The sequence below is a fragment of the Astatotilapia calliptera genome, chromosome 17, assembly GCF_964374335.1.
Source record: "Astatotilapia calliptera chromosome 17, fAstCal68.1, whole genome shotgun sequence".
NCBI lineage: Eukaryota > Metazoa > Chordata > Actinopteri > Cichliformes > Cichlidae > Astatotilapia > Astatotilapia calliptera.
Genome location: NC_137438.1, coordinates 13,440,780 through 13,584,958, shown reverse-complemented (window position 1 = coordinate 13,584,958; position 144,179 = coordinate 13,440,780). Strand labels below are relative to the sequence as shown.

The 144,179-nt window shown below is 41.4% G+C and overlaps 3 protein-coding genes and 3 long non-coding RNA genes across 7 annotated transcripts in view; 2 read left to right on the top strand and 4 right to left on the bottom strand.

The window, feature by feature from the left end:
• Nucleotides 1-7,820, bottom strand: part of LOC113008987 (uncharacterized) — a 53,761-nt gene extending 45,941 nt beyond the window's left edge. Inside the window, exons 1-2 of the long non-coding RNA XR_013902545.1 lie at nucleotides 7,681-7,820; nucleotides 7,346-7,464 (exon numbers count right to left, since the gene is read on the bottom strand). This is a non-coding gene — a long non-coding RNA (uncharacterized LOC113008987). The remainder of the gene's footprint in view (nucleotides 1-7,345; nucleotides 7,465-7,680) is intronic.
• Nucleotides 7,821-7,916: 96 nt separating this feature from the next.
• On the top strand, nucleotides 7,917-32,064 carry igfbp3 (insulin-like growth factor binding protein 3). Of its 2 annotated transcripts, none has more exons than XM_026146984.2 (4): nucleotides 7,917-8,274; nucleotides 11,388-11,631; nucleotides 14,441-14,560; nucleotides 27,325-32,064. In XM_026146984.2, the coding sequence occupies exons 1-4, from the start codon at nucleotides 7,917-7,919 to the stop codon at nucleotides 27,494-27,496; spliced, it is 894 nt and encodes a 297-aa protein (XP_026002769.1). In that variant the 3' UTR covers nucleotides 27,497-32,064. The 2 variants fall into 2 exon arrangements, with proteins under 2 accessions (XP_026002769.1, XP_026002770.1); XM_026146985.2 differs by having other exon boundaries at nucleotides 11,388-11,635.
• On the bottom strand, nucleotides 11,292-15,791 carry LOC145421230 (uncharacterized). Its single transcript, XR_013902544.1, has 2 exons — nucleotides 15,469-15,791; nucleotides 11,292-11,606 (listed from the first exon to the last, which is right to left on the bottom strand). It is a non-coding gene; the product is annotated as an uncharacterized LOC145421230 (long non-coding RNA).
• Nucleotides 32,065-32,573: 509 nt separating the features above from the next.
• igfbp1a (insulin-like growth factor binding protein 1a) lies at nucleotides 32,574-35,339 on the bottom strand. The gene is given in 5 exon segments (XM_026148006.2): nucleotides 32,574-33,633; nucleotides 33,635-33,742; nucleotides 34,000-34,128; nucleotides 34,439-34,611; nucleotides 34,770-35,339. Coding segments are annotated over 5 exon segments (810 nt in total). The 5' UTR covers nucleotides 35,152-35,339; the 3' UTR covers nucleotides 32,574-33,615.
• Nucleotides 35,340-35,354: 15 nt separating this feature from the next.
• On the top strand, nucleotides 35,355-43,598 carry LOC145421231 (uncharacterized). Its single transcript, XR_013902546.1, has 2 exons — nucleotides 35,355-36,233; nucleotides 40,902-43,598. It is a non-coding gene; the product is annotated as an uncharacterized LOC145421231 (long non-coding RNA).
• A 13,260-nt stretch (nucleotides 43,599-56,858) lies between these two features.
• On the bottom strand, nucleotides 56,859-128,564 carry LOC113008884 (adenylate cyclase type 1-like). Its single transcript, XM_026146766.2, has 20 exons — nucleotides 127,371-128,564; nucleotides 125,580-125,729; nucleotides 120,271-120,389; nucleotides 115,157-115,268; nucleotides 104,881-105,008; nucleotides 102,986-103,144; nucleotides 99,244-99,385; nucleotides 97,011-97,166; nucleotides 94,134-94,328; nucleotides 92,373-92,470; nucleotides 92,141-92,225; nucleotides 91,319-91,408; nucleotides 89,942-90,216; nucleotides 89,411-89,537; nucleotides 88,932-89,048; nucleotides 66,503-66,649; nucleotides 65,171-65,269; nucleotides 64,702-64,816; nucleotides 62,211-62,335; nucleotides 56,859-59,481 (listed from the first exon to the last, which is right to left on the bottom strand). The coding sequence occupies exons 1-20, from the start codon at nucleotides 127,983-127,985 to the stop codon at nucleotides 59,152-59,154; spliced, it is 3,384 nt and encodes a 1,127-aa protein (XP_026002551.2). The 5' UTR covers nucleotides 127,986-128,564; the 3' UTR covers nucleotides 56,859-59,151.
• Between the last annotated feature and the right edge of the window lie 15,615 nt (nucleotides 128,565-144,179).

Genomic DNA, 144,179 nt, shown 5'->3' with positions numbered 1-144,179 from the left:
CGTGTTTCTGTCTGTAAAAGCCTTTGTTGTATTTGAAATATGTAGTGGTGAGGCAGAGGTCTAACAGTGTGCAAATCTGATCGGGTGTGAAGTTGGTCCTGTCCTCCAAGGAGCTGTCTTCTTGTAGTCGTTTTCTGACAGTCTCCACGGCCTCCGTGGTGGGTATGCAAGTGAAGAGAGAGACTACAAAGGACACCATGGTTTCATCTGGATCCAGGGTAAGTTTCTGGACCTTGTCGGTGAAGTCGGTGGAGTTCTTGATGTGGTGTGGGGTGTTCCCCACGAGAGGAGCAAGGATGGTAGCAAGGTGTTTAGCAATGTTATAAGTGGCTGAGTTTATGCTACTGACTATGGGTCTGAGTGGGACTGCTTGCTTGTGGATTTTAGGAAGTCCGTAAATGCAGGGTATGGCATCCCCTGGGTAAAGGCGGTGATATGTAAGGCGGTCAATAATTTTGTCCTTTTCAAAGTCTTGAAGGCAAGCTATAACTTTCTTTTTGTAGCTGCTTCTGGGGTCTCGCTTTAAGGCTTCGTAGGTATTGTTGTCACTGAGGAGAGTGGTGATCTTTGTATGGTAATCTGTAGTGTTTAGGACCACGGTGCATCTTCCCTTATCAGCTGGTAAAACAGTGATGTTGTGGTCTTTGCTCAGGGAAGCGACGGCCTTCTTTTCCTGTATTGTGAGGTTGGATGGAGGGACTTTGGCACTGGAGAGCGTGGCTGAGACTTTCATCCTGATTTGCTATGCTTCTGTCTGTGATAATTTATTAATCCGTATGGCAGATTCTGTGGCTGTGATGAGGTCCACTATGGGCAACTGTTGTGGAGAAATGGCAAAATTGAGTCCTTTGGCTAATACTCTCTTTTCAGGTTCAGTGAGAATCCTGTCTAAAAAGTTCTTAACCCATTTCTCCTGACTGACTTCAGGTGTGTTTTCTTCTTCCATTTGACCTTAGAACTGAAGAAGCTTCTCGGATGAGAGGTGAAACGTCTTCAAGTAACTTAAAGAAGTCCAGATGCTTTTCTTTGCAAGCTCCTTTGACTACGATGACCTGGATGACTGAGAACCTTCACAGACATATTTCTCTTTGTTCACAACCATTGACATGTCGAAGAGGTTAACACATGAGGAGCGGATCGAAATTGTGTTGATATCTGGTGAATGCAGTAACCAGGTCATTGCAGCAGATTTCAATGCAAGACACCCTACGAGTCCACCCATCTCCCATGCTACAGTTAGCAAACTGCTTGCTAAGTTTCGTGAACCTGGTTCAGTGTTGGATTTGCCAAAATGTGGACGCAAAAAAACCTGTCACTAATGAAGAAACATCAGTGGCTGTCCTAGCTTCATTCAGCAAGAGCCCACAGCGTAGCACTCGCCACATGTCACTGGAGAGTGGCATTAGTCTAACATCCCTTCGGCGGATATTAGCTACTCAAAAATGGCACCCTTACAAACTCCAGCTACTGCAGCATCTCAACGAGGATGACCCAGATGAATTTGCAGAATGGGCAAAACAAAAATTGGAACAGGACCCTCAGTTTACGCAGAAGATTTTGTTCAGTGATGAGGCAAACTTTTATGTGAATGGTGAAGTTAACAAACAAAAACACCGCTATTGGTCTGACACTAACCCACATTGGATGGATCCCTCCAAGACTGTTGGAACAACAAAAGTGATGGTTTGGTGTGGTATGTGGGGTACAACGGTAGTGGGTCCATTCTTCATCAATGGAAACCTCAAGGCCACTGGATATTTGAAATTGCTACATGATGATGTGTTTCCCTCTTTGTGCACTGAAGCTGGCACGTTCCCTGAGTTTTTCCAGCAAGATGGTGCACCACCACATTATGGGTGCCAGGTCCGAGCATTCCTAGATGAACAGTTTCCTGGAAAGCAGATTGGTCGTCGTGGGCCAGTTGAATGGCCCCCTGTCACGATCCTGGGTCTTATGACCCAGCGTTTTGAGTTTTAGATTATTTTGATGTTTATAGTATATGGTTAAGCTCATTAGGTTTTCTAGTTCATTTGTTATTAGATTCCCCTTGTGTCTTCCAACCCCTGTTAAGTCTTCCTTGCTCTTCATGTGTTTCATGTCTGTTATATTGTCAAGTTCATGTAGTCATGTCTGCGTTTCATTAGGTTTCCTATTTTATTTTCTAAGAGGTTTTGTGTTTTGTTTTACTCTTTCCCTGTGGCGTTGTTATGTTCACCTTGTGTCTACTGTGCCTTTCTGTCCCATGTTTCAGGTTCCCATGTTCTGTCTCCCCAGTTGCTGTTAAGTTTACATGTTTAGAGTTCAGTCAGTGTGTTTCCTGTTTTACTTTCAAGGTCCGTGTCTCATGTCAGCGTTTCTAGTTTTGCTTCCCTTGTCTCGTCCAGCCTGATTACTCCTAGCTGTGCTCTCCTTCTGTGGCTCATTCCCTTGTTATCCCTCAGTGTATTTAAGCCCTGTGTTTCTCTTTGTCAGTGTTGTAGTCTCCCTCATGGCTGTCTTTCCCTATGTGTCAGTTTATCCATGTCCCAGTTTAGTTTTGTTATTTTTTGTGCCATTCTGCAATAAAGCAGCTTTTTGAGTTTAATTCCTGTGTGGTGAGTTTTGCGTTTGGGTCCTTCTCCTGCCTGCGCACAGCCAAAACATGACACCCCCAAGGTCTCCCGATCTGACCCCTTAACACTTTTATCTTTGGGGTCATCTGAAGGCAATTGTCTATGGTGTTAAGTAAATTAATTTGATTTGTGTTATTATTACTTTTATGTGATTTGGGTCTTGTAATAATACCACGGTGGTATTATGGTTTCTCTGTCCCAAATACCCATTCACAGATTCTGCTAATGGATTTGTTAGCCTGCCTGTTCAGCTGTCATGTGACTGCATGTGAAGTCCCAGAGCAAGCTGTGCTACACCAAGATCCAAGATTAGACACGTCTCTACGTCACATACTATGTCATAATGCTTTTCCTCTGTCTGGATGTTCCCTTTCTATAGAACCGATTCCAATACCTTACCTCACAAATCTATTTTGCTCCTCTAGCAGACCTTTGCCTGCTTCTGACCAGTAGAGTTTCTTGTGTTTTTGTTGTTTCCGTTAGACTGAGTCCAGATTCCATACTGCAAAACCCCACTAATTTTGGAAAGCTTGGAAAAGTGTCTGAAAAGTTGGTGCCTGATGAACAGCAATCCTGAAGATTACTGAGTAGTGCTAGCTGAGTATGTGTGTCATGGCAGAAAGGGGAAACTGATCCTCTTAGCAGCCTGGAATTGGCCCACTCTCAGGAAAGTGTCACTTGAGTTGGTCAACCTGAGAGTGCCAGGCAAGATTGTCTAGCCGTGTATCTCCTTCCCATAGCAACCTCCTACCTCCGCCAACTCGCAGTGGGAGTACTTCTGACCTGAAGACAATCAGCACTTGTGAGCACATGACTCTGATCTTTCCTTGAAAGTATGCCAAAGCATGCTGTACCTGGCCTCAAGGCACAAGTTCAATCCAAGGTGCCACACTGCCTGTTTGTACAATTAGTGAGCTTCTGCTGGGCAGGACCTCCTGCTGAGAGCTGCCAGGCATACCAAACTCTAGTCCAACAGAGCCCAACAAAAGACACAGACCTCACCGCAAACACATCATAACACATACGCGAACCCTAACTTCTTTGCGTCGCTTTGCTCCCACATGTAGTTTCCTTGATTTAAAAAATGTAGAGCTTGTGATCTTTTTTTATTCTTCCTTCACCTTTTTAACTCCCCACATTCTTCTTCTCGTCTTTCTTTCTTGCCTCCAGATGTTTCTCTGCACATGTCACGCAGACAGTGACAGAGGGCCGTCAAGCCATGCTCATTCCATCAATTTATTGAAAACAGATACAAATATGAGTTCATTCCTGAAGTGCAGCCCCCATTGTAACAATCAATAAAAGAAGGGCTGGTTTTGAAAGCATGCTTGGCATCTGACTGATATCAACAAAAAGCTGTACCATTGTCTCTAGGAAAGGCCTCCATTATGCTATTGAAGAAAAACCTGTGTCACAAATTTGCAAGTGAAATAACAAAAAAACATATTCTATTTTTGTATATTGTTTCAAAAGTCAGCACTATGCTTTCTAAGAATGTACATCCCTATGTCACTCTGGTTGCTGCGTGGAAGAGTCATGTCTATGCAAGTGGGAAAAACTATCAGGGAACATTAAGAGAAATTCTAACTGATGTGACTACAGTAACATCAACTGCAGGCCTTTAAGTTTCTGGAAAACAATTCAACTGTCAGTCCTGACCTCAAAACAGCCAAATTAATAGGGCCCAAGGATGGTGGTTAACAAAGGCAGATGTCTGCCACCCAAGTTGGCATCCAACATATGGTTACATCCCTTCTTCTTTAATTTGCTGAAGTCAAAAGACAGCTAAAAGCATTAAACAGTAATGTTAACTGTCAGTTCTGATTATGATAGGGATAGCAGATTCCCATGATCCACCAAGAAATCCCTACATTCTTCTAAGTTTACCAGATTTTACTACATGCTTTACAGTCTTGTCATTTGAGGCCCCAAACAGCCCAGAAGCAATTATCAGCCTGCAGAAAAGATCCCGGCTTCATTAGCCCATCTACGTGTTCCACCATGATGGACGAGGCCTGTCTTTGCTGTCAGCACCCGGGTTGAGTTAAAGAGCACCAAATGATTTTCTTCAACATGCTGTTGGCAGTACACATTATTTATGCCTTTTCTCTGTAAGCCACAGTCAACATAATTCAGACAAATTACATGTTAATCATCCTTCTGATGGGAAAGCATCCCAACACCTTAGAAAAATAGTTAACATTGAAAGTGGCTCAGCAGTGCAAATAAGTGGAACTACATAGCAAAAAAATCTTCAAATATTTGTGCTGCAGTTTGAGGATGCATTCTGTTGATAAGAAAGACCCTTATTTGGCTGCTTAAAGGAATGCCTGATTATTTTTTTTCTCATTTCACTTCGCCCATTGGGATGCCATAGGAAGATACAATAAAACAAAAATATGTGAGGAAGTGTTGAACTAATTTTACTGTGATGAAGAGTCATGAGAACAGCAGAGTTCAGGTAAATTTAGGTTGTTTGTTCAGTCATCCTTTAAGAATGAGTTGCTCTTAAAAGACTATGGAGGGATAGATTTCTTTTTTCAAGAGAGGAACTTTTTATATTAATTGATATCTTGTTTTTATGATTTTAATTTTGGCCATCATTTCAGTAATGTAACAGACCCTCAGAAACTCGGTGCACTGTCTTTGCTGTTCCTAGGACTGCTTCTGGACAGAGACCTCTGGTGTTCTCTTGGGAATCTGCTGGAGTCGCTCTTCCAGTTAGTACGGTCACAGCTCCGAATGCTCCTGTTACCATTACGACCACTTTAGACTTCATATACACGTAGCCAATCACAAGGGGGGCTGAAACAGACTGAGTGCAGGGGCTCCACCAGTATCCCATTATTGCTGACAGCAAGTTGACCTAGTGTTTTTTGTGGGTCACATTTAAAGTCCAACAAAATCTATGCCAATCTCATTCTTTCCACTATTTCTTGATAAAAAAAATAAAAAAGAAAGAAAATAAGAAGAGATAAGAAAACAAGATCTCCTGTAAGCAAACTAGAGGCTAACTGCAGCACACTGTGATGGGCTTGAAAGTCAGTCAAGTAACATATCACTAAGTAACAGTGCTGTCAACGTGATCTATGAATAGAATGTAAAATGAGTGTTTTTATATAAAGTGATCCGCAGGTCATAATGTGGTCAGTGAGTGCAATGCCTGCTGATGGCATAGCTTGAATATGAAGACAGTACATGTTGACAGAAAGGAAATTCACTTCTTGAATCACTCTTGGGAGAAGGAAATAAATAAATCAGCGCAGAACCTTTGGGCTTCACAAAACCACAAATTATAAAGTACATTGTGCCAGTGTTACTGAGGACCATCAGTGACTTTGTGTTTCCAATTAATGATTTATGGCCTGAAATGTGCTGCATTGTGAAACTGTATCACAAAGGAATGTTGACTGGGACACTTTAAAGAAGAGATTAATAACCAGAGGATATCAGATTCCCCGAGGCAGAGGAAGACAGAGAGGGTGAAAGACAAAAGTGCAGATGCAAGACCAAGACAAGATTGTTGAGTGAGACAAATAGTATCTCTTATTGCAGTTTGCTGAGACTGCAACAGAGACAAGTTGAACATATGGTTTAGGAAATGAGATGTGCATGTTTTTGCTAGCAGTTATCTGATTTCATTTCATCATTTTATTATACCCAAACTGTCCCGAGGCAAATTACAACATACTCTGTTCTGACTCCTGAATCTTGAAATCAGGAGGATCCAGTGAATGTCTGTTTACCTTTGCCACATGCCATTGTATATGTTTTTCGTTTCGCAATATCTAATCAAGCAAATTGTCATAAAACTGGAGAACAGCATATCAAGTCTGTTTACATGTTTTATATGAGGGCTGGTTTAGCCAGCCAAACAATAACAACGCATCACAATGAACCCGGTCACCCCTTATAGACACAAACCAGAAGTTTTCTGTATTCATACTAAGTGGACACAGTTTTCCAAAAGTGTCTTTCTGCTGAATTAGTCTAAACTGTACGTTTAGTTAAACCCAACCCTGGACAGATGGGCAGACAATAAACAAGCCACAGATCAGAATCTAAATATTTCAGATGCAAAAAAAGCTGAAAAATGCAAAAAGAGAAAAAAACATGTCAAGTAATGAGAAAACTAATCTCAGCTGGAGACGTTTTCTCGCTATTCTGGGAGTGTTTCCTTACCTAGTGCTTGTTTTTCATAATGGAGTCTCAACACTTTTTCTGCTTCTGTGGTGGAAATCACACAACGGACTATACTTATTACATTATTTTCTCAGCGTGTGCCCCCCTCTTGCGTTTGTTATTGCAGAACAGAAGGATATGCTGAACGTAGAGGGGGGCAGATGCTGAGCCTGCACAATCACAACATTTTCTTTTTAATAATTGGAAGTCCTGTGGGGTCAATGACAGGGTGGAGGCATCCAGGAGGAAAGGCACAAGGGGGTCTGGATACCGAGCGAAAAAGGGTCAGGTATGCAGTCTGGTCTGCACGTGCTTGGTAGCTGGCATGTGCATCCAATCTCTGCAGCTTTAGCAGACCAGAGCAGTTAAACAATACCTCTTTGGCTGCACCCACAGTCCAGCATGCGGTCACACTTATACAAACACTATATGCAAAGAAATTATTGTTATAGTATGAGGCCACCTATACACCTACCCAGAGGAATGTTTTATCAGTATTGCATGTGGGTGTGGTGGGGGAGCTTGGGGTAACACCAGTGGCACTCACTCACATAGGATTAATGCCAGCAGGAGATCGGACCAGTGGAGCAGAACCCTCAAATTCCCAAACCCGGAGTTTTGGGAGCAGTCACCACATGAGAACTGTCCTTGGTGCAGTTTGTCATCTTATCTGCAAAATGAAAATGAAAGTGATTTATACTAGTAAACAGTATATAAAAAAGCCAACAGCTTCAACCTGCTGACATAACTTGGCTTTTCCTTTTACAGGGGAACCAGATGGACGGAGCAGATTTGGAGCTGGAAGCGCACTAGATGAACAGAACTTAGTAAAATACGTTAAAGGATTCAAAGAGTTGAATGTTTTCAACGGCTGCCCCCCACTCACCTCCACCCGAGACTGGATATAGCGGTCCCTCATATCGGGGCTCTCCATTTACATTATTCATACGGAGGAGGGTGTGACCTGTTGGCTGTTTTTTTCTGTCTGTATAAAAACGAGAACTTCGCGTAAAAGAAAATACAGATGGAGAAGGCTAGCCAGCTCGCTGTGTCACAGAGAGTCCCCTTAAGCCTACGTGACAACTCACATACTGTCCCTTTGTGACCAGCTTAATCGGTAGAATGCCCGATGTCTGTGTGCTTTGTCTGGTTGCCGCGCTGGCTGCATTCGCCCGGCTCGCCGGCACTGTGGGCCCCGTGGTTCGATGTGAGCCTTGCGACGCCGGCGCGCTCCTGCAGTGCAAGCCGCTGCCGAAAGACTGTGTGGAGCGGGTGAAGGAGCCCGGCTGCGGCTGCTGCATGACGTGCGCCCTCGGAGAGGGACAACCGTGTGGAGTGTACACGGGGCGCTGCGGCTCCGGCTTGACCTGTCGGCACCAGCCCGGGGAGAGCAGACCCCTGCAGGCTCTCCTGGAGGGACGGGGAGTGTGTTCGAGTCCCAAAAAACTGAACAGCGTTCTCATGCCACCGCAAAAAGAAGGTGGGAAGTCTTTTCTTTTCTTTTTTTAATGATTCTCTGACACCTTGTTGCCCGTGTGTGCGTGTTTGTGTGGGTATGTTTGTGTGCGCCCCTGAATGCTATTATGCATTGACTTTGACAGGCGCCCTGCCCATTAGGGTGCTGTTCTTCGCTGACCAAGTCCAACAGTTCCCTCCTGGGTTAAATGTGAGGCATTTATAGTGCTGTGAAGCCCTTATGTTAAAGCTAATGGATTCTTGGACACAGCATGGATGTGCACAGTATGTGCTTCCCTGGTGCAGACAGCCTAGATCACAGCTGTCAATGTCATTTTATATCTAGGGCCAATACAGCCCACTTTGATCTTATGTGGGCTGGACCAGTGAAATTCCCCTCACTCATTTTTTCTACATGCCTCTGTAGTAAATGGAAAATATCTGTCATAACTATGGGGTCAAACTGTAAGTAGTAAATGTGTAAAATACAGATATGTATAATTTAACTATTTTGATTTAGTATAACTGGATGTGACAAAGGTCTTCATAAATAGGAAAAGCTGTAAAACTTGTGAAAATACAGTTAAAAGTCCAAAATGTATGTCCTTCACATTCTCCAAAGGTATCCAAAGGGCCGAATTGGCCTCCGGGCCTTATGTTTGATACCTCTGTCTGACAAAACAGGGATGAAATTCCCAACGCAAGTATTCAAACACACAATCACAGCCAATTAGCATTGAATACCAATGCTAGATTTCTTAACTGTCACACTGAGAGCCATCCTATGCCTGGTCTTTTATTTAAATGTATGGCTGCTGCTCACACTAGTCAAATGGCACACATGTCACCTACATGTGAATACACATGGTTGTGCGTCTGGGCACACAACTGACGTCAGGCACCCAAGAGCCCATGTGTGTGTTTTCTTTTTCCTGGTTGTTTGGTTTGGCCACACTAATGCGTGGTGTACAAGCACTCAGCAGTGACAGTGTCATACAAACATAAACACACACACACACACACACACACACACACACACACACACACACACACACACACACACACACACACACACACACACACACAAATACAAAGTTCTCATTCTTTCACTTACTTTCCAGCTTCCAGATCCACCTAAAATAAGAACTACCAGTAACAGTATTGACATGGGTATTGATCTGTTTCCTTCTCCATCTGCACAACTGGAGAAGAGATCCAGAAAAGGAGGCGGAGAGGAAGAAAATGACCCCAAGTGCCCCTGTTGGTCAGAGTGTGTTGATGCAGCTCAGCGGTTTCCACAGCCATGTCCCCAGATTCAGCACAGGATCTCCTCCCAGACATTAACAAGCTCTCCTCCTCACCGCAGTTTGTGCTGTTTACCCCTGTGCTATTATACAAACAAATTGCGTAATGTGTCAATCTAAAACACCCCAGACTTCCTAGAAGGGTTATAAAAAAGTTTATATTGACAATAAAAAGGAATGCTTGCAGAAATCTAAAACAGGGCATAATTCTTTTGTCCCTGCTTGTGGACATATATGGCTGTTATTGAAAAGTTTGGGGCAAAACATGTGGAGGGTGCCTCAGGTTGAAAGGCACTTTCAGATTCTGCTCTATTGCAGCACACGCTGTTGTTGACATCCAAGTTGTTGTTCTCAGTTCTCGTGAGCCTGGGAGACTGTGGAGCTCCACCGCATCACTAACTGATCAGGTGGTCACAGAGAAAGGGTGGGCTGCTAGCCTGCCTGCCCACACGAGCTACACCCCTACATGCCCGTCCGCCGCCCTCACCACAGCTCTTAAACACAAAATCTGCTTTGAGTTAACAGTTTTAAACTGTGTTTGGGTGTGTATGTGTGTGTGTGTGTGTGAGTCGTTGCATGTGTGTTCCCATCATCCCTCTGCCTCTCCAGGACGTCGTCTCTGAGATCAGTAAGCTCCTTCCACTGTGGCCTTGCGGTGGTGTGGTCGACCGGGTGGCACATGGGTGGTAGTTTGGTCCTCTCCTATTTCAGTGAGGAACATCTGAAGCCCCCCTCTTCTTCTCAGACAGATGGTCCCTGCTTTGCTGTGTTTAACGATTTGACAGGAATCTTTGCCAACACCACTGGCTATTAATATACCTGTCCCAGCCTTCTCCCCACCTTATATATGCACACATAAACATATATACAACCGTTTCTTCTAAAGGTCCTTAAAAGGTCTTGTTTACGCTCAGTTCCTCCTTGTGACTCTATCTCTTGGCCTGCATACTGTGGAAATTTGTGGATATGAAATTGTCATGTTTCTGTTTATTACTTGGCTTCAATTCTGGCTCCAAACATCCCACAAGGCAATGAGCTAACTTTATTTTGTCTGCTTTTAACAGGGTCCTCATACACAGTCAAGAATTTCCTGCTGGATTGAATGAGCACAAGCGAGCATTTTGCAGTCATTTTGTAATATGGCAATTTCTATACAAAACAGAACAGCGATGACATGTTGGCTTTTGATTCTGAGGTCGCAGCTTAAGCTCCACTTGTGCTTCAGAAAAGAGATAATAGGAAGATGTTTCCATTAAATATTAATGAAAAAAAGAAATGGCAATTTTATGTCCATATCAAACAAACCTAAATACACTTTCAATTCAGTTTCATTTATACAGCGCCAAATCACAACTACAGTCACGTCAAGGCGCTTTATATTGTAAGGTTAACCCTACAACAATACATACAGATTATTGTATGTACAGAAAAAAAACCTACAATCATATGACCCCATATGAGCAAGCACTTTGGCGACAGTAGGAAGGAAAAACTCCCTTTTAACAGGAAGAAACCTCCGACAGAATCAGGCTCAGGGAGGGGCAACGATCTGCCATGACCGGTTGGGGAGAGAGGACTAGGCTGACTCAGATTTCCAAAAGCTTCTTCTTTACATTTAGACAACTTAACACCTAACAATCTCTGGTGTCTTTTCTTAATTTAATCCAGATATGACAAGTTTTTAAACTGACTTGAGGGTTGTAAAATTTTTACAAGAATCAAGACAGAGAATCAACCATTAAATGTCACTATTTGTCTTCATTAAGCACCAATTTATATGTATGAAACCATAAAATTGTTAAATTGAGAACTTTTCTTTGCACTTTCCATGTAGAAAATGCTGGAAATCAGGTCGAAGACTCTGTCAATGTCACCCAGACAATTCCAGTGCTGCCTGGCGTGGGAACTGTGAAGGATGGACATAGTAGGGGCTCGATGGACACCAGGCCTCCTTTGCACAACATATTAATTCAGAGGGGTGAGAACAGGAAGACCCAGAGCTACAAGGTGGAATCATTATCAGGAGGCGCCAATACGGATGTGCACAACTTCTCTGTGGAGAGCAAGAGGGAGAATGAGTATGTAAGTCACACCAGGCAATGAGATTTCTGTTAAAACTATGAGATTATTGCTGTTTTGGAAAAAAAAATACCTGGAATCTCACTAAATATATAAAATGCCCATGCCTTTCTTTGTATGTATTGTTTTGGGGGCATTTTAGCCTGACTTTAATAAGCTAGTGGACAGAAGACAGGAATGCTGGGAGAAGGACCAGGGAGAAGACACAGTAAATGCCCTCAGGGAAGCTTCAAACCTAGGCCTCAGTATTTAGGCCTTTACACACCAGACATGTAAAATCTGTCTGACTATATCATGCGTTAATAGTAGTTTAAATTATGACCTCGTAATTTTGCTGGACAAATTTGCGGCATTTATTTTTTCTAACCAAGTTTGATATTTCAGATGTTTTGAATCTGATTAAACAGATTTGAGTAATGAGGCCACTGTAACAATTTTGACCATAGCTCATAATGTGCATCTGTACAGTAATAGTAAATAGTAAAGTAACACTATTTTTCCTCAGACGAATTTTCCCCAAACACAACACTTTCATTGTGGATATACATTACACGAGCAGTTCAGATCTGAAAAATTTGTTATTTTGTGTCACTTTTTTGCATCATGTGGATTGCTGAATCAGCAATCCAAATGCTTATGGCCATTTTTATTTGCTGTCAAATAAAAAGTGTTTACCAAAAGGACTACTGCACACCTGCTTTCTAACAACACTGCCTTGCACACTGCCCATCCCAGTAATGGCACAAATCCCAAGATGAGACGAAAGACTAGTGTCACAGTCTTAGCAGAATTTATTTATTTTTTGCTAGCCAATTAAAATGAGCTCTTTAGCCATTTTGTAGCACTATGGGGGAAAACAACTGCAACCAAAACAAAAACAACCAATTACAGAAATGAAAGTAAGTTGCTACTTGAAAAGTCTGCAACTGAGAGTTGTTAGGAGGTTGTTAGCTTGCTAGGTTTTTAGCTAGCTTTTCATCTGTCCTAGCTCTTTTCACTGCAATAATTATTGTACATTAAGACTAATATTGATTTTTGAACTCAAAAGTAACAGTAGTTGGTCAGCTGCATTATTTATAAGTACTTTTTATTAAAACTGTGCATCATAAAAATTATATATTCTGGGAAAGCAGCCTAGTCATAGAGTGTAACAGTCCGTAATAAAAATCCCATTTATATTCTCCACAGAGATTTTCATTATGAACCATAATTCTGTAACCATAAAAGCAGACTTACTGTGAGCTATTACATTATGACACAATGTAGAAATTCAGCATGATATCCACCTTGATTTAATACAAAAGCATTTTATTCATGATGTCATGGAAAATAACTATAATTGTAAACTGAAACAGAGATGTTTCTGATTTGTGAAGGCGATTGCAACCACAAATATTTAAACTGGCAAACTTCAGGTCACTTTTATACACACGTACAATACAAACTACAATATGTATGCAAAGCTATTATTATATGGCACTGATAACAAATATTTTTGAGACATTACATTTGAGAAAAAGGTTGGAAGTCGATCACTGTGGAATCAGGGATTTGCAATACATTATTTTCTTTACCATTAAAAGTAAATATGTACAGTCTTGTGGCGTTGCCCCTCCCTCCATTTCTTTTATTATTATTTTTTTCCAGAAGAAGTCTTTTTATGATTATGATTTAGCCTATAGCTAATCAGCTTGGTTCAAGGCTTAAAACTCTTTATATAATATTCCAGAAAATGAGAGGGAAATGCAGAGCAGAACTCTTCACCGTGTTTCAAACAACAGAACTTTTTTGCTAGCTAATTAACTCACCAACTTTATTATATTTTTTAACAACATTAAGTCTGGATAAGTTATTCTGAAGAAATGCCATTAGCAGTGAAAATAGAAGAGAGTTCAAATCAATAGCTGCAATCAAGACATGTATTATGCTTGCTGATATGCCACGATGCTGCGGCACCATTTGAAGCAGTGAAATGTAAATGATGATATGTGTTTGCACGTTGTTGAGGAATATTTGCAACCCAGGTTTCAACAAACTATACCAAGTTCTGACACTATTTAGTGTTGAATTAACAAAAGAAAGCTCTCTATAAAGATCTATAATCTATAAAGAAGCAAACTGTGCATTAGCCAGTTTGTCTCATAGATAAAGTAGGTCAACATTCCACTGTGGCCCAACTATGATCGCATAAATGCATACTGTCAAGCCATGGTAGGTGGTATGAATGTGTAGCTTCTTTCATGTGCAGGAAAGAAACAAAATACAAACAATATGGCAAATCTCTCATTATAGCGGAGCTATACGGTGCAATTTGTGGTCCAAAAATCCACAGGGTACTTTTATGTTATCTACTATTGTTTAAACACCAGTAGTTTTGATTACAAACATTTTGTAACAGAAGGTACCACTTTTTCACAAAGTGACTATCTCATTTTGGGATTTAACCTCTTCAACCTGGACCTTACAGTGTGTTTGCTTCTGCACTTCGACACGGGCTCAGCATAGGTTGCTCAAACTTACAGAACTTTATTTAAAACTGCAGGAAAAATCCAGAAGCTCAATGGCATGTTAAACATATTATAAGAATAAGTATAAGAATAATGGATTACATCAGAATTGATATGATACGTTTAGCTTTGGAGCCGATTAGTAGGATAAAACATTAAAGGTTCAACACGGTACCTTTTATAGGCTTTGATGTTCACCACAAACTTTTGAACTTGCATGGCTGTGCCCGGTGTTCTTCCTGTTTGTGAATGTGTAAGGATGGCGGCCTAATATTAATGCTTTTGTTTGCTATGTTGCTAGGGGCCATGTCGGCGGGAGATGGAGAGCATCCTTAACAGCCTTAAAATCAGCAACGTGCTTAACCCGAGAGGCTTCCGCATACCCAACTGTGACAGAAAGGGTTTCTACAAGAAAAAGCAGGTGACTGGTTCTCCCTGCTGTTTTATCTCTGTTGTTTCTTTATACCTCGTCTCTGTCCCTCAAACACACACACACACACACCCACACACACACACACACCTGCGGACATACAAATAGACCCACCGCATGCCTGAACACTTCCAAAGAATCCTCAAAGACTCATCCCAACCACCCACACTTACACAATCCCCCTTTTTTGCAGCCCAGGTTGCCTTGACAGCCACATCAACACTATATTATCAGAATGGCTAATAACCATGTATTACTCCAGTAAATGCACTCCAGCCGTCTGACTCATGCCTCACAGGAAATGAAGTCGGTCAGGTGTGTTTGTGGGTGTGTGGTGTGGGAGAGTATGGGGGGTAGGGATGTAAGAATGTGGTCCAGGAGTGTGTGTGGCATGGTAGATGTGGCAGCAGGGGAGTATATGTATGGCGCTTGTTTGATGGCAGTAGTTTGGTGTGGGAGAGTAGGTGTGGGGTGCTGTTGGCGAGGTAAAAAAACAAACAGGCTGTCACTGGTTTAGTTTTTCACGTTCGTAGTGCAGACTGGGGCCACCCATAGGCTACTCATTTGAAAGATGGCAGGGGGGAGCAAAGAAGCTGACATTTGGCAGAGCACTGTAGGTGGGTGACATGTGCTGTGACCTGAGGGAAAAAGGGATAAGACGGCGGAAGGTGGTGGATGAAGAGGAGGGCTTGTGGGCCATTAGTGAGACACACAATGTGACAAATACCACTATCCAATTTCCTGGGGTGGGGAGTCTTATCGGAGGGATTCCACAGGCCCATTCTGAGAAAAGCATGAGTCACCGAAAACCCCCTACAAGCACCATGAGTCAGAGTCCAACTCAAGCCATAACACACACACAGAAAAAAAAAAGAAAGAATTGTCTTCTAAATTCTTACCTCACTCTTTCCCCACGGTCTCTCCACAGTAGTTTCATTGCTACTTTCATTAAAGTCAGCCTCTACCTTGCTCATTTCCTGGATTCCTTCAACAAAATATCTACCGGGAAAGTGTCAGTTCTGGTTGGAGTGTTTGCAAATGTGTGTGTGGCAGTGTGCCAGCTCCTGTCGCCCTTTTCTCAGAGCACCAGTGGGGTGCGGAGTGTTGTGTTAAATCCGTCTCAGGGGATGTGCCTTCACGGTGTGTTGTAGAGATTTATGACCGGAAACATGGTGAAGAGGAGACCGTGTGAACCGTCTAGGGTGACAATACTTTGAAAAGAAGGGAGCAGGGAAAGGAGGTGGGAGGGATGAGGTTGGGGGGAAGGACTAAACAGAGAAAAAAGTAGCATAACTTTATACCTAATATGCAGGTTCTGTACCTCTGTATGAGTATATCCCCTCAAATATGAAATGCTGTAGAAATGTAGCTTTTTATTTAACTTTTAGCGATGATGGCTCAGGGGGAACTAAAATTAAGAACTTTAAGTCAGCGTTTTGCATCCTTAATTGCGTTACAGCACTTTTGAAGTGCTTGTCAGGAAGACGCTGATGATGGATTAAATAACATTTTCACACACAGATTCACAGAAGTGAAAAAGGAGAACAGAAGTTATACTATTCCAATTGTGTCTATGTTTCTGAAGTTCCAGTAAATAACTGTGTGTTTATCTAAATCTGAATAGTGCATGCTGCGTGTCCGTATCTGCAGCTTAAGATGAAAAGCCCTTAAAGGCCACATATAATTGTCATTTGATTTTTTTTTTAAGTACAACAGCAGACAAAAGCGATTTAATAGATGTTGAATTTCAGTTGCAGTTTTTTTATGACAAGAGTTTTTTTTTCCACAACTTTTGCTTAAAGTACTATCACGTCCGACAGTTGATAATACAAGACCTCTTCCTGGTAGTTTCAGGGAAACCAGAAAGTCCTGTATTCAGCTTAGGGACTTTTTTTTTGAAAGGCAGGAGCTCAAACCGTTTTATGTGCTAAGTGTAACTGCTTTTCTCATTGAAATCAGGAAATGGGCCTTAAAGATTTTTTCAAAGTCACTGCATGTGGGCGGGCATGGATTTGACTCATTTCAGTAACAGTTAATTCTAACAGTGACATTTTTAATGGCCAAAGACAAAAAAAAAATCAATTAAATAACCACTTGATAGCTTATATAGCTTATATTTCTGCTGAACTCTCCGTGTAATTTGCTCAGTTGTTGCAGAATGTATCTTTCTGGGATTATGCTGGCATGTTTGTTGTTGAGCCATTGACTGTGAAAGGTTTTAATTAGAGTTGGGGAGTAGAGAACGGCATGTAATAAAACTAGTAATTTAACAGCATTTTCCCGGAGCTTGCTGGTAGTTAATTAACTTCTAAAACTAAAACTAAAATTGTGGGCCATAAAAAGACTGGAAGTTTAAAAAATATGACTTGTCTACTGTAATGAAGGCTCTTTTCCTGTCCAGATCCTTCCCACTATGATGGCATACCCAGGTGAAGATCCTGTCATGGTACTGTGGTGGCCATCCATAGGCATCCATAAGCTGTATTGCATCAGCAGGGGTCATTGTTAAAATGTGATAACTTTTTTTGTAGTGGCCTGAAGCTGGACTTTGCCCTTTGCCACTATTTCTATTTGCATTTTTTTTTTTTTTTTTTGGATAGAATTTGTTGGTTCAGTCAAAGTGCGGTCAAGAAATGGTGGTGGTCTCAGGCCATGTCCACACTAATACGTTTTCATTTGAAAACACATCTTTTTCTCTTTGTTTTGGCCTTCGTCCACACTGAGGCGGCGTTTTGAAAACGCCCTCCAAAGCGGATACTTTGGCATCACAGTGTGGACACAGCGTGGACAGCGAACAGTGTGGACAGTGAACCTGGAGCCTTTTTGAAAACGATGACACATTTTAGTCATGTGATGCAGTCGTGTGACCAATTAAACTAAGATAGTGGAGGCATTAAACAGCAGTTGTTTTGTTTGCTCTCAATCTATTAAAGATTAATATCAGTCTGTACATGCTCCAGATAGCTTTTCTTCAAATTCTTTAATTCTCACTCGCTTTTGCAACTTTGCACTTTTGTGTTACTCACAGCAACAACTCCACCTCATTGTCAGTCCATTTAAAAAAAAGGTCGAATCGTCTTGCGTTTCACGCATGCGCAGTACTGGCGTGTAAGTGTTTTCGACCTTTTCAATGTGGACGCACAACTCTGTGAAAGCGACTGAAAATGATAGTGCAGACAAAAACACCGTTTTCAAATTCATCCAGGCTACTGTAGACGTGGCCTCAGGATCTACTCTCTGCTTTTTGCAGACGATGTGGTTCTGTCATCAAACAGTAACCTCCAGGTCACAGTGGCAGTGGGGTGGTTTGCAACAAAGCGTGAAGCGGCTTTGGTGAGAATTAGCACCTCCAAGTCTGAGGCTATGGCTCTCAATGGGGAAATGGCGGCATTCATACTTGCCCCCAATGGAGGAGTTCATATCTCAGGGTCATCTTCATGGGTACCCTGCCATCCTTTATGATGGAAGGATGGTGTGGTGTCTATGATCAAGAGCTGTGTGCGAGGAGCTCATTTCCAGTCAGGGCAGGAAATAAGTTTCTTGTTCCGACTCTACAATAGAGGCAGGTTGAGGAGCTTTGTGATTCAGAAGGGATCCTTCCACATTGGAAGAGCTGGTCTAGGCATCTGAATAGGATGCCTGCTGGTTGCCTGCTTAGTTAGGTGTTTTGGGCATATCAATGTGTGGGCTGATCTCAGGACTAAACCAGGATACACTAGAGAGAGAGTGCCTCTGGGCTGGTTTGGGAATGCCTCAGAGCCTAAGTGCCTGCCATGGATAAGTGACAGAAAGTGGATGTTTGCCATCCCTTTTCTCTTCCAGAGACATTTATAATAAAATAGGATTTGTAATGTGTCCACCTTCATTGCGGTCTGCTGTTAGATTTTTAGAGGACTGAATGCAGTTTTCATTCCATTCCATCATCCTTCTCCCTGCATAGCTATAGGAGTATGTAAATGAAGACATTTATGAAAACAATGCGTGGCTATGAATATGGCTTAATGCATTTGTCAAAACAAAGTAGACGCTTCTGGCACACCATAACTTACTTCCAAGACAACAAATTGTGAAGCTGTCAAAGCTGACCCTAAAGACACATGCGTTTGGTCAAACATTGTTGCACGAGTCAAACAAAAAGGTTGTTATGTATCCTGCAAGTGTTGCTGGAGTTTTAAACAGGTAACCCAGTGACGACCCTAACTTTAACCCCAACCCTATATTTTTGAGAAATATATGGTTTTTGAAAAAAAAAAATGTAAACAGTTTTTAGGATCAGTTTGAATAGTTATTTTCTTTTTTCACTGTTAGCCAAGACTTGAGAAGAACATTTTCTTAAATAAAATAAGTTAGGTTATAGTTAGGGTTAGGGTTTGAATTGTCATGAATCCATAGGCAACTTGTGGAACATGTGCAAAAGGGTGAGTGTGGCTCAGAGCTCATACAGCAATGTCATTATAGATAAACAAATGTTCAGACAAGTTGTCGCATGCTATTTGAGCTGAATGAGTTATTCTGCTGCGTGCAATACCCCCACCTGGACTCAAGTCTCTAGAAGGCAGGGTTCTGACTCGCAGACATGTATGTAAACCCAAAGCTGACTCAGTTACCAACTGAATAATGTACATTGAACTACTTTTGTCTCAACAGTTTAACATTATTTTACACCATTGGTTAGGTTTGCTATGGTTCAGCTTGTTCCACTGTCAAGTTAGTGGTAATTTGGAAAACAACACTTTCAAAGTGGTTCCTATTTTTATTTAATCATATTTTGGAAAAAGAAAAAGTATTAGACTATTTAGCTCCTATGGACTGTCCATATAAGTGCATATACTCCCTCTCAAGTCAGTTCCTCCCATCCTGGAATGACTCCAACTCCACTATAATGAACTGTAGGTAGCAAGGTTAGTCGTGGCTCTACTGCAGCCCTGGTGAGTTTGCTTGCGTGGCACATGGACTGTTTCACTATCCGAGACAGATTCTAGTAAGAGTCGCTGTATAGCTAATTCCATTTTTCTAGAGCAGAAGAAGAATCACTGTCCCAGTTGCATTCTGCAGCTATGGGGTTTAAGTGTCTGGATTTTAGCTAAATGACACTGAGGTCCATCACAGCACTAGTCAGACTAGTGTTAGGGGAAGGACTAGAGATAGGGGGTTAACAGCACCTGAACTTTCAAAAATAAGAGCAATAGAATGAAAATGAAATAAATGCTGAAATAAGTCATAATTAATTTATTCCTCCAATAAAAAATCTATGTGTCGGAAACACTTCAAGTTGCGTTAATCATTCAAGCTTCATTCAACCTCTGTTGCTGTACTTTTCTATTTAAATGCAAAATGGTGCAGCAATGTAGCCAGTGAGGAGAGTGGAAGCAGTAGCCTTGACCTCTTAACATTCACCCAGTCACAGGTGACTGGTTTAAGGGTGGGGTCAGGGTTAAGGTTAGGCTTCCATCTTACCTCTTTGGCATACCCATGCTCACGTATCAACCCTATAGTTGTGTTATTTTCATATAAGAAAGGTACGTGCCATTAGCAAAAAACTGCAAGGAGGAACCTATTTTTAGCTGGAGTTATATGAATTGGCTCAGTATCCCCATTCAGGCCAGGCATTCCCAACACTGACCACTCATTACATCCCTCAAAATCTCACTCTCTCTTTAATTCATCATTTCACCACCCATCATTACCCCCATTGTGCCGTGCCTACGGTCATCCACACATCTTTTGTTCTGCTTGCCCGCTCCATCATTCCGTCCATCCTGCCCTTCCACCCACCTGGCTTTTCCTTCCTTGTTTGGACAGGAATCACCCTGCAGAGGGTTGTGAATGGAACGACAGTGTGTGTCTCTGTGTGTACTCTTTTAGAGTTTTGAGTGTGTGTCAAGAGGAAGAGGAGCAGGAGGAGGAGGCTGTGGGTTAAGGATTTGAGCCAGGTGCCTGTGTACCCTTCTGCGTCCTCATTCACTAGGTCCTGACACTGCCAGGCCCATAAGGGTTGACTTATTGAGCGTGACTCAGAAGGATCTGTGGAAATGTACACACCAACCACAATGGCTTTATAATAACTGGCCAACCTTTGGGGATCCAGACAGCTATTTTCACCCTGTCTCTCTCTAGTTCTCTTCCCTCCCTAGATTTATAATCCATCTCTCTTTCTTCTTCACTTTGAAATATAAGCCCCTTTTTCCAGTGTCTCATGCATAATACGCAGAGCAGGGGAATATTTTTATTATTGATGCCAACACAGTACCTAAATTTAGATGCCGATAACTAAACTGTACTTCTCAGTAGTTTTACTTGAGCATATTAACATTTTCAATAAATAAAAAAATCCCTTTTTCATGCTGCAAATTAGGCAACTCTGTAAAGTCCTGAAAGGTGTTATTCATATTCTTGTCAGAGGAATTTCCATTTATTTTCATATTTCAGATAAATGTTTGAAATGTATTCAGTTTGGTGGCAAAGTAAAGGAAATGTGTGATGATGATATTTCTGATGCTAAAAGTAAATACCTAATCTTTTATTGGTGATTGCGGCTCGTGAGAACCAATATTTAATAGCGCAAACAAAACAAAGTGACAGACCTAAATCACCTAAATCAAAGTCTGAATCAGTTGCCACAAGGTGTCAGCAGCAGCATCCTGTAGTGTAACAGTAGTGATACAGCGTAAGTCAATATGTAAGCACAACAGCAGCATAGGTGGTGTTTTTCTCTGAAATTTTAAGTAAAAGTATAGGTTACACACAAGTAAAACTTTGAAACTCTTCCCCAACCTTGTCACACAAAAAAGCTGAAAGTGAACATTATTTTCTACCTATAGTATTGTGTTATGTCCCGGTCTAGGAGTACAGAAGCGCAACAAAGGGGTTCAAAAGGGTGTCCCCACCCCGTCCCATAAGCCAGACCCAATAGCCATTTTATCATTAAAGGTGAGGTTTATTGCTATACCAATAACACCAAAACTGAAAGGATAAACTCCAGGGTGAACAAAGGCCAAAATAACAAACCAAACAAGCTATTCCCGAAAAGTGCTACCTCAACCCTACATGAAACAAAACCAAACAAAAGACAAGTGCTACCTCGAACTCCCTAGCTTCATAAACAAGACAAAGCGTCCAAAATTATATAGACAGTTCACCTCTTCTGCTTTAGTGCTATTTACAGATGGACACGACTATTTACAATACTATATAAAAAACCTAGTTGTTGTCAAAATACACACAAGATCAAGCACTGCAAGTTTGGAGGCTGAAGACAGATCTGCTGCTGCCAGTTGCTGCCAGGGGAACAACTGCTGGAGACGGGCTTTTTGAAGCAGCCAGTTGATAATAGGGGCCAATCAGCAGCCGCCAGACCAAAGCCAGCCCAAAACAGCTCAACCAATCAGGAGGACCTGGAGAGACTCTTAAAGGCACAGAAGACACATACAAAACAGTCCAGACATGCTGACACACACTAATTCAAAATATGGCTGTATCTTGGGTCCACCTTTTTAAGTAGTTGCTTAAAGCCCTGCCTTAAGCAACTACTTAAAGCAGCACCATTAACTCCATCAGTAATCCATAAACGATTTATTCTTCCTCTCATATGGAATGCAGATAGCAAGCGCTCCGGCAGTGCTGGGTTTGAGCCATTTATTTATTTTTTTATTTATCTTTCCATGCTATGTGTTTTTGCCTCAAGTGGTGAAACAAGTTTGTTTCTTCCACTTTTAGCAGGAAGATCTTTCTTGCATATTTTGCATTGTTGGGGTTGCTGAAGTAGCTCTCTGTTTAGGCTCTCAGATATGCCTGTCTTGTCGTTCGTGATAGGGAACGTAAATGCACAGTGCTCTACCATTAACAGTAATGTAAATATAATTTTTTTAACATGAAAAAGTATATCTGTTTTTCAATAAATTATAATATTTCCAAAGTTACTGACCAAAAATAATGGCGATTATTATTTTTGCTTTAATTGAACTCAATTACATGTGCCAACAAACATGTATGAATGTTTTTTGGGAGGTATACATCCATTAGCTGCAACATTAAAATCACTTGCCTAATATTATGTCTCAGCTCTGTTCTGACAGGACATGCTGGCAGAACCTCTGGGGGTGTCCTGGTTGTCACTGGAATGTTGGCAGTGTTTCCTTTAGGATTCTGTGTGTTACTGGATGCAGACTGTGGAGCAGCGCATCCATAGACACTTGATCAGGTTAGCATCTTGTACTGCGAGAGCCTGCTCTTATTGGGGTGTGCCATTGGCATTTTAAGATTCATAGTACGTATGTGTCAAATTAACATTCACATAAGTAGTTAGACTTAAGGGTTACCAGGAGAACACAGAATGATCCATGTTATTCACCTACACATTTTTTTCCCAAAATATCCCTTTTTGCTTTTCGCTAAAACAGAGTAGGGTCTTGATAAGGATTATCAGCTATGATGACTTGGATCTCAGAGGGTTAATGTAGCTGACTCTGTCACACTAACTATATTACACTATATGTAACACTGTTGTATCTAAAAGATAATCAATGTTTATCATAATAATATTAAATAGATCGATGTAGCTTTAACACAAGTAGAAATAAATGAAGCTTTAATGTGCAAATATTGGCTAGTAGGTGGTTATGTTTATGGTTAACAGATAGAGTGCTTAACAAATTATTGATGTTATAAATTATACATGTCAAAAACGTGTTTGAAATTAGACATGACTTTAATCACTGAGCTGAGTTAAATTAGTTATTAAATTAAACCCAAACTTGACTACCATTAAAATGAATTTTCTGCTGCAAGTAAACAGCAATTTGGCATTTGAATTGAATTTGAACTGTAAAACAGTACATTTGGAAATTATTATTACATGAAACAGCAATAGTTATATTTTATTAGTAAATACTTTTTAATCATCTTTAAAGAGCTTGTGCAAACTGGGGGATGAGCCATTAGAGAAACATCAAAAATTAAATATGTAATTTTTAATAATGTTAATAAACCTTACATTGGGTGGTGGTCTAATAAATTTGTTAAGCAGTGTATATGTAGAAATCTTTCTCTTAGAGATAATCGTCCAAATACACTGTTTTAAATTTACCCTCTTCTCCCTCTATGGTTTGACCACATCGAGTCATTACTTATATTGATCTCCCTTCTTCCAGTCTACCACTTTGTAAACTTGTGAAGCAATATTTAAGACTCTATTTTAAAGTTTGTGTGTTGCCAATATTCTAAAACAAACAAATTATTCTGGAGTTCTCTTCACTTAGACACTTTTTTAAAGAAAAAGCAATATCCTGCAGCTACTCCCAAATGCACTTGCAAGCACATACAGATGCCCGCTTGATTACATAAATACATATACATGCGCCCATACACACACACACACAAACACATTGCATTTTATGAGCTGGTGTTTATCCAGTGGTCAGACCAGGCTCTTTTTAATGTGCGTGAAGCCCAGCAGCCTTGCTGTTAGCTATTAAGATCAGCATTACAAGAGCTTGCATTCATGCACACAACGCACATGCATGCACACCTCATAAAGGTAGCATTATGGCTTTGCAAGGTAGATGAAATATGCTTTGTTTTTTGTTGCTTTTTTTAGTGACAACCATGTGGACCAGGCAGGGCTAGTTTTGGGGCTATGAGGCTCAGAATATAGGGCATGGGATTTAGGCTGGCGCAGGGTTTGGACTCTGCATGTGATCGGGTGACTGTGGAGGCTGTTTGAGTAAAGCAAACTCATCGTTATGTTAAGAAACCAGTTTGAAATGATCTGAGCTTTGTGCCATGGCTGTTATGCTGCACTAAGCCAGCATAAGATAGATACACTGTGTCATGAAGGGATGGACATATTCAGCAGAGAGAGTACATCCATGGAGAGTAAGAGAGAGTAAGAGAAATCAGGTGAAAAAAAACAAACAATGAAAACCATCCACTGCAGCTGCTGTCTGCTCTTTTTGTGCTACTTTTTGTTAACTTTTGTTCTCCCTTCTTGGTGAACTTAGCTGTTGTTCCCTTTCCAGCTTTTCAACCGGTCAGCATTGGCTCTGTGCGCAGCATCATCTGTAGTGACATTCACTGCTTAGTGGATGTTTTGTACTTATGCGTGTGTTTGGAGTGAAGCACTAAAGAAAGGACTGCAGAGGCTGGAATAGAAATTAAAAGGTAGCCAAGCAACAGGGATAAGCACACATGCACATTTTTCCTCTCCTTTCCATCTTTCCAAGGGGACAGGAGTAGGAAGACGATAACAACCAAAATACTGAGTTCACAGACAAGAATGCCTGGATGATGTTAGGGGCACATGTGGTCGTGTACCTATCTCCAGACTCCACTAGTTGTTAGTGAGGTATTTTAATAGATTGCTGTCTCTATAAAGCTGCCTTTGATCATGCACTCAGGCTGTACATGAATCTTGATTACACTGGAAAAAGGACACCTGATCACACTCCATCTGTCTCCCTGTGCCAAGGAACATTGCAGTTTTGTTTACAATGTTTACTGATAGATGTTAGAAATCTAAGTATAGCACTCAGTTTGAGATTGAAGTGCAGATTTTCAGCTTTTAATTTGTTGTTTTTTACATCCCTGACTGATACACTGGCAAGTTAAAACACTTTAACCTGTGTCTGACTTCCTTCACTGCTCGGGCCAACACCTTAAGCATGTTACTAAAATGCAATCTGACACTTTCCCTAAATGGGGTACTGCATTCATTTAGTTTAGTCTTTTTTTTTCTTTTTTTTAAGAAAAGTTGGGCTTAGAGATTAGAGATTCAGGTTCTCAGGTCATCATCAATGATAATTTAGACCTAACAGAGCTGTGGGTGATTGGTGTGCATAATGTAATAAAAGTTAAAAATTAAAATTAAGTATGAAAGGCTGAGTGAAACAGTGTTTGAACTCATGCAGAAAAGACATAGAAAGTGTTGGTGTGCAAAGAAAAACACATGTGCTCTTTACAGTACTGTCATGGTCCTGGGCCATGTTGGCCCAGTGTTCTTAGTTTTCTTGTATGTTTGTATTTTGTTCCCTATTTAGGCCATGTTTCCTGAGTTGCCCTGTTGTGTTGTTCCCTAAGTGTTTTCCCTTCGTGGCTTTTACCCCCTGTGTGCCCTCTGTGTATTTATGAGCCCTCGTCTCTCCTTATGTTTTATTCCATGTTTCCCCAGCCCGTTATGTCTTTTTTCCCCGTGCTTTCTCTCCTCCTGTCTGAACCTCTGTACTTCCTGTTTGACTCTGCCCGTCTCCCGTCAGTGTTATGTTCACCCCGCCCTGTCTCGTTATGGTTATCTGTGTCAGCTGTGTTCCCCGTGTGTTCCCACTTTCCTCGTTAACCCTCTGTGTATTTCTGTCTGCGTCTCCTCTGTTCGGCGTCGCGTTCTCCCTCCCTGTTGTGTGGATCTTCCTGTGTCTACCTGCGAGTGTTAGTTTACTTTTCCCCAGTTTAGTTTTGTATTTCCTGTGTTCTGCCGTGCCAGCATTAAAGCTGTGTTTCTCGAGTTCATCCCCGTGTCTGTGAGTTTTGCATTTGGGTCCTCCTCCTGCTTGCCACACAGCGATCCATGACAAGTACATACTTTCTGATCACACACCTAGACTGCCGGTACTTACCGACGGTTGCCATCGAGGCAGACAGGCGTATCTCGGTCGTGGCTGGACTTCTTACCTCTCTCTCACCACTCCCACGGTGGGAGATGATGGGAGCTAAGAGGAGTGGGACAATTTGAGATCTGAACCTGGTTTAACTGATTGTGCTGTTCCATGTGTACCCCCAAAATGCACCTCATAAAGTTGCCACTCTACAAAGCCGAACCTCCTGTGGGACATCTGATATTACTGCGTACATGTGTGGGAGCAGGTGGGGGGGGTGGGGGTATGTGTGCAGCACATACAATTCTTGTTTGTGTGCTGCTGCGTATTTGCTAACGTGTGTTTATACTCACATGCGCCCCGTGCACTGGGGCAGGCCATAATTAACTCCAGATGATTTTGAGTGCCTGCCAGCTTCCCAGAATAGCAGCACTGGTTTGCAGCCCTCCAACTGGCCTTGGCAAATATTTTAGCAACCCCATGTTTACCTTCACACTCTACACTCTCACTCACTCAGAGCATTCCTCATTCCAAGCGCCTCTCTATCAGAAATAATCTGCTTTTTCATCATTTACCCCCAGTGGCCGGTAGCACAAAGTAAACTCCTCCACAGCACCTAAATTGGGCAAACTCAACAGCACGCTGCCCACACATAATGCTGCTGCAAAAGCTCTCCTGCTCTAATCATGATGCATTTATTACTGTCTTACACAAAGCAAACCCCTGCATTGTGTGTGTTGTGTATCGCTGATGTTTTACTCACATAAAAACTCAGGTAGCAGGGCATTCCACTCCGTGATCGACGGGTTTGTCTAATGAGAGTTCTGCTGAGGCATGACTTGGCCTGCTGACAAGCATCTGAGATCTGAAAACCAACAGAGCGATGGGGTGTTATTATAATACAAGCATGCACATTGAAGGTGGTGTTGTTAAAGCTGTGTCAAGGCATTAATTCCTCTCCGTGGAAACGCTAATCTGTTTTCCCAGTGTGTCTCAGAGGGATAAGTCCTCTGCTACCTTTTTAACCCCACCCAAACTAGAGGTGGATGTCAAAGCTCGATGAGCGATGATCTTGCTTATGACACCGGTTGGTGTACCTTTGGTTCTGTGAAATCGAACAAGTGGCAGACTAAACTTCTTTGTCTTCTCTTCCTCGTGTTTTTTTTACAGTGCCGTCCGTCCAAAGGCAGGAGGCGGGGCTACTGCTGGTGCGTGGACAAATATGGGCAGCCTCTCCCCGGCTACGATGGCAGGCAGTGGGGCGAGAAGCAGTGCTACAACCTGGAGAGCAAATGAGAGGATGGAGGAACAAAAAGTGGATGGAAAGGGGAAGACGGTGTAATATGGGGGAGGGATGGGCGAGGGGGTGAGGGGGGCGAGAAAGAACGAGATCCCACTGTGCTCTTGCATTTAGTTTTATGTAAACATCTGAAGGAACTCTGGACCTCTGATTTCAGGTCCTGCTTCTGTTGGAGGGAGGGAAGGGGGGACTAGGGGAAGGTGAGTGGGAGGGGTAAAGGATAGCGCACAGCCTTCTGTCCATCACAGCTATCTGTCCTGTGCTAGGGGGAACCACCTCTGTCCTTTTTTTAAAATAAAGGTTTAAGCTGAAAGCTGGGGAGGGGAGGGGGACCCGTCAACTGCACTATTCTTTTAGAGAGAGGAAGGAGGGATTTTTCCACTCACTTTAAAGAGGAGTTGTTTGTGACTGTGACCTGCACCCCCACCTCTTAAAAAACCAACGCCATTGTTTGTTTGTTTGTTTGTTTGTGTTTGTGTGCCCATCTGCCAGTTAGTAACTGCGTGTGTGTGTGGCTGTGTAACATGCATGCACAGCTCCATGTCTGCATGCAAGTGGCGTGTGAGTTTGTGTGTTTGTTTGTGTAAATACTGCATGTCACTAAACTCAGTTTAGAGATGTCTGACTGCCCATCCCCAGGCCCTGCTCCATTAAACAATGCAGAAAAAACATAGCACTCTGGCTCAGGGTCCATTATTAAGTGAAGGATTATAAAATATTAGATGGTAGGGCTTTAACTTTTTAGTGCAGCTCGGGGGGCAGCCTTGCTGTTTCTAGTTCCTTGTTACTAACCTGCAGGGCAAAGGGATTGGAGGCAGTCCATGCAGCCACAGTGCCTTAAAAACTAGCCTTTCATTACCTCCTCTTCAGATTCAGCTCTTCCTCTTCTTCAGTAGCATAAAGCAATACTTCACTGAAAAGCTACCTTATGAGTATCGTGCTTGACAATTTTGAGGCTTGCATCTTTGATGAGGAGAGCAGCTATAACTAAAACAGTATACACAAAGATCCTGATACAGTGCCATGAAACAGTATTTTCTCCTTCTCTTCTTCCTTTTTTTGTATATTTGCCATACCCAATTGTTTCAGGTCATCAAATGAATTCTAATATTGGACACAGATAGCCAAAGGAAAGACAAAATGCAGTTTTCAAATAATGTTTTTGTTTAGCAAGGGGAAAAGCTGTTCAAACTTAGCTGCATCTGGGTGCATTTCGATGATATTGGAGACGCAAACCCGAGTGCAGAATTTATAAAATTAGGAGCTGGCTAAGGTGATCCTAATTTTTTTTTTTCATTGTGGAAAACAAAAGTTTTCAAACTTTTCCAGGCCTTAAACCTGATGCGTATTCTCCCTCATAGTAAATCTATAAAAACAAGGCGTTTAGGAAAACAGTGAATAAAAAATTGCTTTTCTAAAAAAGACAAAAATTGCAGTTCAGTATTGAATATTACATAAAATAACCTATATATAAAGTTTCTTTTAATGGCAGAGATGCGGAAATGTGTGCATGTAGCACAGAGCCGTGGCTCAGTGTCTAAGTGTCTTAATGAAAATGTGCGTTGAAGCTATTTAGAATTCTTATCTTGTTTGATCTGCTGCTCACCATAAACAAGCACAAACAGAAGTTTTGGATTTTTAACTGTATTTTCACAAGTTTGACGGCTTTTCATATTGATAAAAACCTCCTGTTTTGGCCATTCATACTAAAAAAAAGTAATGGGATTTCTGCTCTTCTAGAAAATCCTGAATGAGAATTTCCGACCATCAGTTTGTGCCATGTGCCCGAAGGGCACGTAAGGTAATGCAGCAATACAATACATTCAGGGCACCCCAGCAAGTCCACCTCTGCATGGCTCAAGAAAACAGTGGACTAGGAGTGAACTAGTCGAGGTCTAGTCTGATTAAGATGCTTTGGCGTGACCTTAAACAGACCATTCATGTTCGAAAACCAGGGCTATCTCTGTCTAACATTAAAATTTGTTAAGTGTGATTAAAATGCAAAATAACAAAAAAAATCAGGGAAAAAAAAGTTTTCATGGCACTGTAAACTTCTTAAACTGCTTTTGAAGGAAAGTCCAGTTCTTCGGGACACATTTTAAGAGTGTAAACTTATAGTTCTATTGGATGCTAAAGCTACGTTATTATTACGTTATATCTACAGATGCTGCTTGGCCAAGGAGACAATGCAATAAAGCTCCTGGAATACAGTTTTTGTTCTGTTAATGTCAAGTGATCACAGAATATGTAAGAGGGAAGATTTTCTGACTCAGTATATATTTTGTCTTGTCTCCCTCCCATCACCCCCAAGTGTTCATGGCAGATGGCTGCTCCTTCCCGAGCTTGGTTCTGCTCAAGGTTTCTTCCTGTTAAAAGGGAGTTTTCCTTTCCACTTTTGCCAAGTGCTTGCTCATATGGGGTCATCTGATTTTGGGGGTTTTCCCTTTATTATTGTTGGGTTTTTACCTTGGAGTATAAAGTGCCTGATGTGACTGTTGTTGTGTTTTGCAACTATTGAATTGAATTGAATTGAATTGAATTGAATTGAATTTCACCAGCTTCTGAAAACACATCCACTAAATTGGCATAAAAAGAAAGAAAATGATACTTTATGAAGGTTGGTCAACTCTTTTGTTGATGTGAAAAGCCAACCAAAGTGAAAATGACAATGGGAATGAGCAGTGGAAAGATGGCTTATGTAGCAACAGCAGGAATGGTTAGTGGAATTTTGCATATTTTTTTGGTAACTGCAGCTGCCAGTCCCTGCAGCAATAGCAAGTCGCAAGCTCTTCAGAGTGTCCTGTCATGCTAACAGGTTCACGTTTGATATCTGAAAGACATGTTTTCAGAGGAGTATTAAGCACTTGCATGCTGCTCTGCAATTTTAGGGATCACTTTGGCTAGTTTAACTTCTCGTCTTTCTTTTTGGTGCCCTTGCTGTTCTTGTCTTCATCCATGTCCCCCTTTGGCCTTCAGCCCCTCTGTCATACATCTTCTCACTTAGCCCATCCAACCCTTCTTGTCTTCACCCCTACTGTTGGAAGGTGTGTCCAATCCGTGTGCCTAATTTCCTCTCTCCAGCACCCTGCCCACCTCCAGTACTCCTCTCTTGTCAGTGATGCAACCTGGTGTAGGTTGTTTTTTTTTTTAATCGGGGTGAGCCCGGTATGACTGGCTTGCATTGCCACAGGTGCCAGCTGCCCCTCATGCTTCAAGCACAAGCACTTAAAGCACTTTAGCTGCACTGCTACTTGTCAATGCATGCAGTTAAAGACAATTGGACCTATCAGCATCTGCATTCCTTTCCTAGGTAATGTCAGATGAAAGAGTGTGATACAGTTTGAAAAACAACAACAACAAAAAACAATACTAACCTATGGAGGAGGAGGAAAAAAATGTAAGAAAGAAAGAAACAAAACTACACCAGGACTTCTGACAGCAAACTTAGAGATCAGCCCCTTTAGAAGTTTTCCATTCAATGCAACTATTTCTTTTCTCTTTTCTTTTGGTTGTTGTTGTTGTTGTTGTTGTTTCTTTGAAAAAACTTGCTTGTATGATCGTACGCCAACAAATCTCCACAAGGTGAACACGGCACCAAATATGCATTCACACAAGTGGTAGGGGGTCCGAGGGAGGAGGTGTGGTCCTCCTCGAGGAGCTTCCTGCCCTGATGCTCTCCTGCGTCCTGTGTAAAGACTTGAAAAGTGGAGAGAGCGCCGACAAAGAATGCTTGCCCAGTAGCTTGGTAGCATAAAAAACATCGGCTGTAAACTTCCTCTAACAGACAGCAACATCTTAGAACCAGCCTGTTGGTGCTATATCCAATCTATTCAAAGACTTGATGTTAAGGGGGAGGACACACATAAAAATATGTTTAAGCTATTCCCTCCCTAATATTTGTGTGTCTTTTTATATATTATTATTATTATTATTATTATTATTATTATTATTATTATTATTATTATTATTAGTAGTAGTAGTATTAGTATTAGTATTTCCTGGCCAGCTTTGTGTCTGACTAGACATCATGTACAGTACGTAAAAATAAAAAAACCTTATTTATATAAGAAAGAACTATAAGCTGATCCAAACTTCTTATGAACACCAGTGACTCACCAATTGCACAGCAAAAGTCTATGATTCAGTGTACTTTGGGGAATATAATCACTAATGAATGTTTTCTTCTTTTTTTAAATCAACCTTTTCCTTCTGTTGCTCTTTGGATAGCTCTGTGCACATCTACATCAGTCAGACATTCAGATACATCCTCATCGTAGTTCACTGCTTCTTAAGGCCAGTGAACCTCTCACCTCTCAGTAAGTCAGTTCTCTCCATGCACACCCAGCCATCCTGCCCCAGTCTGTTAGCAGAGCCAGGGTCACACTTGTGTAATGTCACCTTTTATCTTTTCCTTTCTTGCTTTTGTTTTCTTCTTGCTGGTAAGACTCTTCTCTGTTCACGGGTAAATGTATTCAAGTTTATCATGCAATGATTTTTTTTTTATCATAGCTAACTAGAAATCACACAGCTATTATTTTTCTCTGAGAAAGGAGATGATTTTGAATATTTAATGTCTTTTTTTTTTTAAATAAAAATGCAACACATTTTAAGCTGCTGCCTCAGTTGTGTCTTTTTCCCCACTTCTCTGACTTGTCTTCATCTTAATTTCAGGAACACTATTTTTTTGTGCTCCTGTTTTTTGAATGCAGTTGGGCTCCCTTCAGTCTTGGAATGTGTCAATAAGGATAAAGCAAAGGTTCAATTTGTAAAGAACAAAAATAAATGTGGTGGTGCCAGGCAGGCTGGCAGTGGGCATGAGAGGTTGAAGCAAATTCCTGTGCCCGACCAAGGCAAACAGAGAACAGGTCAAAAGGCAGCGCAGAGCTGCTTGTCCCAGAGAACCGGCTAAAGTTAGAAAAAGGACCTCCACTTTAGATCACTGTGATAACACTGCTCACAAACACACACTGAATATAGCAAAAGTGGTCCGGGAGAGCATCGACACAGCCTCTGCCAATCATGTCCTGATGAAGCTGTTATTATTATTCTCATGTTTTCTCCACCTTACAGTGCACAAAACAAGCCTGCTTGTGGGGAAAGAAATGTCAGAGCACATAGCTGAGGTTAATGTTTTTATTAAATATATCACCATTTTTTCTCTCTTTCTCTTATATCTCAATTACAAAAGTGTACATACACACGAGTGAGCAGTTAGTCACTTTGGAATAGACTCACATAAACAATAATTCTCTCTCCAACAGCAGCATGTGGCTAGAGTCGAGCCAGCGCACACAGCAGGGCTCTTTTCTTCTCTCTTTTTTTCTTGTTGGTCAGAGAGGAATGGCAACATGTATAAAGTAGCAAATCTTTTTTTATGACATCTACACAGGTGACAACAGACACGTAAATATCGGAGGTAGGTAAATGTTGAAATACCCGTCTGAGAGGCGGCGAATGTGAGCAGCCGCCGCCTGTGATGTTATCTGCATCCCCACGGGATCATGGGGAACGTTTTCTGAGTATTTAAGGAGTTCCCGACTGAGAATTTTGCATTCACTGACAAAAAATAATAAAAAGACAGCAACAACACAAAGACAAAAACGAGGACAAACTGGAACATTAAAAAGATACAGCATTCAGAAATACTTCTAAATGACATTTGGTCACTCAGTGCTTTTGTTCTTGCTTGGTTCATCAAGCAAACCTCCAAACAACTCCTTAAGGGTAGAGCGAGCTCAACTCAGCAATGGAGCTACTTAGGGCCAAGATACATATATACACTTTATACATGTAGATAAAAATAATAATTATAATATAACAATAACAATAAGGCAACGCAAGATGATATAAATACTTATGAAATAATTACAAATAAAATGCAATACAATTGAAATAAATAAGGCTGAAGAGTAAATACATTAATATTAAAATCTCCTTTTCAGAAAAAACAAAAATATATTTTCTCTCTTTGGGATGGGTGTTTGAAGAAGGAGGAGGTGGGGGGTAGGGGATCGGGGTGGTTGGGACCCACAGTCCCGCAATGACAGTGTACCTGAATTAAACACCACCATGGACAAGAGCAATAAATAAACAGATATTAAAATAAAGGAAACATCAGTGGCTTGCGTCTTCTTTTTCTTCTTCTTCTCATGCGATCCGCTTCAGTGGTTGATCTCTTTAAGGGCATTCGGCACCTGCAGGCAGTTCTGTCGAACCTAAAATCCTCTTGCCATTCCAGGAATTCACACACCAGCATCGACCCCTCTGTCCGTCCAGCGAGGATTCACACTGTGCAGAGAAAGGGAAGAAGAAACCCTCTTATTCAGTGCCTTTGTTGGGTACACACACACACACACACATACAACAAAATCTCTCATTCACCCACAATTATATTACAGCAGGGTATTGGGAGCTCTCTCTCTCTCTCTCTCTCTCTCTCACACACACACACACACACACACACACACACACACACACACACACACACACACACACACACACACACACACACACACACACACAGTCCTTTTACTGAAGGTACCAACCTGCTTGGGTTTGTAAAGCCCGTTTTTGTCACAGTTGGGGAGGTAGAATCTGGTTAACTTGTCCCCTAACTTCTGCTGGGATTTGGCAATCTTTTCCAAAGCCGTCTGCAGCTCTAGGTGACAGGGCCCCTGCACAGCACACACAGGATGGAGATGGGTTAATCTCAGTTGATACAAACAAAGTATAATCAGCTGCGTCTCATTATCAGCAAGCACGTGGGCTGACATAAAACTACATATCAAACTTGTAATAATAAGTCTTCAATAAATTCAATAAGTCTGCAGACACACACACACGCACACATTTTCCATTATTTCAAACAGCACACGAGCGCGCCCTTGTGGCGCACCAGCCGTCTCTCAAACCTCCCAAAGAAACTTTTAGCAACACATCGCAGTGAGGATTTTCAGCACAGTAATGCGGACCCAGTGTCAGTACCTGCTCTATCAGCTTCTTGCGGATGGCGATGAGTTTGGCTTTCATGCTCTCCTGAGCGTCGGCGGCAGCCCGCGGGTCGTACGGCCTGCCGTGACCGGGGAGATAGTGGCTGTAGCCGGGGTCCGAGATGATGGCTGCGTTGTCCATCTCCAACGGTTCTGGCTCTTCCTGATCTGGAGAGAAAACACGAATGAATGAATGAATGAATGAATGAATGAATGAATGAATGAATGAATGAATGAATGAGTGCGACTGTAAAAGATCCCAATGTTGAGGGTTTGCTGAGATGATCTGAAACACTGATGGAGAATGTGGAGGTGATAGGCCTTACCTTGTGTCTGGGGCTCGGGGGTGGGCTCGGGCACAGGGCTCTCCGTGCACACGGCTTGTCCGCGGGTGAGGGAGTGCAGAGGCCGGGGGTCGCCGGGTCTCGGCACGCACCTCAGCCCGGAGCCGCACGGCGCCGTGTAGATCCCGCACAGCTCCCCTGCTTTCAGAGCGCAGGCGAGGCAGCATCCACAGCCGGGCTCCCGCAACACCTCGGCGCATCCGGGCGCCACCGCTGGACACTGGCTCAGCTTCTCCGGAGTACACGGGGCGCAGCGAATCGGCTCTGGCCCCACCACCGGGGACCCCAGCGTCCCTGTGAGCAGCACGGAGCACAGAGCCGCCGTCACGACGTGTCCTACGTATAATCCAGCCACGGCCAGCATTGTTATCTGGATACTAAATATGAAATGTAGCGCAAGGCAGAGATGATGATCAGAGGTACGAGCCGGGTCGCCTCCTGCTCCTCAGTTGTGTCTTTCGTTTGATTTTGGGAAAATGTCTAACTGTGCGTTGCGCGCAGCCGTATTTATAGCCGGCTCCTCTGCGAGTCTTTGACGCGTCGGCGTTATGAATGATTTCTGAAAAGAAGGTGTAATGATACGATGGGCTCTCATTGGTCCGTCCACGTCCGGTCAGGCAGCTCATTTGAATACAACATTCGCGTCAATATTTAGTTTGGAACAGGCAGCGCTTTTTGCGTGTACCGCCGATGAGTGACGACACCAGTGTTTGCTGTTGCAATCAAGGACCCCCTTTCCTCACCCGGGTGCCACACTGAACTCCAGAGTACCACATTAAAGTAACAAGGCGCGGGCAATGAGTTATCAGCGCCGTTTTTCTCTTGTTTCTTTTTGTTTTTCTATAAGTTGTGAAGAGGACACGCATGAACTGACTGAGGGGAGAAATAGTTCCTTGTTTTTTGGAGTGGGGGGCTTTGCTGCAGATGACCTCCTCTGGAACAACACTGACTATTCATGAATTGGTCCATTCATAATAGGCTTTTATTAATTGTCCTCAACAAACTTCTTACACAACTTTGGAGAAGAAGCAAAAATAACAACAATGGGCGCAAATTACGCACGCCCACGCTGAGCGCCTGGAGCGTGGGCCTTCCGAGAGCGAACCGGTGGCTCTAATTTTGACATGAAAAAGCATCGGAGCGTTGCGAGGAGATAATAAAACTCCAGTTTCAGAAATTGCTCCGTGAAAAGGGGTCGCCGTTTGGAGGGCTCGGGACTCCCGATCCCCGTCTACCCCTCGTGCGCGCACTGGAGACGCCTTTGAGTTTCATCCAGGAAATGTCCCGTCGTAATTATCTGTTTCCGGGGATAATAATAGACCAATGCTTTTGAATGGGGGCTAGCCTGACGTGGCCGCAGACACGTCCCAGGCCTCCCAGCCGCTCTCTGGGGACTTTGATGGTCCCACAGTGGACGACATGCACATTTTCACGGCTTGCTGCAAGGTATTTTCAGTCCTGTCACTGCATGTGAGAATGTTCCCTCCAAAAGACCCCCCCCCCCTCCTCCCCCAGCACACACACACACACACACACACACACACACACACACACACACTAAAGGAAAAACAGATTTTCCTTTCCCAGTGCACACTGCCCCTTATTTAAAAACCCTCTTTACACGCTATGATAAATTATCACCTAATATCTGACTTTCTGATGCAATGTCCTGCATGGTGTCATTATCTCTATGTAACTGCTTTGTGAGATTGCATCATCTGCCAATTGGTTTAACAGCCACTCAAACTCATTGCCCAGATTTCTGTTCCTCCAAGCCCTGGGGTGAAATAAAGATTTGGGGGACTCGTAGCTAACAAGCTGAAGTCCTGTTTGAATGTAATATGTGGATCCTGGGGTTTATTTGAGCTGGTTGTCCTCCTCTGGAAATTTTGAACATCCAATTCACTTTTTTGCGCACATTTTTGTAAAGAAAACATAAAAATCAGTAGCAAGGTGTCAGTTCAATACTGCATTCATATGCTACAGTAAACAATGTGCTTTTATATAATTTTCCAATAAATACTCATTCTCAACTTCTCTGATTTGATATCATCCCTGCTGAGTCCACATGAGTAGAGAGTTTCTTTACTTCTCGTTTGGGGAGGCCACTTGTTTAAATGTGTTTTTAACCTCTTTTTATAAGTGAACACATAAAACCCCAGATTTATTATATGTTTTGGCATATTTTGAAAACACATCTCGACTACATTACTGATTCTGACCCAAAAAAAAACTGAAAGGGAAAATTTTTGATCTTGAATTCATGGTCTCAGAAGATACTTTCAGGTCTTCTTGAACAAAACATGATATGAAGCAATGTCCAAGCATGGCGCAGTTTAAAAAGCGGTTTAAGGATATGGTTTTTACAGGGTACAGGGAAGGGTAGAGATTTGATAGGGTGTTCTTGTCTAACATTTTCATGTGTGTGTGGGTGCACGGGTATGTTGGTATGGGTATATATATATATATTTGTAGGTTGTGTATCCTTGAGGTGAAAATGTGTATATGTGCGTATGTGTATATACGTATGTATGGATAGACAGAAACATATATGTATATATAAAAAATAAAAAAAATAAAAAAAATTACACATGACATATAATGTAATTGCAAGGAGGTATTTTTGTAGTCTATTGATACTATATAGTGGAAAAGGGGTGGGATTAAATAAGCTTATGCTTCTTTCTCCTCCTTTTTGAACATGAACTTTATTTGGAGTTGTGGTTGCTCGTTTTCCTTTTGTTTTGCTTTGTTCATTTGTCTCTTTTAATTCTATTTTGTTGTACTTTTTCAACATGTTCAAAATAAAGATTCAATCAATCAATCAATCAAACATATTCAATATGTGAATTATGGTTCCATTACGAAAACGAACTAATTCTGGGCCACGTACAGCCCACTTTGAGCTCAAGTGGGTAAAACACCCATTTCTGTTCTTGTAAAGAAGTTTAACCAAACTTTTTTACCTTGGAAAATAAAAAGGATATTTCTATAGGAGATACTAAAAAACAGCAATCTTTTTGTCGTGTAATTGTTTGTAATTGTTTGTCTGTTACTCAGTTACTTTGTTGTTATATGAATGGCCATGGGGCAAGTCTTTATCAGTAGTAAAAGCTGAAAGCCATGTTAAATACAGTTAGAAATCCAAAATTTATGTCCTCTAAAGCGTTTCCAAAAACCATCCAGTGGGCCTCATTAGAGTCTTTGCCGGGCCAGTCCTGGTCCTTGGACCAGGTTTAGGGTGAAGCAGAACTTTAGTGTGTGTTTCCATGTGTGATGTTCAAGTTGGTATGGATGTGAGTGTCCGATGTCCTCAGTTTCAACATGAGATGACAATGACCAAAATTATAAACTCGAGGGCTTGAAAACAGGACAAACCAAAAGGTGACGTCAATAGTCCATCTGGTAACAGACCAGTGAGGTTTAAACATATTTATGTACGATATTTAAAAACTTTATTAAGTACTCAAATGCCTTTACTCTACTCCCACGCAGCACTTTATTGTATGCACTTTAGTCACTTGTTGTTAGCACTATGACCATATTAGTTTTTCCTTGTTCGACATAAACATAAAGACTTGAGGAGCCGAGGGATCAAACCACTGGCCTTCTGATGGCTTCTGAAGTCTGGGTGACCCCCTGAGCCACAGCAGCTCCTTTTACGAGGGTTAAAAGGACAGAGGCAGCATTCAGGCCATTCACCAATAAAACACGTGCACATGTGCAGCTTATACACTATGTCCTACAGGATGTCCTAATGGTGTTTATTTTTTCTCACTCTCACAGGACAGGAAGTCCTTTGACAGCATCCTTTCTCGACTTAGAGTTGGCAAAACATATTTTTTTTCTTTTGCAAGGGCTGTACAGCATTTTATTTTATGTTTACTTGTATTTTATTTATCTCATATATCACTTTGAGAGTTGGACTTGATTGCATTTAATTCACAGTTTTGAGTAGGCAGGAGATAAATGCTGGTTTGATAAGCTGACTGGGAAACAGAAACATCACAATTCAGCCCAAATTATCTTACAGTCCATGTTTGTTTATTTTGGTCTCATAGTTGTGAAGCTATTACTAACTGAATATGAGGAACACCTTTTTAATCTAAAAAAAAAATTGGCTAGTGCATAAAGGGTTGAAACTGTCAGACAATTAGTTCAATCCTAACGAGCTACTACACAGGAAAGCAGCTCACATCTAAGGTCCTTTAATGTTCCTGACAAAAGTTCAGCTGTCTCTGGGGCTTTGAACCATAATCCATAGTCACTGTGCACATAATACAGTATCCCATTAATCTAATGTAATGTCAGCATAACAAAACAGTCCTGGTGTAAAGTTTAAAAAACAAAAACTCCTATAAAGCTTTTTAAACTTTACAGGAGTATATAGTTTACAAGAGTGTATAATTTCATATCAAAGGATTTTAACCAAGTTTTCAAACAGTTCGATATCGTTTTATTCATAATGCTGCAGAGTAGTACTCATAATATTGGACATTATTTTACAGATGCAGTGCCAGTGCTATTAGCAGTACATTTCCACTTATTAATGTTATTACTGCAACCAAGGAGGTTATGCTTTTGGTAGTTTTTGTGTGCATGCGTGCCATTCTGTCTGCAAACATAGTTTTGAACGAATTCTGATAAAACTTTGTATGGGTGTAGAGTTCGGTCATGTTATGATCCATGAACATGTGACTTACTTCCACCAAGGTCTCCGAAGTCAGCTTACTGTAATGATTTATAGGTGAAAACTGGACAAACTTCTAACTTTGAAAATATAAGGTGGTGTGTGTTGTAAAAATATATACAAAGCATCGTATAATGATTTAAAATGTCATGTCACATCTGACCTCTGACCTCTCCTTCAAGGTCAATAAATTAACCTGAAGGTCAAAGTTATAATAATGCAATATAGAGCTATTTAAAACCATGTTTCTTCCTGCCATTGTTTAAATTGACACCATATAGATGTATAAGGAATGATATCTAGGAATAATATAGGGATAAACATAATGTTAGTTTGGACCTCTGACTTCTGCTTCAAGGTCAAATTAGCCCAACCTTTCATAAAATGTCTTTTATCTGCAAAACAGAGCCTAAAATTCTGCAGCTCAAGTTATTCATGTCCACTTATTTACAAATCAGTTATCCATGACCTACTCCTGCATCACCAGTGCGTCACTGTGTAATAACAGTAAACATCTGTCATGCTTCCCTTATCTGAGTTTTACTCCACTACAAATTTCTTAAAGTATGTTTAAAGAGAACAAAGAAAACAGCATGAATAGATACAAAATACAATACTATTCACTTAAAAGTAAATACTTCCCAGGGAGTGAAGTGCTTCCTGTTCTGTTTGTTTTTTTAACAAAGTCACCAAATGAGCAGACATAAAGTTGTGCTGAACATTTTTTTAACTTCAGTGTTAACTGCCACTTATCTCCCCTGCTGCCAGTTTACCTGTTCAAACAATACGCTGTCATCAAAGTTATGAAAGTCATGTTTCCTGGGGTATGTGCAGCATCTGTCCTCAGCTGAACTGTGATTTCAGGATGATGCTTGCAGTCTATGTCCTTGTGAGGGAATCTGGTCTCCAGGGTCGCTGGGAGCTGGCTGCACTTTTTATTTTCATGTGACCCAAATGTTCTTTGCTTTTTTAAAAAAATAATAAAGAATGTTCCTTAACCCTAAACAGTTCAAAATATTTTTTTACAAGCCCCCAAATGCCCCTGTTTAAAGCTGGTCCTTGTGATACTGTGTGATATTGCCTTACATAGCTTTAAAGCACACATCTGTGTAATTAAAGGTTGATATAAAGTGGGAGAGACATGAGGCATTAAAACATGTGAAGTATTCTCATAGAAAAGCTACATGTGGTAGCTGCCAGGCTGTGTGGGGTTTTCTTCTGCTGTCAGATCAGAGAGGCGGACTGGTCAAACAGAGCAGAGTTATCTCAGGTCAGAGTCGGCCCTACTTTTTCAAAAACACACGAACGCAGCCAGATCCCTAACAAGCCGGAGACCCTGAACACAAAGCCCCCCTCCCCGTGTGCTTTCTGCAGGGTTTGTGTTTGGGAGATCCACGATAAGAAGGGCTTTCTATCTCTTTCAGGTGTCACATGATGAGGAGATCAAACGGCACATGGCATTGAACGTCCCAAGACTGGAATGTTTACCTTTGACAAAGAGCAACGGGAAAAACAGTCTGGTTCTGTCAGGAGCTACTCACGCCCACATATATACGCAAGCACACACTGACACATACACAAACACGCATGCTGGTCCCCCAGATTCACTTAAGGTGATTTAAACCTTGCCCTCTTGAGGGCGTCGGGAGAGGCGGGTGGAGGGGGGAGGATTCCACGACAGAAGGGATGAGAAAAACAAGGCTGTTTGCAATCACACCCACTCAAGGAACGCACACCTGCACGAGCGCTGACGCTGAAAGTTCTCTGAGGTTTACATACAGCACTGTGCAAAAGTTTTACATCCACTTAATGTGTTTAGATTCTCATCTGTCACACATTAACACCATCAGCACGTGTTTGTTATTAATCAGGCAACATCTGTGGCATGATGACACAGGAGTACTGCAACAGATGGTCTGGCCCCCACAGTACTCTCTCCATGAGTCAGTCCAGGATTACATGAGAATACGATAACAAATTCAACAAAGTCATCCCAAAGGACCCAACAAGAAACACCGTGCAAGAGGAAAATGCATGCTGCCTTATAGTCAAAGGCTGTTCACAGTAAATATTGATTGAATAACATGTTGTTTTTTTCTCTTTTTTACAAAATTATGAGATTTATACTTGTCTTTTATTTACTCTGTTCAGCTCTTTTCAACATTGTATTAATTGTCAGTCAGCTGTGCAGGACCTGGAATCACCCTAATCTCAAATCCAAGCTTTTGTTGAGACAAAAGCTTCTATACAAATAAAGTTATATAAACGAATTCTGAAAACACAGACTGCATATAACAGAGGAACGTAACTTTCAGCTATGAAAAATGAAAAGAACGTGGAAGTAGCTGTATTCTTTCCAATGGCCAGCAGGAGACAGATTGTCTGAATTCAAAATAAGTCAGATTGTATAGAAGTCTATATGAAAATGGCCCTTGACTGCTTTGATCTGTGACCTAAGCAAACTCTTATATCCTAGATGCTGTTCATTTTGTAATTTGTGGTCCCTATTAGAGTAAAGAAAGGGTGTAAAAAAGCCCACCCACCACTTTAATCACACTCTAGATCTTGTTTTAACATATGAACAGTGTTTCCTGAAAACCGTCTCTGTTCTGATCATTTCAGAACATTGACAACATGACAACATTTAAATCTGATGTCTTTCTGAAAGCGCTGTAACTAAGTTTAAGAATATAATCCAAACACTGTTATCGTCTTCAATGCCCTGTACCAACACAGAGCAGAGCAGCTACCTGAACACTACTCCAACAGAAGTCAATTATCTTATTAATAATTTTACTGCCTCACTACGTATGACACTGGATACTGTAGCTTCTGTGAAAAATAGAGCCTCAAATCAGAAGTACTTCCTGGTATAATTCTCAAACACGTAGCCTAAAACAGACAAGTCGTAAGCCGGAGGGGAAATCGCGTGTCACAAATTTAGAAGATCATCATTTAGCCTGGAGAAATAGTTTGTTGCTTTATAAGAAAGCCCTCCGTAAAGCTAGAACATCTTATTATTTATCAATGATTGAGGAAAATAAGAACAATCGTTGCAGACCAATCTCCAACTTTCTTTTCATATGAAAAATTCTTTTTGAATGAGTAGTTGTCAAACAGCTAACAGTTTGTCTGCAGAGGAATAGGTTATTTAAAGGGTTTCAGTCAGACACAGTGACCCATGGCACAAATGACAAAGAGATCTTGTGACATAATTATCCACACTTGTTACCGTCATAACACTGACATCTTGATTGATGTCTTGGGGATGAGAATTTCATTTCAATTTAATTATTCACTTTTATTTACATAGCGCCAAATCACATCAACAGTCCCCTCAAAGCGCTTTATAACATAGGGTAAAGACTGTACAATAATACAGCAAAAACCCCAAAAATTAGCTGGTTGGCTATGAGCAAACAGTCGGTGACAGTGGAAAGAAAAACTCCCTTTTAACGGGAAGAAACCTTCAGCAGAACCAGGCTCAGGGAAGTTTACCCATCTGGCTCAGTGCGGTGTGAGAGGAGGGAGACGGGACAAAAACCACACTAGAGAATGAGATGGAAATTCCCTTCAGTGGGTCTCAACTAATAATTAGCCATTCAGTCTTGATGACATCATCTGTTAGCCTCCTAAAATCCACCAAGCACTTCTGCAAGTAGGAATTTTGTTTGGTTGAAGCTGGTCAATCTAACACCCATAAGTTACCGTATCTGTGACTGGAAGACTATTTACTTCACGGTTATCACATATTATAAAAAATATGCATTCAGTGTCTTATCGTTTGATCAGCCTCAATTATGTCTTATCTTTTCATTTTACATAAGAACAAAAAGGAAGTGTTTTGATAGCAATAATAAAAAACGAACAACCTTTCATGACAGGCATAAAGATACAACAATGTGGGCAAATCTGTGTCTATACAGTCATACTATACATTATTACTTACAGCTTATGGTGCAAAACAATCACCAGATTCTTACATGGCTGTGGATGGTGGTTAATGATTGTTGGGTTTTCTCTGAATCTAATATTGTATGATCTACTGTGCAACATAAAGCACCTTAAGGCGACTGTTGTTGTGATTTGGCGCTATATAAATAAAATTGAATTGAATTGAATAATGCTACTCTCTATCTACTTCTCCTGAAAAACTGCTTGAATTGCCTCTATGTACTTATTATTGTCTTCATGCACAATAATAGTAATCACAGTGAACTTTATATTTTAAAGGCTCTATAGAATTACAAATGGAACCTCCAACTATCCAGTAATCCTCTTTGTGCCAGCACTAAAACTCCCTTTTATCAGGAAGAATCCTCTGGAAATACCAGGTACAGGATGAGGAGAAAGCAGTGAGAGAACAAAAGAGTGTAGAGGTAACAAATAACATTCAATGCAACAAACAATCGAAGCGTGGCTGGATAGTGAGGCCATTAACCACAGAGCAGGAACACGCAGCTCTGCAGCCTGAGATACCTGCAGAAAGGAACAAGGAGACTGGACAGAGAGAGAGAATCACAGACTGTGGGAGAGATGGCTAACAGTGCATCTATGATCTCTGGTAAGACATACGTGCAGGAGTGTACAGTAAGGTAATAAACAGACTCAAGTTTATGCTCAGAAATTTCAGCTCAGTCTTCAGTTGCTGCTCAGGAGGGCGGGTTGTCTCCCAGTCAGAATGTTGGAGGTTCGATCCTCGTCTCCTCTAGTTCTTGGACAAGATGCTGAACTCTGAGTTGCTTCCAATGCATCCATGTGAGGGTGTTAATGTTATGTTAAATGTGTGCGCGAATGAAGTTTTCAGAAGAAAGTACCTTGAGTGTTCAAATAGAAAAGTGCCATATACAGTCCATCTTTCTTAGGTCTGAAACTGCAGAGATGTCAGCAGGATCAATCAAAGTAGTGAAAACCTGGAAATGTTTGATTGAGATGCAGACGATCCCTCAAGAAACGTCTCCACAATATGGGGAGCCCATCCAAAGCAATCCATGCCACAGAAAAATCTGTTTAGGAAATCATTCATACTTCTCACCATGTATGAGGCAAGGGGAACACACTTATAAACACATATTGTCTATAATGTTTACGCAATTTGCAAAGCTGTTCGTGTCTTTATCTTACTTTTTTTTAATGTAGCCTATATCTAATATATCTATATCTAATGGCCACATTTGTTTCATTTACTTTTTTATAGTATTATTTTTATCTAAATAAAAAAGAAACAAAAAGAAAACAGCAGAGATTCTAAAAACACCAACACCAAACTGACATCCAACTTACAACAAGTTTTGGTGAGGTCCAAAACAAACAGCTGTCCTGATTTACCCTCTGCCAGATCCAAATTCTTTACAGTGTGTTTCTAGAGGAAGGTTTTGCATCATTTGATGTGTGTAAAGTTTGGATTTTCTTCCCTCTAATACAATACCATTGTGTTTTTGGCATTTCAAAGTCTGACGTCCGTTAGTGTCTGTTCATTTTTATTATAATTGTGTCCTTTTGGATACAAAACCTGTAAAAATAGCTTTGGGTCTACTGGGATTTGTTTTGAAATAATCTCCCCATGTGTCAATTTGACCTCTTGCTCAAAATGTTTTAATCTTTCTGACATTTAATTTCGCAGGACTTACATATGCTAACATTAACTAGAGGTGTATAATCAAAGTCTGAGCTCCAGCACAAAGTGATTAAGTGACTAAGTCTTTGTTTCATGCTCTCAGGTTGTAATGTTAACTTTCTGATGGACAGAATGGAACATTTCACGCACTTTCACAAAAATTCCTGCATGATCTGTGTTTCATCAGGTGCTTGTCGAGGGTCTACTGAGTTGAGTCCACCTGCTTTTACAAAACTTCTTAGGTGTAGCTATTTGAGTGAAAAAGAAGCTTCCCGTTAAAGCAGCATTATGCTTCAATTCTTCAAAATCATCAGTTTAGATGATAGAGATCTTGAATTTTAAAAAGTCCTTTGGAAGCCCAGACTTTGAATGTAGGACCTGCAAAACTGTTTCTCCAGTGTTGATATATATTGTGACGAAGACTCCATCTGTTTTAAATATTTTCCCACATCCCACATTCTTCAGAACTTTTTCTACGCATCTTTGAAAGAAGTTGGGTGTATTTCCTTTTTGAAGAAAAGTTTCCAGAAAGCTTTATAAAGGGCCTGAGGATGTCAAGCGAGGCATTACATAGAGAAACAAAGTCCATGTGGGAGTGGGCTGGGCTGAGACGGTGTCAAATACAAGATTTTCAACCAGGACAGTTTTTGGATCCTGCTTGGGTTTTTAAAATTAGACTTCCAGTTTGTTTATCCACCAGCCAAAATCAATCACCATAAATGTGGACTATTCAACATTAGAGGACTGTCTTCCGACTTCACATTAGTAAATGATTTAATATTTGATTAATAGACTGGTTTATTTGCCTTACAGAAACCTGGTTACAGAAGGATTAATATGTCTGATGATACCCAGTTATATCTGTCTATGAAGCCAAATGATCAAAACAATTAATTAACAATTAAAATAGTTAATTAGTTGTTACTTGGTCTTAAATACATAAATACAAAAACAATACTTAAATACATCTGTACAATATTTCAAAAATTAGAAACCTAGATTATATTTCTCCTATTCCGCATTGGCTCCCAATCCCTGCAATCCTTCTTCTCACACACACGCTTTGAATAATCAGGTCCCGTCATAGCTTATAGTACCATATTATCCTAATAGAGCATTTTGCTGTCAGACAGCTGGCTTACTTGTAGTTCCTAGAGTTTCTAAAAGTAGGAGGCTTAAAACGTATAATTTATTTTTTGATGAAGCTTATAGTTAAAGCTGGATCAGGTGATCCTGAAGCGTCCCTTAGTTATGTTGCAATAGGCTGCAGGACTTTACGCAGGGCACTGAATACTTCTTCTCCACACACCTGTTTTCACTCCCCATGTATTTATATACCACGGCAGCATGTTATTACATTTTTGTCGTCTCTCGCCCTTATTTTTAGTTAGTTTTGTTCTGTAACTCTGTGCTCTGTGTTCCCTTTCTCTAGTTGTTCACAGAACAGTAGTACCAGGGGTCAGAATCAGCAGTCAGGAATATGATGTGAGTGGGCACAACGACGCTAATCCCCAGCAAAGTTGTTCTTTTTCTTCTCCTCCCCTTCTCACAAGATTTCCTTAATCGGATCATTTATGTCTTATTAAACAGCCAGTGCAGATCATAGATTGGGGTTTGGCATCGGGGGCTGCTCTCACCACTTTAAGGTTGTGAATAGGGGAACGGATTTATCCGTTAGACCCGAGCATCTTGGCATGCTACATGATAGCTCACGTGTGTGTGTCGGACAGTGTGTTTCCAAATGAGTGTATATGTTTGTGAGCTTGTGATCGTACACTTTTGTGTGGGAAACCCAGGAAATCCAGTCTCCCATGCGCCAGCATCCATTGTGTTTAGTTTCCTCCTCTCTCTCTCTTTCTGAGTGACTCTGTGTGTTTAGCTGCAATGCTTCCCTCTTCGCTGCGGCTCTAATGAGAAGTAGGAGGAAGCCCAAGCCAGAGGATTGCACTTGGCAAAGTTAACTGGAAACAGTCTCATGAATGGGTCAGGGGAGTTGTGTTGGTAGGATTAGCTGTTATTATCTCCCTGTGCAACAGAATGGAGTTTTCCATCCAGACTCATGGTTACTTAAGATACACTCCTCCCCTACATTCCATCCAACCTATGTCCGCAGATCCTTTCTTTATTCACAATAGAACGATCTGTCCAAAACATCCACATCAAAGAATCCCCACTTGAGTAAATAGAGACTGAAGGCTCATGTACAGTTAGGAAGAGCAACAGCGAATAAACACATTCACCACCCTTTGTGATACTGACAAAGGTTCAGCTTAACTCCTTTTGTCTTTTAACTTTATTATCTCCAAATGGGGTGAATAATACACTCACATAACACACTCGTCCAATCATACAGAGGTTTAAGAAAGATACATTTGATTTACATTAAAAGGACAATGTTGTGTTTTATTTTCCAGGTTAATTGTTTTATTCCAACACCAAGACAGAGAGGAAATGAATTCAAACCAAAAGTGATTAATATGTTCTCTGATTTGAGGTGTTGTATTTCTGCATCAATATCAAGACAGTGTAATGCAAACCAAAACCAACTTCTGCTCATGAAGTCATCACAAAGTCAAAGCAACAGATTGTACAGTTTTATTAACTATACAGCTGCACTACCAACTACAGTTATATTGCTTCTGAATTAAGTAGCCTACTGTTGATTTTGATGTGTCTAGATACTGTATGCAATTGATCCTTTAAGGCAGTGGTGTCCTGGGCACGAGGAAAGAGTTTTGTATCTTTTTTATAAAAAGTATTTCAGTTACATTAATGTACATATTGGATATGAGTCAAAATGTTTCAAGGTTTTTTTCCCCTTATACTAAATACACTGAAGCTATTACATAATACATGAAGAATTAGATCAAAATAAAACTTTGTAAACAAACCAATATTTGTGGATTTTGTATTTTCCAGTGTTTCGAGCTTTGCTCGACTACTGGCAATATGTTAATAAGCCAAAAATTTGTTGCTACACAGGTTGCAATGGTGATTACATCATAAAAGAATAAAAATCCAACTGCAAACGTTAAATGTGTCACCACCCACTCATTAGTAAACAATATGAAACAGTATATGAAAGCTAGGACTTTACAGCAGGTACATGGTAAACAGACTAGTTTTTCTATTCTGATGACTCAGATCACTTGACATGCAACAGCCTGCCCAAAAGCTTTTCATGCTTTATCTTCCTATTTGACTATGCTGTTTATAAAATGGATATAATTTTTGTTCATTAAATGATGAAACTAATGACTGAGACCAGAAACCTGTCAGGAAAAGGGGAGAAAAAAAAAGAAAAACACAAAAGGCGTCGCCCCCTGCTGACCTTTATAAAGAATGCAGGTTTTGCTTAAGTTTTCAACATCGTTCATATACAGTCCAATATTAGCCATAATCTCTATTCTCAAGCAAGATCCTTTAATCTCAGTGTGTGACAGTCCACCTCTCACATTAACTGTACTTACATTGTGACAGGGAAATGTAAACATGTGACATGCCTCACAAGTTACAGCCACAGCCTGTGTCAAAAAATGTCAGCATTTGGAAATAACTTCACATTTTATGCTCAAAGAGGTAACTACTGCTCTTTGAGGGGTAGATATCAAATTAAACAAAGCAAATTAACTTTGCTTACAACATATATTATATATTAAATATATATATTATAGTTTGGATGCTTTATGGCATTTTTCCAACATAGATCCAAACTCATGGAGGTTTAAAGTTATTTCAATAATAATAATGGATTGGATTTATATAGCGCTTTTCAAGGCACCCAAAGCGCTTGACAATGCCACTATTCATTCACACACTGGCGGAGGCAAGCTACGGTTGTAGCCACAGCTGCCCTGGGGCAGAGTGACAGAAGCGAGGCTGCCATATCGTGCCATCGGCCCATCTGGCCAACACCATTAGGGTAAAGTGTCTTGCCCAAGGACACAACAACCAAGACAGAGAGCCCGGGGATCGAACCGGCGACCTTCCAGTTACAGATACGCTTCCCAACCCCCTGAGCCACGGTCAGCGCACTGCTTTCATGTTTCTTGGAAGTGGCTTGTTAGATCTCTTTAACCAGAGGAATAAAAACAACCTTTGTAAAAGGGAAGTTCAACAGGCTGTCAACAGTCTCATCAGTAACCATAACAGATAGAGACAGATTGTTTCACCCCAATAACAAAAAACACAAGCCTTATTTTCTCACCACAAGACATAGTGTAGATGATTTCTGCTTTAAATTCCAGGATTTGTTTTTTACTATAAAGTAACAGCATAGCTGAGTACTAATTTGTGACTTTAAAGTATTGAAAATGCCTATAATCCAGTAGCTTGCATCTTGCATTACAGAAACCATATGCAGGATAATCCACAGGACAAGTTTGCCTGTGGATTATCCTAAGAAACCAACATGTGGTTCTTTGAAAGATCTGCCTCTGTGCATCCCCTCAAAATATCACCTCTATTGTTTTGGGGTGGAGGCAGAAACTTCACATATTTCAAAGTCTTGACAAATAAACTCCACACTACCTGCTTGACTAGGGTAAGGGGGAAATATGTGTTTTGTAACAGTTGTGATGGGAGGTTCTCTGTGTGTGCTTACAGATGTAAGTCTCTAGGTCAAACTATTGTTATGCTGCTATGTTTTTCAAAGGATTCATCAATCTACAGCAGGTCACATTGATCTGCTCTGTTTGTAGAGGTTATTACAACATTTCTTGCATGTTTAAAGCTGTTTTCTGGCACCTCGTCACATTCCATCTTCATGGTTGTTCAGAAGAGACCAAACACGAAGGAGTGGTACGAGTAGGTTAGCAGGGGTCACTGCAGTTCTTACACAACATGGAGTTCACTGACCCTGCCTGTATCTGGGCTGATGTGCTTGTAGGAAAAACATATTGTAGAAGACAGAAGATAACACTCAGGCATTGAGGAAATCTGTGATGAGAAACAATCTAGTGGGAGGATGTTTTTTTTCCTCAGCTAATCAGAAAAGAGTAGTTTGTGTTTTGGGCTCCTTAGGAAGCATTTGGTTTCACAACCTTGCAGAAGCTTGGTTGTGAAACCGCTTTTCTTGGAAACTCATTGTAATGTTTTGTCCACTGAAAGTATTTGAAGATTTAGGGCTTCATATGGGTTTGATAAAACCTGAAAAAACAACAACAAACCTTAAGGATGACTCATGTGCTTGAGCTCTACAATTTGTCTTGTGCCTGACTGTATAATGTGAAGCCCTTTAAAGCTTAAAAACATTACTGTATGATCTTTGACACTCACTGATACCTAGAGTTTTAGAACCCTTGAGTTCAGATTTCTTGGAGTCTTAAAACTCTTCAGGATTTCACAGTAGAGAAAATATCACAAAAGAATGAGATCATTTTGAAAATAACAAAGTGATAGGAGACTGCACTGTGCTGTCAGGGGAGAATGTGGCTAGGCAGCATCAGATGGTAGTCTGCATGATGACTTTGGTAATCAAGAAGCAGTGAAGTGAAGGCAGAGAGCAGAGGTGTGGATTAAATGGTGGAAAATGAGGCTAGGCAAGGTGGAGGATGTACTCCTAGCCATGTGGCCAGTGGTCCTTCGTTTATCACGGGAGTTACATTCTAAAAAAAATCCTCGAGGTAGCCAACTTTATTTTTTACAATTATTACAGATGTTTGTAAAACATCTGTAATACACACTTTAAACACTTTTCTCAGACAGGCATGGGCATTTTTACATTTTTCTCTCTTGTTTAAACCCTCTCAAAGTTCAAACCTTCGTTAAAAAACAAGTCCAGTATTATAGAATGAAATCAAAGGTACCCAAAGGCTCCTCAACATGTGTTTGTTGGGGAGAAAACTTACAAACATACAGTACAGCACTTCAGTCACACTGCTAGCAATCGAAGATTTATGTAAATTTGACCAGCTGAACACATTCTGTACTGTACAGGAGACACGGTACGAGATTGATTGACAATGGTCTACCGCCAATCAGGACGCAGAACACAAAAAAACCATGCAAAATTGCACAAAAGAAATCCTCGAAACAGGGAGGCCGCGAATTTCGGTGCGAACTGCTGGTGAACTGCGTTATAGCGAAGGGACCACAGTAGCTGGGAGGATAGGAGTAAAGCAAAGAGAGAGGTGCCAAAGGCAAAGGAAAAAGCTTATAGGAAACTGTACACGAAGGAAGGTGAAAATAACTTATATCAAGTGGATAGATAGAATCATTGAGCTGGAAAGGTTGTGTGGCAGCTTAGGGGCAGAGACGGAAATGTGCTAACAAATTAAGACAATGTGTTGAGAAGATGGAATAAGTACACTGATCAACTCATTGATCATGAAAATGAGAGAGGATGGATGTAATAACACAGCAGTACTGGAAGCACAGAGGATTAGTAGAAAGTGAGGGTAACTGTGAAGAGGTGTGCTGAGGTTAAGGGACTAGAGAGTAAATGGGAGACAGTGGACTTTTTAAGCACATTATTTAACACAGTCTTGGAGTTTGGGCAGATGTCTGAATGAAGAAAAGGTTTTCTGGTACCAGAGATGTAGAGAGATGTAGTAATTACAATGGGATAATGTTGATAAACCATAGCATGAAGATACGGGAATGACTTGTTCAAGCTAAGATCAGCAGTGTGGCATCATGCTAAAAAAAAAAAGAAAAAAAAAGAGCACTATAGATTTAGTGTTCGATGATCAGAAAGAGTAGCATTGTGTCCTTGTGGATCTAGAGAAAGCATATAAGTTCACAAGCATTGTGGTACTGCATAAGGAAGTCAAAGAAGTATGTGACAGTGATGCAGGACACGTATGAGGATAGAGAGATTGTGGCGAGGTGCTTGGTAGGAGTGACAGATCGGTCCAAGGTGAGAGTGGGAAGGTTTGAATCCAAGCCATCTTGTACAATGGTGATGGACAGGTTGACGGATGAAGTCAGGCCAGAGTCTTCATCTACTATGATGTTCACAGAGAACATTGTCCAATCTGTAATGAGAATAGGGAGCAGATGGAAAAGAATCTGGAAAAGTTGGAGGTATGCACTGGAGAGAAGAGGAATGCAAGTCAGCAGAAACAAAACAGAATACATGTGTGTGAATGTTAATAAGGCAGTTGGAAAGGTGAGGATGCAGCTAGTAGAGATAGTTAAGGTAGATGAGTTTAAATACCTGGGGTCAACCATTGAAAAAAAAAGAGAGTGTATAAAACATAAGGTGGAGAACAGAGTGGAGGCCGGGTGGAATGGATAGAGATGAGTGTCAGGGTGTTGTGTGATGGAAGAGTAGTAGCAAGAGTGTAAGTGTTGCTCTTACCCAAGTCACGAATAAGACATCAAGATTGAGATACAGTGGTCCCTCGTTAATCGCTGGAGTTGCGTTCCGAAAATAACCCGCGATAGGTGAAATCCGCAAAGTAGCCAACTTTATTTTTTACAATTATTATAGATGTTTAAGGCTGTAAAGCCACTCACTACACACTTTATACACTTTTCTCAGACAGGCATGAGCATTTCCACACTTTTCTCTCTTGTTTAAACACTCTCAAATTTCAAACCTTTGTAGAAAATTAAGTCCAGTATTATAGAATGAAACCAAAGGCACCCGCGGTTGCTTTTGACAGTGCAAAACGTTTCATCAACATTTTGTTGTGTTTGTTGGGGAGAAAACTTACAAACATACATGTACGTAAACGTACAGCACCTCAGAGTCACACACTGCTAGCGATCGTAGATTTATGTAAATTTGACACGCTGAATGCATCATGTACTGTACAGGAGACACGGCACGAGATTGATTGACAGTGGTCTAGAGCCAATCAGGACGCAGAACACAATGTGCTGTAAAAAAACAAACAAACAGCAAGGCTGCCAAAGGTGAACCGCATTATAGCGAGGGACCATTGTATAGAGCAACTCCTCTCCAACAATGTTGTGTGTTTACAGTGTTGTTTTTCTTCTAATGATGATTTCATATGTCTTAGTGTATTATATTTTTGATCTAACAGCACTACTATACCTTAAATTTCTCTTTAACAGCCTTAGGCTAGTTAGGTTCTTGGGTGGATGTGGCCAATGCAATCCATGTTTGATGCCGAGCTGCTAGTTCATCACTTTGTTTGGTCTGACTCCCATACAAACTGTAGTTACCGACATTTGTAGACAAATACAAATATGTCTGCAAGTTAGTATAACAATGCTGACGGCCACTCAGCCTTCTAGTAGATGCAGCTGGTATCATTTTGAAAATCCTAAAGCGCCTCATCCTTGAGTTATCACACTCACAAACTTGAGAGTCCACCCCCAGCAGGGTGATGACACTATCCGATCATCCTTAGAGGGGTTAAAATGTTGCATACATCTATGCAGTTAATACACACAAACGCTGTTTTGGCAGTCAGGTTGTGTTTTTCCTCCTACGCTCCAGTGTTGAAATGACAGCAACATTTACAGTAAGTGATTCTATGACACACAGAGTCATTGAGTAAGCAGTGTAGTAAAACTATCCATAACCCTTCAAAGTGTCTCGGTCAGCCTCATTGCCGTCATCATCTCAGCTCTGCAGTGTCTGATTCAGGCTGCAGATAGACGGCCGTTCCACTACACCACAGCTGTAAATGAGGTCCAAAAAAGACCATTTCCGTCGCTTATCTCGCTGTGTGTAAGTGTTTACCTTGGCACTCCTGACCGGGCGTCTTTGATCATATTGGAGATTCCATCAGGTGGTAAACACACACACACACACGCAGAGTTGTAAATTTTTCGGTTATCAACAAGTGGAATATTGACATCCTCTGTGGTGATTGCACACAATCAGCACAGATCACAAAGCTAATAGAAGAAGAACGAGGGTGGGGGTTACTGGTTTATCATTTACCCGCTGAAAAACACAACCTTGGTTACATGTCAGCGTGTATTCTTGTCGTGTTGCCATGACAACCTGTCACGCAGGATGCTCCGCAATGCCATGGCATTTCCACACCAGTGGTAAACACACACACACACACATTTTCACAGCACTGATGAATGTTTAGAGGTCGGGTCTTCCTGTGACAGGAGTTGAAACATTCCTTTTCTCTCACCAAAGCCTTTGGTGGGGTGGGGTGAGGTGGGTGAGGGTGGGAAAAGACACAAACGAATACCCACTGAGGTCCTTTTATATGTAAAAATCATGAGAAACTTACATTTTTTCTCATAAGCAAAAAACTTTAACTGCCCTAAGCAGGAGGAGTGCCCTAAGCACTGTGAATGTTTCCTGTTAAAGCTTTCTTCCTCCCCACATTTGCCAAGTCCTGCCTAAGGGTGGGTGGAGAATTTGAGTTTCCATGAATTGGTAACCTCTGGGGAATGAAAAAATGAAAGCAGTGCAAAATATTTAAAAAGATTGCTCTTAATCCCACTAGACTCCCACGTGTAATCCTAATATCCAACTTTATAGTATATTTACAACCTGGCCCAAAAAGAAAAACAAAAAAACAGAAGTAGTTTCAGCCTAATCTGACCCACTGAAATTGTCCTCTCAAACATGTATGTGTGCTGATTGTTCATTTTAGTTTTAACATCACAGCTTTCTATGTTCTACAAACCATCAAAGCTTCTGCTTCAGCATGGGAGAAAAGTACATCAAAGTACACTGAACAAAAATATAAACGCAACACCTTTGTTACTGCTCCCATTCCCCATGGGATGGACGTAGAGACCTAAAATTCATTCCAGATACACAATATAACCATCCCTCCCAAACAGTGGTCACAAATCAGTCCAAATGTGTGGTAGTGGGCACATCTGCTATATTGAGATAATCCATCCCACCTCACAGGTGTGCCACATCAGGATGCTGATCTGACATCATGAGTAGTGCACAGGTGCACCTCAGACTGCCCACAACAAAAGGCCACCCTGGAATGTGCAGTTTTTTGCGTTATTGGGGGTCTGGGGACCCAGAACCGGTCAGTATCTGGTGTGACCACCATTTGCCTCATGCAGTGCAACACATCGTCGCATGGAGTCTATCAGATTGTCAATTGTGGCCTGTGGAATGTTGGTCCACTCCACTTCAATGGCTGTGCGAGGTTGTTGGATATTCGTGGGAACTGGTACACGCTGTCGTATACGCCGGTCAAGCACATCCCGAACATGCTCAATGGGTGACATGTCCGGTGAGTATGCTGGCCATGCAAGAACTGGGACATTCTCAGCTGCCATCTGCCCTGAACAATGTGAACCATGATTCATCCGTGAAGCGCACACCTCTCCAACGTGCCAGACGCCATCGAATGTGAGCATTTGCCCACACAAGTCTGTTACGGCGACGAGCTGGAGTCAGGTCAAGACCCCGATGAGGACGACGGGCATGCAGTTGAGCATCCCTGAGACGGTTTCTGACAGTTTGTCCAGAAATTGTTTGGTTGTGCAAACCAATTGTTCCAGCAGCTGTCTGGGTGGCTGGTCTCAGACGATCTTGGAGGTGAACCTGCTGGATGTGGAGGTCCTGGGCTGGTGTGGTTACACGAGGTCTGCGGTTGTGAGGCCGGTTGGATGTGCTGCCATATTCTCTGAAACGCCTGTGGAGACGGCTTATGGTTGAGAAATGAACATTCAATGCACGGGCGACAGATCTGGTTGACATTCCTGCTGTCAGCATGCCAATTGCACGCTCCCTCATTGCTTGTGGCATCTGTGGCATTTTGCTGTGAGACAAAACTGCACATTCCAGGGTGGCCTTTTGTTGTGGGCAGTCTGAGGTACACCTGTGCACTACTCATGATGTCAGATCAGCATCCTGATGTGGCACACCTGTGAGGTGGGATGGATTATCTCAATATAGCAGATGTGCCCACTACCACACATTTGGACTGATTTGTGACCACTGTTTGGGAGGGATGGTTATATTGTGTATCTGGAATGAATTTTAGGTCTCTACGTCCATCCCATGGGGAATGGGAGCAAAAACAAAAGTGTTGCGTTTATATTTTTGTTCAGTGTATAAAAAACTAAAAGTATTTCATCGTTCTTTAGCTTTAGGTCTCTTTCAGTGTTTAATTCAAATAGAACTTTATTTATACAGCACCAAATTACAACAACAGTCATCTCACGGCCTAAGAGCCAGCATTTGGCCACAGTGGGAAGAAAAAAACTCCCTTTTAACAGGAAGAAACCTCTGGCAGAACCAGGCTCAGTGAGGGGCGGCCATCTGCTGCGACCGGTTAGGGGTGAGGGGATGGGGACAAGACAAAATATACATTGTGGATTGTGGACTGTGTTTAGTAGATTTGTGGATCCTTATCACATTTGACTGGTGTTTCCTTATATGCAAATACCTGGTCTAGTGAATGCTTGAAGATTGTTGAGTTGTGACACTCGTTTCTAGATGTTTGCTTAAGATGTCTTATGATTTGATACAACATAAAAAAAACCCTGCAGTGTAGTTTCTGCAAAACAAACCAAAAAATAGACCCTTATTATGTGTATCTGTTGCATTTAAACTGTTATGAGCAATAAACTTAAGGCATATTGTACGCACACCCACACACTTAACTCCTTTGACATGTTTTTACTAGAGCAGACGTGTTTATGTCATCAGCGCGAGGTCGCCAATGCTGAGCAGCACCAGAGGAGTCAAACTGCCACTGACCCCGATGTTGCTCCAACTTCTTACATGAGCTACTCTGTTTTTCTAGCGTTACGTAACTGTTTAACTAAATTTCATGTCCTCTCCATATGCACTCTGTATGTGCATTTCTGTCTGTGTTTGTTCAAAATAAGCACAGAATGAGAGTTCTTAGTCCAGGAGACACATCTCCACTGGCTTTATTCTTCATAATCATGGTACGTCAATATAATTGCAGTGCAAACACTTATATTTTAGTATAAAATATTTTCTTTACCAAAATTTACATTCACATAAAACATCTCAATAAATACATCTTCAACAAAAGAACTTGACAAATATTGTATCATCCATAATATATCTCTACAATGTACAATAATAGCTAGTAATACCTACATATAACAATTGAAACCCGTATCATACAGTATGAAAATATCCAATTTACAGGAAAAATATTGTACACAATTCCTTTTCATCAACTTTCAATTAATTGTTTAAAGCAAGTGTATAAAAAATCCTCATTTTAAACCTTTTATAAACTTAAATTAAGCACTCAAGCTACCATATAGATTTATCCAACGTAATTTCCGTCAGGTTCCAAATAAATCTGATCAAAATCGACACTTGCCATCGTTTTGAGTAACAAAACTCAATCAGCTCGAACAGTAAAAATACAGGCATCCAACAAAAGAAAATCCACAATAACCGTAGCAACGCATTCAGTTGTGCTACAGCTCAACACGAAAAAGTCTGATATGTTTATGAAAATAGGTTGGCACATTAGAAAATCAGCTACCTGTTGATTACAGCAGGAGCAGGGAGGAGGAGGAGGAACCTCTCCCCCCAGGCCTGAAGTCTATCTATCCTGAATATGTCCTCAAAAAGGTTTGCACACCAAGCTCATGAAGAAGACACGGGTCAATTAAGCACCTTACATTCAAGAGGACCGCTACCTTTAGCGCATGCATGAGGACTATAATAAAACACAGTCAACGTGTGTCCGCTGCTCCGCCTGCATTAGTGCTTCATCAAAGCATGCATGTTTGATCTGCAGGCTTCCAGGCAGTGCATGCTCGTACAGATTAGAGGAAAGTTAATGGCTGTGGTAAGCCATACTGTGAGTAGCATGCTATACCGTAAAATAAATCATCTGGGTTTGCATGAGGAATCCAGACACAGAGGTTTGTGGGAATCTCCTCATAAACAGAAGGTTTCTTTTTTTCCGCCCTTTCCAAAGCAGCTTCGAGTTCATAAAAATAGTAGAACAGAATATTTTTCAACACTAGAAAATATTTCTTTGTAAACAAGCACACAGAAAAAAGTTCTCTTTTTTTTAAATATAATTCATTGAGGAAGAAGGAATCACACTCGCACAATACTAAAAATAGGTTTTCTAATTCATGCTTCAACTCCACAGATACAGACTGGTGTGGCTAGCTATGCACACTCTATTGGCTACAAACACTATCAGGTCAAAGTAGGATCCAGCTGGCTACAGCATGCAAGGAGTGAATAGGCTGAGATAGGAGACAAACTGCTTTATTGCTACACTTTGACAAGGAAGAATCTGGAAGTCAAGCATCACAGGGAAACAGACAGCACACATGACTGAAATGCAGCAGTGGCATCATGCACTTAAAGACGCTGAGCAGCTCGGCTCACTGAATCAAGAGCTTGCCTCGTGTACGAGGGGTTCAGCGAAGGGGCAGAAATGAAGCATACAGCATCAACCACCCACAAATGGTCAAAGGCAACGCCTTGTTGTATTTTGGCAAGTTCATGTCATTAACTGCCATCTAAAATTCCACAATTGGCTTCAACCGCTTTAAACACTGTTGTCTCTAGGACAATGATGCCCCTAAAATGAATTAATCTGATAAATCAATCTAAAAGGCAACAAAAAAAATGGCAAAAATCTCATTGTGAAGAGTGGTCGCTAAGGCAACAGCACTGTTTTGGTTTTAGACGGGGAGAAAAGAGTCAGCTAACGTTCTTAGATTTCGGGACACAGTTGTTGTGACAGGTTTGTGTGCTACACTTTCAATTGTGCATTGCGATGTGTTTTTATTTTTATGCTTATTTAGTTTATCGTAGTGGTGGATCCAGTTTTTTGGCAGTTATGAAATCCTGGAGACATCCTTGGCCTTTGATTGATGACAGAGCAACGTGGCATCCTGTATCCTGTTCATGACATCCCGCTGTGTGAAACAACAAACAGGGTTTGAATGTGGAGGGACAGTCTGATCGAGGACGCCTCAGGTTCCAGGCTTTAGGCCCAAATCCAGGCTTCCCATTGGATGATCAGTGTCTCGCCTCCCTGTCTTCCACAGACAGAAGAAGAAGAGTGGAGAACAACCTTTCCTCTTTAAATAGCCTTTCTCTGCTACAGCCATCTGTGTTACTCACCCACCTCCACTCTTACATTCTTATTTTTTCGTAGTCACGATGGAGACAGTGCCCTTCACACCACTGCAGTGGGAACAGAGGGCAGGTACCTGGTGGTGCTGGTGGATGTGGTTGGTTTAGCCACACTTGGGCTTGGGGTCCTCATAGCGGCGTAGGTGGTCACCGTTGGGGCGGGGCTAAGCCTGGTGCACACACTGCCGTGGGCGAATGCACTGGCACGGCGTTCACCGTTGCCAGGCTGTTGCTGGGTTTGAGATGGCCTGCTGCCTTGTCTGCGTCCCTCCAGGAAGTATGTAAGCATCTGACCTTTGCCCTTCACACTGACCTGGCCACGGCACACAAAATTGTAGTAATTGGTGATGAGGCGATAGACGTCCTCTGTTACCTGGTGGAGGCACACAGACGTTTGATGAGCTTTATGACCAAATATTTTACCATGACACACCTACGACATGACAAAAATGAACAAGAGATTGCACAAGTAAATATATAAGGAGTTTGCAAACAATGAAGCAACAATAATATGCTTTTTAAAAAAGACAAATAAAAATTTTATGTGGGCAAAGAATTACATCTGTACCTGAACACAAAAAGAAAAGATAAAAGTGGGTCTTACAGAAGGAGGAACTATCGGTAATCTTCTTATTCTAGTATATTTTTTTTAATATTAGAAAATGTAATAAAAATATTTATTTTGTATGGTAGCGAGGAATCACACAGAAGGTCCTTAACCCATCCCTTGTGCAAGGAAGAACAGCACGAGGCCTGTTAGAGCTGCACAATGCCCTCCAGCCGGCCACTGGTGTGAATGTCTCTGACCAAACACTCAGAAACAGACTTCATGAGGGTGACCTAAGGGCCCAATGCCCTCCAGTGAGCTCTGTGCCCACTGCCTGACACTCTGAAGCCCTAGTGGCAACAGACTACCAGAACTGCCACCACTGGTACTCTGTGCTTTTCACAGATCAGAGCAGGTTCACTCTGAGCATATCATCAATATCTTTGATTGCAGATAAAAAGCTGGAGACAAACAGGAGAGACATTTTCTCTCGGCGCAGGAGAGCATCAGTCAAATCATCACATACTAGGGGAGCGAACTATGAGCACAACATATTATCACCACATCTCCATTTGTTTTGCAATTTTCAAGTGAGGTCATGCTTTAAACCTCCACTCTATGGACACAAGTACTGGGACACCTACACATTACACCTAGAGGAACTGCTTGATCATGGAAACCCATGACATGAAGCTCCCAATTTTGTGCAAATGTTAATGCCCGAGGAGGTTTAATGAGTCAGCACAGTGTTGGCTTTTAGGCACCGTGCACCACAGCACTCAGTGACCCTGCTCTGTAACTTTATGTGGTCTGCCACTTCATGGCTGGGTTGTTGTGGTTCATAAATGCTTCCATTTCACAATAATGGGGCGCTCGTGATTCAAGAGTTGGGAGTTTGCCTTGTAATCGGAAGGTTGCCGGTTCGAGCCCCGGCTCCGACAGTCTCTGTCGTTGTGTCCTTGGGCAAGACACTTCACCCGTTGCCTACTGGTGGTGGTCAGAGGGCCCGGTGGCGCCAGTGTCCGGCAGCCTCGCCTCTGTCAGGGTGGCTGTGGCTACAATGTAGCTTGCCATCACCAGTGTGTGAATGTGTGTGTGAATGGGTGGATGACTGGATATGTGAAGCGCTTTGGGGTCCTTAGGGACTAGTAAAGCGCTATATAAATACAGGACATTTACCATTTATTTACAATAATACCACTTACAGTTGACCATGAAATATCTATAAGGGAGGGAATTTCACAAACTGACTTGTTGCAAAAGTACCATCTTATTACAGTACCATGCCTATATTCCTCTGTGTAGAATGACCCATTCTTTCACCAGTGTTTGTACAGCCAGACTGCATGGCTAGGTGCCTTATTTTATATAGCTGTGACTGAAAACACCTGATTTCAAAGCTAAACAGATACTACTTTTGTCCTTAGTACATTGTCCTTAGGTAGATGTTTCTTCCTGTTAAAAGGGAGTTTTTCCTTCCCACTTTGACCAAGTGCTGCTCATAGGGAGTTTCTGATTGTTAGGTTTTAGCTGTAGCAACTGATGTTGTGATTTGATGCTATATAAAGAAAATTGAATTGAATATATGAAAATAATGAAACACATGAACTTTATCTGAACTTTTCTAATTATTTCCAAATAACACCCTCTAATCTGTTTACCTTTGTCAAATAAGAACTAGTCATGTCAATAATAAAAAGCTATAGTATGCAGCAACTGCTTGTAAAGCAAACATTCAAACTTACTTACTCTTTCTTAATTTATCCCCACTCAATGAGCGAGAGAGAGAAAGAAAGCAGCGGCCTAGCAGCGAGCCAGAGAATGACTGATCTACCTATGCGGTGTGAGTGAGAGCACAGCAGAGAATTAAACAGTTGTTTTCTGATTGCTTCACGATGGTTATGTTTTACGGCACAGCATAGACACGCCCACACCTCCACATGTGTGGTGTGGTGTAGTATTACTGTGCTTCACTGAGTCTCCATCAGTGAAACATGTGCTTTACTTACAGAGCGCAAAAGAGACAGCAGTGCTTGGTCACTGGTCACTGCATTTAAAGTGGCACCAGCTGCTGTTATTAGCTACAGGCAGCACACTCACTGCCCAAAGAAAGCACCCCAGGAAAGCCTTAAATGTATAAAAATAACCCTCAGGGGCCACAGTCTCCACAGGTAAATACACCACTACACACTTCGGGAGGGTCTTAGGTGATGACTGGGAGAGATTATTTTATGAGTCTATGCAAGTGCTTTCAAGGAACATCCTTAATATTCAGATATGTCCAGCAAAAACCACCCAACTCAGGGAAAAGTTACCCCAAAACCGCTAACTTTTTATTTCAAATAGCACTCTAAATATCTTAGCTGGACACCTTTATGCTGTTTTTATTTTTTATTTTTTATTCTATGACTGCAATATTGATTTGCGTTGCATGTATTTTCATAACACAGCAGCAGCTTGTAATCTTAGTGAGATCTGTACATTGTTACATTTGGGAATAGAAAGAAGAAGGATAGGTAACAGAGAAGACATACATGTGGACTGACGAGCTGTACCTGTATCTTTCCTTGTACTCCAGTGCTGTCCATCCTGCTGGCTACATTCACTGTGTTTCCCCAGATGTCATACTGTGGCCTCCGGGCTCCAATCACTCCTGCCACCACTGGGCCCACATTGATGCCTGGTGTTAACATGAACAAAACATATAATGTCTGGGTCACACATGCATATTACATATGTGTGCTACTTATTTTCAAATATAGTTTTCATGTGCTTTCATATAATTATAACAAACATGTCGAGCTTCTACTGGAATTACAAATTTAAGCAGTGCAGCACTAAGAAATGAGAATTACAAAGTAATTGCTGAGTGTTGGTTAGTGATAGGATTCATTTCTCTTTCCACTAACATACACCAAACAGCTAGACTTACCCAGCGTTTTTCAGCAGCTGGTGGCATATCTTTTAACTTTTCCTTTATGAACAGCAGATGTGAAGAAAAAGTTTTGATCATATTCCTCATTTAATTCCTGTCTGGACCAGTCATTAATTTTAAACTGGAGTATTTTGTAATTCATTATTATTAGGCTGTTGTAAAAACTCCCTAAAAAGCCTTCAGTTGATCTAAAATGCGAAAGAAAGAGCATATATCCTATACTGGCTTCTCTTCATTGGCTGCCTGTTAAATCCAGAATGAAACTTAATGTCTTCTTACATACAAGGGGTTGAATAATATGGCCACTTCTTATGTTAAATAAGCAGTGGCCTGATACTTATGGTAGGAGTACCATGGGAGGTAGAGCCTTCAGCTCTCAGGCTCCTCTACTATGGAACCAGCTCCCGGGAGGAAGATTGAGGCAGTCTTTCCTTCCCATTATTGCCAAGTGGTTGTTCGTAGGGGAGCATCTGATTGTTGGGGTTTCTCTGTATTATTGTAGGATCTTCACATTATAACATAAAGCATCTTGATGTGACTATGACGACGATTTGGTGTTCTGTAAGTAAAACTGATTTGAATTTCCAAGAGACCATTTTCTTTACGTCAGAATAAAAGTGGCATGTAATAGTTTTTCTCTGATTGTACTCATGTCCTGAATCACTTTAAAGTTTTCAAAACAATATTCAAACTCCTACAAAAATCAGTGTCTTACTCGTGCTCTTCAGAAAGAGCATTTCAGGTTAATTATTAGCAATTGGAAATATTTTAGGAAACTATGGCAAATGATCTGTTTATTTATGTTAGTGCTAAGAGAAACATTTTACCAGCAGTATAACATGCTGCTGCTGCTGCTGCAGTAAGAAGAAAAGCATTGTTGCAAGCCAAAGATAACATTTCCAGAGGATGCATTTGGCATACACAGTGTTTCTTTTCCCAGTAACACTGCAAAGGAGGGTATGAAGAATGGGAATGAGTGATAACAGGTTCACTGATTCCCAGTTCTGGTGTGTTACCATAATATTCTATTGCACACAGTAAGCAATAGTAAAAATGCCATAGCAATGATAGATGTTTTTATGCTACTTCTTCTCTTATTGTAACTGTAGTTTACTGATTTGTGTGATTATTAAAACACAATACATGCAATTAAATCTCACTGCACTTAATATTAGCATCTAAAGAGTACTGAGTATAGATGACAGTTCTCAGAAAAACTTTGTGTACACTCTTAGTGTCACAGAAAACATGTAGTGCAAGGCTGTTAGGAAATTACACAATCATACATGCACATTAACAGACACACTGTCATTCTGATACACTAAACATTTTTAGCACTGTTCTAAAAGAGCATCATATTTTATACCCCATAAAGTACTGCACAAATCTATCAGACATGGCTTCTTGTAATTTCACATGTTTAAACTCACACGCAAAGCAATAGTTTAATCCAACAGGGACCAATGGGCTTGGTCTATCTGTCATTTCCATATAATATTAATGTTATGCAAATGCAACTTTAATGAAGTGTTTAGTATACTTATGATAGTAAAAAATGACTGCAAGAATTTGACATCATTTATATCAATATCATTTTTAAAACTATGATAATACATGTTTGCAAGACATTTTTTGCATCAGTATATTGCATCATCTATGTAAGTATTTCCCAAGGACTTCAGTGATAGACAGAAACATGGCGCATATTGAAGTTCTAACTTTGGTTTCTTTCCTTTTTGGAAATCCAGAATTGCAAAAATTACCAAAAGTTGCATTTCTGCAGAGTAAGTCCATCCAAGCACACAGAGGCAGTTTCTACATGTGGAGCCACCTAGGCTGCAGACAGGATGGCACTGTGTACACCAGGTTTCACTGGGATTAAACAAGGGCTCTAGCTGCAGGCTCCCCACAGGATACCCAACACAATGGAACCCAGAACTTCAGGTCTCGCTGTGACGAGCTTCCTGTGGGGAACGTTCTTTCTGTGATGCATTTCCTCCATTTCCAAGCTTAGCGGCACCGAGTGTTCACGGTGTCCAGTGCAATAGGCCAGAAGTTCTGACATCCATATTTATAGGCCATAGAGTGTGTATGTGTATCTCTTCACTCACCTACTCTGAGGACAAAGTCATTGTAAGACTGGTAGTTGATAGCATCCAGGACATCAAACATCTCGATGGCAAAATCTGACACGGTGCATAAATGTGAGGTGATGGACTTTTTCACCTGAAAATCAGAGGAAGACACATATGTGACATATTAATGCAGAAATAAACCTGAAGTAAGAAGCAATATTACCCTCCATTTCTGTTTCCCTGATGTGGTAACATGTGGCTTTAAATGCACTTTATGAAAGCAGAATATGCTGAAACCACAGATACCAGTAATCCCCCACAGAGGATTTTGTGGTGTGAAATGTGGCAGTGTTTAAAAGATCAGCATTCAGAGAACACAAACTTGGAAAGGCTAGGCCTCTCAACAGTACCCTGGACACCCAGAACAGTTTTCAAATGTGCAAATACACTGCAAACAAGTACAAAAACCTTATTCAGGAGATAAATATAATTAGTAGAGGTCTACCTTTGAAGCAGTTGTAGGAACCAGCCCAACTGCAGCCATGTATGTACTGCCAATGGTCTTAATTTTCTCAATGTCCCTGTAGCACTCTTTATCCATCAGCTGGAAGTGGGGAAAAAGAAGGAAAAATTGGACAAAAACAGGAGAAACAGATTACCACAACAAGAAAATTCAAATCAAATTTTCTGCTGATTTGTTGGTTGCACATTCTTAGAGCCATTTGATTGCAGTGACTCATTTTCAAGTTCAAGAAACCCATTTGAGATGATCTGCACTACCTGAGCTTCCACTCAGGTAGGCTGTGGTGTTTAAATTATGCTTAGTTGGTAGTAAGGGGGCCCAAAGTATGTCAGGAATATATCACCCACATCATTACATTACATCCCCACAACCAACCAGATACATTACAAGGCAGGATGGATCCATGATTTAGTGTTATTTTCTGACCCTACCATATGAACGTCACAGCAGAAACTGAGATTCATCAGAGAAGACGATGTCTTCTGTGGTCCAATTTTATTGAGCCCCTGTGAAAGTAGCCTCAGGTTGCTCTCATTAGCTGACAGGAGTGGCACCTGGTGCGGTCTTCTGCGTCGAGGTTTCACATTATCTCTGTTCAGAGATGCTCTTCTGTATTACTTGCAGTGAATGGTTATTTGAATTATTGTTGCCTTCTTTTCTGTTCAAAGCAGTCTGGTTCTCCTCTGACATCTACAAGACAGTTCTAACTGCCTTGTAACCTCAAGGAAACTCTCTCTTTTTCCAAACCATTCTCTGTGAATCTTACAGATGGTTGTGAGGGAAAACCCCAGTTTCTGAAAATACTTAGACTGGTCTGGCACCAACATATTCTAAGTGACTTAAAAGACCTTTCTTCCCCATTCTGATACTCAGAAGTTCAACAGGTTGTCTTGACAATCTCTACACACCTAAATGCACTGCGTTGTTGCCATATGATTTATTGATTAGATATCAGTCATTAACAAGCAGCTAAACAGGTATACCTAATAAAGTGGTGAGTGTGAGTGTATATTAAAAGTGACAAACAAATCTGAATACAATTTAAAATGGACTTGTTTGGCATGTTTGAGTAAAGGAATGCTTTGTGCAGCTGATTATAGATTCAAGTTAGCCAAAAATCATCTGTAAGTAATTCCTTATTTTCCCAGCTGCCACCATTGCTTTTTATATTCCATAAATAAACAGTATTTTCCCTTGGTCATAGCCACATCATCTCTGAAAATTGCACTGCTGGCCAGAAGATTCACTACACGAAAAACATATAAAATGCTGCAGATTTATGGATGATCTGATGGAACAAACTATTTCAGTCACCTCATCAAAGTCAGCGATGATCTCATTGAGCAGCCTCAGACACTCAACTCCCATGTTGTTTCCATCCAGCTCGATGTAGAAATCATTAAAGTTGGCGATAGAAGCGAACAACACTCCGACCTGAGCGTACGACTGATAGTACAGATCCTGCAGGGTAGAACAATTCAATAAAAACAATTCAACAACCCATACTACCAAAGAAGAAAAAATATTTGCATATGGAAGATTGTGCTAGCTTACTGAATCTTTGAGCAAGACTGTTGTCAGTATTAAATAGCAGTGACCCAGTGCCATCACAACCCCAACAAATAAACATGCTTCATCCTGGTGTCCATAGTGATTCTTTTCCCCCTGTTTTCGGTAAAAGTGTTTAAAAGTTGATATATTTCCAATGTGTACACTGTTAAGATATTTAAGAGGTAATCCTTCATTGTTTTGTAAGCGTTAGAAGCATTATATTACAGTTTTGTGCACATATACATGGCGGTTTTGAGCCCCAGTTAGGTACTGTGTAATGACCAGTAAGATAACGGCAGGAGCTAAAAACGCCGCTATTGTCAGCCATTTTGTCAGGAAACCTGTTCTGGCATATATAGTAAGCACTTTAGTATTTTGGTTTATTATTTAGTGATTTTCTTCCACCATGTGACATTAAGCAGTACAGAACGTGAAACGTTTCTGTTTATTTGCACTGCAATAAACGACTGCATGAGAGACGCAAGTCATATTCACTCTCGTGATTCTTTTCCCCCCTGTTTTCAGGGGTGTAACATTTGGAGGCACCGCTGGGATAGCTGCTTAGATGTCCGGTGTCCACATCTGCACATCGTAGTCCAAGCCAGCCAAATCCCCCCATACAACCCAGTAGAGCAGGGTGATATGACCAAAAATATTTATCACGATATACATTTGAAAATTTGCGATAATGATATAACTGACGATATAATTGACACTAGACAAAATATTTTACAACTCTACAACTTTATTAGTGCAAAAAACCTCATCAATGTATTTTCACTTAAACAAGCAGCTGTTTTTTATGTGCATTAAAGTTATATAAAAATGTAACAGTGCAAATTCCTTGCTGACAGTTTAACCAAAAGGCATTTCCAGTGGAAATTGGCCGACATATCCTCAGCATAACCATGTATAATATCCACAAAACTTAAAAAGAGGTTATACACACACAATACGGTAATATTATGTTGAAGCACAGTACGTATCACTCCACGAGGCGCCTGCCTAATATAGCCCTAATGCTCCGACAATCCATCAAGCGGTGCGGCTTCGTAGCTTAGCAAAGTCGTACTAAAACATTTGACAGATTTTCGAGCGCCGTGTACGACATAAAATCGTTTCGAGGTCAGTAAACACAACCAGAATTCATACATAAGGCACACGGGATTATAAGGGGCACTGTCGATTTTCAGAAAAATCAAAGGATTGATTTTAAGTGTGCCGTATTTTCCAAACAACATGGTAATAACGACGGCCCGCTAGCATGCGCTACCAAAAACAGTGCTTTGTTGTGTATCTGACGGACGAAAGCCAAACCAGTTCCACACCACTGAAGTTGCAGCATTTTTACAAATCAATTCTGGTTCATCCGTTTCATTTAACGATCCACTTTCGCTCTTCTCATTCTCCGTCGCCGCCATGTGCGTATGTAAACAAAGGCACTGCGCATGTGCGTTTTACCCATATTCTATCGCGATATTATATTTTCCTATTGTTGCCCAAAATTACACCGGTATTACCGTGAACGGTATGATATAGCCCAGCCCTACAACCCAGGCAGACTGCAGTGAGGAAAGTTTGCTATCGAGGCACACTGGTAGCTGTGTTTTAGCACATGTTTCCTGAGGCTAGCCAGAGATCATCAGGGGCTGCAAAAACAACATTCTTCCTGCCTACTGCCACAATGTCTTCGGTGGAAGAGCTGCAAGAAGAGGTTGTGCGCGAAATGCACACTCTATCCAAAGATCAACTGGTGTCAATCTGCGAGTTCCTTGGCATTGCAGAGAAAATAGATGTTAGCAGAAAAACTGTCACTGCTAACACACATTCAAATACACATGGAGAGAGAAGGTATAACAGTACTTGAGGATGATGGAATGTCAGAACTGTTGTTGCTTAATGATAAGATTGCTGAAGTAATGAAAGAGACAATTGTTGAGACTGAACCAAATGCAAATGGAAGGGGTTATTCAGGGCACAGAGAGCAACTAAACACTGCAATCTCACTGGTAACAGAGACAGCTAATGCAGTTAACACAGTGGTTAGTTCTCACTCCCAAGCTAATCACTCTGTCCCTAACTCATCTGTGTGTAACCAACTTTAAGGTATAAAGGTGAATTACAGCACAATAATTACTTGGGCTCGTAATAAGACCCTGGCCAGAATCAGAAGACACCAAATTCGTATGGAGCCAAAGTATTGAGCAGCAATAATGACCTGGACACAATGTTAACTTTTGAGTAGCCACTCTTGTATTGTTACAAAGTATAACATGTATTTGTCCAATTTGTACAGATAAAGTATAAAATAAAATAAATAGTGTGCACACTCAACAAAATAAAAGTACTCGTTGGGGCCCTTTAAGAATTTAGAGTTAAGCTGGCGATAGCCAACTTCAAAGGTCCTTGTGAGTGTAACTGGAATGTATGAGTGTGTGGTGTGTATCTTCTTTGGGGTAGATCGTCCTCAAAGTGGTTGGCTCGCCATCTATCACAACCAGAATATCGTCCTGGTCCTTGGACTTTTCCGTCCTCTCCAAAAAACCTGACCGTTGCTCTGTTTCACAAAAGCCCAACACACACTGGCGTTGGAATTGCAGCAGCTCTCCGGATGAAAGGTGAGTGGTTAGCCGACGTTGCCTCTCTCCTTTATCCAGCCACTCGACTCCGGACTTCCAGCAGGTAAGTACGCTGGCTTTCCTTCCTCTCAATCCTGAGTTTTCCTCTCTTTTGTCCGTGGATTTCTCGGTTTGAGTAGTAGATGCCTCCACTCCTCTTGCTGAGATGAGAAAAAACCCGGGAGCATCATGCACCTTCACCTCACTTCCTGGCTGACAGGGTCAATGCGGCCTGGGTAGGCTCTGATTGGTTGCTGAGCTAGGTGCCCTCACGTGGGGTGAACTGAGAGGTGCATTCAATGGTCATAGGAAATACGACGCTTGTTGATGTGGACAGTTAATATAAAGAGAATAAGTATGATATTTTTCATCTGGGCTACACCCTCCCCTCCTGAACTCATGCACGTCCCTGTGCATGGTAGACAGTTAAATGATGATTATTTGACGGGTCAAGGAAGAGGGCGAAGCAGGCTCTTCACCATCACTGATGACATCGGCCCAAGCTGAAGACAGTCCTTGCAAGAATGATTTTGCTGCAGTGATCAGAGGATTGCCTAGCTCCGTATAGTCAAGCCGTCGTGGCGGACGACGGTTTCTCTCAGATCTCCTTACAGAATCATTTGTATCCATGTTTTCCCTTGTATCCACTGGGACTATCTCCTCCACTCTCTCCTCAGAATTCGCACCTCTGGTGCCAGCCTCCTGAAATGGAAGTTGCCTTTCTTGGACGTCTGGGTCATCAACAGGTGAGTCAGTTTCAGTTAAGGTTATTTCATCCACTTGTTCGGTCGGTGTGACTCCATTGGTAGATAAGTACTCAGTATCATCTGTAGTACTGTTAGGCATATCAGGTATGTTGCCAAAATCAGATTGGCTGTCAAAAACAGGTCGGTTGTCAATATCAGGAACATTTACAGGACTCTCACTCACTGTGTGGACAGGGGAACTCAACCAAACAGGAATGAGCAAATCATCTTCTTCGTCTGAGGAGTTCTCTTCCTCTAGCGCTGGATTTGCACGGGTTCTTGGCCTGCGTGACACTGGCTTCTGTACATGCTCACTGCTTTCCTCCACAGGTAGGTAGCCACATGGTAGCAACAGATCCCGGTGTAGTGTTCTTAGGGGACCATCTCTGTTTTCAGGCTTAACTGTATATACTGGGAGGTTGCCTGCCCTTCTCACCACTACATGCACAGTGTGTTCCCACTTGTCTGAAATCTTATGTTTGCCCCGGATACGGACATTCCTGACCAATACCCGATCTCCAGCTTCCAAGTCTGATGCAGTTACATGTCTGTCAAACCTCATTTTGTTCTTGTGAGCCATCTTTGCAGCCTTGTCCATAGCTAACTTGTAGCTTTCTTTGAGACGTGACTTGAGTTTTTGCACATATTCAGAGTGAGATGAGTGTTGTTCCTCTTGCACTGGCAGGTTGAATGCAAGGTCAACTGGCAACCGAGGTTGGCGTCCGAACATCAGTTCGTACGGGGAGAAACCAGTCACTTCATTCCTGGTGCAGTTATAAGCGTGGACCAGGGGTCTTACATGGTCACGCCAACAGGACTTATCTTGATCACGGAGAGTTCCCAGCATATCAAGCAAGGTACGATTAAATCGTTCCACAGGATTGCCCCTAGGATGGTATGGGGTTGTCCTCACCTTGTGGATACCAGCCACCTGACAGAGCTCCTTGATTGTGCGGGACTCAAAATCTGGACCCTGGTCACTATGCAATTTTTCTGGGATGCCATAGTGTACCATAAAGTTCTCCCACAGACACCTTGCCACTGTGCGGGCCTTTTGATTAGGTGTTGGGATAGCAACTGCAAATTTAGTGAAGTGGTCCGTGATCACCAATATATCTTTGGTTCCACTCCTGTCAGCTTCCAGGGACAAGAAGTCCATGCACAAGAGTTCAAGAGGTCGTGTCGTATTAATGTTGACCAAGGGGGCCGCTCTTTCAGGCCGTGCCTTCCTCCGCACGCACCTGCCACACGTCTTCACTTTCCTTTCCACGTCCAAAGCCATCCTTGGCCAATAAAATCTTGACCTTACAAGGTCCAGTGTACGGTCGACTCCCATGTGACCCATATGGTCATGCAGGCTGGTGAGAACTGTGTTGCGAAGCTCAGCTGGAAGTACAAGCTGGTAGGTTTTCTGGGACCTCTCTTGGCGTCGCCGGTACAAGACATTGTTGCGGAGCTCAAGACGGTTAAGCTCTCGGAGGAGCAGTGGAAGCTCAGGGAACTGTGTGCGCACGGTTGGAGGTGGTGTGTCCCCATATTCGATCTGAGAAATAACATGCTTTATACACTGATCGGCTCTTTGCTCGTCTGCCAGCTCTGCCTCAGTTAGATGGGGAATGGTTGGCAGACCTCCAAACTGTTCCTCTTGCCCATAGCTATCAGGTACAGCACTAGGAGACACAGCAAGCACCTCCACCAAGGCAACACAATCTGCATCTGCCTCTCTTTCATTGTCAGGACTGACGCTGTAGGTGAACTGCCTCTCACAGATTGCTTTCACCACAGACTGATTTACAGCATTGATGTTGTCTGGATCACAAAGGTGATCTTGAGTGAACTGTTGTATGCGTTCAATCTCTTTTTGTGATTTCAGGTCGTCCGCTAGCCCTCCGTGTGGTCTGCGTGATAATCCATCCGCATCTCCATTCTGCTTCCCTGGACGATAGAGGAGTTTGAAAGAGAATGTGGACAGTGCTGCTAGCCACCTATAGCTAGTTGCGTCAAGTTTTGCTGAAGTCAGAATGTAAGTCAGCGGATTACTATCCGTTACAACAGTGAAGTGGTTGCCGTAGAGATAGTCGCTGAACTTTTCTGTAACTGACCACTTGAGCGCCAGAAACTCCAACTTGTGCGCTGGATAGCGATTTTCGCTCCGTGACAGCCCTCTACTTGCATAGCCTATGACTCTAAGTTGTCCCTCTTGCTCCTGATACAATACAGCACCAAGCCCGGTGGTACTGGCGTCGGTGTGCAGTATATAGGGTTTCTGGGGGTCAGCGAAGGCAAGTACAGGGGCAGTGGTGAGACTTTGGATGACTGACTCGAAGGCTTCCTGGCAAGCTGGCGTCCAGCGACCTCCGAAAGGGTCTTTTGGGTCATGGTACTGATGTGCACTTTGTCTTGCGTTTACTTTTGATTTCTTGTGGCTAGGTGGGTACCCCGAAGTTAAGTTGTGGAGAGGTTTCACAATGCTGGAATACCCCTTAACGAACCTTCTATAATACCCAGCAAAACCAAGGAACGACTTTAACTCTCGCAGGGTCTGTGGGACAGGCCATGTTTTAAGGGCCGAAATCTTCTCAGGGTCAGTCCGAACTCCATTTCTGGAGACCACATGTCCCAGATAACGGACTGAAGTCTGGAAGAAGACACATTTCTCTGGTGACAGCTTTAACCCAAACTCTTTTAGACGAGTGAGCACTTTCATGAGTCTTTCTTCGTGTTCCTCAAGGGTTCGGGAGAATACTATCACGTCATCAAGAAAGACCAATGCATCCTTCAAATGCATATCCCCCATGCACCGCTCCATTAACCGCTGGAACGTGCTGGGGGCGTTCGTTACACCCTGAGGCATTCTGTTGAACTCCCAGAAGCCGAGAGGGCACACAAAGGCCGTCTTCGGTTTGTCTGCTTCTTCGACCTCGATCTGGTAGTACCCTGATTTTAGATCAAGAACAGAGAACCACTGTGAACCATTGAGGGCTGAGAATGTGTCCTCTAGCTTCGGAAGGCTGTACGCATCTTTTATAGTCTGAAGGTTTAGACGCCTATAATCGATGCACAACCGGACTTGGCCGTTCTTTTTCCGGACTACCACTATGGGTGACGCAAATGGGGACTCTGACTCTCTAATAACTCCTGCATCAAGGAGTTCCTGAATGTGCTTCCGGACAGCCTCAATGTCCCGTGGGTGGATTGGCCGGGCACGTAGTTTGAAAGGCGTGCCATCCGAAAGTTTTATATGATGTCGCACCTGGTCCGTCCGGCCAAAATCCAGGTCGTGCTGTGCAAACACCTCAGGCATGCCGCTGAGCTGCTGAGTGATGCGCTGTTTCCATTCCAGTGGAACTGGGGAGTCACCAAAATTGAAGGTTATGGTGGGCTCTTGGAAAGACGGAGTGTCTGGAGTTCTCTGGGATAGTTCTGACTGTTTGGTCTTGTTGTGTTCCTTTAATAGGATGGTCTGATAAGCACTAACCTCTGCAATAGTACACTTGGCAGGGATGACAATGTCGTGGTCAGACTCGTTGCTTATAACAACTGGCAACTTGTGGGGCCGCCGCTGGGGAAAGTCCACCAGACCGGCTTTAAGTAGCAGGCCACCGGGCAAGGGGGACGATGATGGGTACTCAATTACAACTGATTTTTCATCCTGAAGGCCCTCGCCAAGGGCGACTCCCTCCACCACTACAGTTGAACCAGCTGGAATGACTTGAGGCATCTTGCCAAGTAGCTTCACTACCCCCTGATGGGTGTCACTTGTCTGCTTCCGTCTCAACTCAATGATTTTGAAGACTACTTTGTAGCCATGTGGGAGGGGTTGACGATTGGCTAAGTCAGTCTCTGAGTAGATGTCGAACAGTACATCTAGGGTGTTTGTGCCTATGAGCATGAGGGATTGTGAAGTGTCAGGGACGATTAAAGCAAGTGTGTTTACATCTACTGGAACACCTATAAAGTCCTTTGGAAAAGTTATGGTCATTTCTATATAGCCAAAGTAAGGCACTAGCTGGCCATTAGCACCTTCCACTTCTAAGAGGTCATGTAGTGGCTTGATCTTTTGCTCTGAAAGGTGCTGCTGGTAAAATGACTCAGGAACAGTGGTAACTTGGGAGCCTGAGTCAAGAAGACAGTTGACTTCTTCACCTCTCACAGTCACTTGAGCTGTACTTCTGGTACCAATCAACTGTTTAGGGAGTTGGAAAGATTGGTTCTGCTCTGAATGGTTTAAGCCAGAACATGTTTGTGCTTTGACAGTCTTTGCTGGGGTACTTACTTTGTTAACCTCAGCTGTGATTTTGTCACCATTGTTTACGTCTGAGGGACGTTGTTGACTCTCCTCAGCTCCTGTTTGTCCCACAACAGGAACTGTTAGATGTTTAAAGGTGAATCTGTACAATCTCGCGCTTCCCACTGGCGTTGTTTTTCCTCCAACTGCTTCTTTTTTTCTGCTACTAGGTTGGGGTTAGCGGGGTCAACACAGCATGGAGCGATATGTCCATCTTCACCGCAGTTGAAACAATACCAGGGCTTGGGTCTGCCCCTTTGCCTCTTTGAAGTCTGTCTTTGCATACGTCCATCTACACCATGTGGCTTTGACATCTTACTCTGCGGCTTCCCTGCAGGGTCCTTGCTGTTTGCAAACTTTGTTTTTTTCTGTGACATGAATGTAGTTAGTTGACTTTGCAGACTCGCCACCTGCTTTCGCAGATCCTCAATAGCAGCAATGCTACTCCCATGTTTCTCCTCTGGTTCACAAACATGTGCACCCTGGAACTGTAACTGAGTTCTCTGCTTTGTGGTGCCAATGTGTTTTCTCATACGGTTAGTTTTTGCTTGCTGTCGATCTTCCTCAGAGCGAATCATTAACAACAGGTCTGAGAATTGGGGTGGGCTGCTCTTCTTTTGCTCAAGTTGCAGGGCGCTGAGTAGGTCGTTGTCCCAACATCCCCTGCAGAACTGTTTAAGTAGATGTTTGTCCACTTCTTCACATGCGACTCCCCCCCTCTTCGTGGCTCTGTTTAATGCTAGCTGTAGCCGGTGAAGGTAAGTGGATGACTTCTCACCTGGATCTTGAAGGGTGTTCAGGAATTGAGCGAAAAGTTCCTCACCATCTTCTACAGTGCCAAAGGCTGAATCTAGAAGCTGCAAATAAGTCACAGGTGGTGACTCAGGCCGCAAACTCTTAACTATATCAGCTGCTGGTGGGAGCAGGCTCTCATGGATCTTTCTGGATATTTGCAGGGGGGACATGCTGGGATCATTTTGGAGCAGTTCAATTTGTGTGCGCCATGTGTCATAATCAGTTTCATTGTTAGGTCTGGGGACCTTACCGGAGAAGGAACGGAGTCTCACCTGGGACTGGATGTGTGGGACAACATCTTGCCTTCGTACGATATGCTCTACCACAACCTTCTGAATGTCAGGTGGGTTCAAGTCACTTACTGAGAGGGACGCTGCTCTCCTTCCATTAGTGAGGGGAACATCATCAGTGGCACCAGTATCACTTGGTGTAACATCTGAATGTGAGGTGTGACACTGTCGCTCTTTAGGAGCGGGCGGAGATACAACAGTGGTCTCGACATACGTGGGAGAAGGTTCTTCAGTGGTAGGTCGCATGGCTTCAACATCCTCCCCAATCTGACACATCATCTCCTTCAGCACCTCACCGTAGTCTTTGCCACTCAGCTTGGCTAGTTCCTTGAGTTCCGCCAAGTAGGTTTTTGTAACATTACTCCCAACCGTGGTAGTGTACATGCTACTGAGTGTTTTAATTTCATAGACAACGCTGGGATCAGCTTGTGCTGTGTATGTGTATGGTAAACGAGGTTCTAAACCTTCTAAGGCTGAACTGCTAGAGTATTCTACGATCAGGTTTTGGTAGAAGTTGGACAGTGAATCATCAACAAAAAGGACTCTTGTGATTTTACCATACTGTTTCAGAAAGTCAATGACCTGTTCATCTTTCTCAGATACCTGTGTTATCCCAGCGACAACAACCGCATTAGGTATTTTGACACCAGACTTTTGTATGAAATCCATGCTGGTCATTGCCTCAATATTGATGCTCAAATCAATTGGCTCCTGGCTGGCTCGCCACTTCTGTAACCAACTTTAAGGTATAAAGGTGAATTACAGCACAATAATTACTTGGGCTCGTAATAAGACCCTGGCCAGAATCAGAAGACACCAAATTCGTATGGAGCCAAAGTATTGAGCAGCAATAATGACCTGGACACAATGTTAACTTTTGAGTAGCCACTCTTGTATTGTTACAAAGTATAACATGTATTTGTCCAATTTGTACAGATAAAGTATAAAATAAAATAAATAGTGTGCACACTCAACAAAATAAAAGTACTCGTTGGGGCCCTTTAAGAATTTAGAGTTAAGCTGGCGATAGCCAACTTCAAAGGTCCTTGTGAGTGTAACTGGAATGTATGAGTGTGTGGTGTGTATCTTCTTTGGGGTAGATCGTCCTCAAAGTGGTTGGCTCGCCATCTATCACAACCAGAATATCGTCCTGGTCCTTGGACTTTTCCGTCCTCTCCAAAAAACCTGACCGTTGCTCTGTTTCACAAAAGCCCAACACACACTGGCGTTGGAATTGCAGCAGCTCTCCGGATGAAAGGTGAGTGGTTAGCCGACGTTGCCTCTCTCCTTTATCCAGCCACTCGACTCCGGACTTCCAGCAGGTAAGTACGCTGGCTTTCCTTCCTCTCAATCCTGAGTTTTCCTCTCTTTTGTCCGTGGATTTCTCGGTTTGAGTAGTAGATGCCTCCACTCCTCTTGCTGAGATGAGAAAAAACCCGGGAGCATCATGCACCTTCACCTCACTTCCTGGCTGACAGGGTCAATGCGGCCTGGGTAGGCTCTGATTGGTTGCTGAGCTAGGTGCCCTCACGTGGGGTGAACTGAGAGGTGCATTCAATGGTCATAGGAAATACGACGCTTGTTGATGTGGACAGTTAATATAAAGAGAATAAGTATGATATTTTTCATCTGGGCTACATGTGTCAAGTGCCCCCCAACGACCAAGCCCTTACTGGCAGAAAGATTTCAAAATATCAGGCCAGATTGTTGAACCAGGTCAAAAAGATAAACTGACATTTTCCAGTCTTGCTCACCAGATCGAAAATGGACTGAGCAGAGGCTACTCAGAGCTTAACATTGTAGATGCTGTCATCAGAGCTATCTTGCCAGGTCTACAACTACGCAGCTATTTGGAGGGAAAAGCTCAACTCACCCTTACGACTCTACGCTGCATCCTGCGCTCCCATTTCCAAGAGAAGAACGCCACCGAACTCTATAAACAACTTGCCTCTGAAGTACAGACCCCAAAAGAGACTGCTCAAAGCTTCCTGATGAGAGTTTTAGATCTAAAGCAGAAAGTCTTATTTGCTTCCCAAGAGTCAGAGTCAGGACTCAAATACGACCCAGCTTTAGTCCAACGTATGTGTTTGCACACCATACTCACGGGCTTCCAGAGTGACAGTGTCAGGATAGATATGCAGCCACTCCTGTTAGACTCTAAGACACCTGATGAACTCCTGTTAGAGAGGTTAAATATGGCTTGTGCCAATGAGGCAGAAAGGAAAGACAAGAAGAACAAGAAACGAATGCTGCACACACTGCTACCTCTATGGGAGTAGAGAACACTTTCAGGCTGGATGTAGAAGCAGAGGTATGAGACCATATAAAGAGAAACATTTAAACCAGCAATGGTTACCACCGAGGGACGAGTGTTAACCATGCCCATCATCCACAAGTCCCAACATTGCTCCAACTGTAAACAAGAAAAGTCAGGCATGAGACAGTGTTCAGCATGTAAAAACGCACTTTATTGTTCAAAAGCATGCCAGAAGCAACACTGGAGACAACATAAGAGACAATGCACTGGCTTAAAGACTAACAAAGACAATGAGACTGTTCAGGTACCACTGCCGCCAGCTCATGTAAACACCCCTCACAAAGTCACATCTCTGGTGGGTAGGCAATGTCTGGTTGAGTGTCTCCTGGACGGCCACAGGCTTCAAGCTCTATGGGATTCAGGCTCACAGGTGTCGATCATCGATGAGAAATGGAGAAAGGACTATTTGCCACAAACAGAACTAAGAGATGTAGCCGATATTATGGACACATCTGAACTCACCCCGACCACAGGAAATGGGACCGACATGCCATATCTTGGGTGGGTTGAGACAACCTTCCAACTTGTTTCCGGAACTGAACAAACTGAGAAATTGACCATCCCCATGTTGGTAATGAAAGGTTTTCAGCTCAGATGCCCTATTATAGGTTACAATATCATTGAATACATTGTGAATAAGACTGACCAAGCTAAACTGTACAGCACAGAGAAAAGCATTTCACAGCCTCAAAAGACACAAGGTGAAAGCTTTTATACAGGCTGTTAGTGCAGATACAGTTGACGAGTACAAAGTGATGACAAAGAAAGACTGTATTACTGTACCTAAACAAAGCCACATGCATGTTGAGGGTCATATAGCAGCAGGACCATTTAAACAAGACATGGTCATGATATTTGAGCCAGACTTAAATCCTCAGTGGCCAGACGATCTTGAGTTTTTTGACACTTTGGTTAAAGTTAAGAAGGGTACTTTACCTGTCATAACACTAGGTGTCTCTAACCCCACTGACCATGAAATTGTCATTCCAGGCCGTACATTAGTTGGCTCGGTTCAGACTATTACAGCTGTTTTACCTGCCCAGGTGTATGAAAAAGCCGCATCTGTAGCTACTGTTAACCAGACAAATATACAAGCCCAGTGTAGCTCTACTGAAGAGTGGGACCCACCTGTAGATCTTAGCCACCTGGGTGAAGAGCAGAGAGTATTAGCGAAACAGATGCTCAGAGAAGAATGCCATTCTTTCTCTAAAACAGACAATGATACAGGCCAGCGGTCCCCAACCTTTTTTGCGCCACTGACCGGTTTATACCCGACAATATTTTCACGGACCGGCCTTTAAGGTGTCGCGGATAAATACAACAAAATAAAACTAGTAGCGGTACCGAAAAAAAGAAGTTTTATTCACAACACACGTGAAAAGACCAAGGAAAACCGAGTTAACAATAAAAACGATAACAAAATAACGCTGAAAACTGATAAAAACCCTGAAAACCATATATTTCACACCTGAGCCTCAACTCTCGCGGCTCGGTACCAAACGACTCACGGACCGGTACCGGTCCGAGGCCCGGGGGTTGGGGACCGCTGATATAGGCTGTATTGAAAAACTGAAAATGACCATCTCACTCAAAGACAACGAACCAGTCAAACGCACATACCTATCTGTGCCACGGCCGCTCTACCAAGAGATGAAAAGTTACCTGCATGATTTAATAGCACAAGGCTGGGTCTGAAAGTCAGACTCGTCATATTCCTCACCAGTCGTTTGTGTTAGAAAAGAAGATGGTACTTTAAGACTGTGCATAGACTACAGAGACCTGAATCGGAAAACCCATCCTGATTGCCAGCCCATCCCACGCGTCCAGGACATTATGGACAGTTTGGGTGGAAACTCCTGGTTTTCGCTTTTAGGTCAGGGGAAAGCGTACCACCAGGGGTTCATGTCAGAAGGAAGTCGTCCACTCACTGCTTTTGTGACCCCCTGGGGATTATATAAGTGGATTCGCATCCCCTTTGGACTTATGAATGCCCCTGCAGCATTTCAGCGCTGTATGGAAGAGTGCCTGGATGGGCTGCGCGACAACATCTGCATCCCCTATCTGGATGACACATTAGTTTACAGCAAAACGTTCAAAGATCACTTGGAGGATGTGAGAAAAGTGCTCCAGAGATTGAGAGGCTTTGGTATAAAGCTTAAGCCAAGTAAGTGTGACATGTTTAAGTCTGAGGTGCGCTATTTGGGCAGAATAGTGTCTGCAGAGGGCAGTAAAGTGGATCCTGCAGACTTTGAAGCAGTCAAAGCACTCAAAGGTATAAAACCACAAAATGTTGGTCAGCTCAGAAAAATGTTAGGCCTTCTCTCCTACTACAGACAATACATAAAAGACTTCTCCAGAAAAGCAGGTTGTTTGTATGAACTGTTAAAAGCTGTCAAAACCCCAGAGAACTCAGACACCACAAAAGGGCCAAGGGCAAGACCAAAGAGAGCCAGTCAAGTTGTGCCCTCCTCAAAACAAATCGTGTGGACTGACCAGCATCAACGTGCGCTTGAGGAACTAATAGACTGTTTGCTCCACCCACCAGTGCTGGGGTTCCCAGATTTCACACAGCCGTTCATCGTACACACAGACGCCTCACACAAAGGGCTAGGCGCCGTTTTGTACCAGAGACAAGATGGTAAGCTGCGAGTTATTGCTTATGGCTCCCGTACTCTAACAGCGGCTGAAAAAAACTACCACTTCCATGCAGGAAAACTAGAATTTTTAGCATTGAAGTGAGCTATCACTGACAAATTCAGAGACTATTTGTACTATGCCCCAACATTTACTGTCTATAGCGATAACAACCCGCTAACGTACATTTTGTCAACAGCCAAACTGAATGCCACCACATCAAGATGGGTCGCTGAGCTCGCTGATTTTCACTTCACCATTAAGTACAAACCAGGGAAGGAAAACGGTGACGCAGATGCTTTATCAAGAATGCCACTTGATGTAGAAACCTTAATGAGAGACTGCTCTGAGGAAGTGCCACCGGACACTATCACAGCTGCTATCCAGGCCATTGAGGCACAGAAAAACACACCTGCCACATGGACACTCTCAGCTGCAGCAATGTCAGTCACAGCAGAAGGTGAGCCAGCAGAAGCAACATTCACACCCATACCAAAAGAACAGCTTAACCCTTTAAGACCTACCATAGAACCAAGTCCGCCAGAGCTTATAGTATATTTTTACATGCTGTGGAGCCATTTTTTGGAGCATTTCAAGTTGCTATACATCAATACAACCATTATAGCCCACATTTTAATAATATGTCTGCATTAACTGCATAGTCATTACATAAATTGCAAAAAAGTGCAATAAACTACAAAAAAATTTAAAATCGTTTTTGATTTTTTAACATATATTTCTAGTTAGAGAAATTTAAGAGGCTTATCCCTCAAAACTGTAAATACAAAAAAGTTGCACAAAATAGTTTCCCACCAAAGGAAATTTATTTTAAGTGTCTTCATAGTTTTATTTTTGAGATACACCAATTTTCATATACTGCAGGAAAAACGAAAAAATATATTATAGTGCAAATTTGCAAAATAACAGCATATGCATCAAAATAAAATATTTCCAGCAGTGCAATATGAGTCCTAAGCATCCCAGAAACGACACAGAAAGTCATAAAGTCAAATACAACTTTTAAAAACACAAGTGTAGGCTCATAAGGCCACGATGGTAAAAAACTACATTTCCGCAAAATGACGTCACTTCCGGTTTCGGGCAGGTCATGCCGGACATGTGATAGTTCACGCTGATGGACGTAGGAAGTGTTACAAACAGCTGATCGGATCGGCAAAGCGTGTTTCTGGAATATTATGTTTTTGTTGCCGCAAGTGTTTTTTATGCAGTTTTTGCAAAGCTATATGTGGAAGGAAACTGTGACCTAGGACAAGCTGATGGCATAAGATGAAAGTACAACTCCTCCGGTTTCATATGCAAAAAAAATTATTGCGCTAGATTACGTGGTTGCAGAGCTACCGGGATTTAAAAATAGTTACGCAAAACAGAGCGTGTCCGCTCTGACCGGCTTTAAAGGGTTAATGAAGCGCAAAAGTCTGATCCTGTTATAAGCCCTGTATTACAGTGTAAACAGACCGATTCAAAACCACTGCCCAAAGAGCTAAGAACATTTGACCCTAAGACAAAATGCTTGTTCAGAGAGTGGGGCAAGTTAAGACTAGATAACAATGGCATCTTGTACAGACTCACTGCTGCCCAGAAACAGCTAGTCCTGCCAGATCAGTTCAAAAAGACTGTAATTGAAGAGCTGCACAATAATATGGGCCGTCAATAGGGATGGGTATCGAAAACCGGTTCTTGTTGAGAACCGGTTCCTACTGTTTCAATTCCTTGGAATTGTTTCCCATTTTTGCAAACAATTCCCTTATCGATTCCAGTCGCCCCGAATCACGTCACCACATTGCGGAGCATCATTTACCTGGCAGGAAACATGGTGGCTGAAACGCTCAAAAGTTTGATTACACTTTACGAGAACGGAAGACAACAGGGCAACTTGCAATACTTGCAAAGTAGATATTTCATTTAAGGGAGGAAACACTACGAATATGCAAAAGCATTTGCTGACAAAACACGTGATAACCTTAAATGAATGTCGTGTTTTTAATTCCGCTCCGGACTCGTGAATTTCAACCCAGCAGCAGCGGTAACATTTGCACGTCCTCTCCCGTTAATGCGGCAGGTGAATAATCAACTAAGAGTGCATATTTATGTTAGCGCGATCTGCCTTATTACAAAACCTGCCATTACTGTGCATTTAGGTGACCATGATGAGAGAGACAGACAGAGTCTGGCTGGCTCAGATGCTGGCAGTTCTCCCTGCAGTCTACCGGTAGCGTCTCCTTTCAGGCCAGGATAGACGAATGTCACCGAGCAGTGACTAAGTTTGTGGTAAAAGGCTTGCACCCATTTGCCACAGCAGATGCCCCCAATTTTCGGTAAGTGAATGTGTTTAATTGTAGGCAGGGACATTACTGGATATTCTTGTGTAATTGCTACAGAATAATTTATGTTATACTTTGTTATTGCTACAGAAGAATATTTATTTTATTATTTTACATTTACAATTTTTTTTCCTGGGGATTCTGTGACACCCCATTGAAGAGCCATAGGCTGGATCTCTTAAGATGTCACTGTTGGGTTTGTAAAGCCATGTTACTCCTAAATTTCTATCTTGTTCAAAGAGAAGATATAAAACAAAGTTCTAAGCTGATCGACCTTAGTGTTCTCCTTTTTAAAAAAAAGAATCGATAAGAGAATCGATAAAGAATCGAATCCTTAAACAGAATCGAAAATGGAATCGGAATCGTGAAAATCTTATCAATACCCATCCCTAGCCATCAAGGTGTTGATCGCACAGTGTCTTTGATACGTGAACGCTTCTTTTGGCCACACATGCAGGCAGACATCGAGCATTTTGTGACCAACGTTTGTTCCTGTGTAAAGCAGAAAAAGCCCAGCCATGAAACAAGAGCTTCTTTAACAAACATTGTAACTACGTAGCCCTTTGAGCTGGTGTGTATAGACTTTCTCCATCTTGAAAAATGCAAAGGCGGTTATGAATATATTCTAGTGATAACTGACCACTTCACACATTTTGCGCAAGCCTATGCCACCACCTCAAAGTCAGGCAAAACTGCTGCAAACCTGATATTCAATGACTATGCCCTAAAGTTTGGCTTCCCCTGTTGCATTCACCATGACCAAGGAGGTGAATTTGAAAATCAGCTATTCAGTCAGCTCAAGAAACTTTGTGGCATGGCCGGTTCTAGGACAACACCCTATCACCCAATGGGGAATGGTCAAGTTGAACGTATGAACAGGACATTGTTGCAAATGCTTAGAACGCTAACTGAAACACAAAAGTCAAACTGGAAGGAATCTATCAACAAGTTAATGTACGCATATAATTGCACACGTTGTGAAGTCACTGGCTACTCCCCATTTTACCTACTGTTTGGACGGTCACCCAGGCTACCAGTAGATATGCTCTTTGGACTATACTCAGAAACAGATTTTAGTGACCACAGAGACTATGTTGAAAAATGGAGAAAGGGCATGGAACAAGCATACTCTATAGCAAATGAGAATTCAAAGAAAGCTGCTGAAAAGGGCAAAAGACACTACGACACAAAAGTAAGGAGTTCTGTGTTACAACCTGGTGAGAGAGTTCTGGTCAAAAACCTGACACGTAGAGGAGGCCCAGGGAAACTGAGAGACTATTGGGAGGACACTGTTCACACAGTAGTCAGACAAATGGGGCCTGACCTCCCTATCTATGAGGTAAGACCGGAGAGAGGCAGAGGGCGCTCTAGAGTGCTTCACAGAAACTTGCTTATGTCATGTGACCACTTACCTTTTGAAAAAAGATAATCGTACAAGACATGAACAGAAAAAGACTGATAAATGGCCTGTATTTGTATAGCGCTTTTACTAGTCCCCCCTAGGGACCCCAAGGCGCTTTACACACCCAGTCATCCACCCATTCACACACTGGTGGAGGCAAGCTACAGTTGTAGCCACAGCAGACTGACAGAAGCGAGGCTGCCATATCGCGCCATCGGCCCTTCTGGCCAACACCAGTAGGCGGTAGGTGAAGTGTCTTGCCCAAGGACACAATGACCGAGACTGTCCGAGCCGGGGCTCGAACCGGCAACCTTCCGATTACAAGGCGAACTCCCAACTCTTGAGCCACGATCGCCCCCCGTCGCTGTTGTGCCAGACTCTGATGGTGAGGGCAATGTTGATGAATACCGCTGTCATTACGCACCACGTCAACCTGTGTCCCAGCCATCAGAACAAGAACTTCTCACAGCAACATCTCAGCCCGCAGCTTCGGTCCCTGCTCTTGCACCAACACCAGAGCCTCTTGCTGGAGACCATCTGGAGGCGCCTTACCCAGCTGTCATGGAGACAACTTGTGAGGAGGCAGAGCCCACTGCAGGTGACATATCTGCCCCTCCTCCACCTGTTGTACTCGAGAGACTTGAGGAGGAGACGCCTCAGTGGCCACAGCGAGAGAGACACCCGCCAAGACGGATGACGTATGACCAACTGGGCACCCCATCTTGCTACAGTGTTTAGCCAGTACCGCAACTGCTTCCTGTGTACCCGGGCCTTGTTCCATGGTTTCCAGCTGTGCAGTCATACTGCACCCAGCCCATTGGTTTGTATGGACTCCAGCAAATGTAAGTTGACACTTTTTCACTGATGACTTGAGAACTGTACTTACAGACTGTCATCAAGAAAAAGACATTAACTTTTCCCCATCTGTGGATTATAACCATAGACAATAGACTTTGTGAAGACTCACATATGGACTGGTTATAGACTTTGTCTGCAGTCACCAGTGATGGACTGTGGTGAAACAGGTGTTAAACCCAGGTGTTAAACCCACATTATTACATTGGTTCACTCTACTGTTGATGTCCTGACTACAAGAGAATATAGACTGAAAAGCAATTTGTTGGTATAATGTCGGGGTGACATTTTTTGAGTGGGGGAGAGTGTGACAAGTTGAAAGACAACTGTTGAAGGATTCTTTTCCCCCTGCTTTCATACTCTTAGCAATATACTACTATCCCTGGTGCATTTCTCCTGAAATTGTCACTATAATTTCTCATTGTGTACCACTAACCACTGAAGTTACATTTCATTTTCCTTCACTCACAAAAAAGTCCCTGTTTTCCCTCTATTATGGGCATTAGTTTTTTCAAAGCATACTTAGATGACTACATATAAGTTTAGCTAGCAACCCTGGTGGATCAACTAATATCACTGACAGCAGACATCAGCTGATGCCTGATTGGTAAATGACATGTTAGTTATTTTGGCCGCTTCATTTTCTGCTCCCCTCTGACAAACACTTTGTAACGTACTTTCACCTTGGATTCTCCATGTAATAGTATTACTATTAGTTCTCTGTAAGTGATGCCTGCTCTAAACTGTGTCTTGTAGATGGTTTCACTGTCTTTTGGCTTTCTGTGAATGCTCACTGAAGGGCAGGAACGTCCCAGACTAAAGCCAAATCACCAAATACATACTACAGTTGATGGGATGCTGATTTAAATACAATCCTCCTGACAGAACTGTACTATATGCACTCACTGGAAACTACCAGCTGAAGTCAAGCTTAGGGGAGCTCTTCAGTTGAACATCCTGATTTTGATATTTGCATATTCTCTTACTGCAAGGAAAACAAGATTTAAGACAACCTTAATGTCATTATATCTGTAAAATACTGATGCATAATCAATCAGATGCAGCAGGTGTAAACACATTGAACCAAAGCATTTTTAATACACATCAAAAGCACCCTTTCCTAATAAATATATGTTAATTTAACATATACAGCAAAGTCTGTGGAAGAGTTTAAGAACAGATCCAGACCTTTTAATTCAAATGAAAAGAAAGCAAAAACAGCCCCAATGTCCTTAAGAAGCCCCAAGTTTGGAAGACCTTTGACACAGTTTGCTGTCTAAGTTCGCTCTAAGCTGTAACCAAAATGAGCAGTCAGGGATTTTAGTCCCTTTAGACTTTATTGTTGAAACAACAGCAAAGTAGGCAGGAGAGAGAGGAGGGAACAACAAGCAGGAAATGGTGCAGGGTTGACTTAAACATGGACCCCTGCAGTAGCTTTTCAGCATACCGGTCACTTGCTCATCCCAGTGACCCAGATCAAATGTTAAGGTAACAACCACTGATTTGTACTATTACTGTTACATATGTTAAAACAATGTGAAGGGCATATTTGCTACATTAATACATTAAAGTTAAAATAAGAAGTAATAATAGTAATATCAGTTTATCTTGACTTGTTTAGCAGATATCTGTGCAATGATTTTCACTAAATCTGAGAGTATCTAAGTGCTGGGAATTCTTGCAGTGACATGACTAAAAATATTTTTATAGTCTATTTAAAAACATATTGTTTTGTGTCGTTTGGTTTAACTGCCCCCTTAAGAAATAACAATACAACAATCCTCAGGAAAGACATATTGCAAAGGGGACAAAACTAAAACAAGTAATAGAGCTAGAAAATAAAGACGAATGTGAAGCAGATCAACTGCCGTGAATCACAATACCGTCTATACATTAGAGCTACATAAATGATGCAACGATCGTTTATGAGATGAGATCAGCATGCCTGCAGGTCAAAGCTGCAGTTTCATGTGCATGGAAAATTTTGGTTAAATTATTATGCTGGAGCTGCACAACTTCCAGGCAGTGGAGTCCCACTGTGCTGTGTTATGAATACAGTATATGAGTGAACTTTAGCCCAGAGGAAAGAGAGGAAGCCTTTCTATACACCGTAACTCTGTGGGGTCACCAATGTGCTGGAAACATACTTCCTGACTTCCTCCCCCCTGTGTTTACGAGTCTCAGCCTCAGACCATCCTACATCGTCTCATGTATAGCCCCACCGATTGTTGAAGGAACTATTTTATCTTTTTATTATTATTAACAAATTCCAGCCTCCAGTACTCTCACAGTAGCCATAAAACTCCTCTATTGTTCAAAATGGTATTGAAGATGAAAGGGAACCTATCACATGCTTTCACATTTACCGTCATATGCATAAAGTTTGAAATGATGAGGCCATATGTAAAAGCCTAAAGCTCAGGCTTCTCTGCTTGCACTTTCATGCATATTTATCTACACTTGGTTCTGCATGATGTCACCGAGAACAGGTACCTTTATTTTAGTCATCTGAGGTACACAGCCAATGATATTAAGCTGGCTTGAGGGGAATGAGGCTAAAGAGCAAGGTTTGGGATTGAGAGAGAACTAAGGGGTTGCACCAAGGCCCAGTATGAAATAAATGAGGACATTTTAATCTAGCAACGCTACTTTATTACAGTGGGAACGAGCATAACACATATCCCCACAGTTGTGTGTCTCTGCAAACACGTCAAGTTGCAGTTTAAATTCATTTCTCCTTCTTATTCTGAGTTACTGGATTATACTCCTTCCCTCGCTGCAGGAAGGAGCGCTTTCGCAGATCATTCATCCCAACAGCAGTTAGACTCTATAACTCCTCAATCACGATGTCATAAGTCACTGGACACTGTGAACATCCACGGTCACCACTTCATGCATAATGGACCTTCCATGACCTTCCAAGCTATATAGTTTATGTCTTCCATATTTCCAACTATATCCATAATCACATACTGTGTATGCTACCATTGTATATAGTGTATTATCTTACTTTTTTCATTGATTGTACTTATTTGTATTTTTGTATTTCCTTCATATATCTGTACCTGAGCTGAGGTGACGCAAAAATTTCCCCGTTGTGGGATCAATAAAGTCTTGTCTTATCTTATCTTATCTCTTATATAATGATCAGAAAATTATTTTAGCACGACATCATGTTGTCACTGAAATGCTAAAATTAAGTGCTTCAAAACAAATGGTTAGGATAGCAGTGTCATTGTCCTAAACAGCTGAGATAATTTCCCAACAATGGGAGTCTATGGTCCCTGCAAAGGGACTACAAATCTGTATGACCTGTAAGGGCCATACAGATGATATGATTTACTGGTATGTCTTTTTATTATTCATTAATCTAACAAGATTATTATTTAACCATATCTCTTGTAGACATAATACTTAAGACATAAGATGATAACCAAAATGTGAAAAACTGAATTTGAAATTACTTCCTAATTCAAAGAACAAATTGAGTAACAGCAATTCTGGAATTACTGTAACAGAACAAAACTATTGATAAGATATAACAAAATTTAGAAATGTATGCTTTTTAGATTTTTCCCTCCACCTTCAACCTTCAAATTCCTCAGATATAAGCTCCTGAAAATGCAAAACCAGAAACTAAACTTCTCAAAACCCACATACATGCACTGTACTGAGACATTTACATTAAAAGGCAAAATAGTTGAAAAAAAAACAAACAGGTGTGAATCTTGACTTGTCACCTAAAAATCTAGACACCTTCTGACCTGTAAGTCAGCAAACCTAAACCTCAGAGCTTCCTAAAGCACCTACTGTGTCAGGGTGTGCTTTCTGATTTCAAAGGTGCTTACGCACTTTAGACTGACGATCCCTGTTGGATGAGCCTGGACATGCCCGCAGATGCTCACCATGTTCCTGGGATTTGACATCAGGAAGTGTTGAGCCACATGAGCTGGCAGCAGGTTGAACAGGATCCTCTTGTTGTCCAGCTTCACTTTTTCCATGTCGTCTCTCTCCTCCTCCGCCTGCATGACATCAGCAATCACGCGACACACACACACACACACATAGCAGATCCTTTAAAAAGTGGCACTGATCTTGACATTTTAAGTTTTAAGCACTATGATGGCGTACTCTAGCTTACAGCAAAGAGGAGATGTAATTGCCCGTCCTTATCACTAGAGGGAGATAATGATTTGCAGACAAGACAAACATGCAGCATCTTCCCAAAATAGAAACATCCAGGCTTTGATGATCCACTGAGACAACCCAAGACTGAGCATAGGCACTAAAGAAAACACAAATCTGTATTACAATGATCAAATCCTTACTAAAACTGAACCCTAGAAGCAAGAACAGGATGTTGAATGTACCAGCAGCCACACACCTGAGTTGCCCAGAGATAGTCAAGTCGCAATTTAAGGTCCAGTTGTCTTGAATGCAGAGCCAGGGCTCCAGAAAAAAGCAACACTGCCAAAACAGGGTCATAGCCCCGTGTGTGCAGAAAGCCACCACTGGAAGATGGAGACATAAAAACATTTTTATAATGTTTATTATTTTTGTTATGTAGGGAAGAACTCATGACAATACAAAACAATGCCCTGAAATGTGTTGGAGTGGAAGAATAAAGTGGGAAAATATGCATAGAAATACATGCTTCAAATGCAAATACAATGTAAAGCAGAACTTTACACTGAGTATTTTGATGAGGGAAATTTGTCAGATTTTGCTGCAATTCCTCTCCTACTGTTTTAATATTTTGATAATAATTTGATAGGATTTTGAACTTTTGTCTTGTACTTTCTTGTGTTCTTGTGGATAACAGCAACTTTTTTGTACTTAGCACACTTAGCCAAACCTGACTATAACCATAAACCTTACATATATTACATATACAAATCTTAACAGCACAGCTTACCCCACAGCTTGACGGTAACCACTGGTCTCCATGACAACTGCATATGTGATGGAGAGTAGAAAGAGGAGGAGGATCTTGGGGAGCGAGGAGACACGAATGTAAGGGATCACGGTGAGGGTCCCCGCCACACAGGAGAGTAAGGCATAGGCCATGTTGGGACAAGCCCGGTCCGTTGCTGTGGTGTTAGCAGATCTAACCATGAGAGTGTCTGCGGGGATGTTCTCCACAGAGCGGTTGGAGTTTGTCCTAACTTTACCCCAGGGAACACAACCCACCTGAAAGACAATTACTTTGATAATTTATCTTAAAAAAATCCTAAAACATTTAATATCAAATAATAAATTTCTCATTGATCTAATGGCATTAAGGTTAGAAACCTGAATAGACAATTTAACAATCTATGTGCCTGATTTGTTCCTTTCCAAGAGATCCTCGACTAATTATTTTGCTACATCACGTCTGGGTACAGAGCACCACGAACATTTGAATAAAGCGTAAGTACAGTGTGATAATCCATGCCTTTGGATTCTGTTTCCGAACCTTATCTTCCCGTGTAATATAAACAGTAAGACCAACCTGCTGGTGCACTCAGGTCGTATTTGCCTTGCAGAAGGAGACAGACAGATTCTGCATGCACGCATTTATCTTTAGAGTACACCCATGTGCAATATGATGACTGGAGAGGCCATAAACTGTTTACTGATCAAGCTGAATGTTCAAATTCAATGGTCTACGACAAGCTGAAATAATGCAAGCCTGGCTATGTGACGTCCGTCTTCTTAAGACACTGGTCTGCATATTAGGTTGTTAAAGGGGTTCTGCCCGTTTTTACCAGTATTTGTGTTTCTTTGCTATGCTAAACTAGTACATTCATAATGTAGTAGTTCATATATTTGACTATCAGGAAAAAGATCCCCAGGAGAAGGTGCAAATTCCTTTGGGGTGACATCAGCTTAAAGTAACTTTTTCTTCTTCTGCTATGCTAAGCTACCTATATCCTGATTATAGTGGTGCCAACTTTTTAACTATTAAAACAAAAATCATATGGGCATTTCCCTTGAAAAATAACAAAAGAAGAAAAAAATATCCAAATAAAATAGTGGTGTGCTGACACAAGCGCTTCTCTGATAAAGTTGCAGTCAAATCAGATTTGGTATTTGTAATCGTGACCAACAATGAATTTAAAGAAGTCCAATCGCATTCTTTCCGAGCTCCTTAGACCAGAACTGAAATGATGAAACTCTGACAACTCCTTTCACTCAACATAACTGTGGTATATCAACCATGAATAGGTAATGTGCCAAACTACATATAGTGAATAGTAACTGATTTTGAACACAGACCATGATATCATTTATATAAATCATATACACTTACCACACAGGCCTGGGTAACAGAGTAGGTGAGCAAAACGAGGAAGACACACAGCACTGTTCGGATCTGGATGGTGAGGCAGCCCGGTTGGCACTAAAGCCAGAGGAAAGGGAGGTTGGCAGGGAGGCGGAAAATAGAAGGAGTAAATGAAGCACCAGTTTATCTACTTTAAATGCATTTTGGACAAATCATTAACCAGGACTGGAAATAAAATGAGTGCATTTTGTGGTGTGGCTCATTATGTTCAGGTCTATTAGAGGAGACACTTAAAGGGTATGATGATAGTTCAATGTAGCATGATGCCACAGTGTCATATGGAGATTATGCGCTCACTATGCAAAAATGATTATGGTGCTCCGATATGAAGGCTTTTTTTTCACACACAAAAATATAATTAATCAAAGACTGCTAAAATGCTAAAAGGTTTGTGAGACCACTAAGTGTATGCTAAAGGAGGCTAAATAAAAATAAATAAATAAAACTATGAAGTTATAGTAGTGATAGTGAAACACTGATTTATCTAAGAAATGTCAGATTATGAAAAAACAACTCTAAAATAAAAAAAACCCACAATGAACATATATATAAAATTACCTTAAAGAAATACAAAATACCCCCCAACATAAGCAAAGCAATTACAGAGACTCAAAATTATTTTAAAGCCATATGAAGTAACTTCCTAAAGAATTAGACAACAAAAAGACACAAAATAGTCATTAAGAGGCCCAAAGCAACAACAAAGTGACTAAAACCACTGACAAAGAGTGTATTAAGAGTGTGATCTTTACACGTGTGAGGCTGCTGGAAGAGGTCTGGAAGTCTTACCTGAACACTGGTGAGATGAAGGTACATGACACAGGCCACGTGGAAGCACACACACAGCACCAACAGCAGCAGCACCAGCATCCCTCTGAGAGACAAAGAGACAAGAGCGTGAGCAGGGCTTTCCCAGTTTTCACTAAATGCCGTGAAAAACAGCTCCTTTTCTAACTGGCCCACAAACTTTTTTGCGTAATATGATTGGACATTTTGTGCGTGAATGTGTGTGTCTACATACTGTGGGATCATTAGTAGGTAGATAAGGCCGAACAGGGCAGCAAGGATCAGAGAAAGAACCACAGCACTGATGAACTGGTCATCATATACCTGATGATACTAAGAAAAGAGGAAACAAGAGTTAAAATGTAAATAGAAGAGGAAACACAAAGAATCCATCCATCCATTGCAAAAACAGTGTAGGTCGATTCAGAGCACTGTGTTGGAAATCCTTTATCATGGGGAATCCTGGCATTGCTTTTACATCATCCTAGAGATAAGTACATAAGATTGTTTGAAGACAACTACATGGTCATTTCAGTTTTATTAGAAACTGACCAGCTACAAATGTTAACATGGTATGATACTAATGAAGTTTAAAGGTGCTATTGTTGGTTTTTACATCTCGATAGTTTCAGTGTGACTTGAAACTAGTGAGTGAGCACTTAATTTCACTAGAAAAGTCTTTACTGAGGTAATGGATCAGAGAGGCAGAGGGCTGACTTCTATACATTCAGACTGTGTTTTTGAAACCAGCAGATTCTCTCCCTGCTGGTCATTAGAAAGAATGCAGGTTTAAGACACTGCCACAGACCTGGAAGGTACACCCATCTTTTTTACATTGTTCCACCTGTCTTTATCTTACAGTTCATTCTTTTTACTTCTTTTAATATTCTCTGCTTTATTTCGAAGAATAGTTCCTGTCCACCTTTCGTTCATTTGTCTGCCCTGGTTGCTGTCCTGATTTAGTTCACATGTGGTTTATTATCCCTTTCCCTGTTGTGCTCATTTATTCTCCATGTCCTACCTCAGTATTTGTCATTATCACAACTCTCTGTTATTCCTGAATCCGATCCTGAATCTAGTTTGTTTTCCTTCTACCCTACCTAGACTTTTAGGACACATTTTAGACTTCCTGCCTCATATCTGCAGAGCCTTCTGTTTACCCTTTGAAAATACAGGATTTGATTTTTCCGTCTCCTACGGTGTTTCCAATTGGATCCTCACTTGTTTATGACCACAAAAAGTGACAGCCATAAGCCATTTACTTATCACAGCTGTTTTTACTCGAACAAGAAAAATAGTTTTTACCCAGAATACAGAATACCACAATTGTTTTTATTTAACTGGAAAAGAGGCTTTTTGGCTCATGTTTGTACTAATAAAAAACTTCACTTATCTCTTGCAAAAGAAAGGAAAGGGGATGTCTAAATTTGTAAATTTGTTTTGAAATAAATCGTGTAGTGCAGGAATATATTTTTAAAAACCCATTATGCTCATTTGTGTCTTCTTTATTTATTGCGCTTCTCCTAAAAGATAGCAAGGCTAAAACAAGTTAAACATGAGAGGCAATTAATTATGTTTTTACTTTGCACAGGTTTTATTTCTTCTGAAACAACTTTAAATGCAGACGCTGACACGCGCGCACACGTCGACGCATGAACCCATCTCTGTTCTGCTTCTTCTTTATGGCTACCCACGCACACATTGCAGAAAGATATCACGTGTGCTGCTCAGACGTTCCCAAATCATTATCTGCACCCCCTCTTGAGAGGGTGGGTGGATTCCTCTTGCACGCACACACACATAGACAACAGGCGTGGGAGAGAGGGAGAAAGAGAATTAGAGCTCGTGTAGGGTGTGTATGTGCGAGTGTAAGACAGAAGGGGGGGCAGTCACGAAGCATGTTGTATCTTGAGCAAAGTATATATTAATACATTTGTATATCTGTTGAAAAGTTACGTGTTTCTCGATCAGATGTTCAGGTCTCGTGTGTCCTCACCCTGCGCTCCCTGTCTCTGCTCCTGTAGAACAGGGTGATGTAGTTGAGGTCTGATGTCTCAGACTCGGTCTGACGCGCTTCGATGAGCCGCCCAATGTAGCGGTTGACTCGCGTTCCTGGCGAGTGCTGCACGGCAGTGGCTGAGAAAGACGTCCGATTCCTCAGCTTCTCCGATGCAGTCCGCAAAGCTCGCCGCTGTCATACAGCGAAAAAGACAACACAATCAGTCTCTGCAGAGACCTGCCTCGTGCGTTAAGGCTGACTGCTTGTCAGCTGATGCGGTGAGGCATACAAATGAAGAGTTTTGTGAGCTCAGCACTTACACAGCTCCTGAGCACAGGAGAATTTGATATAACTCTATAAAGACGATAAAAAAGTTTGCAGACATGCTTGTCTGAATATCTGAGGATATAATACTCATTACTTACCATCAAACTACCAATAGCAGCTCACAGAGATGCACACACGCATGTTATGCGTGCACAAATTCATAAATGCAGAGAAGGCTGAAATTAGAAGTTAGGTGACTGAATTTTTTTTTTAAACAGATTAAGAAATTAACATGCAAAAGGCTTTAAATCTAATCGATCAAAACCACAGGGCCTTGAATATTGTTTAACCACTGTGAAGTTAGAGCTCAGGCACAAATTTCGGCACAAGGCTCTTATCATTAAAAGACCTTGGTAAAAAAAAAAAGACAAGAAGCAGTTTTTCTTTGCTCCACCACCCATTAATAGCCTTTTGGGGGGGGGGGTTCTTTTGTTTCTTGTTCACATGTCAACTTACTACAAGTTCCATGTAGCAGATTAAGATGTGATAACATTTTATAATGTAAATTAAAGTATATATAGATATGAAGTATAGCTCATTAAAATGGGCATTGTACTGACATTGTGCTTTTGATCTGATGGTGGCAAAGAGAAAAGGTCTAATATACAATCTGATGATAAGGTTATAAATACTTATTTGCTGCTGGTAATACAACCGAGGCACTAATGTCACATCACACTGAAGTTTCAGGTAGCAGTTAATCAGAAAATAAGTAGGTAGACAAAGTACACATTGGTGTGTTTTAATTGCTTTTTCTGTGTGGCGGTTTTTTATTGGTCCTGTGGGTGGAATTATCCAGGGAGATGGAACTCAGTTGTCAAATACGATAATGAATAAAATAATGCCCAATTTGAAAATTATGATAACAAACTATAGAATGGTATGTTAACTGCAGAAGTTACTGCTCATTGGCTACAGTATAATATTAGATGAAGACATTTTTCTTTAAGATCTGCTTTTTCAACTCCTGTTCCTTATTATGTCTGAAGGTATAACAGATTTATGGACCTATTTGGAAGAACGAATAACAAATCCAAGCTCTTTACATGTGTTACTGACCAAAACCGAGCTCCACAACTGTTGACACACACAGCTTTCTGTGCTGCCAGCTGGATACCCCCCTTCTCCTTTCACAGCATGCAGCAATCAAAGTTATTCCTAATGTTGACCACAGTGCCCCCAAAGTGGGTGCAAGCTAATCAAGATAATGTGTTTCAAAGCACAGTACATGCCACATCCTGCATACATGCTTTAAAGACCCCCTTTAGTCATAAAATCAGCTTTTGCTTGTTGGGGAATCGAGACTCCACAAGATTTCTGACGATGTCCTGTAGCAAAAAGATGTAAGCAGCAAAGTTGCCAGGTGAAGGCTCCCTCAGTTTGACTTGTTTTTTTAGAATATTCCACAGATGCTCAGTCACACTGAGATATTTGAAATCACGTCTAAAGCTTGAACATTTTTATGTTTGCGAACCCATCAAAGTAACGCTTCAAAACACAAACTTTCCCAGATGAACATGGTGATAACTTTGTTGTCATTCAAAACGGTTCTTTGGACCACTTTTAGTATGTACTAACTAGAAAACTCCTCCTGGAACAGTCAGTGTCCTAGCCATCAAAGTTTGGCTTAGCAAAGTCTCTCTGATTCTGATGCTCGGCCATTTTTCCTACTTCCAACACATCTGTATCAAGAACTGAATATTCACTTGCTGCCTAATGTATTCCGCCCCTTGACAGGTGACAGTGAAGCAAGAGTCACCATTTTTAATTTGTCATGTATAGCAAGATTAGATCTTGTAAATAGCACCAAACAATTCCCAGTCATAATTCTATTATAGATTTGCTATGTGTCACAAAGGAAGGATTTTAGCTACTTGGATAATCATATAACAATGTGTCTAATGCTATTATGAGAGATGATACCAGGCAGTGGGTGATTACCAGCAGTTGTAATGCAACCTCATCAAAATCATGAAGTGCTAATGCCTGGACCGGCTCACAGAGTTGGGCGGATTAGAGCTAGCAGGCTATTTCTGACAGCCAGACACTGTGACACAACACCAATCGCCCAAACACTCGACGACTCCATGACTGACTCACTGCCTCGTCACACACAGAGCTAAGAAACACATCAACAAGAACAAGGTGATGCTCATATGGACATGAAATTGCAATCTGGCATATATAAAGTCAATGTCAGTGGTTGTATCAGTCCCAGTGGCTTACTTTTTAAGAGACTGTCATAAAGCAGGAGTACTGTGGTACTTCTGAAGATGTGAAATGTACATATTAATTCATTAATACAATACAAGCAAACATTAAATACATATTAATGTTTTCTTGTGTGATTGTTTGACATGCAGATTATGGATCCAAGCAGGATTTCAATCCACCCAAAAAACACCTATAGGCAAGTCTAATAAAAGGATTTTCATTTGACTATGTGAACTAGTAATTCATATTCTGTGCACTCATATGCAAGCATAGCAAATTACTTTTGTAATTTGAAACCAAAGAGATGCTTTCATTAGTGCTTTTTACACATACCTTGTCATCATCCTCACAGGTCATGACATTGGAGAAGGGGATCTCGGCCTTGAACATCTTCCTACAGTGCATGAGCTGCACAAGCAAGTAGCACACTGTCTTGAACTTCATCCTCTTGGCTGGTTTGATGTCTGATAGGATAATACCAGGAAAGATCTGGAAATAAAGATAAAAATAAAACAATAAATAGAACATTTGATAAAGAACTCAACATACTAAACACATTTAAGGCTTGATATGATATACTATAATAGGCTTTTTTGAAAAAAAAAAAGAAGAAAAAGAAAACATCACATAAATCAAGTGAAGCATTAAGTCTCTTATCTTGTTAATATTTTTCAGGATGAAAAAGCTAACATTTAGCCTAGTGTATATAGCACAATTAAGCACAGCTTTGATAGAATAATTGACAGTACAAACAGTAAACACAAAAACTCGCAACTAATACATCTATAAATTCAATCCGTCTTTCATTTTTTATGTTATTTTTTCTTGCTTGCGAAGTGAAAATGTGAAATATATGAAACTGAAACATGCCAAAGTCAAAGTAATTAGCATTAGCATTACGCAGTCTCGTATTTGAATATGGATATTTGCCATAACATTAGAATTTTACCATTTATCATGTGCTGTATCAGACTTATAAATTTAGCTTTGTGGCATACATTGTTAGGATTTTTGTATTACTGTTGCTGTTGTACTACGTTAAATATGGTTGAGATAAAAAAAGGTTAAATAGGCTGGAACATTTACATTACTATTGCTTTTATAATTAATACAATTATTGATTTGGGCCATGTATTTTAAAGGTACTTAATCTTTTGGACATGTGAATGTGATTATTTTGTTCTCATTGTTTTAAGGGTGCTTAAAGACTAGTTAGTTCAAGTCACCCTGACCGTTGTGGGTCATTATAAAGCTTTCATTAAGATCAAGGAAATTGTAAGTCTTATTAAATTTCTTATGTTTGTAAATTTGTTAAAGCTATTATGGTTTTAAGGGTTTTTTTATACGGGCTGAAAAAACAATAAATGTTTTTGTTTTGTTTTGTTTTTTTAAATCAGTTTCATATATTACCAAAAATAATGTGCTGCTCATTTCTTTGTATTCTATATAATAAAAAGTCGCCACTAGCCAGCTGTTATCAACAACACAGTAGCAACACAAAATGTGTGTCATGCCACACTGCGCCAGTGGCTGCCTTTAAGTCCTCATTAATCAGAGCTATGTATTGCCATTGGCCCTTAGGACAGACGTATCACTCTACATATATTACAAGTAAAGAAAATGTATTATGATAATGCGCAGTAGATCTGAACAAGCACAATACAAGCAGGCACGCTCTTTTTACATTTAGTCATATGACTAAATATGAGTAAATGTAAAATGACAATAACAAATATGTAGCTCCAAAAATAGCACAGCTCTCATAATAAGTAGTAAAATGCATCTAAATTTAAAAAAGCAAACAAATGTAAAAATCCTAAATTCACTATTGTTATGCTTCATTTTAGGCTAGATGGGACAGAGAAGACATCAGGTCTTGATTTCATTTGATTTAAAAATCGAAAGAGATTTACTTCAGTGTCATGTGTGGAAATAAAAGCAACATATATTCTGTTTTAGGGACGAATGCACCATTGATTACTTGTACAACCAAGTAATATTATTTCTTGCCAATTCATCATAATTATTATTATTATTTTGGAACCCTCCACAACTTAAACAATTTAGCATCAGTGTTTCTGATTGCATCTTCCCTCCATTTAATTATCCATAAAAATCTTTTAATTCAAAAATGTTCAAATTCAAAATTTATATTCTCCATTAATGAAGCGGTTAAAAGGACATGGCATGAAATTAAATGTGGAGAATTGTCTCATTCATGGAAATCAAGTAGGCTTGAGTGGGATTTTTACAGTAAACTGTGAATGTGGGATATTACAAAACCTGGATCAAGTGTTTATCTGCGTGTGCATGCCGGTGCCAGCGTTGTGCATGTGCACTTTACGAGGGATTTAAAACATTTTTTCTGACACGAACAGCCAGCTCCGATGCACATGTGCAGTTGGTGTGAGATATTGATACTAGTCATGTGTATGCCAGCTTAGCACATGGCTTGCCTCCCTCTCCCTCCATCAGAGGATTAACTGTTACAACACTGACAGCTGTGTCACCTCTCAAGTTATACGGTTGTAAGAGAATCTGCAGAAAAGAAATCATTCTGTCGTACTTTCCGTCTGTGTGACGGCACGATGAAAAACGTTTCTATGTGATGCTTCTGTAGGAAGGCATGTCTCTCGTGGCCAAAGCCCGGTTCCACCTCGTAGTCTCCGTTCAAACACTCCAGGGTGGTCCTTGTGATGTGCACCTTGCTGGGAGCACAAGCAAAGCAGAGGACAAAAAGCAGTTGGTGATAAAAAGTCCAACACTAAGGTCTCAAATCATTATCCCCTCATTATTTTTATCAGCTTAATAGCCCCTCGGCTTGCTCAAAACTCGTCACTTCATAGAAATTTTCATCCTGGTAAATCATCTAATCTGGTAACGAGTCCTAAAATCTTATTACCTCACTTGAAACAGAACCAAATTTAGCCAAACAGGCGATCTCATTTCAGTGCTGTTTAAAATGCAAATCTGCTTGTTACTGTATGCCAATGTGGCAGGGGTGTGGTCTCTGGCCTGCTGCCGTGGGACGGGTGGCGCAGCTAGCTCTTGGGGCGGCGTCGGGGTGGCAGAGGGGACAGGTGTTTGTGCAGAGACTAATCACTCTCTCCTTGTATATAGTAACGGAGGAGACTGACGGGGAGAGTGTGCAGTGGAGGAAGCCTCGAGAAGAGCTGACTCCTGGCTCGAGTTGTGCCGTAACCTGAAAAGAACTAGTAAACAAAATAAAGAAACCCAGCCACGTCCGTATACACTGTGTAGGTCTGATCATTTCTGCAGCCAGTTTAATGAAGTGACATTAATTTAATCATGGTGGTCAGTTTTATTTTTAGCTGCTGTTTATGTCCTAGTTAGCACATTTGTGCAACTACATTAAATCTGAATTATTTTCTTGCAATGGTTTTTCAGGGCAGAATGTGGGAAAAGTTGACTTCTTAAAAGATCATTTTATTTACTATTTCATCAACAATTAGCATGAACACCAACGAAATGATTCCACAAATGATTACAGTAAGCCAAGTCAATCCAGATGTTGTATGGAAACAGTTAAAAACACTTAAAATATCAGGATGAACCGTGTGGTTTATTTTGGTACAACTCTGTAAACTAACACAGGTTGTGATCTCTCAGTTACTTGTTGAGCAGATGTTGGTGTGCCTACTCAGGGATGCTGTTTTATGTTTACATTGCTTTGATATTTTGTTTTGCTTTTTCTAGGTCAGATCGACATGACAAGTTTAAGGATGTATCTTACAACAGTTGTAAGCAGCAGCTTATTCAATCGGACCTGTAATATCTTTTCTGTTTATTGGAAAAAGTACAAAAACTGTAAACCATAGCTTAGTATAAGTTATAGTATGAGATTATTACACTAATTATATGTAGTAAAGTCCAATAAATTTGTGCTTGAGTGCGGTGAGTGAAATTCTAGTATTTTTTTTCCAATATGATCTCTTCTGATGTCAAAAAATGTGGTGCTGTCCAAAACATAATCTGATGGCTGCATATACGTATACACCAATCAGGTATAACATTATGACCCGCTGCTTAATATGAACATGTGCTGCGGTATTTGGCACCAAGCTTTTAGCAACAGATCTTTTAAGTCCTGCCAGTTGCAAAGTGGGGCCTCCATGGATCGAAGATGCTCGACTGGATTGAGATCTGGCAAATTTAGAGGCAAAGTCAACACCTCAAACTCTGTGTTGTGCTCCTCAAACCATTCTTGTACCATTTTTGCTTTGTGGCAGGGCGCATTATCTACTAAAACGCTGTCAAGCCTAAAATGAGGACATGGACACAGCTAGTGAATTTATATCTTGTTTATATTTTATAATACTGCAGTTTGCTAGTCTGGAGAATCCAGGTATGTGTTAACACACCACAACAGTCTTCTCAGGGGTGGACATCCCACCAAGTCAAATCATGCAAACCATGCACTCTACAGGCCTCAGTTAGCAAGTAAAATGGTAAGCTCAGAACAGTACTATTAGAAAAAGACTGAAGAACTATGGCTTGATTGGAAGGGTTGCCAGGAGAAAGCCTCTTCTCTCTAAAATGAACATGGTAGCATGGCTTAGGTTTGCAAAGCTGTAGCTAAAGAATCCATGAGAATGGACCGATGTCCTTTGGACAGGTGAAATCAATGTAAAGATGTTTGGCCATGATGCAACATGTTTGGAAGAAAACAAAGACAGCATATCAGCACAAACACATCCTACCAGCTGTCAAGCACAGTGTTGGAGAGGTGATGATTCAGGCACAGGACCTGTACATTTTCTAGAGTCAAATGTGAGGGCATCTGCCTAAATGGTAAAGCTGGACCAAAATTGAATCATGCAACAGGACAATTGCCTCAAACACAGGGGCCAAACTTTCATAATAATGTGAAAAACTGATAGAGACCTACAGAAAATCAGTACTTCAGCTTCTAGCTTTTTAAAGTTTATCCAACAAGCTAATGATACAGTTTTCCATGGGACTGCTTAGAGTCTTGCGAAAGCTTTCTTTCATCTCTGGTAACAATGTCAGCTCATGCTCAAAAACTATTTTATACACTTTTTCACTGATCTTCAGTTAATGGATGGAAAATGGGTGACTGATCAAGTGCATTTTCACAATTTTTATACATTTTGAAAAATACTTAGGTAAGCAATAGCTTGCTAAATTCATTGTTTGTCTGTTTTTGTTTTTTTTAAAGGTACCATATTTTCCACACTATAAGGCGCACTTAAAATCCTTAAATTTTCTCAAAAATCGTCAGTGTGCCTTATAATTCGGTGCGCCTTATGTATGAATTCTGGTTGTGCTTACTGACCTCAAACCGATTTTATGTGGTACACGGGCTCAGAAATCTGTCAAAAAATGCTTTAGTATGACTTCGTAAGCTACAAAACCGCACTGCTTGATGGATTGTCGGAGCGTTATGGCTACCGTAGTCAGGAGCCTCACGGAGTAATCTGAGTCCAAAACTCTGTCCCTTCAGGTTCCAAAGTCAAACGAACACTGCGGCATTACTGAGAGTTAAACATGGTCTAAATTGTTTCATCTTTAATAAAATGATCATTTTGCAGCTTTACCAGGTGTAACAATTAAGTTTAACATCCGGGCATCCATGAAAACAGAATTTATTAAATTTAACGGAGTTAGAAGTTAGCAGGAAGTTAGCTTGCTAGTTACCACCTAAACATGATATAGCATATTCTGACTGAGAGATTTCTGAAAAACTTAAAATGTACAGCTCTGCTATCACTTCCAACATAAATGAAGACAGAAAACTAAACAGCAGTGACATTTGTAGGGTTACTGAAGTTGGACTAGCTGGTATATAATGATGTGCTACCTGATCACTAGCAACACAGCTATGTTAGCATAACATAAACACAGTGAAACTGGAAGATGAACGCTAACTTTTTTTCACTCTAAATGGCAACGTGAGGGTTCCTGATGGTTATGGACAAATGCAATTGCATGGCAGGTAAAAGGACCAAACTTCAGTCAGGAGAACAGCTTAGTCATTAATATACTGAAACAACATGGGAATAGAGCAGCTGTGAGAGAATTCAACATTAATGAATTAATGGTACGGAAGTGGAGGAAGCAAGAAGAATGAGTTAAGTCTGACTTATCAGACTGTTTTGTTTCACTTAATGCGCCATATAATTCAGTGCGCCTTATGGTCCGATACAAAAAGTCTGTCATCGCACTGTGTCATATTACTGTAGCTGACATACTGTATTCTGTGTCTTTGCATGAGTGTGTGTGCTGCGTTCGTCTGATTTTCAGTGGGTGTAACAGTCAGTACTGACCCTGGCAGCCCTCCAGCCTCCATCACATTCGCCAGTGTGACATCATTTGACCAGACATCATACTGCCATTTCCTCAGGCCCAGCACGCCACACAGCACCCGTCCTGTGTGCAGGCCTACGCGCATGTTCAGATCCACCTCTGTGGCCTCCACCACCGACCTGCAGGGGGGGAAAGAATGATTTAGAACTACTTGAACAAAAACCAGGACAATTTAACATTTAAAGCATTTTTCTTTTATTGTTGTTGTTTTCTTTTCTTTTTGTTGCCATATAGGAAGCAGTGTGGCTGAAGCAATGATAATGCTGGGTAGTAAAAGATGCCCAGCAAATTTCTCCAGATTACTGAGTGTTAACAACACTAGGTTAGACTACAGTGACCTTTAGCTCAAACTTAAAGAGGATAAATTCTCACAACAAGGTCTTATTAACATCTGCAAAGAAGTATAGCTGTTTCCCAGCAGGAAACACCACTAACTGGTATGGGATGTGTTGGAAGAAATCAGGCAACCATCTACCAAGCATCAGTGATAGCTGTACAATGAGGTTAAATGTTGGTGCAGAACCCAAAATATATTAAAAGACAATTCCACCCCCTGCCACAACCTGTTTACCTTCCTGCCATGTGGCAAGCCAACCAGAAACATCTGCTGTAGCGCAACCACATTTGAGCACAAGAGCCCTTTTTTAAAATTGCTATTTTTGTGGATATTGTTTTACAGCCTCGTGTTAGATTATGATAATGGAATTAATCTTGAATCTTAAAGTTCTGAATTGTGTAGCAAAACTGATTCAGGGTTGCTACACGAGTACAAAATCTTTGATGTAGAGAGGCGCATCTGTAATCATACGCTTCCAACACATTTCAACTTTGTTCCAAAAAAAGCACAAACTACTCAATGCGCCTTCAAAAAAGTTTATGTTCACATGTATGTGTTTACAATATGAATGCGCATGTGTGGATCACCTTCCCTGAGTCGTACTGTGGGGCAGTGACGAAAAAGCAGGACTTTTCCAGAGCCTCTCCTCCCTGGTAAATCACCTAGTAACCTGTGGGAGGTCACCCACTTCAGATGTGAGACAGTCACAGACGAGGAAGGAAATTGAGAATGGCAAAGGGTTCACAAAGTGTGTATTTGCGTGTGTGTGGGGTGGGTGTGTCTGTTTACAGGATGGCAGAAAAGAAAATGTGGTTTGCCCATAAGGTTGAAGAAGGGACATCTTACACTCACACGCATACTGAGGAATGCGTGTGCATGGCAGCACCTGTCCTTTGAGATAAAGGGCTCCCACTCCGGCATCCATCCTCCCAGACAGAGCGGTGGGGCAAAGAACATGACAGGCGCAGGTTCACACAGGAAAGTGAGGCAAAGGTTCTCCGTGTACGTGGTGTCTACATGCTTTTAGGGAGAGGGGCGGAAACCAGGGCTACGTGCAAGCAAGTGTCTTTTAGGTTCCAAATGAACGAAAAAGAAGTAAAGGGAATAGATTTGGAAGTCAACCAAATCTATGTGGTTAGAAATTGTTTGGATTGGAATATATACACACTCAATGTCAATCACATGTTACAAAGGTCAGCTTTCTAGGTTACCTTTGTGACAGGTGTTTTGGCAGCAAAAGGGGGACCGACGCAATACTAGACAAGTGGTCCTAATGTTATCCCTGATCGATGTATATTACTGTTGAAGCAGGTAAGAAGTGCCTCAGTTTTCTCGGATTTCCTAGAAACTGTTGTCATAGAAGCAATGCACCGAAAGCAACTTAAAAGGATAAAATTGTTTTCTTCTTAAGAAACAATTCGGATGATCACACATTGTAGAGTAACTGTTGACTTCTGGTCCTTCCCCAAAACAATCATAACAAAGACATTTTTGCCTGCATGTCAGTGTGTGACATACGCAATGGTATCAATCATATCCAGGCCCATTTCTACACAGCAGTGGGCATGGTCCGCCTTGGGTTGGGTCAGTCCTGACACGCAGTAGTAACAGTCCCCCAGTATCTTTATGCGCCTGCAGTGATTCTCCTACAGACACAAAGAGAAAAAGAAAGATGAGCAATGTCAGTGAGATTAGAAAAATTTAGTTATTTTGAGTGTATACTACACATATCTTTAAATGTATCTTTGTCAGGTTTAATGTCATTAAACGAATCTTTAATTGTGTGGTGGCACATAATGATTAACGTAGCTGCGTTTTTACAGCTCTGTACACTGGAAAAGATATGAGGGGGATAGAGACAGGTATCAGAGGGTTTATTGACCCTTTTCCAGCATGAGGAGAAAGTAAAATACCAGCAGAAGAGCACAGAAAACAATTGTTTTACACATAGGACTGAACTGTTTAGACTACCTTGCTAGGTTAGCAAGGTAGTCTAAACTGGTAAAGCACTAGTTAGTCAAAATATTTAACTTATTGTCTAACAGGTCCTCCATAGTGTAGTGGCTTACACATTTGCCTAACTATCAAAAGATCCTGCTGCCCAATCAAACATGCAGAGCTACTCATTGTGGTGATCCCTTGTGAATAAAGGGATCACCACAATGAGTGATCCCTTTATTCACTCATAATACCGGGATTACTAAAGGAGTAGCTAAAAGTAGCTTTTCCTTTTATTTAACTTATTCTCTAATCCTGTTTTACTTACTTGTGTTTTCATTTTTTCTCTTTTTAAATGTCAAAGCAGTTAACATTAGCTAGAAGCTAATGAAATTCTTAATTTAACTCAATTGAAAACCACCAGTAGATAACCCTTGTGGGGGGTCAGCTTAATCCTAGCACGTCCCTGATTTTGTAAACTACTGGCACTTGCCCTGATATACATTTACCTGTAGCCATCTTATTTGATGGCTCTATCATTATTACTCTACACGGAGCATGACTCCTAATTGTTCTTAGATAGCATGGTCAAATTTTTCTGTGACGTGAGCTGGTGTGACTAACTTTTATTTCCATCTGGATCGCAGATTTTGTAAAGTTTAACGCCCCATAAATAGCTAATTATGACAGGAACCATTGCTATTTTAAACCCTTTCTTCTGCAGAAACTGTATGGAAGCTGCAGCTGCATTTCGATTCATTTTAATCAGATGTGTGTGCTTGTGCTACTGTTTGTGTATTTGTAGTTGAGGCCAACTCTAATTGCTCCGACATGCTCTTGAAGTAGAATCCCGCCCCCACATTTCCAGACAGATCCGCTATTTGTCACAGTGCACATTGTGCACAAACTCAGCAATGGTGCCACACACACACTCACCAATGCACACAGACACCTTTACAGACACACAAATCCCCACTCAGACACATACCTGCAAAAAAAATGCAAAAAAACAGCTGCATGGTAACTTGCACACATACTGTACTGCACACGATTTAGTGGCACACGCAGGGTTTCCTTTTGGCACTGTATCACACAGAGTCATCAGAAAATTGCAATGGAAGACCCTACAAAGCTTAGCCTGCAGGCAACCTCTGACTGACAAGCACACATGTGCACACACACAAACACACACATTCATATATACAGAAGATTCATGACAATTGCGGGGTAAGAGGCAGAGATGAGAAGAGAGAAGATGGGGTGCTCTGGTTTTCTGCTCACGGGAGCAGAAAGATTCTGGCGTGGGAGGATATGAGAATTCAGAACGTGCATGATTATCCCGGCACTCGGAAGAGAGAGAAGTGTGCATGTGCCTGTGTGTGCGTCCATGTCTGTGAACAGAAATAATCTGCTCACAGCAAACCATGTCACAAGAGAAAAGTATCTCTGTTTGCTTTGGGAGACACATTTAGGAATAAAGCTACCTGATTCAAGTGCAGACTTTGTGCCTCTGTTTTGCTTGATGCTGTCTTCGCTATGGTTAGGTGAAGGTTAGTGTTAGGCATGTGTCTGTTGTGGTTAAGTTTAAGTTGAGCCCGCAGGGAACTAATGTGTTGTGTAGCATACAGCAGCCAGACAGGCTCAGCAGCTGTGACAGAGCTGGTTTGAAAGAGAATTTCTCCCTGGCTAACACGACGGGGTATAAATCTCAATTAGGTTGCAGCTGCAGCTACCCACAAATGCTCACACACATGCACCCAATATATCCTCATCACAAGGTTTCTATATAATGGCTTGCTGAGTTTCAAAGCGCTGCTAGCAAGACACATAACTCGTATCTTGCTCTTTTCACCCTCGGTCTATCGCTCTCTCTATGTTAAGCCACGACTGATTGCTGAGATACAGAATGAGCTCATGACGGATAATCCTGCCCATCATGTGACTTGTGTGCGTGTCTGCATGTAGAAAGCAGGAGTAAACTGTCTCTTGGCCTCATGGAAGAGGTCAAGCATGTGGTAAAGAGTTGAGTGTGAGTGCAATATCTTGGACAGGACTGACTTCTAATGGTACAGTCTGTTTTCTCAAGGCCACAGCCTCTTTGTACCTACCAGAGGCCAGAGAAGTGCTGAATATTAGCAACAAATGTTACAGGAGCAGTGACCAAAGCACCTTGTTTAGTATAATGAAAAGATCATAGATCAAATACATCCATTCACAATGTTAACTCTGCATGTTTATAATGACTATATACAATCATGTGACAAAGAAAGTTCTTACAGGATTCTGTGCAGTCCTCTGAAAAAGCTAAGTACACCCTCTGATTGAGTAGCTTGTAGAACCATGTTTTGAGGCAGTAACTTGAAGTAATCATTTACTTCATGACTTTATAAGTTTCTCACATTGTTGGGAAGGAATCTTCTTCTCACACACACATTAACACTCCACCTCCTCAGCCCTGCTCATCTCCCCTCTGTCTAGAAATCGATACTGTCATCTCTTCCTCTCTCAGCCTCCCAATTCCTTCTCTTTCTTGACTCCCTCCTCCTCCTCCTACATGTCAGTTAACCTCTCCAGCTTTACTTTCACTTTTTGGATCAATACATGACTTGGCATAATAAATGAGCTCCAGGACTAAATAATACATTTTGTTTTCTTGGAGGCTTCTTCGGAACAACGTGCTGAAAAAAGGAGCTCACCAACTGTTTGGACTCGCTGCAGCCAGCCTTCCTCCCTCACTGTAGGCTGTGAGTGTGATGGCTCAGTGACATTACTTCTTTTTTTTTTTAAAGCTACTTTGTTTTGCAAGTTTCACCATCCCATATACTTGCCTCACTGCAACTAAAACCACATAGACTTACAAACACAACATTTGTATGCAGATTCCTCATTTTATTGATTTTTAAAGAGACAAATCCACCTCTGCAGAATGAACTTTTGCATATGCTGTAAGAAGTGAATTTTCTGTTTTTCTATGACAAAGTAAAACGTAATGCTGCATTAATATTCTAAAAAAGGACTGTTCATATGAGAGGCCTCAGTTTGTTACAGCTGACGTAGTTAATAAGGAAATTGTAGGTTTCCCATTAAATTGTTTTACATATTTTACAATTTCAGTTTTAGTAATATAGAAAATTAATGGTACAGTGAGACGGCATCACTGACGACAGATATGGTAAATGGACTACTACGGTCACAAGTTACTTGAAAAGTAATCAGTAACTAATTACTGATTACTTCCCAAAAGAGTAATCCCGTTACTTTACTGATTACTTATTTTCAAAAGTAATTAATTACTTAGTTACTTAGTTACTTTTTAAAAACACCATTTACAACCTGAAGAGGTGATAAAGCGATAGATCTTTCAGCCCAATTCTACTTTTTCTGCATAATCCATCATACAAAATGTAATCAAATGGAAAAGTCTCTTTTTAAAACTTGTTTTATTAGTTTTAACCTTTTAACTTTATGCATGAAGCAAAAATTTAATTATATGCAACAGTCTCTGACTGGAAGAAATTTGTTTAACATTTAAACTTATTTTCTGCACATTCCAGCACATAATTTTTTTTTGTGTGTGTTTACACTCAGTCTTTCAAATAGATGCAAGTAAAACACAGCAGAAAATAAATAAAGTCAAAGACTCAGCAGTCCTGTTGCTCTATTTTCACCTGTAAAACAGGAGTGGCGTAGGCAGAGGTTTGCCCTGGTGCAGGTGTGCCGCAGCGCTCAGTGAAAGAATCCGCGAGTTTCATTTATGCGGCCCTGATTTGTAATCGCACAGCTCCGAGATCAGGTGAGAGCTGCGTGATCAGGGTGGTGTGGCCATAAGCTTTTACACTGATTAATTGTAGCATTGAGGTCATTGTTTAAAAAACTGCCTATTACACATTGTTATTTACTATTTAAAATACAAAAATTTATAGCATTATATCACTGAATTACTTCAAGTAGAAAGTGCATTATTACATGGCCCTATTATTGTAGGGTCCATCTTACAATATAAAGTGCCTTGAAGCGACTGTATAAATAAAATTGAATTGAATTGAATTGAACATGGCCTAAGATAATTAACACTACTTAACAATATGAAGTTTAGGCTACACACATCCTTGTCCTAATGATTGTACACAAGAGTTTTCTGTCAGTCAGAGATGGGCAGTAACACGTTAAAAGTAACGTGTTACTGTAATCCATTAAATTTTTTTTAAGTAGTGAGTAAAGTAAGGGATTACTATTGCAAAAAGTAATTAGATTACTATTACTTTCCTGTAAGCACGCTGCATTATTGCATTACTAAAATGTGATTTTGTTTGTCAGTGTCTCATGACAATGATGTAAGCACGTGCGACGTCCATGGCAGCAACAGACATGTATAGATCATTAATGAATAATATGAAGTGCAGCAGAGAGTACGACCATGCAGCGTTTAAAGCTTGGATGTACTTAAATTACTCAAAGTTTTAGTCCATAAAAAGTGACAAAAACATTATCATCCGCTGTACATTCTGCATGGGAAGAAAACTTCTTTCTACAGCGAAACATTAACCTTCAAATCTGAGCAAGCACCAGCACGCTGCCACAGGAATGTGAAATTCACAGAGAAACCCACGGATGCCCCCACTGACATGATCACTGTGGCACCAGGCAAACCTCCACCCGCCCTACTCCTGCTAAACAGGTGAAAATAGATTTAAGAGCGACAGGACTCAGTGCTGCTGAGTCATTGATTTTTTTTTTTCTGTGTTTTACTTGCATCTATTTGAAAGAGTGAGTGTAAACACAAAACATTATTTTATTTTATATGCTGGAATATACAGAAAATAGGTTTAAATGTTAAACAAATTTCTTCCAGTCAAAGACTGTTGCATATAATTTAATTTTGCTTGATGCAATGTGCATGAAGTTAAAAGATTAAAACTAATAAAACAAGTTTTTAAAAGAGACTTTTTCATTTGATTCAATTTTATATGATGGCTATGCAGAAAAAATAGAATTGGCAAAGGTCTATTGCTTTACGTATTCAGGTTGTGTATCATGTTTTTAAAAAGTAGCTAAGTAATAAAGTAATTAATTACTTTTGAAAATAAGTAATCAATAAAGTAACAGGATTACTTTCTTGGAGAAGTAATCAGTAATTAGTAACTAATTACTATTTTCAAAGAACTTGACCAAGACTGCTGTCAGTGCTTAAGTGTTAACGATAAGATGACACCAAAGCTGGTGAAAGAGCGCTTGACACAAAAAACACTGCAGAAAAATACACAGATAGAAATGAAGGCTACAAGCCTGACTGTATATACTAACAGCATTTTTGTTAACATGTTTTCTTTGCAGGTGCTTGGAAAGAGCTGATGTCATGTTACCAGCGGTGGATAGCTGTTGCTGGTTTGGGCTGAAGTTTGTACATTCTTGTCCTTTTCCATGGAGTAAAGTCTACGTAATGTTCACGTCTCCATTACTCAAAAGTTGTAAACCGCTTTCCCATTTTCCGACTATTTCCAAAAAAAAATTAAATAAGCAGATTATAGTAGAAATCCATCTATCCGTCCTCTTCGGCTCATCCTTATCAGGGTCACGGGGAGGCTGGAGCCTGACCTGTCCAGGGTCACCCAGTCTGTGGCAAGGCTAACACAGAGAGACAGACAACCATTCGCACTTACATTCACACCTATGGCTAATTTGGACTCATCAGGTAACTTAATCCCACTAATTATATGTCTTTGGACTGTGGGAGGAATGGTATATACCAGATATCAACACAATTTCGATCTGCTCCTCACGTGTTAACCTCTTCAACATGTCAATGGCTGTGAACAAAGGCAAACTTGTAAATAACTCATGAAAGAATAAAGTTACGTTGAAACCAAGCACACCATTGTTTTTCTTGTGACATTACCAATATGTCTGATGTGTCACATGGTACTCTTCCTACTGATAAAACAAAAGTTGTATCCAAGATGGCCGACTTCTAAATGGCCACCATGGTCACCATCCATCTGGAAGAGTTTGCCCCCTCATATATACTAATGTGCCACAAAAAGGACTTTAATATCACCAACCATTCCCATGTTATTACGGTGTAGCCATATAAATGGCCCATCCTGTATACAACAGCAGTTGAAGTGGATCCGGCATTAAAATATGTACAGCAACTGTGGGAAGATCAAAGCAATTTAACAGGTGTGCCCTGTATACAGTGAACCACCAAGATCGCTGCCAGGAGTGCAGCTCAGCTTGATTGTCAGTGCACACTCGAATATCAGAACAATTGAATGAATGGCTGTGCAATGCTCAAACTCTCACTTAGCTACAAAGTGTCATTTAGTTGTGTGATGGACTAAAAAAATGCCTTCAAAACTTTTTTTTCTCTTTTTTTTTGTTATCCTCCTTAATGAGTTGCTGATGTCGCTGAATAACCAATAAGAAAACCGCATTACCTACACATCCCAGCATCACCCTGTATATACTGACTGAATGAGCCAGCGCAAGAAGTCAGGCCAATCATTCACCTAATTATTTTTTCACCAATTAACCAACTGGCTCTCTCTGCACTGAAGACTGCAAACAGCCAAATGGGAGATGACGCACTCTTGTGGAAGAGTTTGACAGCAAGCTGTCGAGGATATGAATGGCTAACAACATGAATATCTGAAGTGGGGAGAATGTGAATGCTGTTTCTGCCACATATACAAATAATAAAACCACTAATGCCTTTCATATCATCATTTTTGGTCTATTTTTAGTTTATTTGTAAGTCTCATCACTGTCACCAACTGTGTGTTAATGCAAACAACTCGTGATCGAAATGAATAAAGTATTAAAGCAGCAGATTACAGTCAGCACTTTGCTTCCAGGCTCTGAGATCATCACTCCTCCAAATATGCTATATATTAAATTAGGGAGTAATGAGTAAAATATCTCTCCCGGAGCCTGCAGGTGGATGATGTTGACGAACAGCACTTAAGAGTGCAGCAGTATTTGCATGTCAGAAGGAGAGATGGGGAATCCTACAGCTTAAATAGGCCACCAAAAGTGGAAGGATGTATTTTCTAAGTGACATGAGGAGACTGGAGCATAGTATGTGTGTCCAACTAGAGTTTCCTTCTTCAACTACCTCCCAAGCTTACATCCATTAATAAATTATTGTTACTAGTTCCAGTAATACATGTTACATGGGCTTGGCTAGCTCCCTATCACTGGAAGCTAAACAGAAGCTTGACATAAGTTTACTCTCTGTGCTGTGGAGACAGTCTGGCCTGAGATTTGGTCCCACTGTGGAGCAGTTTATAGTACCTTTCAGACTGTTCTCACCCAACAAAATCCGTAGTTGGTTTCTACCTACAGCAATTCTTGTAACCATGTTGAAAAAGAAAAGGCCACAAAAATTAGTAAATTTCACTAACTTCAAAAATACATTAATATACTGCTCGAAAAATATCAAACGGACACTCTTTAATCAGAGTATAGCATCAATTCAGTTAAACCTCAGGGATATCGATCAGGTCAGTGAAGTAGCAGAGAGGTTGTTAATCGGTTTCGGCTGCTTTGGTATTAATTTATTGTTGGACAGGTAGTCCAATTTCACCAGGATACCACATCAATACATGCTATTACCTGAATGTGAAGGTTTCAATCAGAAATAGACTTTTGAGGGTGGCCTGAGGGCCTGACATCCTCTAGTGGGCCCTGTGCTCACAGCCCGGCACAGTTAGCATTTATGCCGTGTGCTTTTCAAGGGTTCAATTCAGTTCCATTCAATTCAAATTTACATTTGCATAGCACGAAATAAAAACAACAGTCGCCTAAAGGTGCTTAATATTGTAAGGTAAAGACCCTACAATAACAGAGAGAAAACCTCAACAATCAGACGACCCACTTGGCAACTGTGGGAAGGAAAAACTTGCTTTTAACAGAAGGGAACCTCCAGCAGAAACAGGCTCATCTACTGCAAATGTTTGGGGCTAAAGACAGGAAGATCGGTTCACCCTGAGCACATATGGACAGATGTGAAGGAGTCTGGAGAAGCCATGGAAAACATTAAGCTGTCTGTATCATCATTCAGTATGACCGCTATGGTGGTGGGTCAGTGATGGGCTGAGAAGACTAACAACAGACCTCAAACAGGCTAGGTAACAGCACCCTGACTGCCATTAGGTATCAGGATGATAACTTGGACCCGGTTTCAGACCCCACACTGCTGCAGTGGGTCCTGGGTTCCTCATGGTGCATGGCAATGAAACCTGCACCAATCTCTGGGACATTATGTTTTGGTCCATCACTGGTGTCTTTGAATTCAGCTCTCTGCAGATTGATAATCAAGATGATGAATTATTCAATTATTATTTCCATCCTTTTAAACCTAACACATTACGCAGTCCACATGGGTTAGATATCCAGCATGTGTTTTTTCCCCCAATTTTTTCCTTTAGCTTTTTGAGTAAAGCATTTAATTTATTTTTTGTGGGGGATTTTTCATCTTGGTGCTTTTAGGGGTTGGGTTTTCTATAATGCTGAGTGCACATGAAAGGATAAAATAGTTATCCATAAATCCCTTCCAATTGTGCTCCTTGCTGCTTGTTAGACTGCTGTTGCTTTCACTGCTAGGTATTGTAATGACAATTGTAAATTGTAATTTACTGCATAATGTGTAAGTGCTCAGGGTAACTGAGTTACAGTTTTCAGTTAATAAGATCAAATGCATTTCTAGCACCTCTTTTGCTAGCTGTGTAAATAGATGACTATTTGATGATGTATCTTCGGTGACACACCAATATCAACAAGTGGCTACCATATTAGTGAAACTCGGACATTTGAATCTGACAAAGTGGAATTCTGAGAATGGAAGAATTTACAGCCAGCAATTGGTATTTAATCTCAATCAACTGCTCTTGTATCCTGAGAACAGGTGTCACGGGGTGGAAAGAGACAAGTTACCTAGGGTTTTTTATTGTGCATGTTTTGCTGTGTTTTACTTTTTTAATATTTTAATATTGTACAGTGTTTTATTTTTATGGATTTTATTGCATGTTTTTATGGTATTCATTGGAGGAGCCCAATAAGAGGGATGGGAGACGAGGAGGCAAAAATGGTGGAGTGAACTGTATCAGGCGGCGGCGGCAACAAGCCCAGACGGGGCTGGTAAAGGTTGGCGTGCAGGACGTGGGAGAGCAAGACGACGCCAGCGAGCAGAGAAGCGGAGGGAGCTGTTCTGCTGCTGGAATAACTGGAGGCCAGATCACGGTGGGGAATCAGTGGCCAGAGGGACAGCGCCCTAACTCCCACGGCGAGATGGGCTGGTGCCGGTTGGCGTGCTACAGGAAAGCGGCGGGCAGAGTTAAGAGCTCTGCCCATCTGGGGTAAGTCTCACGACTTATCCAACTACAATAACCGTAGCCATTAATAAGAATAGTGACTGTCGCTGCCCCTCTCTTCCAAAACCCCGGAGCGGAAACACTGATAGGACGGCGAGGACGCCGCCGGGTTTTCCCTTCTTCTCCGATTGGCTGGATTTTTAACTTTTAGTGACTTTTACACCGTGGCGGACGCCACTGGACTTTTAATGTTTTTGTTTTATTGATTTTTATTGTGAGTTTTCCCTGGCCAGGGTTGTTTTAATTGCTTTTGCATTTTTAACTGTTTTGTATAATAAATTATATTTTAGTGACACAGTTTTTAATTCAGTGCATTCCCTTGGCTGCTCCACTGCTCCGTCCATTTTTGAGGAGTGTTTCCCTTCTAGAATAACACCTGTGTTAAATCACAATTCCATCCTTTACACAGGCTTAATGTGATTTTCATGGTCTTTGCTATTAATTAAGTATAGATAGTAGCCAGAGAGGAAAGGGAGAGGACTTACTGTAGCCAGTTCATCAAACTTCCCAAAGAGTTCATTGAGCAGCTTGACCAGTTCCTGAGCTGTACACTGAGAAGCCAAGCTGGTGAAACCCACAATGTCTGCAAACAGGATGCTGTCGAGACAGAATGAAAAAGAGATTTTAATCTAAAGTGAAGCGCTCAGTTCACGATGACAGCTGATTTTGATTCCTCCTGCTCTCCCTCCTGTTCACCATCAACCAAACATGTTGTGGTTCTCAATTCAGTAAAAAAAAATACACTCAACAAGCAAGGATGGGATATGTTAACTGTACAGAGCAATGTTTTTCTTTAAGAAAACAATACCAACAGATCACACAGGAGCGACAAATTGACTAATAGTGAGCAAACAGCAAATACTATAATCCAATCTCTGATAAGTGAAAGCATCTTTTAGGCCAAACACTAAATCAATTACGGAGCTAAATTGCCTGCTTCTGGCTAGCTGCTGAAGTGGGGTGGAGGAAGGTGTTGAAAGCTACTTAGCCCCTCATTCATTTGCTCAGAGGCAGGCCAGATGGCAGCAAAACAAGGTGTTATGGATCTTATTGACTCAGTGGAAAATCACTGCTCTCGGTGGAGTATAGGGATCAGAGCCGGCTTGTGCTGTGTGGAGCTGATCATAATGGCCTAGGTTTACTTTTATAGATACCGCTTGAGAAATAATGACACATGTTTTCCCCATAACCTCCAGCCTGTGAGGTTTTTAAGTAGTAATAAGGATATTATGCTACATGTGTTAGGCCTTCTATTCTTTTGTGATACCTTTTACAGTGGCAGATTGTAGTTTGATTTAAGACAGAGGTAGGCATAATCAGGCTTCTAGTTTACAGTCAAACAACAGCTGCTTGCATATCATTTAGCAGACTGAGCTAATTTTAGCTGCAAGAGTTGATTAAAATAGTTTTTTTCTTTTTCAAATGCTTCTGTTGACTAATTTCTAAGGAGACCTGTAAGATTAGTCTTAATTTCTATCATACATTTACTGTTCCTGCATCGTCATATGAAACATGTCAAACTTCAAATAACGAGGTAGGGAAATAGTAGGGAAAAAGAACTCGGTTTAAACAGGAAGAGATCTCTGGAAGAACCAGGCCATTCATGTTAGTAATCTTGGGCATTCCTGTTCAACCTGTGGGTAAACCTTGACAGACTGTAGTTGCTAAGCAATGTTCTGGATGAGGGAGGGGAGGTTCAGTGAAGAGGAACACCAAACCTGACCACTAGGGATAAAATGGACCACAGATTATCCATTTTATATAAACAAATGACCAGTGCTCTAGTTTCTGTGTTTTCTCAAATGTTGTTAAACGGCTACAAAAACAGTCACAGAACAAATAAGACTACACACCAGACCAATTACACGATGACAAAATGTTTTTTGTTACACAGGCGCACACACATTCCCCTCAGTCACTAAAATGAGTGAAAGCTCGATAGCATGAGGAAGGCCTATTTTCTGCATCGTGACTGAGTAGCTGCACTCTTTTTTTGGCAGTACACTATAGTTCTTGAGGAGTCTGATGTATGCAAAGCTCGGATCACGACTGCCGCTCGACAGAAGCGCTCCGTTGTGCCATTTATCTTTGAATGGTGCTGTGCTGCAGATCGTGCTGATGTGTGTTGGGGGCAGTGGGGTAGAGAGGAGAAGGTGGCAGTGGTGCCGGAGCTAAATAGGTGTATGATCAAACGTTCTCAGGGTCACATCAAAAGGCGGACCAAATCTGGGGGGCTGTATGTCTCTGCTCTGGAACATGGAGGTGTTTTGTTTTTTTCTTTTTCTTTTTTTACTGCCATGTGTTTATGTGTGTATGTGTTTCCAGCAGCTCCCCAGAGACGAGCGGGAGCATGCTCGCTGAGCACAGCCCCATGATGTTTGGCTGAGTGCCAGTAGAGGCTGGTGAACAGGCGGCGATGTTCCTGAGATGTGAGTGAGTGTGGGAGCCGAGCAGACAGACAGGCAGACAGTATGAGCAAGAAGAGAGTGGGGAGGATTGTCTCTTGACAGGAGTGCTGTTGATATGCTACCTAGTCCTCGACTCCTACCCTCAGCAGCACTAATACAGCTCTCCTATTGTTTTTACTGCCTCGTTGGAATGTAATCAGCTCAAAGTCAAGCCAAGTTCTCACACACATTTTTCATTACAAGCGCATTAGAGCTGGCCCATCCAATAGCTTTAAAAATTCACCTGTAAATATTAGCTGCTTGATGAGTAGATTACTTATTAATGATGTAAATTACAAAATGTAAAAAAAATCATAAAATGTTCAAATCAAACTCTGCTCAGATTATTGTTTTTTCTGCACAGCCAACAGTCAATGAGCCCAAAAGATGTTTAATTAACTTACTATATGTCTCAGATAAAGTTAAAAAAAAAAAATTCCAGATGTTTGAAACTTATAGTTTGGACTGGATCAGGTGAAGTTGAACCATTCCTCAGGGCATTTTCACACCTATACTTCAATTGCTTTAATCCAGATCAATTGATCAGTTTATTTGTTTTCACACAGAGAAAAATCCAACTGAACTCCAAGCAAATGAAAATGATTCCCTACAAACCACGTGAGAGTGTTAAGTCTGCTCATTGGGCAGAAGCAACAAAAGTAAATACAGGAAGAAAGTATTATGTTCTGGACTTGTAGAACATGGACAATTACAACTGGCACAGCTAGTTGCTAGCCCATGTCTATGGTACTTGCCTGCATTAAGAACACAAAGCATACGTGGTTACTGGACGTTTTTTAGCTCAAGCTTGCAAGGTACACCTGTTAGTCAGACAAATAAACTGCTCTCGAGTTTGTCTGGACCACCTTTTCCAAAGGGTCTCGACGCAGTTGTTTTGGTCCAAATCCAAGTGTGATTACTGTGTTCACACCTGGACAAGTGAACCACACTAAGTAGGAAAACGAATCAAAGTTCGATTTCAACGGACTAAACACCGCAGGTATGAAAACGCCCTAAGTCATGCTGTAATAGGCCTAGGATGCTGGGGATTTGTCATGATGTTGTGGACATTCATTCCTGTTAAATTCACATTGACACAAGTTAAAAATATTTGAACTTCAGTTAGCTTGCAGTCCTTTGCAAAAGGCTGTCAAATGGGAGTCTCCGATAGATGCCACTTACAATTAGAAATGGACGACAAGTTCACTGATGGCATTCGAGGGGACCCACAATCGTATGCTTCAACTCCACTTTTATAGAGATGAAAAGGTTTGGAGATAGGCAAGAGAAATCGTTGATCATATTTCACTATACTTGAGTCCAGCTATTGGTTGTACTTTTCATATAATGGATTTACAACATGACTGCATAGCGACAAATAACTCAATAGAAAACTTCTATACTGATGCACACTCACCATTATGTTTAACTTCGTCTGTTTTGTTCTTTATCCATTTTACAGTCATGCCCGTTATTATCTTGCTTGAGTTTTAACACTGTTTGTATAAGAAACATTCTTGCACTGGAGATCTACTGCCTCTTAATTGCAACACCTTTTGTTAGTGAGTTTTGAAACTGAAGTATTTCATCTGTCATTTTGTCTCCTTTGGTGCGATAGGGTGCAAACTTAATCATTACCTCACTCTAGCATCTAGCTCTTTTAGTTGCTCGATGGGACCGCTGTGTTCGACAGATAGCTGCTAACAGTATTTTCCCATTGAAACAGTAGATTTTAGGGCTCCTTTACAAATGAAACAGCTGCTTGCTGATGCTGAAAATGATCCCATGAAACCAGTGAGTGTGAAACTAAACAGCTCGAAAATGAGCTACAAATAAGCAACAAAAATGCGATGGGAGCTGGAGATACTCTGTTTGATCACTTAATGTTAAGTTTGACCAAGTCTGCTTTCTCAAACTTTTCTGTGTTGAAATTGCAATTTAACAAGCCACAGTCATGTGAAAAGGACATTTCCACAGGATTCTAACCAGACCTGTGAAAAACTGAGTGCATTTTTACTGCCAGGAATTAAGAGGGTAAGTAGCAGTCAAGTGTTGTGTGCCACGTCTATAAAACCAGGGGGTTTGTTCATTTGCTGGAGCATTCAGGTGGGTATAAATACAATGCCACAAACAGAAGTGGAAATACCAGCAAATTCATCATCAGACTTTGCATAGTTTAGAGAAAATGCAAAAAATGCAAGGACTATATGTCCGACTCTACACGCTCATTTAGCATATTTAATGTTGTAGGAGAACAAGAGGCCAAAATAAGACCAAAGTACCAATTTTAAAACATGGTGGTGAGGAGAGGTGATGATTTGGCCTTTTTTGAAACTACAGGACCAAGACAAGCCATCTGTCTGACAGCTAAAGCCTGGCTAAAATTGACTAATGCAACAAAAGACTGAAAAAGAAAATAATCAAGGTTTTGCAATGGCTCAGTCAAAGTCCAGATGTCAACCTGACTGAAATTCTGTAGCTGGACATTAGAAGAGGTGCGCATAAACAAATGCCTCTAAACCTCTGTGAGCTGAAATAATGTTGTGAGGAACAGTGGGCCAAAAGTCCTACAAAACAATGTGAGAGATTGATGAAGTCATACAGTAAAAGATCAAGTCATTCAATTTATTGCTGCTAAAGATGGTTGTACAAGCTAAGCACATGGGGTGTGCTTAGTTTTTTATAGGACTGTATAAAAATCCTGTGAAAACGTCCTTTTTTAGATGACTGTAAATAAACTTGTGTCTAACTGTTAAAGGAACTTTTGATTTAGAGTCATAAAGATGTTCCAGTATGTGCCCTCATCAAAATGATCTCACCAGGGCTTCTAATAAAAAAAAGCTCAGGTTTTAATCTGTTACACTTATGTTTAAAGTATCGAAAATATCTGTTTTTAAAGCAAATTTTTTGCATCTGCAATATGTATGTGAGGCAGGAAAGACAATTATTTTTAATCTGTTTATGGTGGCAACAGCACTCTGCATTGCCCCCTGTAACCTTTATGCTGCCTGATTGCATCTGCGTTAATGGCTAATATTAATTGCTCTGCTTCTATTCTTGACCTTGACGTCACAACCAGTGACACCTGGATCAAAACACTCCAGTCGCTCCGCACACGTCTGTGGTCCACAGTTGTCATGACACCCCCATACCTGACATTGTCATGACGTTGGATGTAGATCTTATGAAAGATCCTCTCAGGCGGCTTCAGGAAGTCCTCCTTCATCTCCATGGCAACATTCCTGGGCAGTAGGCTCATTAGTAGACGCTCCTGAAGAAGAAAGGGTTAAAAGAGGAGAGAAGGATATAAAGTGTATTTTTGTATTCAAGCATAATAAGTCATTTTGTATTGCAGTTGCAGATATCTGCGAGCAAAAAAAACAATCACAAGGAGGCTTTTTGGCAACCAATCAGGGAATACACATTATCCCAAGAATGCAGCAGCTGCCAAAGGATCAGCGACCAATCTCTAGGCTTGCATGAATGGCAGTTTAGCAAACAGTTACACACCAGCTTCCATCAACCTTTAGCAAAAACTTTTTTTTGCTAAAGGTTTTTCCCTCATTACCAGTAGTTACCAGGTGGTTACAGACTTTTCTGTGTGCCTAATTCACTTGACTCCACATTGTCACATGTGCAAAATGGCAGACAAGTTATCATCACGTGTTTAGTGGTCATGTGACTGAAAAACCTTAATAAATCTTTCTTTGAGTACTGCCACCAGTATTTCACCAGACTCAAATTTTCCCATGCACATATCAGATTTAATGTATGTCCAAAAAGTAGCCTTGCTGACAGGCTACTTTTACAGTGCAGCCAAACATGGAATGGTGGCTGAGTGTAGGTTAGTAAGCTAGTCACTTAGCCACTTAATTAGCCCACAGCTAAGGCTAAGGGGTTTAAAAATCATAGATGTTAGCCTAGTGGCTAGCTTATCCACCTAAGCTAAAGTAGTTGTTTGTCGTGGCAGATAGTAGCAGTTTCTCAGGCACGGCTGGCTGCCGGCGGAGCTCACGGGCGCGTCACTGCAACTCCCCCTGGCTTCTGCTCCGCGGCTGCTGAGTGAGCCCTCATCTGGGACTCTCCTCAGCTCTTTCTGGGACAGTGGCGCGGCTGCCCCTCTGTTGGTCTTCCTTGGTCTCTTGTGTTCTGGGGGCCTCTGGATGTCTGGAGTTTTGATCTCCTCCATACCTCCCCCCCCCCCACACACACACACACACACACACCCTCTAGCAGATCATTACATGAAGGAACCTTTTTAAAAAAACAAGCGCGTCCATGCTCACAGGTGTACACACGGGTGATCACACCCACAAACTACACCCTTTTTGGCTCCTACCTCAAAGCACACTGTGTTCTGTTGATCTTATGTGCTGCACAATAATGTTTAATATTTAGTATTTACTGTCATATTCCCATATATCATTGTGATGTTGTTTATTCTATTACTCTTGTTCTCTTCTGCTTGTTTTCTTTTTTCTTTCTCAACAGGTGATCCAGGTGATTGATATATGCATTTTCTTTTCTTTTTTTCTGCCCATTCTGTTGGTTTTTGTTTTTTGCCCTTCTCCCCCGTCCCTCTTCTCAGCTGTTTCTCTTTCCCTCTTTCTTTCTCCCCTTCTTTCCCCAGTCAAGTCTGTCCCGTATTCAGCAAGTGAAAATAAAATAAACAATAAAAGGTGAATCAAATGGACCATTATGGCAAGGCTTGAAGAGAAAAAAAAAAAATAAGCAAGTCTTAATATAGAAAAAGCATTTACACAGCAGAGAACACTTTGAGATTCAAGGGGCTTTAAAACAGACACCCAACTGGTAATAAACATAACAAAGGAAGTAACAAAACCTTCCTTCCTGGTTTGGTGAAGTAGTGTCTTTGCAACAGCGCTTGCTGCAATACCGTTAGAATCCCAAACATTGCTTATTACGTGTTTCATTTTCTGACTTTCACAAATGAAATATTTTTTGGTTATTATGGATGACTATTTTTCCAGCATTCTTCTATGAATTCATTCATGGTTGAAAAAGATCTGAGTATGGTATGGTAGTTTCATCCAATTCTCTGTCTAATTATCCCATTGTACAATACTTTCTAGATATGCATGCCCATGTATGTCTAGAATGCAGCCCAGAGAACATTTGAAAGCTAATTTAATGACTTCATCAACAACATCCTTTCAGCACAGGCATAAAGTGGCATTTACACCTAGAAGCAGATTTGTTTTTGTTTGTGTGAATAGTCTCAGTTGCAGCGGCATGAAGTATGCTTGAAACTCTAGCAGGATGTCAAGCGGTTGTAAATGCACAATGAATCATCAGGCAGCTATGGTGAATAGCTGTTGAGTGGCAGGGTTATAAAAGCAGCCAGGGCTCTCCCGTGTCTCCCTCCAACTCTTTTTCACATAATACTTCCATTCACATCACTGCTCCTCACCTGAGAATAACACAAAGAGATACTGGAGAGCAGCTTTTAAAACAGCCATCATTCTCCATTATGGAGTCTGAGTGTGAGTCTGTCACTGTGTTTGTGTGTGCACGCATCTTTCCTGTTCTACATGTGTGCAAGGTGCACAAATCATGATGACAACAGTCTGAATCGTTTTTTGTTCCGTGCTTTGTTAATGTATTTGACTTATGTGTAAGACAATAATTGATTTGATTGATTAAATAAATAATAATTTATTAATGTCTTCCACTTATCTGGAAGACACCTGTTAGATTCCAAAGTGGATGCAATGATGGAGTTGACTCTTGAAATGCCAGAAAGAAGTACAACCGTTATTGGCTTATTAGAAATATTTCAATGCAAATTTTACTTTTACATTGCTCAAAAACAAAGTTAACTTTTCTGGGCTTTTTTTTCTCAAACCAGAATCTAGCATGCATAAACTTCCAGAGCTTTAAAAAGAAAAGGTGAAAGTGAAAATATCAATAAAGAATGTACAAGAAACTTTTGTAGTCTGTATCTGATTTTTACTTTCATGACAACTGTGCGTTTTCTTTTTTTCTTTTTTAAAACATTTTTAAAAACCATTCAAGTTCAATTAAGGCTAAAAACCTCATATTGTTTGTTGTGCGATGGCTTTGATCGAAAGCTGGCTGCTGACTGCCAGGGTGCCATCTCAGCTACATCAAGGTCTGCTTGCTGTGTTTTGAGTGAATTTACAGTGTGATATTTTTGTGTTTCTTAACAATAATTAACAGGTGTAGTATGTCACCACCTATCTAACCAAGTTTTTTCAGCATTACCTGATAATTCAAGAAATCTACCTTATCATCACATTAGGACAGGGGTGTCGAACTCCGGGCCTCGAAGGCCGGTGTCCTGCAGGTTTTTGATATCACCCTGGGTCAACACACCTGAATCAAATGATTAGTTCATTACCAGGCCTCTGTTGAACTGCAAGACATGTTGAGGAGGTAATTTAGCCATTTAAATCAGCTGTTTTGGATCAAGGACACATCTAAATCCTGCAGGACACCGGCCCTCGAGGCCTGAAGTTCGACACTTGTGTATTAGGATCACTTCTGGGTTTAAAAAAACAAAATATTTTTGACACCAAAAACACTGAACCAAATATTTCAAAGTCTTCAGATTAGAAAAAGCTATTGGGATGGTGTTCATTAATAGGCATTCGTCACTCTGCAGTTTCAAGACTTGATGTTGACATGACTTGCTACAGTAAGCCATCAGCTCATGCTAGCAAGCCTTGTTAGAAAGCTGCATTCATAGACTGTAGACGTGCAATGCTCAGACACACATTCTATATCTTTTAATTAGTGCTAAATAACATAAAATCCTTAAATGTCATTCAAAACTGAAGCAAACACTTTTTCTATTTTCTGTATGACATGAAAGTCAATATTATTTATCAGACACTTCGATTTAAAATGCTCCTAAAAGCAGGAGCATCACAAACACAGCACAGAGGTCCACTTCACGGAGTGGATTAGCAGTGATGAAGCCTAACAGACAGCTATGGTTTGCAGTTTACCTGTCAATTAAAGCAGCCACACCAATAATTCTTACCAGAATCCAGATGGACAAAGAAAGCCTCTGTACAGTTATTATGAATGCTTTTAAATTCTGTAGTTTCCAGCAGTTTTAAAATGGGAATCTATTGTGATTGACCTCCTTTTAGAATCAGCCCCAAGTGGTCATGCCAGGAACTGCAGTTTCTCACTTTCTCACACTCGAGGTTGGTGCTCATCCCAACTCAAATTACTTTTTTTTTTGTTTGCTTGTTTTGTTTTTGTTTTGTTTTTTCATGGCCCGTCAATGTCTCACACTTTCACTGATATCATGGAGTGTACAGTAAATATAATAATAATGATGATGGTCTAATCTGTCATTACCTGACAATTTCCAAAGTCAAAAATGAACTCCAATGCTTTTCAGTGCTCAATGGATGAAGCCATAACAGATATTGGGTTCCTACAACAGATCCATCTCCTTGACAACTGAGCCCACTCATGAAGATTGATGAAGGCTGCGGGATAGAGCAGAAAGCTTCAGACAATTCTCACGAGTGGACCTTGTGTCAGGACTGCTTTGTTGCAGTCACTGGCAAATTAAATATTCTGCCTCTCCCGGCTTGTGGGAAGGAAGAGGAAGCTTCACTATTGAACGGGGAAATCAATTCACCGCACAAGAAGTGCAGCGTGTAGTCCACACATGTTCAAGAGTCAGTGCAACTCGTAGAACCACCTGAAAGCAAACGCTCATTTGACCCACGTGATGGGAGATATTCAAGCCTGAGATGTTTTGCTCATGAGCACATCAGCAGAAGCCTGGTTGCTGTCTGTTGATAGATCCAAATCAGGGTTCTGCACATCTTTCTCTCAGTCAGATAAAATGTGACCTTTATTGGAGTAGGAAGGCCATGAAAGCAATCTGCTTGTGTAATTACCTGTCAGAAGGGAGGCTGTTACTGCTGAGGAAAACACAGCATATCATCATCTAATCTACAAAGCACAGGTGCTAAGTGTGCACGTGCACTTGCAAATGTTTGCTATAGCAAAGGTGAGATTCATATTCAGGCATATTTTGTACTGTACACGAGACAATCAATACTCTATAAATCAGTGGGTTTCGTGCCCATGGTGGGTGGGGAGGGTGCTGTGCAAAAGAGAGTGTTTCTGGTGTGTTAAAGTTGCCTGATGGTTCCACAGTTAAATCCATGTAGGTGTATGCAGAGGGGGTGGATGGTGGCGCTGGTGCATGTGCCACAGTAATTGTTCTTTCCTTAAATAGCTGCTGTCATAGTTACTGCGTGCCCGTGGGCAGGCTGTGAGAATACATTGGCACCTGAAACCTTCATGAAAAAAAAGAAAGGAAAAAAAACAACAACAAAAAACTCTTCAAAGACTGCAAAGGTTTTTATGAACATACGCGCTGCAAGATGAGCTAAAACGTGTGGCCGCTGTTTTCTGAACACCGGTGCGTCCGTGTGTGCCGCCTCACCTGCTTCTCGTTTTCATCCTCCAGCCTCAGTCGCTCCTCGATGCAGTCGCGGGCCTGCAGGAAAACTTTCCTCTGGGTGCGTTCAGTGAAAATCCTCACAAACACCCCTGACAAGTTGACACTGGTAAAGAGCACGGCGTTGGCCACCAGCTGCACAGACAAGAACAGACATGCCAAACAAAGCTGGCAGCATCCAGATGCTGTTTTGAAGACGACGTGTGTGTCTGCTGTGCATACTGCTAGATTAGATCATGGGACAGATTCAATGGCAGACATGAAGGTCAACACAGGATTAAAAAATTAATGTCAGGTAAGCATCAAAAGCTCTACAGAGGAATGGCTGGCAGACAAAGTGCATTATTGATAGAGGTTATCGATCCCATCCGACACCTAATTTGGAGATTGAACCCTGTAGTCAGTCCATGTCTTTGATTCTCAATAGGGTCAGAGGTGAAAGCTCAGACATGTGTAACCCAGCACAGCTGCACGAGTGATACATTCTCTGTTCTGTGACCAGCAAATTACAACCTCTTAAACAAAAACTGCTTTAGTCCAGTTATAACCAAACAGCTTTAGCACGATGGCTTCCAATTAAGGGGTTGAGACAGAAGATAAATTTGATGTGTGAGGAATGATTAACAGGAAATTCAATTTTCCCAGATTAGCGGGTGATTTTACACCCTCGGATCTCTAATATGAAAACAGAAAAAAAAAGATTGCTCTTTGGTTGAACAAGTCATGAACAAGTTCATTAGACATTGCAAAGGCCATGAGCTGGAAAGGTTAGGAAAAACTTCTATAAGGGTAAATGTATTTTTCCAAACAGGTTTCCTATTTAAATAAAGGGGAATCCTGTACTTATTCTGCACCTTCATCTCGTTGTTATGCTGATGCATTAATATACAGGGAAAAGTACTCAAAAGTTGTGGTTAGAGACTGGTCCCCGGTGTCCGGTGTGGTATAAACCACAAGAATACCCCGCAAAGACTACAAGTATGTCATCTTAGTGGGTACCTCCTCAGTGATGAGCTGTTTATACATCTAAAGGTGCAGTAACATTCTTTTCCTGAGTGTGTTACTTCTGATAGGTCAGGACCTTTGTTCTACTCCACGCTTATTGTTTGGTGAACACTGCGTCCTCCACACAAAGATTTAGCAGTGTTGTTGTGCTGTGAACTGGACAAACAGCAAACACAGCTTCACAAAAGATAATTTTTCATGGAACCATATTAATAAATACCCTTATATATATTTAAGGCTTAAGGATGTGTTTTTGGTTTGTTTGTTTGTTTGTTTGTTTGTTTGTTTGTTTGTTTGTTTGTTTGTTTGTTTGTTTGTTTGTTCTTACTTTTATCTACAATCTAATTCCTTGTCCTAGTGCTGAGCTGTATGTTGGACCCTGTAGGATCAGTGTTTCAGCATTGGCGGTTGAACAGCTCCCCCTCTACTTCATTACTGCTGGTGCGCAAAAGTGAAAGTGCTCGTTTCCAGCTTTACAACTACAGTGCCTCGCAGCTAAAATCGATCACTGACAATGTTTTTAACCTTTTCTCCTCCTGGGAATGTTGAGTAAGCATGCCGCCTCCCGGCACCAGTCTACATTCATGCGGTTACTTCGCAGTCCAACTAGGAGCTTCCCACGCAGCACAGGAGCGAGCTGCTTAAGCACACTTGGACAGAAGTTGTTGGAACTCAAACTCGCCACCTGCATACGGCCATTGCTTAAGTGAAGACACTGTTAAGCAACCGACTTGGATGGGTGACTGATCGGGGTGCGGATGCAGCACTTACTGGTCTCCATAGCCTCTGCTTCCTCCCCGTCACCGACGTGGCAATGACGATGAAGTGGGATGCCGCCAGCATCACCCCGAACAGCACGGCCAGCAGGGTCCGCACCGGCAGCAGCACGTAAGCCACGAGAGTGACTAGCATGAGCTGCCATACGCCTTGCTCAGGGGCAGCGGCATTCACCAGCTCCGACGTGCCCAAAGCCAGCGGGAACGGGCAACAGAGCAGCGCGAAGGTGAAGCTGAACAGCAGGGCCAGCTTCGCTATCTGCTGCAGCTGCGTCACCTGCAGGTACTTGACATTGGTGACGATGAACAGCGACAGGAACACCACGCAGTGCACCGGGCTGGAGCCCTTGGACAAGGTGAGACGCGGGCTGGACAGCAGCTCTACCAGGGACAGCGACGACGCGGCCACGATGAGCACAGCCAGCGCTTTGAGGGTGGCGGTCTGCTCCAGTTTCAGGTTGTAGTTCTGGAAGAGAGCCTCCAGCTCCTGGCTGTTGAACTCGTCCTCGCAGGCGATGGCACCCAAGGGTGCACCGGCCGGACAGTGACCCTTCCTCCGCCGCGTCTTGACTCTTTCGAATGGCATATCCTCCATGTTCCGGCCATTCATGAAGCGGGGATGGCGCACGAGCCGCTCAACTTTTAGGGAATCGAACCGGCACCATCTCCCGGTTCGTGCGTCCCGGATGTCCGAGGTTCGGGGTCGGCGCCACAAGGAAGAGGGTGGCAGTGGAGGATACAGCAGGGCGCAGTGCGCTCTATCCACAGGTTGACGATTGTTGATCTGCCGAGTAGCCCGACTAGTGTGTGCCGCACGCCCCCCCCCCCCCCCCCTCTCTCTCTCTCTCTCTCTCTCTCTCTCACTCTGTCGCGCTCTCTCTCTCTCAGACCACCTGCCTCGTTTCACACAGGGTAACCAGCAATCCTGCGCTTCAGCGGGGCTCAGCGGTTGGGTCACGCTCGTGGTGATAATCAAAACACATTACCACGAGGTTCAGTGGGCATCATTCAATACACACACACGCACGCACACACGCACAAAACAAAACAAAACAATTTAATCATCCTTTTCCCCCGCGTGCACTTTCCCCATGTGAGACACGGAGTAAACATTACATTCTGCACCGCGATCTTCTCCTGCTTTTCATTCACTTCGGTGAAATGTCAGCGGCTGAGTGAGAAGACAGCGGCAGAAACAGCGCTGGTGATTTCCCCTCGCAGTGTCTGCAGTCATAGCTGATGTAGTTCCCAGCTATAAATAGATCAGCTGCACCCGTGGATGTTCCAATATAGCAACAATTTGGTCTTTCCCGCAGCTCCACACCTCGTGTGTTTTATTGCAGTCAAGCGCCAGTTTTACACAGATAATTAACAGAAAATGATGCTTAGGCAGACAAGGTGGTAATTCCGCAGAGTGATAATAGCCCGAATTAAAATCTAAATGTGGCGCATTTTTGCAGAAACGTAAATATTTATTCGCATCTTAGTGCATTGCGCTGTAGGTAATTTAATTTGAGTCTGAGTTTGCACTTCAAGTTTCGAAGCTCTTGTCCACAATAATAGGTGGGATCGTGGTACAACAAGCGTATCATTATCGCTAAACAAACACAATGCAAAAACAACAGGTAGCGCTTCATAACACTCATCACTCAATACAGTTATTGTACAGCTCGCCAACATTTAACGCGGAATTATTCTAAATGTACCTTTCTGGTTCATGTTAATGCTTAGAATGAAGTTAAAGTAGAACTAGGAGAGTAATGGGCAGTTTTAAAGGAAAGGAAAAACAAATTCTAACGTCTGTATTTTATGTTTGTTTTGTTTGTTTGTTTGTTTGTTTGTTTGTTTGTTTGTTTGTTTGTTTGTTTGTTTGTTTGTTTGAAGTAAGAAGTAGCGTGGATTTGAAAAGAAAAGAAACACAGGCCATAGTGTAAGTATTTTGTTAAGCAATGATGGCTTTCGTGTATAATTACTATGTAATTACGCAGTATTCTTAAAGTTCCCTGACCTCTTCTTCTGACAATATAATTGTACATTACTAATAAGAATGTGGGCTGTATTATAGAGTATCAAAATCGCTACTTCTTACGTTGTCATTACACACTAATAGGCGGTGGACTATGTCATAAAGTATCCTGCCAAGTTGTAATGGGGTGGAATGTGCAATTAGTGCTTAAGTAAATGTTTTTTCAAGACTTGTACAGACAGGACAGCTTGTAAGGGGGCTTTCCCTCCAAGTCAGAAGGCACAGCTCTGAAGTAAAACGCCATTTACTGTGGAATAACTGTGTATTAATTTATGATAAAATGGAGTAAAAGGCTAAAAGGCCTGAAAAGTGGCAGCATCTGCTGAATCGGAAACACTCTGACAGGACATATTTTGCTTAAAAATATAAAAAATACATGTAAATGTATAAAAATATAAGAACCCAGATCTCTATGACACCTAAAAATGTCCATATATCCAAACAGAGATCAAATATAAAGATTTTATATGCTTTGAGCTGTTCTTGTTGTTAGTTTCCATGCTGTCAGATCCATTTTGAAAAAAATAATGGCCTGAATTAGTGAAAGTAATACAGCTAAAAAAAAGAATATGTAAATATATAAAACTCAAAGATTAACAGCAGGAAAAATGAAGCCATGCAGGGGCTGGAAATTACATATCAAAGGGGAGAAATATTTGAATTTGGTGTGAAATATGCAGATGGCTCAGCAGGAGTCTTTGGCGAAGGTTTGCTATGAAACATAAACATGTGCGCGCGTGTTGGTGATGTGTATATTATATGTGTCACGTTAATACACATGCACAACAGAGACAATGTGAAAGTCTGGAAAGAGCAGTGACCCTCATAAACATTTTTTACTTTAAAACAACAGGTGAGCCATCTGGATCCTGTTAAGACGGAATAGGTTCATGACCTTGTTGACTGACATGTGGCTTGTAGTCTTCTGCTAGGCTGCACATCCACTAATTTGAGTCACTGACCTGATCTTCAGAAGAATGTTAAAGTTATTGATTCCTTTTGGAGCACGTTCCCACTGAGCATTCATGTATGTGCCAGAACAAGCTTGATCAATAAAGGTTCCACCTGACAATCCACAGGATCTAAATGATCCACCACCAAAGTTCCAGTGCCAGACACCACAAGACAGCACCAGTGATGTCATTCCACGCCATTCCTTCTTTTAATGTTACGGTTGTGAGTAAAGATGGGGGTTTACCACATGCAAGAATAAAAAAAAACAACCCCAAAAAACCCCAAAATATATAAAAACCCCCAAAAAATAATTAAAAAAAAATAAAATTATATATATATATATACAGTTTCAATTCTCACATGTAATTTTTTCTCGGTTCGCACCTTCCTTTTAGTATAGTAGTGAATCAGGCCTTGAGGCTGTTATCATACAATCTTCTAACTAATCTTATGTGCATACATTTCCAAATGAAACACTGGTAAAAGCTGGGCTAGAGGCTATATCATATCAGGGTTACATTCGTCCTTCAGAAATAGCCTAAGCAAAAGAAACATAACTCTGTATGTGGCTGCCCTGGAATAATACATAAACCTCCTCAGCAGTGTGAAGCATCTTCTCAGCAACTGTGAGATCAGACAAAGCCAAAAATAACAAGCTTTTAAAATCTAAAAAAAGCTGCTGTTGAGTGCACATACATATCTTCGGAGGACAAATGCAGGTGTTTTGGTGCCCTCACTGATGACCTTGTTTGCTGTTGAACGTGTGCTTTAGATTGCTAAGATCTCTGGAGAAGTCAGCCAACTGGCTCATCAATGAAGAAGTCAATGTGAAGCACTTTGGGCTCCCTTAACAAAAAGTCTCTACATGCACACAGTCAATTACTACATGGTCAATATCCACTATCGTCCAGCATGCCTGTAATCAATAGACTGCGGTGTTGAGATCAATAGTGACAATCTGACTGTATTCTAAGGCGAGAATAGGAAGATTATGTCTAGTGGGCCAGCCAACAGAGTGAAAACACACTGCTCTTGATTCTTCAGTCCCTGCTAGGATGCAATATAGCTGACGTCCTTTTCTGCTCTCAACAACCTCAAGATGAGGGAATGAGTTGCAACATATGGGAAATCAGTCATGACAGGTGCTTTTAGAAAAACAGTATAAAGGTGAATCTTGACCAGGGACACTAAATATTGCAGATAACCTACAGATAGCGAAGCTATTTTACTCACAGCTCAAGTGTCTGAAACCCACTTTATTCTTTTCTATTGAGTGTATTGTTTGTTTGTTTATTCATGTTTATTTATTCACAAAGTGATTGACAGTAAGAGTCAGAATTCCTAATCATAAAAACTAAGGGAAAATTACTGGGGGTGGGCAAACAGTTCCCAGTTATTGATAAAAACAATGTTGTCCTCCCTATGCCATCATTGCATGAAATAGAATTCCCAACGTGTCCTGCTGGCAGTCTTTATCTTGTTCATTCTTAACCACCCCGTGGGGCATATCCTATTTTGATCTCAGGGCTTCCATACTCCTCAAAGATGTTCCTGTATACCAGTGGTTCACAAACTTTTTTTTTGCTAGGCCCCTCTTTGTTTTACAAGAAAAATGTTCCCTGTGATTTGGAGAGCCCAGCACATACTCCCGACGCAGGGAAAACCAATTCTGCAGGGGAGACCTACCTTGGCATTTGTGCAGGTGAAGCCAAAGGGAAGATATGCGTCACCAAATTTTCTAGTCTTTGGCTTGGAAGGAAGTTGGTTTGGAAACATATTTGGCGATGCTTCATCTCCTGCTTTGCTGGGAGCCCCGTCAAAAACTTGTCCACTATGCTATCAGTGTCCAAGCATTCTTTTTTTTTTTCTTTTCATACCGCGCCCCCCCTGCAATGGCTCTGCCATAGTCCCGATGGCCATAGTCCTCTACTCTTTTGCGTCCTTCCTTCTGTTCTCAGGGTTTTGGACTTGAGGTGAAACCGTTTATCGGGAGCTTTCCTGTTTCTCTTGTCTTGATGTCAGTGGTTTCTGTCTCCTCCTTTGGACAACTGATTATCCCAGCAGGGTATCTGATGACCCTGCCGTGCCCGGATCTTGTTCTGCTGACTCCTCAGGACATTCCTGTCACTCTGCAGCTATTTGGTGGTTGCGGCTCTCCTACCAGCCTCTTCATGTTTCCATTTGCCTGTGGGATTCCAGGTTACTTGTAGGGATCCTTAATGTCTGCAACCTTGTTGTAGTGCAGTCCCCTTAGTTCTGATGTTTGCTACATTCTGTAGTTGGTTATCATAGACAGTGTTGTTAATGGTCTGGCTGAGGGGGTTCAGGCCTATGCAGAACAGAATCAGAAGTAGAACAAAAAGCAAGTCAGTCCCTATAGAAGCTCATGTTAAAATGTTCAACATGACTCCAGATAAGTGCAAAAAGTGATTTTGTCCCCCCCCCCTTAGCTGGTACATCCTGTGGTTGTAGCTAGCTAACCAAGCTTGGTAGCATTAGCTGTTAGCTTAGCACTCCACCATCTGCCATTATGGTGACTTCTGTCTCCAAGAAATCAACATAGCAGCGACTACAATGCTAAAGCCAACGCTTCTAAAGACAGACCCTAAAAGCAATAAGTGATGTCACTGTGGCCACATTCATTCTTTATGTAGCCTACTCTGCAATAAAACACTCTGAGATACACCCCCTTTCTATGTTGTGTTATATTATTTAACCAGTCCAAGCTTTGGATCTGTTTTAAGTTGTTTTGGAGCAGAAAATGCAGAATTATTTTCTATCGTCACATCTCAACTGGCTCATTGAAAGTGTCTCATCTTTCCTGTTTAGCATCTCCTCCGTTGAAATGAAGTGATACCGCAGTCAGGCAGCACATACACTGGCTCCATTTCTCCTCTCTCCTGAAGTAAGTGACAGCTGCAGATTTTTTGGACCATCCCTCCCTCCAGGATGCCTGACAGTCCTCTGTTGTCATGGCAACAGAGGCAGTGAGGCTAGCAGTTGTGACTGATATGCTGCTGAGGTGTTTCCCAATCTGACACCCTGGCTCCCTCTCCCAATTCTTTTGCCTCCCGTGTGTTGCTGTCTCTCCCCCCCCTCCTCTTTTCCTGTCTGATGTTCTTTCAGGCAGTTTGAGCTGATGAGTGCAGCCGATGTGTTTGTGTCCGTATCCATCTGCACAGGGGTGCCACAGTGCCCTGCCCTGCTGGCTCATTGTGCTTGTTGACATTTCTCGAAATTGAGGATGTGACATGAAGTACGTGCGGTGAGAAGGAAGCTTCGGTAGTGACCGAACTACTCAAAACTTGAGGCTGACCGCCGCAAAAAAAAAAGAAAAAGGAAACACAAAAGCACACAGGTGGTGTTGGAAGATGTAGGCATGCAGGGGAAGCTATGCATCTAAAGGTAAATCCATAAATTTGATATTAACTTTGAAAATGTCAGAGCAAACCCAGCGTCGCCTCAAACCAGGTGAGGCAGAGATTGCTGCCTGCTGCTCTGGTAATCACAGCCAGGTGACTTCCTGGTCGTGGGGCCCCGATGTCTGTCTGTGTGTGTGCGATTGGAGCCAGTTGGCAGGGAGACACAGGGACAGATAAAGCGTCTCTTAAGTAAATTCATGAATAGGAGCTCTTCACCAGGGCTGAGGTGGGTGCTGCTGCTGCTTCAGCATTGTTTGCATTCATGAATAAAAACCTGCTAGCTGCCATTCATACAAATACAATTAACTCCGTGCTTCTCATGTGCTAGACAGAAATAGACGAACACAGAAGCCTGCTCTCATACATAAATGCTGGCATTTATACAACCAATGAAGGACCTTGTGAGCACCATCATCCGCATAATCTCCCTGCAATCCTAAGTGATTTTATTCTTCCATCTTTACATAATAGGAACCTACTTAAATTGTAATAAAAAAGCATCTAAAGATCTCATTGACACTTCAATCTTGTTGCTTTAATGTCTTTTTCAAGCCAGCAGATTGTACGTATGCATCCATATGCACAAGAGAGGAAATGAAATAGATGAGAGAGACACAAAAAAGAGTCTTCAGCAGTAGGCTGTGTGTTAGAGAGTGTATGTGTGTGTGTACGATTGTAAAAGTGTGTGTGTGTGTGTGCGTGTGTGGTCTCTTGGGCTACAGTGTGTGTGTGGGAGTGTTATTGAGAGATATTTTTAATTCTGTGTGTCAGCTCCTCTCATCTCCCTCAGCAAGAGACGTCGGAGGGAAGCAGAAAAACATTTCCAATGCAACTATCATTTAAATACACACACTCCTGCACACGCACGCACACACACACACACACACTAGTGCAAACACATACAGTTTCAGAAGTCTTTCATATGGCACCAGTTGCGTTTTTGAAAGTTTAAAAAAAGCCTGCCAGAGTGTCAGTGGGGTTTTTTCTGAATTTCCCCTCCAAGTGCTTGTGAGGGAATTTTTACATGAACAAGATTAAAACATGAATGTGATCCCGGATGGATACATCTCCTCGTGAATCCAAGTGAATGCTAAAATCTCCCTGTCAAGCTACACACACACACACACACACACACACACACACACACACACACACACACACACACACACACACACACACACACACACACACACACACACAAACCCACTTCAATCTGATACTGAAGGTGTTAAAAGATTAAACAGACTAACTGTTCCTCGCCACCCATAAAAAGAAATCAACAACTGCTGTTTAGAAAGACAAGTAAGGTTTTCAGTTGTCCTGACACCTCCGAGGCCCGGTGACTAAATAATGCTTCACCATATGGCAGATGATGGCAATAATAATTCCCTGTGGAGTAGCCGTCAGCGGCCTAATGACTTTCTTCCATGCTATTGCTTTTAGGTGCATGTGAAACCGCAGCGGACTCCAAAGTAGGATTAAGGTCATCCTGGTGGAATACGCTGCAGGATTTCTCTCAAGTAGAAGGTAAATGGATTTTGCTCACACTCCTATTTTCAGTGAAGCTTGTGAAACAGCACAATTGTCTCAATCACACAGAGCACAGCAGGATGCATACTCACTTCATGTGGCTCCCCCTCTCCCTTAGCAGGAAAGACATCCTGTTCTATTTGACTATCCAGACATGTAACACAGTATCTGCATTCCAAAATCTGCATAAAATCCCCAATACTCGCCATGTATGAGGGCATTTTCTGCTGTTTGTTAATGCAGAAGCCCACTGTATCAGAGCTGAATGCTTAGGATGAATCCCAGAGAGGAGACATGGGAAAATACGAACAGAAACAACAGTTGAAGCAGGCATGTCACCAAGAGCTCGCTGTAGGTTCTCTCCTTTCAAACACGTTGACTCGTTGAGTGTTTAACCTGTTACCAAGTAATGATTTCTTCCTCCTAATACAAACAAAAACAGAAGCATAAAGAAGAAGCAGATTAATAAATCATGCTGTATTACTGTACAGTGTTTTCGCACCAAATACAAAGCAAAGTTTTCATGCAGCATTATTGCAAAATCTATGCGAAGAGGCAAACTGACACAAATTTACCCATGGTGGTATCAGTAAGACATTAGACAAGTTAATTGTCATTTTCTGTGGACTATAGGAGCTGTATGGGTCAGAATCTCCTGTATACAGACAGAACAACAAACAGAGACCGGTCGGAGGAAGGTGAAGTATGTTTCTGGAATCTGATTTCAGCCGTTCAGATTATTATCCTCTTTGTCCCAGTGGCTCTTAATGACTTAATATTTGCAGATTTACAACAGAAACCTAAGCAACTACTTTTGTTGCAGTGTAAGGAGAACTTGAAGGATGTTAATATAAACTAAACTAATGCTTTATTTGTATAGTACCACTTACAATACACAGTTACAAAGTGCTTCACAGTTTGAATAAAAACTACACACTGAAGGTAAGTATACATGTTCTAGCATGCAGACAAAAACTATGCAAGAAATATTATAGAAAAGCCAACCTCCAATAGAAATGTTTTTTCAGCAGTCGTTCAAAATAAATCACAAGCTCAGTCAGCCTGACTAGCTGTGGAAGGCTGTTCCAACATTTAGGAGCTCAAAAGTGTGGTCGCCTCTGGTTTTAAAATTAATTTGGGGAAATCTTAACATGTAGAAATAACAGAAAATATTATGTCCTTATGTCCAATCTTTTAGTCAGCTGGGGGGGTTTTAATACTTAAAAAGGAATAAAAGGCAAGATGCAGTGTCTTTGGCTCAGGTAGAGCAGGTCATCTACTAAGAACAAGGTTGGTGGTTTGATCCCCAGCTGTCAAAGTAACTTTGGCAAATGCTGAACCCCAAGTTGCTCAAAATGAATTCATTGGAATGTGAATGTTAGATAGAAAACATTTAGAGAAAGAAGTGCTTGGGTGAGTATAAGGCATGTTGTATAAAGTGCTCGAGTAGAAAAGTGCTACAGTATATAAGAACCAGTCCATTTACCATGTCATGACCTTGAAGGTCTTGAAGGGGACCTCAGGGCCACCCTATGAAATTTGATTTGAATTAAATTTTAGAGAAGAACACAAAGTCACACAGAGCTAAAGCAAATATTCTATTTATTTCTATAACTACAAACCACAAAACGAAACAAAACAAAACATATTTTCAGCGTACTTTTAGTGTACAACATCACACATCTCAGTTGAGGTTATTTCCTAAATGACCCAAACTGTTATGTGTTATGTTCAAACCCAGCTCTCATCAGCAGTGAAGATGTCCAACATGAAGCTGTGGTCAGTTTGCATCAAAGTTGATGTTTTCTCCCAGAAAAAGTTCGATATCCAGGGTGAAGTCCAGTGGTGGTCTAAACTGATCTTCCACAAGTTCTGGAAGCTGTCCAGTGTCAGGCTGTTGTGTGCGGGCGAGGAAGAGATGACCCAAACGCTGGACTCACGGTGCAGGATAATGGTGTTTTACTGTAGGCTGGATGAACTGAACATGAACTGAAACGACTGACTGGATGACTGAACACACATGCGAAAAAGACAACATCAACATCAATGACACGACAATGAACTGATGGAAACTGAGGACTTAAATACACACTGGATGATGAGTGATTAGAAACCGGTGAGTACACAGCTGAACTTAGTCTGACTAATGATACATGGAAATAACTGGAACACAATACACAGACGATAGGCTCGCACAGAAAACAAGAAGTGAAAAACATGAATGTGGGAAATAAACCGAACATGACAAAACTGAAAACACTGGGTCAACGACCCAGGAACCCTGACATCCAGAGGTGCACGTGGAAAAGTTCTCCCCCAAAACTGCTCAGAATTAATAAAGCTGTAATGACTGCAATAGTAGTTCAAATTTTACAGTCCTGATCTTTACATGAGTTGAAAGTATTTTTTGCTGTTACTGTTCAGAGAGTGCAGTTCAACAGTTTAATTGTCTTTTTGGTTGAGGGAGTGGCGGGTGGACAGTCGGATCAATGCAGGAGCTGGAGAAACTCGCGTTGACCGTGATCTGGGGTCAACTTCACAATCAGCCTGACACATCAAATATTCAGCAGTGCCTCGGTGCCACTCTGAAACCACTCGCACTGGAGGAGAGAGAGCGAGGGACATAATCACAAATACTCATTATCACCAGGAGCTATGTGTTTCACACTTAACGCTGACACTTATCCCCAGCAGATTATAGCTCCATACATCAAATATTAAAGCGGCGGTGTGAATTATTGATTCCAATCAATGATTGCAGATCAGAGCTCTCAGCTGGCAGAGGAGGAACTAATGAGTGCGTGCTACACAGGCAGCTGAGTAGAACTGTGGAGCCTCGGATACACTGCTGCTGTAAAGAGGTGCTGAGACATTTAACCTTTAATACATTTAACCTGTGCTGACACATTTTAGGCTTGCAACCACCAGATTTAATTTATGTACAATGTATTAGTACATTTGTGGTCATCAGACCACAAGAGTTAGCTTAGAAGTCAGCCAGTCCATGACTTATTTAAAATCTGTTTTTCTACAAAGACTGTATTTAAAAGATGGACATGGACCTCATGATGTCATGCACTGCTTCTGGAACTCAATTTTGAGCCTTAATGTTTGCATTTTGGTTGGCGCTGTGTTGGTTTTTAGAGTCAGACGTGACCATATATGGACAAGAATGTGGGGACACCAGCTAAGACTAGCAAGCTTGTTGATAATGGTGCAACACACAGACACACACATCTACCAAAATGAAAACAACCCACTGTTATCATTCAGGTCAAATGCCCATATGTACATTGACTACTCAGTTTTGCACTTAAAGTTTGAATAGTATCTTAAGACTTTCTGTAACTTATTTTTTCTTACTTTTATTTATTTTCTTTTTTTTTTTTGGATTGGTTTTTTTTTGCATGCACAAGGTGAAATTCCTTGTTTGTTTACAGAAACTATGGCCAAATAAAGATGATTCTTATTCTGATATTGTTCTTCAGACAATCACATTAAAAACTTTCCAACAAAACAAACATGCTCATGAGAACCAGTTTAGGTCAAGCAACAAACAAATTTTCACGTGTAACTGAAACGACTTTCCACTTCATTTTAATATGTGAGTCTGCAAGGACTCACTCACTTTGTCGACTAAAGTGGCTACTAAAGGAACTGCAGATCTATTTTAGCTTTTCATGCTGGCTGTATTTATGTTTTCTCGCTCTGTTTTACAAAACGCTACATAAAAATATTTAATTTAAAACCTCTTGCAAAGACAAAATTATATCCTCACCTCTGCAGTTCTCAAACAGTTTAGCTAATGTGAGCACAACGTCTTCACAGAAAAGCAGCTTCACTCAAGTCTATCGCACTGGAGCTAACAGAGCCATTTCCATGCCCAAATACTGCATCATGTCCTTTTGCCTGTTCTCTGAACAGACACACACACACTTACAACCTCACAGGTAGAGCAGCTGCGAGCACCACATCTGATTACGTTATTGACACTGGGCAAGAAACACAAGTGGAAGCGTGCCTCAGCTGAGTGTAAAATGCACAGAGGACGAGGCTGCTCCATCATATTAAATGACATAACTGGTTTACATCACCGCTGCTTTTCTGTGTGTGGGGAACAAAACTGACAGATTAGCACAGCGAATCCTTGCAATCCATAAATCAGTTTGTTTGTGCACGAGAATTGTTAATGCAGCGTGTTGTTTGCCAGCCTTATTTGTGTCTGAGCATCTCTAAAGCCCTGGGGTCGGTGCTACAACTGATGATTAGCATTTACATAATGAGCTAAATGTTAGCTGCTGCCTTAAACTGCTACTTCTTAGCTGTGGGGGGCAAGCTGACCTCCACAAGATTGAATGCAAAGGCTCCAGAAGCCTTTGCATTCAATCTGGATGTCCTTAGGGAAGTATTTTTTGGCAGTAATGTATCTAAATATATACTATGTTTATTTTATTGTTAGCAAATTTCAGGGAGAGACCAAGAGCATCAAAGAAATTCTAACAACAACTAAAGCCTGATGATCTCAGTGCTTTGTGTCACAGGGGAATATAAAAAATACATTGAAGCGCTACTTATTGCACTGGTTCCCTTTATTTCAGTGACCACACACTGAAGCGTATTTAAGTTAGTCTCACATGTACAATCTTGCTGCCCCAGATACTTTAATAGAGTATGAATGTTGATTACTCTGCTCATATTCCACAAATTGGTGTTTGACTGTCTGAGTAGAGCTTTATAAAGAACTAAAGCTATCAGCTCAGAGCCATATAGACAGATTTGGGAGGTCAGTGTACACATTTGTCATTTTGGTGTTTTTGTGGGGTTTGTTGACCACAACAACAAAAAATATTGAACATAGCCACTCTCATCCAGTAGATCACAACCGATAAAGGAAGTGTTTCTTGTGCAACAGTGCAAAATACATGTTTAGGGTCTTTTTTTAGAATAACCCAAATTTCAATGAGAAATGTATATAAGTTTTATGTAAAATCTCTGGTGGTTAAATTCCTACCTAGACTAAACATATGTCAAATATATGTCATAATTTTATATTTGTTTTTTTAATGCACATATTTTTTCACAAGGTAACAGTAAAATTGCTAGAACGGGGGAAAAGTATTATTTGAAGGCTTCCAATGACAAGAATTATCAAACATTTGAGATTAACTCAAAGTGATATATCTAGAGTTAATCTTCAGAATTATCATTCAATGTGCTTGAAAGTCCTTAAAAGACCAGTAGGTGAACCTATTGTTTTGAGGGAGGTTTTGTCAACCAGTCGCTAACTGGTGTGTGGGTGAGGTTTAAAGGCCACTGACTAAACCCTTAGTGCTCAAACAGGTGGTCAGAAAAAGAAGGACATTTTTATAGATAGCTCTATTTTCTGTTGCCTACATTGTAGAGGGTGACATTGCCTCTAAACAGGAAAATGAGTAGGGAAGAGGTTAAAGTCGGATTCAGCAGGTGGGGGACACTTAAATCACATGTAATGGTTCAGTGTGGGAATATTTTCTATTGAGAGCTCAGTAGATTTTCACACATGGTGTGATCAGCTGACCTGCTGCTCTCTGTGGATGTACACAACTGAATTCAACCAGATGTCAGCAGATGTTTCATGAGTTTTCCTGGCTGATTTCCATCCTTTACATTGGCAGTACACTGTTTATGGTGTCTTCATACTAGACAGTATACAGCTGGTAAGAAGGTGGAATTCAGTGAATGTAACTTGATGTAACGTGTCTGTGAAGGTTCTCAGTCATCCAGGTCATCGTAGTCAAAGGAGCTTGCAAAGAAAAGCATCTGGACTTCTTTAAGTTACTTGAAGACGTTTCACCTCTCATCCGAGAAGCTTCTTCAGTTCTAAGGTCAAATGGTGGAGAGTCCCAGATATAAACCTAGTGGGAGTGACCCCCCACAGAGGGACAAAAGGACCCCCTGATGATCCTCTAATCGCCTGAGCCAAGGTGTGAAACTGGGTGTGGGTCCCAATCAGCCAGAGTTTCGGGTGTGTTCATTGTGAAACCTGGCCCCACCTTATCATGCGAATTCCTGAGATCAGATGGCCCAGGATGTGAGTGGGCGTTAAGGCGTCTGGGAAGGGATCTCAAACCCTGGGTCAAAATCAAGACACAAGAAGTGGAATCCTTCACTGCGCACATTAACGCTGTGGATAAAAACATCAGGTTCACCAGGGAAGACACAAAGGACAACTGTTTGCCTTTCCTGGACTGCGCTGTGCACATTGAAGAGAATGGCAAACTCAACATCGAAGTTTACCGGAAGCCCACACACACAGACCAGTACCTCCTCTTTGACTCCCATCACCCTTTGGAACACAAACTTGGAGTGATTAGGACCCTACACCACCGGGCAGAACATGTTCCCTCTAAGCCTGAAGGAAAAAAGAAGGAACACACACATGTAAAGGAAGCACTCAAAACGTGCGGCTATCCTAAATGGGCGTTCTTAAAGTCAGCAAAGAGGCACAGAAAAGAAGATCAGCCACCAGCGAGGGAGGATAAGAAGGACAGACGTAACAACATTGTCATCCCCTGTGTAGCCGGTGTATCAGAAAAACTCAGGAGAGTTTTCTCCAAGCACGACATCCCGGTGCATTTCAGACCCAGCAACACGCTCAGACAGAAACTGGTTCACCCGAAAGACAAAACGCCAAAACACAGACTTAACAATGTGGTGTATGCTGTACAGTGCAGCGAGGAATGCTCAGACCTCTACATTGGAGAGACCAAACAGCCACTTCACAAGCGCATGGGACAACACAGAAGAGCCACCTCCACAGGACAAGACTCAGCAGTCCATCTGCATCTTAAGGATAAAGGACACTCTTTCGAGGATGCCAATGTTCACATTTTGGACAGAGAGGACAGATGGTTTGACAGAGGAGTGAAAGAAGCCATCTATGTCCACTGTGAGCGACCATCTTTGAACAGAGGCGGGGGTTTACGACACCAACTCTCTGCCATCTATAATCAAGTTTTGAGATCCCTCCCCAGACGCCTTAACGCCCACTCACATCCTGGGCCATCTGACCTCAGGAATTCACATGATAAGGTGGGGCCAGGTTTCACAATGAACACACCCGAAACTCTGGCTGATTGGGACCCACACCCAGTTTCACACCTTGGCTCAGGCGATTAGAGGATCATCAGGGGGTCCTTTGTCCCTCTGTGGGGGGAAACTCCCACTAGGTTTATATCTGGGACTCTCCACCATTTGACCTTAGAACCGAAGAAGCTTCTCGGATGAGAGGTGAAACGTCTTCAAGCAACTTAAAGAAGTCCAGACGCTTTTCTTTGCAAGCTCCTTTGACAACTTGATGTAACCCGACTCTGAACCAAACCATGAGCACCACAGCCACTGTGTACCAGTCACACACTGTTTTTTTTTTGTTTGTTTATCCTGCAGTATTTTCATGCAACCTTTAAATAACACCGTTAGTCTGCCTCAGTTTCTTTTGCAGCAGGTTTCACAATATAAAAAAAAAACATATCACATGTCACATGTGCAGACCCAGTGTATCAAATACAACTGAACATTTGAATATCACCTCTCTTCTTCCTGTCTTTCTTTCTTATCTTTCTCCATCTCTGAGTGAAGTTAGCTCTCTTTCACTTCTCTCCCTGTGAAATACAGCAGCTGGGCCTTTTGTTAGCAATACACTGTGAGACAAACTCCACATAAACAGTTCGTGTGTTTTCTGATGTTTGTTGAGCTGATAGATACACTGCATTGAAAATTACCGGCAACTTAAAAATTATTACTCCATCTATGCCTGCTCATCTTCTGTAGGGCTAGCTAGATGCTAAAGTATCACATCTGCAACCCCTGACTTCGACACTCTATTTATGCGACATCTGCTGATGATTAATATTCAAACAGGACGGTCTTTAATGTGTTACTCTTTGGGCTCAAAACGGCTTGATGTTTGAAGGCCCACAGTGACGTGACATAATGGTTCCCATTAAATGCCTTGAACCAAAAGTAACAAGCCTGTTTTGAAAATGTAAGATTAAAAAGTACAGATATTTGTTTAACAGAAAAAAAAAATCCTATGATAGATGGACCATTAAAGTTCATTCTTTGTTCAGCATCTGTGAACAGGCAAATATCAGGAACAGACATTTAATTCAGTTAATTTCAATTCAGGTCAATTCAATTTTATTTATACTACATCATCATCAACGTCATTGATTTCCTTGTTTCCATCACATGTATCTTTTGGTATTACTGTGTGGACATTATCTTGTGCAGGAGTAGTGCTAAGTCCGATTTAAACATCACATGTCTAATCATCATTCATATCATTATGAAGTTGCACCTCAGCCAGACACTTTCAGTAGCCATCAGCATGCTCCTGTATATATGCTTTTGATCCCGTGTGTATTAGAGAAAAATCTAAATAAAAATTCAAACATCCATTCTCTTCCACTTATCCTTGTCAGGGTCGCAGGGGGCCTGGAGCCTATCCCAACTACCATGGGGCAAGAGGTAGGGTACACCCTGGACACATATAGACAGACAACCATGGGCCACTCACACATATGGGTTATTTAGAATTGCCAATTAACCTAACCCCATTAATTGCATGTCTTTAGACTGTGGGAGGAAGAGAGATTAACTGGAGAGAACCCATCCAAACACGGGGAGAACATACAAACCCCACACAGAAAGGCCCGGCCAGGTGGTGAAATCGAGGTCAGGACCTCTGTGCTGTGAGCAACAGTGCTAATCACCACACCCTAAATTCAAACAGGTTTGCCTAATCTTGTTTTTTAAAATAACAAAAGATGCATGTTTACAATAATTCTATCCATCCGTGCATCCATCAACACCCAGAGCACAAAAACCAAGG

Excerpts from the sequence above, each read along its gene's own strand:
- igfbp3 (XM_026146984.2), top strand. The coding sequence starts at position 7,917 with ATGCCCGATGTCTGTGTGCTTTGTCTGGTTGCCGCGCTGGCTGCATTC. Across the intron at positions 8,275-11,387 it reads CATGCCACCGCAAAAAGAAG|AAAATGCTGGAAATCAGGTC; the intron begins GTGGGAAGTCTT and ends CTTTCCATGTAG. Across the intron at positions 14,561-27,324 it reads GTTTCTACAAGAAAAAGCAG|TGCCGTCCGTCCAAAGGCAG; the intron begins GTGACTGGTTCT and ends TTTTTTTTACAG.
- LOC113008884 (XM_026146766.2), bottom strand. The coding sequence starts at position 127,985 with ATGAATGGCCGGAACATGGAGGATATGCCATTCGAAAGAGTCAAGACG. Across the intron at positions 92,226-92,372 it reads TACCTACTAATGATCCCACA|AGGGATGCTGGTGCTGCTGC; the intron begins GTATGTAGACAC and ends TTTGTCTCTCAG. Across the intron at positions 89,049-89,410 it reads ACTATCTCTGGGCAACTCAG|GCGGAGGAGGAGAGAGACGA; the intron begins GTGTGTGGCTGC and ends GATGTCATGCAG.